Below are 144,179 nucleotides of genomic sequence, written 5' to 3' on the forward strand. Positions count from 1 at the left end.
TGGCTGTCAGTTTATCTGAATTTTCACATGTCAAAGTGAAATTTGTCATCAGTTTTGGCGCTGATGATGCTAACTGTCCTTCAGTTTTATATGACAAATCTTCAACACAGGGCTGGAGCACATGAATGAAATAAAGTACCATAATACTTTTGACCAAATATCTCAATATCAATATTTACTGATATTGCAACGATATTGTAGGGGCTACTACAGGCACTTTCAGAAAATATGTTTGGTACATGACCATCAGTAATGACTAAGTGGGTAAAGGCCAGAAGCTATATGACTTGACACTGATGCAAGACTTTGATTTTGTGTTGTGTTGACGTGGCTCAAAGCTCATTTACGCTAAACGTTAGAAACACATGGGGGTATGTACCGAGCCTCCTCTTCGGGCTCTGTGTTCACTTCATCTGTATTTGTGCATCGCCATGTAAATCTTATGTAGCACTCTCCTAGTCCTAGTGCTTTATAACACGTCACATTCACTCATTCATACACTAATGGCAGGTGCCATTAGGCAAGGTGCCTCTGCTCCAAAACTAACCATTCACTCACACTCACACACCAAGAGCTGTGCCTTCAGGGGCAATTTGGGGTTCATTATCTCGCCCAAGGATACCTTGACATGCAGACTCATAAAGGTCTCATGGAAGAATGTGGGCGGTGACAGTTACATCATTTGAAACAAGCCTGTCTATTGATGTGTAAAGGGAACATAAATGAGCCTTTAGACTTAAGACAGATGACTCCAAGGGACTTTTTTGTGAATATTTGCATTTTATTTTCAGGAGTTCAATTTTGTTTTTGTAACATGATCGGGTGATTTCTAGCGCAATGTGTGCAAACCTGGCTGGCAACCTATTTGGATGTGGCAGACAAGCAGAGGCCAAAGCACGAGACAGCTAGCTCGTCCACACAAGGCAGCTAGTCTAAGAATAATAAAATGTATATTCAAATATTATGTTGTGGAGGAAATAAGAAAAGAACAGTGGTCTGCAGGGCTACAGAACTAATTCCTTTGTCTAGTGAAAAAGTATTTTCAGTGGATTCTACTGCAGTAAGAAAGTAGTTCCTAGTAGTTCCTGGCTGCTCACAACAAGCTCTGTGGATTATTTTGAGCATTTTTTTTTAAAGAGACACTGGTTTTAAATTTTCCACATGTATTTTTTGGGAGCTTGAAGCAACATAGGATGTGGGCCATTTACTGTCATTATACTGGAAATAGGGCACAAATCTCTACAGCCCATTTCTCCAAAACTAGGCAACTCACACCAAAACAGTATAGACGGAGAAATAGCACTACAGGCGAGAGGAAACATATGTTTTTTTTTATTATTTTGGGAAGAATAGTCCCTTTAAAGTTCCATTCTGTTTAGGTGAAACAGAGTCAGGGTGCTGTTATTATGCAAGCTGGCTCACTGGAAAGACTCTGCTTCCCTAAATGGTACAGGATCTTAATTAATATCATTTGTAACACCCGCATTAACCCTAATATTTATATCACTGTACTGTAATGCAGCCTTTAAAACCAGGAAAAAACAACACTTATATATTGTTGGACTACATATTGTATTTTATTTTGGATAATACTGATATATTACCTAGTCTTATTTTGGCATGTAAGAGACCTTTTTCACAGAAATAGTAGGGTAAACACAGGTGTTGCCAATTGTACTAATTACGGTTCAGTTACATTCAGGTCAAACAGTCAGGGTGTTCATTTTGTGATTGTTGTTCACTGCTAATGTTGCTACACTTAATGGAACTGGACCTTAATTAGTATCATTGGCAACACCTGTGTTTATCCAACTATTTCATATCAATATGGCTGCCATGAAAACGGCCAATTTCCCCAAAATTAAAATCATATTATACCTTACCTGGCAACACAAGTAGCTCATGTATTATAACTGCAATACTGGTGTATGAAAAACCTGCAGAACCAGTAAACTATCAATAATATCGAGTATTTCCTAACATAAGAGAACAGTTGACGTGTGTGTGCAAGACAATGGAAAAAGACAGACGTAGTACTGTGGTGGACAGTCTCTGTGAGGGGTATAGCATTACATGACACTAGGAGGAGATGGGACGACACTGGCACAGGAGCCATAGTTGATTCACTGCAGTGCGGCCGTTTGCACACTGAGCACACTGGTATGAGTCAAATATCACTGTATCTGACAGATCCCTCATAGAGAGGCTGTGGCTGTCGTTATTCCACACGTGATTAGATAAGCACTCAGACCCCAGCGGCGTTGCGTTGCTCGGTAATGGAAGCGGAGCAGCTTTGACACAGAGCTGTCCGTGAAGGGGGCGGGGAGGAGAATGAAACAGGGAAAACTTAACCGTCCCCAAAGTCCCTTGTAAAGGGAGATAACCAAGTACAGAGTTAACACAACGCCTGTTAACGAACGTGTTAATATTTTGTCTGTGTAACCTTGGTTAAGCAGTGGTTAGTTATCTAGCTATCTCGTGAGCTAACTCAAGTATCGATATAGACAGCAGGACGGCAGTGTTGTGTTTAAAGACCACCGCTCTGCTGTGTGATGTGTAAGTGAATTGTGGCACTGTTCAAAGGCAGACCATACACATTTCAGGGAACATAGCAAAGGACCTTTAAACTTGGGAGGACACCAGCACTCTCATAGGCGTAGATATATTCGACAGAATGAGCCAGGCTTCATTCGAAAAAGCTGAACTTTTAGAGTGGGCTCAACTGTTATTCCTCCCCCTGAACGCACCGTAGGGCAGTTCTGAAAACTTGAAGTTATATAGAAATAAAAAGCTGTGTCGCAGTTGTGTCTTATGCCGAATATTTTAATGGTTCATTGTGACTTCAACAGTGTGCTCCGTGGTGATTGGTGAGGAATGTAATCGTCCCCAACAAGCATGGCAACGTAAAATTACCAGAGGTTGATAGGAGTTTGGTTTATGCTTCTGTGCATATGACAGAACAGTACCTAGTTACGGTGGTGTATGGTAGCTAGTGAACTGCAGTCACTCACCTCACAGTTGGAGATCATCCCGATCCAAACGGGCAGCGAAACGCCCCCCAAAAGTATCGCTATGGCTGGTTTGTGCCGCTTTTTAGACCATTACTCAAGTTGCTGTGACGGCTGAAAGATACTGTTGGACAGAAGACGACACCGCCATGGGCTTTAATCTAGACTACGCTGGTATTCAGCCATATCCCTTTGCAGTTGTAGAGTTTAGCAACCAAGTAACGGTCCTTTTCGCTTTAACGGTGACGTCAGTCCGGTAACAGAGCTCGTTTCTGATTGGCTCATACCTCTGTGTGAGCGTCACCAGCCAGAACAGCGAACCGCCTCCTACACCGTCGCCATGGAGATGAACGTAAACATCAGATATTTCTTTCATTGAAAAAATGCAACGTTCAAGTAAATAGGAAATATGGCAACTTGTTTCTAATAATCGTTCATTTTCACCCAGTGGTGGAATGTAATTTAGTACATTCACCTAACCACAATTTTAAGGTACTTGTGCTTTACTTGAGTATTTCCATTTCAAGTTACTTTTATACTTATACTTCACTAAATTTTGGAGACAAATATTGTAGTTTTTAATCCCCTACATGGATTTGACAGCTGTAGTGGCTAGTTACTTTGAATCTTTAGATTATTAATACCAAATTTAACACACATTAACATGTATTAGTATGAATTAAGCTACCCAACAAGATATAAAGTAATTAAAAATAGCTCCATATTTACCAGCTGCAACGCGGAAGTGCTGTAGACATTAGTGACATTCTGTATAATGAGTACTTTTACTTTTGGTACTTTAAGTATATTTTGGTGCCATGCTTTTGTTCTTTTACATTCGATTTTGAATGCAGGACTTTACTTTTTAGTGCTTCAGGTATTGCTAGTTTTACTCAAGTAAAAGATCTGAATACTACTTGCAGCACTATCTACACCTCAGCTTTGTGGTTGTGGTCGGACACATCACCAGCAATAGGCCTTCTGTTCAGGTAAACATTCCAGTGGTAAATTATAGAGTGAATGAATGAATAAATAAAAATGTTTACTCCATCCAATAAGTGTATATGTTTTTGTCTTTTTTAACAATGAGATTTCTTTGGATTGTGAATACAACTGAAACAGCCACCAAATACTGTGATGTTGATATCTGTTGTGTATAAATACAGCTATTTTTTCTGTTTTGTTGTTTATTAACTCTAGCAAAGTATTGCTAGTGTTTTCAGTAGTAATATAGGAACAATTATACTAATAAATTTTAGTAAAGTAAGAAAATAAAGATAAATAGTTATGTTGGGGAAAATGTATTTTAAAAAGTCAAATTCTTGACTATTAAACCTTGTAATGGGCCAATCTCCTGGAGGTTAACATTGTTATTAAATGTCAGATGGAAATGACAGAGTTGACATCTTATAGAGTTGACAAAATGTTATGTTTTCTTTTATAAATAAAGTTATTATGCCTGATTAAATCAAGTTTTTGCAAAATATGATGGAGTTGCTGGAAATCTGGGTCCCAATATTTTCATAAAAAAGAAAAACATTTTTTTTAACAATGAGGTTATATTTGTAATAACACATTTTTACACCAATGTTATCAGTAGGTTTTGTTAGTTTTAGATTTTGAAGGCTTTTAACACATTTTTAAATTGTTTGAAGTTGTTGTTGAAGTTAGACAAGACTGTTTTCTGGCACAAGGCAAATTTAGAAATTAAATAATTCAAGCAAACCAAAACATTTTATAAATTACAAATATCTCATATCAATAAATCCTTAAAAAATAAAATTTCACCAAAAATTGCTGTCATTTCTGGGGCTCATTGAATAATTTTAGGTGGCAGACGTGAATAAATCTTAACATTTTTTATGATGTTCTGAATGAATAATTCACAAACTACGGAAGAAAAACGCTGTTAAATAAATTAAACATTTTACATTATTTTGTCATATTAACTATTTGTTATATTCTTATATGCAGTGATGTTATTGTGTTTAACATGACTTTTAATTCTCCTGCAATATTACTATTAAGTTCATTATAAGGACATATTTTAATGCACTGACGGTGCACAAATACAAATATTGAAGGAGTTCTCCTAATAGACCCTGTCTCCGACTGTTCCTCTTAAGTGTTCCAAGTTCCAGCACTCAGGCAGTCACTCATGCTGGAGTGTCGGAGCGTCTGCATCAAAGTGAATGACTCATAAAATCATACTGCAGTATAAAACCGTCTGTACCATGAAGACACATCCGGAGCCCTGACATGATTCCAAAGCTGCTGCTGCTTCTGTGAATGAAATCAAGTGTCACACACTGAGGAGGGAGACTGTTATTTATTACCATTCAATGACGCCTCTTCTCTACATGTACTAATACAAGAAAGATGACTCACTCGGTTCCATTTTAACTTCATATAGGATCCTACAAAATAATTATTATGCTTCAATTGCCACAGATTATGAACAGTCCCGTGTTACATATAGTGAGTGAACTGATTAGCTTAAATACTGGTGTATAAGTCAAAGCTGGGATGAAACCTGCACATTTAGTCCAAACAAAATCTATAACACTATAATCAAAGACAAATATAGCCTTCTGAGATCCACGTGAGCTCTGCTGCACTACTTTCAGAGGCAGATGATGACTCAAGGTGTATATTTACTGATACATCCAAAGTAGCAAGTATCTATTTAGTTTCCATTCAGGACAGGATGTGCTGTACTGAAGCTGCCAGATGTCTAGCATTTTGTGTCGAGTATTTAGCCAAGCAAAGGAAATATGGAGCTTTTCAATGCATGAATTATCTCCATTTCAGCAGGCAAGCGCTAATCTAACAGGTGTGTTTTGTTTTTTGATATCAGTTTAGCACATTTTCTGAGAGGTTGTGCAGTTTTTCAACCCAACTTTCAGCTTCTCATCTTATGAACAGACTGGTTTTGGAGTAGAGAGGGAGTAACTGTTAATTAAGTTAATTATCTGATTTTATTTAAAAACAAAAATCCGCCCTCAGTTACTCTTCAGGAGGTAGTTTCAATACCTCAATTAATGATTTCTTACATTTTTTAAAAAATGGCTTTCGACACCCCACAAGGAGCACGAAGCAACACTTTGATATTTTTGGAAATAAGATTATTTGCTGTCTGGCAGTGAGTGCACCTCTGAAGCTCACTACCAAGCAGAGGTGCAGGCTCGAGTCACACAACTTGGATTCCAAAAAAAAAAAAAAGACAAAGAACACGACCTGGACTTTAACCCCAACAACTCCTGACTTCAGTTAGACTTGAGCCTTTTGTCTGGAAAACTGTGGATAGCTGCCCTCAAGTCCAAAGATTAAAGAGTTTATTTAAACAGTATGAAACAAATCAGTTCATTTCCTGAATCAACTAACAGCAAATTTCCCAGCAAATCTACACTTAACTGCCAAAATCCACCTTGTTTTAAACCAATCTGACCAACCTGCATCTAATCAAGATGCAAGAGAGAACCACGAGGAACTAATTTTATGTTATTGTTACTGAAACTCAAAATTCAGGACTTGATTTGGGACTTGAGACTTACTAGTGGCTTTCGAAACAGTGACTTGGTTCCACCTCTGTTATAAAGTGTATAACGAACAAGCTGTGGTTTTACGGGGGTTACGTGTTGAACTAGTTCAGAGCAGAGAGGAATTTCACCCGGCCAAAAAACAGTCAAGTCCAGCTCATAATCCCTCCTTCAACTGCAACCTGTCATATTTACACGTAAGCAAGAAATAAAGTGTTAATTAGTGAGCTTTGGAGGTGCTGGTAGGCAGATTTGTTTATCTTTGAACAGTTGTTTCTCCAAGAATCCAGTCTTTATGCTAAGCTAGGCTAAGCTAAGCGTCTCCTGGCTGTAGTTTCATGTTTAGCATAGATATTAGTTGTAACAATCTTATAATCTTATTCGGCAAGAAAGCATATTAGCCTATTTACCAAAATGACAAAAGTACAGTATTTCTTTAAATGTCATATTTATCTCTGGATTATGAATTAAAGTGATTAAAGCTATTAGAGTGATCGTGATGGTGGCAGCGCATCAAGAGTTTCACAACAGGCGAGACACTTTTTAACTCAAACTAAAATTACAGCATATCCGGTGCTTTCTGATCTGTTGAGGCTTCTGCTGGTGGAATTATCATCTCTGCCTCTATGATGATTTACTGTGGATTGTCCAGTTGGTGAGAGTAATGTGACAATTGCAGCACAAAACAACAGAACGACCAAATAAAACTGCAAATTGGGACAGAGGAATATCAGGGCCACGCATAAGGAAAAAAAAGAAGTCCAAATATCTTGAATAAAGTTGAAATGTGTGATTGTAGTCAGTTGAATCTTTGAGAATAAAAGCGAGATGTTGGGAGACATGTTGAGAATAAAGTTGAAAAGTCGAGAACATTGTAGACATATCCAGAATAGAGTTGAAATGTCAGGATAATGTTGAATTTTTGAGAATAAAGTTGAAATTTCAAGAACAAAAGGCTAAATGTTGAGAATAAAGGGTTAATTCGTGTGCTTTGGAGTTGCAGATTTGGTTGTTTGCACAGACATGAATCCAGACTTTATGCTAAGCTAAGATAACCATGGCTATACTTTCATGTTTAGCATACAGATATTTAGACATTAACAATCTTTAAATCTCATCTGGCAAGCAAGCATAGTAGCCAGTTTTCCAAAATGACTGAAGTAAAGTATTACTTTGAATAAATATTTATCTGTGGATTATGAATTAAAGTGGTTAAAGCAAGCAGTGATCGTGATGGTAGCAGTCGAGTAGAAATGTCAAGAATAAAGTTGAAATGTTGAGCCATACTATTTTAACTTCATTCATGACATTTCAACTTTCTCCTTATAATAAAAAATAATATATATAAGAAAAAGAATTTATTTTTTCTTATGCCTGGCACTAATACTAACAGTTTGACTTTATTCTCGAAATGCAAAATAAAAAAATAAAAAATGTCCTCCTCTTTTTTTCCTTTTAATATGGCCTTAATATTCCCCCATAAATAGATGTTAAAGGGTGCTGGGATTTTCCTTTAAAGCTCCTGAGAATCTGTTTTCTCATTCAGCTTGTTACAGTGAGATGATAGGGTCTCAAATAAACACAACATTTTCTCCCAAAGTTGCATGTTTTTGTTTTTTTGTTTTTTTCCGACTTCTTCTGACTGTTTAGAATGGGCGGGTCTCAGCTGGAAAACGCTGATGTGACAAAATGCACCAATCAGAATTTGATCCGAAACCAATCAAACCACACCCACAGATTCGATTTGTTAACCTCTTAATAATAACAAATTAAGGATGTTTATTTTCCCCTAACTTTGATTGTTGCTTTATTAGTCGTGACTCTTTAATGTTACAGAGAAATACTTGAAATCTCAAATCAAGTTTTCAGGGGCTTTAAGGGCTGCAAAATGCCTTTGACCTTTCAGGCTGGACAGTAAGCAACGTACACAATCAATAACATGATAACATACTATACTTAAAAAAACAAAACAAATATCTGTATGAACTCAAAAGATGAACAATAAATTTACATCAAGACTTCAAATACTTCATTGGGCTTAATGTAAAACAAAGTTCCATCAAGTTCATTGTTCCATGAATCTAAGCAGGCATATCGACTGACTACTTTCCTCGCAAACACATGAAGTCAATAAATAACATGCATACCAATAAATAAATAAGTAAATAAATAAAATAAAAAGAATTCACCCACCCTGCAAACAATTACACACACGTTCTCACTTCAAACAAGTATCACACTGATTAGCACGGACACTATAAGTCAGTACTGAAGTTGGTGCCAGCACTGCCTCTGTCTGTGCTGGTTTTATGGCTGTGGTTCATGCTATGCTAACATTTAATCAGCACTACTGTGATAAAATGGGAAAAACAGCTCCCAGTATTTTCATCTAACCCTGCTGTGTGTCATTGCTACACCTTGATACTGACCGTCTAGTGTTATTATATCACACCTTCTAGTATTCAAGTATAGCAGTTGTGTTATAAAATAAAACTGAGTGAGGAGGGAAATATTGTGGCATTTACATACTTGATATATTGATACATTTGTAGGGTAAAAACACTGTTAAAAAGTGAGGTCGTAGCACACTGAGCTGACTTTTCTGTCTAGAGTGGATGAACTGCCGGTGCAGCTACATTTTTTTTTTAAATTGCTTCCAGCCACCATATGTGAATATTTAATTTCGTGGCTTGTCCAATCAGCTGTGTCCGTAGCCATAACACTGCTCACTGCCAGGAACCCCTGACTCTACAAAGTTACTTGCTATAGGAAAAATCAATAGCACCAAACATCAAACATCAATGCTCCTCTTATACAAGGTGGAGACTGTATCATAAAATCAATACATATTGTATATATTCCACATTATAGTAATATCATAATGAGTTATCTTTGGTGGAAGTATTTCTAGACAGGATGGACTCAGTAGATGAATCACTGATGTAAACATAAAGGAATATTACACTGAATAAACACTGGGAGTTTAAAGGTGTGTACTCAAGCACTAAAGTAAGATCTGTGTCTGTTCAAGGAAAATTATAAATAAACTGCACACTCTTAGAAATAAAGGTTCCCACTAGAATCATGAAGGAGAACACTTTTATCACCCAGAACCCACTCAGAGAGTTCTACCAAGACCCCATAATAAAGGGTGATACACAACAACCACGTGTGAAAGGTTCCACCCACAACCCCCTTATGAGAGGTTTTACAGAGAACCGTTCTATGGTTCCACCCAGAACTCTCACTGAAGGTTCTATCCAGAGCCTTTTCACTTTCTAAGGGTGCCAAAAAGAGACCATCCACATGGTTCTACCGAAAATCTATATTGCAGGAGTTTTATCTAGAACGAATTTAGGCAGTTCTATGGAGAACCTTTTTATATTCCGATGGTTTTATCTAGAACCCACAAAGTGGGATCAACTGATAATGTTTTTGTATTCCAAGGGTTTTAGCTAGATACACTTAGGTGGTTCTACAGAGAACCTTTTTATATCCCAATGGTTTAATTTAGAACCTACCCTGGTGGTTCAACCACAAAACATTTTATACTCCAAAGGTTTTATCTAGGACATACTTGGGTGGTTCTATGGAGAATCTTTTTATATTCCCAGGATTTCATCAATCCTTGAAGAATTCCTTTCTCTAAAAAAGGGTTCTTTGGAGGACAAAGATTCTTAATGGAACCCTTGACAAAGCTCTTGGTTCTTCAGAAGCAAATGGTTCTGCGTAGAACCTCAGCCCTTCAGGAAGAACCCTTTTGGAACCCTTATTTCTCAGAATGTGGTTAGAGAGAGATACACAGATTAAGCATTTACAATGTCCATATAACAAGATCATATGCAATCAATCAAAGAAATAATGCAATTATATAACTTTAAGAAAAGAAACTTGTAAAAAATGGAATGTTAACCTTAAAAGCACAACAAATAATTTGAAATAAATAACAGGTAGGTATGCAAAATGTTGGACTTTGATGAAACCACATTGTTACCTATGCCTTTAAAGTGACCATGAACACACAAGTTAAACTCTCAACCTTATCCTGCTTCCTAGAGTGTACACAAATAAATTCATATGATCTGGATAAGTGGCTAATAGCTTATGGATGGATGAATCTGTTCAACTAGAGAAGTTAGATAAGTTGTGACATCACACTGCTCCTATGCAGAACGTGTATGAGAGAGCGGGATTGTCTTTTGGGTTCCCTACTCTGTGTGTGTTTTGTGTCACTTCTTTTGTCACGAAAGAAATCTCATCTGGTGAGGTAGTGGCAGAGCGCATCTTTTATGAAAGACAGTGTGAAGCCTGTAGGGGGCAGCACATGACACGACACACCAGCTGCTGTGTGGCAACCTGTCCACGCGTGTGACGGTGTAAACGTGTGTGCAGCGGGTGCTTTGTGATAAGAAACGTAGTAACAGCAGGTCTCGGTCAGTGATAAAGGAAACATCCATCCATCGATTTTCTGCCGCTTATCTTGGGGGATCCTGAAGGGGTTGCCAGACCAGATGAGATGTGTCATCTCTACTGCAGGGGGGTTGTCAAAGTCTGGGACTGTGGGCCTTCCCTCAGACAAAACTTGAAAAAGCTGCCCCTCACATTAGTGAAAGTCTCATTTGATCCAACAGACACTCAAAAATTGAGCTAGGATAGCCTAATATCAGACTAGATCAAACAATAAAAATGGTCCGTTCAAAGGCATTTATTAATTTCTGACTCTGGGAAAATTAGAAAAACAGTCAAATTTCCCAATACTATATCTCTGAGCTATTCCTTTAATCAAATCACACACATTTAGGTTATTCTGTAGGTCTTTTTCCATCTAATTAGCTTTGGGTCTTGAGCAGATTTAGTTCAAGATTCTTAAAACTTTGGTACTATTTAGCAAACCAGCCTGCGTTTCCACCAATTTTGAGAAGAATCAGTGTAATCAAGGATGTCATCAACAGCACAATGGCCTGTAGAATATTGCATGTCCCCTTTGTTTCCCAAGGACAAACTGATATTTTTGGTTCTAGCTGGGAACCAATTTTTCAGGTTCTGAACCAATTTACTGTTGGTGGAAATGCTCTGGACTGGTTCCAAATTAGGTGCTTGAACCCATACAGGACTGGCTGCGAGTTGGTGGGAAAGGCCTATATGTCATCCCCTTTTCATAACTAACGCAATAATTTTTCACTTCCATTCGCTGAGCCTGAAACAGAACCTGTTTGGAGACCCCCTCTGGAGGCCTGCCTCACACTTTGAAAACCTCTGCTCTTATTGTGTTCTGGGCGTCTCCTACCTGGACGCGCCCGGCGAACCCCCAAAGGAAGGCGCCCAGGAGGATCCCGTCCATGCGCCTGAACCACCTCGACTAGTTCCTTTCAACGTGAACGTCACTACTCCAAGCCTGAAATCCCTTCTCTCTCCCTGAGGGTGAGCCCAGCCACCCTATGGAGGAATCTCATTTTGGATGCCCGTATCTGCGATCTCATTCTTTCTGTCACTACCCTGAAGTTTCTGACCAAAGGTGAGGTTTGGAACTGGTAACTCGAAAGCTTTGCCTCCCGGCTCAGCTCCGTCTTCACCACAATGGTCCGTTAGAACAGCCTCATTGCTGCCGACATCGCACCAGCCTGCCTGTCACACTCCACTTTGCCTTCACTCGTTAACACAATCCCAAGATACTTGAGCTCCTTCATTTATGGCAGCAAATCACTCAACCTAGAGGGAGGAATCCATTTTTTTCTGACAGAGAATCACGGCCTCAGACTTAGAGGAGCTGACTCGCATCCTAACTACAAACCTTGTGATGTGTGTTAACACTTTCCACGTGGATGTACAATTAATGTTAATGGTAAATGTGGTCAACTGGGCAATAAATTCCTCAGTGCGCGCCATACTGACAAAGAAAGACAGTTCTGCATTCAGTGATGTCACAGCGATGTTACTGGTGTTGAGGAAGAACTACAGGTTATTTCAGCTTGGATTTCTAGTTTCCGCTCCTGGGTATCCAGGGGTCGGACTGGATGAGTATTATTGTCACCTATCACTATGTTTTGGCCAACAGAGTAACAGCTATGGGACAAGGTGGTGATGCATGTCAACATGGTGTGGTTGCAGAAGCTCATGCACAATGAATCCTGGTACTTGTAGGCACTGCCGGCACATCTCCCCAATCAGATGAACTTGGCTTTAATGGTCAATATAGCAGCACTGAGGAATTTATTGTTCCAACGCTGACTAGACATCTACATAAAAAGTAGTAAATTTTCGCTCTAAGTGTCTCAGTCTGTTAAAGCCAACAGAACCACATCTGCAACAAGCAGAGAAGCAATTCAATTCCAAACCAAACACTCTACTTCCCTCCGGCGGCGCCTTGAGATCCTAGCCACCGTGATGAAGCCCAAATGAAAAGGCCTGTGACTTACGTCCCAAAAACATGGACACAGCTCTAACTCTGCTTCTCTAAAGGATGACAAGTTGACTCCTTGGTGGACACGGTCATAAGCCTTCTCCTGTCCACAAAGCAAATATAGAAAATACACAAAAGAATAAAGGAAATGTCGACACTCAAACACTTTACACTGCACTGCACTATAATCAGTGTTGGGTCATTGCACTCCTGGGGCAATTTTGTCATCAAGTGGTAAAATTTTCCGTTTTGTACAACCAAATTTTCCTTAGCCTGCCTCATCTATTTCTGCTTTATTTAGTCAAAAAAATGTTTTTGGCTCATTGTTACTTTACTTAAATTGTTGACCTTCACTGGCAGAATCTGACACCAAACAACTGTTTTCAAATTATTCCGCAGAGGGAGGAAAGTTTTTCTGTTGTGGTATTAAATCTCAGTTTAACTAGATGTACAAACATGATGACATCTCGTCTGGAGCCCACTTCCTGATTCAACATGCAACTCAGAAAGTGTGATGTGATGTGGAAACGAAGCCTGCAGGACATACACACTTTTTCAGAAGGTGTTCTACTTTGCGCGTTCACAAGTATGCGAGGGTCCATGTGACATAATTTCATCTCATTTCAAATGTACGCTTTGACTCTGTGCAGGCTTCTGTGTTACCATGTGGACTTTACTGAATACTCCAGAAAGTAGTATAAAAAGAAGTACTACATGTACTACATGATTTCTGCAGCCGTCTGTGTACATGTCAGCTTGGAATATAACCCAGGCTTAAGAAATTCTGGTTTCCAGCAGTTCAACTTCTGTAATTAATTACAGAATTTGCATATTTGTAGAATTAGGCCTGGGCAATAGACGCATAGTTCAATAAAACGCTCGATCGTTTCACTTCAATACATTAAATATTAATTCAGCCTGTCATATCCACTGATATTGGAGTGCGCTATGAGTGACACGCAAACAAACTTATTTTATCACCTTAGTTGCTTCCAGGCTTTGGAGTAACACAACATGTCTTCAGCCACAAACTACATGACTGACATTTGTCTATATCAGGGGTCCCTAACTGGCGGACCGCGGTCCGAGTCCGGACCCACACGCCGTCCTATACAGACCTATAACCAATAAATTATTAATAGATTTTATTTTTTTTACGGGAAGCTTCTATTTTAACTGGTGCAACTTTTCTAGTGTTTCCGGCGCTGATTTATCTGATCAGGAAACACAGACCAACTGCAGAGAAGCTGCGTGTGGAGGAGACTGTTGTTAATGACAACACAAACTAACGTGATGGTTAATGACATCATCACCAACCAGATGCTGTTATAAAATGAAACAGCTGTATAAAGAGGCCTAAACGTAAAACAGGAGAGTCTGTGTTTGTCTGTGAGAAACTTTGAGATCTTCTCACAGCAGAGTGAACAGGTGAGGGAGGAGAGGAGGACAGACTGATCACTAATCAATCACTGATACCGTCGTCCTCTCAGACTGATTAAAAAATAAAAACAGGTGACAAACCAAACCTGTGTGTTTCACACAAATAAAGTGTTTGTGTGAAACACTGCAGAGTTTAACATCATGCTGTTTACAGACAGTCTGCTGTCTGTAGTTTGACAGAGACACAGAGGGTCGTGTCTAGAAGGGAACCCTAGACCTGTGAAATCTCACGAGAGTTGTGCAAATAAAGAGTTACCTTCTAGACACGAGCGAAAAAGGTGCGCAGCTCCAAAAATATAAAATCATGTCGTGGTGTCGATGTTTTTAATGTGACGGGCGCCATAAATAAAACTATTCACTGAAACACTGATCTCTGACCTGCTGTGATGGAAAAATACTCACATTCTTTACTTAGGTATTTTTACATTGTGGTATTAGTGTTTTACTTAATTACAATTTAAATATTTTTCATGTTATTGTTTCCTTTTTTGAAAAATCAACATTTTTATTGCTGTTGTTTTACTTTAATGGTTTTCTTATTGTCCCCTGTCCCCAGTCCTCTGTCCCCTGTCCTCTGTCCTCTGCCCTCTGTCCCCTGTCCTCTGTCCTCTGTCCCCTGTCCTCTGTCCCCTGTCCTCTGCCCTCTGTCCCCTGTCCTCTGTCCTCTGTCCCCTGTCCTCTGTCCTCTGCCCTCTGTCCCCTGTCCTCTGTCCTCTGTCCCCTGTCCTCTGCCCTCTGTCCCCTGTCCTCTGTCCTCTGTCCCCTGTCCTCTGTCCCCTGTCCCCTGTCCTCTGTCCCCTGTCCTCTGTCCCCTGTCCTCTGTCCTCTGCCCTCTGTCCCCTGTCCCCTGTCCTCTGTCCTCTGTCCCCTGTCCCCTGTCCTCTGTCCCCTGTCCTCTGTCCCCTGTCCTCTGTCCCCTGGGGGTCTGTGAGCGTCTGTCCTGCTCCAGAAGAAAAATGTTGTGATTTTAACATGTTTGTGGTTCTGCAGACTTTACTACCTTTACTTTTACCTTTGTGCTTGAAAAAAAAAAGTAAAAAGTAAAGTAAAAACAGTAAAAGTAAATCTACATTAAAAGTAAAGTTACTTTTCTGAGTATTTTTACTTTAGTAATTTATAGTTGTTCATTTAATAGACCTGTCTTACCTTCTCTTTTGTATATTACCATTGTTCTTAAATAAAACAAAAGTAATGTAATAGAAAAAAATGCAGAACACGCAATATTTCTTATCTGATTACTCGATTAATCGCCAGAATAATTGATAGATTATGCTTCAATTTTACTGGTTCGACCCACTTGAGATCAAATTGGGCTGAATGTGACCCCTGAACCAAAATGAGTTTGACTCCCCTGATATACACGCTGATACAAGTACTACACTACTTCAGTATATATCACTCTCATTACACAAGTTAGACATGATGATGTTCTGGACCTTTGCTTTAAGAAATTTTCTCTAACTGGACCTCTTTGAATTTTAGTTGAATGCCTCTGGTCTATATCTACTGATATGAAGACTTTTCAGCTATCAGTGTGAAATTTGTCATAGAAAAAGCAATCAGACTGAATATGATGTACTGAGTAACTTTGGCAATTAGACAAAGAAATACAAAAAAAAAAAAAAGCCACTGAAGAACAAAATGGAGTTTCATCATGAACCCCTGCATTTAACAGTGTTTGAGGCATGACTTTTCCTTTAGCAACTGCTTTTCTTCCTGATATTGTGCCTACTTTCAAAGTGCAGATGAGCGCAGCACTCCCTCTCCACTCGGCAGCACTGCCTCACTACTGATCAGGGTAGCGTTTTACGACAAGTGGGCAAGCCAGTGGTGTTAAGATCCTTGCCTAAGCAGGTGCTATGGTACATGCCGTGTACTAAGAGATAGAACTGCTTTGCTGGTACAGCGGTGCCCTCTCCTCTGCTGAAGCTGCTAGCTGACTGCGAGTTGCTCTCGGCCTGTTCTCCAGTGTGACAGATTTGTCCACTAACTCCAGTGGATGCCCTCAAATGAAGCTGAAATAAATAAAGGTTTTAAAATCTTCTCCTGACTGGCTGCATTTCCAGCCAGAGCCTCCCAGCAGCCCACTGAAGTCCACTGTGCTGTCTTCATGATGGTGTTCACATCATTTTCTTCTTTTACTCTCTCCTTTCTGAGTGGGCTGCTGATGCCGCTCCATTATGCATTTCCCAGTTATTTTGTGATGTCAGTTAACCAATCAACAAATAATCCAATTAATCAATCAATCAATCAATGAGTCACTCTAATCAGATAGTCGGACACCAGCTGGTCACTTGGTCTTGGGCACCACCAGTATTTCATCACCGTCTTGGATGCTGTAGGAATGGAGAGCCCGGGTGTTGTACTTCATCTCCTCGGGACCGAAGGCGCTGCACTTGTCGATGTAATAGAGCCTCATGCTGTTGGTGGACAGCTGCACCACTGTTGTCAGCTGCTTCTTCAGCTCAGCTACTGTCTGGTCCAAACGGATGTTCAGCTGAGACAAACACAAACGAGTTCTACATTTCAGGGATTAAACAGACACCCATTTCACAAAAGTACAATAAGACAATTCTGCATGTAGTTTCTTTAAGAAGAATGGCTGAGAGTTTGCGCTCACACAACATAATTTTAAAGCCCTTCCCATTTTTAGTATTGTTAATCTAAATGTGCAAAGATAATCAAAAATTAATGGATTATCTGAACACAGACATAATGTTAAATAATCTTTTAAAAGGTGTTAAGCAGCGTGAGCTTTCCAGGTGATTTCTTTGTTGTGTTGTATTCATGTTTGAGGGTTTTCTTTAACGATTTACTTTAATGATTAAGAGAGGCTGCTCTCAGTCATTTTAAATGTTTCCTTCTGTGCAGTAATGTCAATGTTCCAAATATCATCAAGAAGCAAAACTATGAACTATAGTGATGAAGTTGACAGGACAGAGGAAACACAGGAAATCATTTGTTAGACTGCTCTGACAGAAGTCAGGATTTATACGCTGCTTTACTCCAAACAATTTCATTGTATGAACTGCAGCTGTGTGTGTGTCTGAGACCTTTTGGATATGTAGAACACAAGACATTAATTAACAGATCCCAACCGATCCTGTCAGATTTAATAATAATAAGTATAAGTATAGTAATAAGAAGAATAATAAGAGGTTACATCTGCTGTGCCTCATGCGTAAATGTGCACAGCTTTCTATCTTAAAGGGGGAGTGGCTTCACACTGTTTGATCCACCAATAACCCATCAGCTATTTATCATGATGTTCATTTTTATGACCCATGGATTAAGTGTGGTGCCAGGGGCTTTAACTGTGGACTGCACATCACTACAAGTCAGGTCAGTTCAGTATCTCCATTCATGTCTCTAACTAGGGCTGGGTGATATGGCTTATAACTAATAATATATATCTCAGTATTTTTAGGCTATACTGCGATACAGCTATGCATTTTTTCTAAAATAACATACCATCAATCCTCAAATAGTGCAAACATATGATGATTTTAAAGAAAACGATGCATTTTTTATAAATGAAAGTACCCAACACTAGGGCTAAGCTATATGAACAAATCAATGATCACTGAAGTCTTGATCACACACCTCGGTGCTGTGACAGTACTGTACGGATGATCACTGGTGCTTTCACAAAATTCTGAATACACCTATGATTAATTAAGAGGCTAAATGTAACATCTATGCACCTTACTTTGCACCCAATTTATGCACCATTTAACTGGAGAAAGTGGAGTTGGACACACCCTAACTACACTTGTTTCATGCACTTTAGCCCATGTGTTACAGATTGTCTAAACAGGACCTTTATTGTTAATCATTGAGGATAATAACACCATGTAGATTCTCATGATGCCTTTGATGTAAGCAGTCATTCACAATGGAAGGTTTCATAAAGTTTACTGTTCACATTGTGAGCCACTGTGCAGAACGTAGGAAACTAAATATTTATTTACTGCGGGGTGAAAAATGTTTCAACATGTAAAATGTCTTCAAGCAAAGTAAACATGGAAAGAGGATTCATATGGCACATGCATGTAATTTCTACAGCTGTCAATTTGTAGGGCTTGCGCTTGTGGGCCTGCATTTGAGCAGGTGGAGCAGAAAAACTCTCCCACGAGGATGCGTTTCTGCTCGTGGATACTGTTCTGTGTGTCACACCACTGTTTTTATGCACGCAGTACAGAGTAATTAATTAAACACCAAAGAGGAGCTCCATTTCTTTCTCTTCATCAGTATTTTGCCTGATTTACTGAGCAGTCAATGCAACATCAACAACCTTCCTCTCTTTAAAAAAAACAAACAAAAAACAAAGCATTTGAATACTGATGGATGTCATTTACCATGGCAACTGAGAAGCATTCGAGTCATTCCTTGTAATTTCTATGGTTTGATGGTACCATAACTAAAAACCTGTCTGGACTCTTTTCACAGTGTGCAAAGGTACATATCATATAAGTGTAGAACTGGGCATCTTTATCTGTTCGTGACTGAGAGCTGAACTGGTGCTGACATGAATATTACAGATACCCTCGGTGCACCAATTAGTCCAAAACAGCACTGAGGCAGAAACCAGAAACACTTCTGCTCAAAAGACTCTCAACAGGATTCGAAGGTCAAGTTTGAGTATCGCTCAGCCTCAAGTTATCCTACATTTGTGAACTATTCAGAAGAATACTCTGAACACACCTGCTCCACTTTTTCCTCACAGTGAACCTCCACCTGGGCACGGCAGCGAGGTCGGAGGTCAATCTCAGCGAGCGGTTCCAGCCTCCCGTATTTGGTTACCAGGGAATGGTATCTGAGGAGGAAAAGAGCAGTCAGTCTGAGCAGCACAGACACACCACGGACCACGTCTACATCCACATGAGTTTCCACTATAATTAAGATTATGACAATCTTCTGAATTTGATATTTTTCATGTAAAAAGCATATTAGAGTGGACAAATATATATCAGCAATTGCCGAAGGGCTGAATCCATCACTGCTTGCTTTTTTGGGAGATGATTTTTATGGGGAATGATATTTATTATTTTACTTTACTAATGTAAGGGTCTGCAGAGTGCAGAACACGCTCCGTGATGCACCGTCATCCAGCGGTACAGGACACACCCACCCAGCCAGCACTGAGCTGGGTGAGGTGTGAGAGAAAAACAGCCTGGAGAGCCCGACTCTTTACACATCTAACGCTGTGAATTAAAGATTTATTTCGACTTGTGATTGTTGGAAGAGTGGCAAAAGTATTAAAGATGGTTTAGGTGAGCTTTACGTGTTTTTCTGTCAAGTTAGAATGCAGTGTGTTTTAAGATGAGTTAATGAGCCACTGAAGCTCGTCTTAGTTTGGTTGAAGACACATTTTGTACATTTTTCTGTTTCATAAGAAAAATGTTTCATGTCCTGACACTTTGTGAGTTTACTTTTTTCTTACTGGTCATAGCGAACGTACATAATTTACATAATTCAGTTAACTCCCTGCTCACACACGTCTCCCAGCTGAGATTTGAGAGGATGGGAGGAGGTGGGACGTATAAATATATTGCCAGTCGCCAGTTGGTGGGCTGACAGTAGCCGGTTGGACAGGCTTTTGGATATGCTTTGCTTGGTTGGAAGACAGTTGGATATAATATATAATATAAGAACTAAGACATACGTCATTACATTAATCAGTAAAGTAAGATAAGGCAGGATCTGAACAGATGGAGATTAATACCAGAAGGGATACTAAGCAAAGTGGAAAAATGATGGTACTTCCACAATTTTTATTTTTATTCCAGACGTTATTGATACCAATACCAAGAACGGATTTTAATAAATGGAATAAAATTATTTCAAATGTTATATGGAATAATAAAAGACAGAGAATCAAATTTAAAATCTTCAAAAAGAAGAGGGAGGATTAAATGTTCCAAACTTACAGAACTACTTTTATGCCACACAAATCCTTACAATATTGAAGTGATTGAAAGGAGAAACAGAAGCTAAATGGATCAATATAGAAAAAGAAACTGCAAGGATCACTTGGTACATTTCCATTTACAGGAAAAAGAGTATGGAAAACACTTACAGGTCAGAACCGATGTATTTTAGATACTGTAAAATATATAATATTAAAAATAAACAGTGAATGTGTGTATTTTAGAGAAACGGCGCATGACCTGGATTTTACACCAAACAGAACTGATAAAAGTTTAGACGGTTGGGCTAGTAAGGGATTAGTAACCTACTCGCAGTTAGTCACACAAAATACAATACATTCATTTAAAATTGTTGCTTCAAAGTACGAGTTAGACTCAAAACGTTTTTTTTTAAGTATTTACAGGTGAGAAATTATCTCCTGAAACATTTAGAAGTTGATTCACTAAAAAGTTGGTAACTTCAATACCTGATTCAAAATAGAAATAAAGCTACAGAAAATCTTTCAAGTATTTATAAAATATTGCAAAAGCTTACCATTGTAGATAATAGCATAAAAGAAAAATGGGAAAAAGAATTAATATACCAACAGACGACTGGAAAGACTCCTGAAATGGAAATCTTAAGACATCACAATCCAAATACTGGAGAGAATTTGCCTGGAAAGTGAGCATGAGGTTTTTTTTATTACACCCTGTGTATTTGGCAAATGTTAGCCTTTAGTAGGGACTAGTTGTTGGAGAGGATGTGGAGAACTAAATGCAAAATATACAAATTAGGGCTGTCAAACGATTAAAAATTTTAATCGAGTTAATTACAGCTTAAAAATTAATTAATCGTAATTAATCGCAATTCAAATTATCCCCAAAATATGTCATATTTTTCTGTAAATTATTGTTAGAATGGAAAGAAATGACACAAGGCGGATATATACAGTACAGCAACATACTGTATTTGTTCATTACAACCATAAATCCACACTGGATGGCATTAATATTGTTCAAGAACATTATTTATTTCTTAGACAGTATTCTTTTTTTCTCTTCAAAATCAACCAGACTTTTTCTTTCTTTCTTTCTTTCTTTCTTTCTTTCTTTCTTTCTTTCTTTCTTTCTTTCAGTAACAGGACAGTAGTTTTCCCCTCTTCAAACTAGCACAACAGGGCCACTCTTTTTTTTTCTAATTAAAAATTCAAAACCAGAACATCAGGCTAAATCTACCTGCTTTGAGCTTCACCATATAAATCAAATGTTTCTTCTGCTGTGTGTGTGTGTGTGTGTGTGTGTGTGTGTGTGTCTGTGTGTGTGTGTGTGTGTGTGTCTCTTCTCTACTCATCCTGTAGCCCAGGGGAGTCAAACTCAATCACAGAAGGGGCCAAAGTTTAAAACACAGTGTAAGTCGCAGGACAAACAGGATTAACATTTATTGAACAGATTAAAACTGAACAGAAATATGAATTTGAACAGCCAGACTGCAACAACTTTTTCCTCAATAAAATAAATAAGATTTTTTTTTTTTTTTTAATTTCTTCAACAATAACAAAGGAAAATGAGAATATTTCAGCTCAGAATATTTCAGCTCAGAATATTTCAGCTCAGAATATTTCAGCTCACATATCCAGGTGGGGGTTACATTTGAAAATGTTTGCTTTTTGTCTGGACACAAGATATCACACACTTTAATCATGCAAACCCTCCATGACTCTGCATTATAAATCTGCTCATATAATAATATTACAAACCCATCAGTCCATCAGGTACAGATGAACATATTGATCTGATCAATTTAACATTAAGACCAAAACACACTGAGAACTTCAACAGAAAGTCAACTGTAGCTTCTATCTATCCCATTCTTCTTTTTTTTCCCCTTTTTGTAGTTTTACTTATTTTAACTTTTTATCTTTTTCTTTTATTCTCTCTTTCCTTGTCTTCTTCTTTTTTTGGCATGGCTGTGTGGATTATGTGTCATTTAATTTTGTATAATTTCTATTTCAAAAAAATTTAAATTTTGCAATATACATAAAAGAAACAACTGTCCGGGTTAATGAACTTTTAATCATTGCAATAAACTAATAAAAAAAATACATTAATTGGATTACGGACAGCTGCATGTAAACAGAAATATTAGTGGAATCTTCATTTTCATTGTATATTATAGGAATAAAAGAAAAACAAAAGAATATTTTGGGCCTACCTATAAGGCAGCTCCTCCTCAGGGTAGTCTAAGTAGTAACGGATGAAGAACCTCTCTGCGTCTTCTCTCTCACTATCAGTCACCACGCTGCCGTTTAGCATTGCAATTGAAGGAAGCCTGAGGAGAAGCACATACATACTGTATTACGCAGATGCAAATGTACCAGATTATAAACACTCCTCAGTGTCAGGAGAACAACAAAACAGGCTTCCTATCGACTACAGAAGAGGTCCATTCTCACTGACGTCACTGACGGGACTCACTGTGCTATCATGAGGCTGCGTCGCTCCGCGTTGGTGTAGGTCTGCAGTAAGGGAATGCCCTGCAGCCGCACCTCCTCCAACTTGGGAAAGAAGTTCAGCTTCTCAATGTCTTCCCATTGGTTGAGACCTAACGGCACACAGACCAGTCATGTTTCAAACAGTTAGGACGTAGAAATAGGGACAGTTGACAAATACTGGAGGGGCGTGTACATGTACATGTGTGTTCTGTACTAGCAGGTCAGCATCATCCTGCAAAGGGAGAAATGGGAAGTTATGGCTGAAGATAACACTTGTTTAAAGGCTCTGAAAACATGCTTTCTCAATCAGCCCTTCAGTTTGAGTGATGATGCATGCAAAGTGTTTTTTCTTAAATGATTTTTAAACAGTTTTGCTGTTTTGTCTTTTCATTGGTTTGAAGTGGGCTGGGGTTGGTTGGAAAAATGTGATACATACATACATATTTCCAGATCCCACAATATTTGAATGAAAATCTTCATGTTGACAGATGGGTCAGATGGGTGGGTTGTTTGAGTTGACCCATGATCTGTACGAATCACCACCCACGGTTCAACATGAACGTCAACCACAGATTAAATGCTAACAAAGAGTGAAAAGTGATCTGCTTCAAGAATATGTCTGGTGATATCTATATTTTTCTTACAGTCCAGAAATACCACAACATGATGAAAACCAACAATGAATGTACTAACAATTACTGTGTGTGTATCACAGCCTGATATAAATAATTCCTCTGCTCAACACATCAGTGAGTCACACTGTTGCACTTGGTGACGTGCTCTTTCATTACCATGAACACACACTGTAGTGTTGTATTTCTAGTTTTGTAGTTCACTGTATTTTTACTCAGTCCTACATACACTGTCTGGCTGGAAGTTTTCACTAAGGTACCAAATGTGTATCAATCCACTATTCAAAATAGTCCCCAATAAATGTACTATTTATCCTCCTATCCTGTCCTATTCTACCTTCCTGTCCCTATCCTACCACCCTATCCTCCTGTCTCAGTAATATTTGTTAAAACGACAGTGACCAGTTGTTTTAGGAATTACACAGCCTTATTTAAACACTAAATCTTCAGTAGGAACTAGTGGGATTTGGGGCTGAGGGCCACAGACAGGGTAGTGAAGTCAGACGGTATCAAAAGAACACATTTTTGATTTTGGTCTTTTATATTTGTTGACAAAAAATATTCCTTTAAAGCAACGTTATGTAACTATTTTATCTTAAAATAACAGCTTCATCATTTTGGTGGTACGCTGTTGTGTAACAGGGTGAATGGCGCCTCTGTCATTCCCACTCTGCCCATATAACTCGCGTTTCTGGGTACAATCTCAGTACACTTTACACTTTACGGCACTAATGGACAGATAGATTTATTTCTTGCTCAAATAACAGCCAACTGCTTTTTGCCTTTATTTTGATAGGACAGCTGAAGATATGACAGGAAAGGGGGCAGAGAGGGGATGGCATGCAGTAAATGGGCCACAGGCGGGAATCGAACCAGCAGCCGCTACAGAGGACTGACAGCCCCAACACACGGCGCATCAGGGGTCGCGTTAACAGAATATTTTTTGTCGTTGACCGTTTTTTTTAAACAGTGACGGAAAAATCTGATGGTCATGTGACATTTTGACAGATTGCAATTCACACCCCTGACCACTTGGTGGCGAGTGAGCATATTAATTAGCTATTGTCTCTCTTGATGCATGACCTCGATGGCTTCACTCGGAAAAATGTCACGGCAGCTGAGTGTCCAAAGTTTCTTCAAAAAGCACAATAACGATGATGGTGTTGATAAAAGGTGAAAAAAGAGGCACCGATGCAGTGGAAGATGAAGGACAAACAAGTAATCAGCCCTCGGCAACTACGAAGCCAGCAAGCGGCAGTCATTTTTAATTAATATTCAGTCCGAATCAGACTGAATATTAATTAAAAATGAATGAAAATTAAATGTTATTGAATATGTCATTATTATCATTTTAAAAATTAAAGTGACAGGTAAAAACAGATTATGACGGGATTTTTATGACCCTGTCAGTCAAAAGGACAGACAACGAAAAAATCTAGCGCAACCTCTGCCCATCAAATACATTTTTAACATGAGTTGATCCCATATGAAGTTGATATTACGACACAAATAAACACGTAATGACGCAAGCACATCTATTGCAGGGCTTTTGTTGACTGTTGTGTGGAGAGGACCGGGCTGGAGGCACTCAGCCAGACAGACAGCTGCTGAGCGCCGGGAAAGACCGCAGCTTCTGGAGATTTCACTCTGACGCCGACTCTTTATTGACAGTAAGAGAGCTCAGAGTTTATGTTTCAAACTTTTGGGATTAAAAGATAGATTTATCTACTCTCTCGCTTCTCAACCTGTCTACAGCAGCGAAGGAGGAGCCGACCTCGCTCAATGGTTTACTGTGCTCTCATCAGTCTCTCTGTTCATGTTGTAATGTACTTTCAAGTTACTTCTTCAGCGTACAGAGAGGAGGGCGTAAAGAAGAGAGACAGGAAGGACAGCGCCTCTGGTCAGTGCTGTCAAAGGCTGAAACACAAACACACACACACAGCTGGTGCCTACCAGTCAGTACACTGTCTCCAAAAATGCCACATCTTACATACTTGTTTTGCTTTAAGTATCTAGTCAAAATCTTAATCCCAGACCACAATTTCTGCCCAAAGCTCCAGATGACATCCTCAAATGTCTTGTTTTGTCCACAACCCAAAGATATTCAGCTTACAGTCAGAGAGGAATAAAAAAAATCAAGGAAATTCACATTTGAAAAACTCAAATCAGATCATTTGGCTTTTCTTAAATTAAAAAAGACTTGATTATTCAAAAACTATTAATTGATTATCAAAAATAATTGGTGATAAATTGTTGCAGCTCTAAAAATAAGTAACTCAAAATAAAAAATTAAAACTGCACACGGCCATTGGTAACCAGTGAAATAATCTCTGGCTGTGAGCAGATTTCATTTTTGTTTGAAGAAAAGTAAGTCTTCAGGGCTTTAATCTGAAATGACTTGCAAAAAGGATGTTTTTCTGTGCCGCAGGCAAAGGAGTTATGATGACGTGATGCACTGAAGTCAATCTGAAGACGACTTTGTACAATATATTGTTTTTATCCCTTCCACTCTCAACACAGCTCTAAAAATAGATTCAGCACTGATACTCCCCAAAATAGAAACACTTCCTGAGATAAAAGCTGACGTGGAGAAGAATCTGCTGTAATACTCTACAAATAACACAAAGCTGTTAGGATACAGTGACATGTTTGCTCGTGCTAATTTTATCTGCTCTTATTGGATAATTGCATACAGATGCTGATACTGTTGTTCTGGAAAGACTCAGAAAAAACCTGTAAACCGACAATCAGAAGCAATCCAGTGTTTCTGCCGAGAACTGAACCATCATGGGACACTGACACACCCATCTCAAAACAAAACACAGCCGTAACAAGCCAGCACTCTGCTCTACTCACCTGAGTTATGCAGGTTGATGCTGCGTAGGTTGGGGAAGAGCCGCGGCAGGATGTCCTTGTCGTCCCGAATGGAGGCCAGGTTGTTGTTGGCCATGACCAGGGTGTCCAGGCTGGGGAACATGGAGCCAAACTTGCGGACTTCGGTCCAGTCCTTGAGGCTGTTGTCGGTGATGTGAAGCAGGCGCAGGGAGGGACAGGCCACACTGGAGGCACTCACACTACTGTACTCGTTAAGGCATAGGAACAACTCCTCCAGCCTGCAGGAGGACACAGGAGGACACAGGGTGGAGGGTGAGGAGGACTGCTGAGAGGGACGCAGTTTCCTAACAACTTATGAACACTGGCTTCAAATATATTGTAACAGTGAATTGGTGTAGTGGCATCAGTCTCAATAGCAGAGGACTAAAAATCGGTCCCACTCCTAAGTTTCTTTGAGAGCCTGAGGAGAAGCAGTGATCGGCTATTCTCCTTACTCAGGTATCTCCCTGGTGAGCAGCAGCACGGTGTCCCAGGACACTTGAGTGTTGTTGAGGACGAGGCGTCGGACCCGGGAGAAGCCTTCAGCACACCGCGGCTCGAGGGTCATTCCTGCCAGGGGGTTGGAGCTCAGATTCAGAAACTCCAGGTTGGGGATGTTGGACACGATTTTACTGATCTGAAAACGAGACAATGATTTGTGTTTATGACCGCAAGAGATCTTTTCTGGTCAGCAGAATTTGTATGTGATTATCACAGTACACCTGCACAGGTTTTCCGTCTCTGTTCGGCACGTGCTCGATGTCAAAAAAGTCCATGAAAAGGCCAAAACCAACAGCAAACAGTCTGTCTGTGGCAGTCTGCTCCAGTCCCATTGGTTAAGACATGAAGCTTTAAAAATGGCTCACAAGTACAGTTTATATCCTCTCATTTTAAAAAAAAAAATACTTTCCTTAAATAGCTGGTTGGTATGGTTTTTGCTCAAACAATATTGCATTTGTCAAGGACTATTTTCAGCTGCGGATTAATTCCCCTCTTGGTGCTCTAGTGAGCATTTCCAGCAGCAGAACTGTGTATGTGGGACTGAGTCAAAATAAATGTCAGTGTGTGTTGATGGTAATGAAGGAACATGTTCTCTGGAGCACCGCTGTGACTCACTGATATGTTTTTAATAGTTTTTTGGACAACAATGGAGCTGCGTGGCACAGAGGAGGAAGAAGATATATCAGGCTCGGATGCACTGACAATACTTGTTAGTAAGCTCCATTCATTGTTGGTTTGGATCTTTTCACTGGATTTGTTGACAGTAAATAAAATATAGAACGTCACCAGCCTCGTCCTTAAAAGGTGACCGTTACTGTGATAAACCCAGAGGAAGCACCTCGTGCCAGTCCTGCAGCTTGTTATGAGACAGGTCCAGTTCCATGACATGGGCACAGAAGGCAGCGATCTCAGCCTGGTCTCCCGCCCTGCTGATCCCACAGCTGTTCAACACCAGCACGCTGGGAAGGTTCAGGCGGTCTGGAGGTGAAGTGGGACGTGATGCAAGGAAGAATTAATGGGGATTAGTCAGACAGAGGGGAAGGTTCACACAGAAAAAGGAGCGTTTTCAAGAGTTTCTGATTTGGGTAAAGTGGCCTCGAGATCAAATTTTACGAGTCACAAGAAGCTGTGTTTTATTAAAACAAAAGAGTAGCATACCAGCTACAGCATAATACTTAAATAGAACTCTTACACTGTTGGACGGGAGCAGTGCATTTTGGGATTAATTGATGCTGATGCTACTATATAAGCCAAAAGAAGACGAGAACTAGAAATTCCTCTAGGACATAACAGCAAGTTTCCACAATAAATGGCAACAACTTACTATTGTTAAGTCTTCTGATTAAAACAAAGCAAACTTAACAAGGTTTAATACTGTGTCACTATAGTGTCCCTTCTTCCTACCTCTGCTAAAATAACACTTGTATTCATGTATTCATAAAAGACCAGAATACAATGCAGCCACAACACATGATGTGCAGAATTCAAACGCTAAGACTTGACCGCCACAAATTCATGAAGATCCCTGTGGTCGTAACAGCCAAGCATTAATGCAGCTCATGAAAACAGTCTTGTAATGCAGTCTATAGATTCACACGTCACGTTCACGTTACAGACTAATAATCTGTGTTGACTGTTTTAAGGAAGTAGTTAATTTGGTGACACTTTATTTTAAAGTACAGTAACAAGCTGCACTTTGCATCAAATTAGACACAAACTAGAAATATCTTCTTTATTAGAAAGTAATCACACTCTAATTAGACACCATACAACCACATAATATACAATTACTACCCACATAGTTACCCTCGAATTAAGTCTAACTGAGGGTCTAATAGTGGGAAATAATACACTTTAGTTTACTGTACAGTGCTGTTGTAATGTGACCCTAATTATCATCTAATAAAGTCTAATTAAGGGTCTAATAGTGTCTAAAACAACATATTATTTCTAGTTTTTGTCTAACTTGATACAAAGTATGACTTGTTATATCTTATTAATGTACTGTAAAATAAAGTGCAACCATAATTTTAACTCAAAGCATCCACAACTTCCCCAGTCTTTTGTCCCCCCTGTCCCAGTTTATTTGGAACAGGCTGCTGACATCAAATTCATAATGACTGAATATTTACAAAAATCACTGAACTTGAAAGAGAAATATGAATACAGCAGTCAAAATAGCGAGTTGGAGCCACAGACAGTATATGAATGAGGTTGAAATCTTATCTGATAAACGATCTATGGTTGACGTGAGCTGCTGTTGTAGAAACTCTCTGTCTGGCAATCACTCACAACTGCTGTCGATCCACATATAAATCAACATGTAACAAACCCAGGCCCGTTCTGCAGAGGCCGTAATGAAAATATAGAAAAAGACATGTCCATATCCATCTGTTTGTGTAACAAGGCCACTCGTTATTCACCTCCAGCTCACCTTTCATAGGAGAGCCTTGAGAACCCACAGTGGGCACCACCACCACCCCCATACCAGGTCCTCTGCGGTACGGAAAGTTCTCGGGACTGTACTTCTCACTCATCACCTCCACAAAGGTACGGCCCTCCATGTCCTCTGGTGGCTCCATGGCTCCGTCCCGCCGAACAGCCTCCACCTCAGCTGGTCAGCAGGGTGGGACAGAGACACAGCTGTGACATGAACGTCTTTTCTGGATAACTATCTTGCACATTTCAAATATTCTTATATTGCATACTGTTAAATACTTTGCATATTCATGCACAAAACTGGACACCTCTTTCACGTAAATAACATACAGCATGTCTTATTTTTAAATATTTTCCATATCTTATTGCAATTTTTCTATTTACTGCTCATGTTTCTTCACTTGCAGTAGTTGTTATCTTCTCTTTCTGTATAATTTCTACTGACTATGTTTATTGTTCTGCACTAAAATCACCAGGGCAAATTCCTTGTGTGTGTCAGTCTAAGTTGTCACTTGGTAACAAACCTGATTCTGATACATGGGCCCTATTTTAACTATGTAATCCCAGCATATTTGCAACTCTTTACATCGTACACTACAGCGCTGTGCTACTACATAAAAAGAAAAGAAGAGTCCAGACAAGGGCTGCCACTTATGATTTTCAAATTTCATTTTCTCTAGAAATACAGAATCATTTGGCCTATGTGGAATCAGAAATTTGTGCAAAATGTGCATCACAACCAGTCAGAGACCAATGTAACACCCAAAGTCTTGTTTTTACTCAAACAACAATCCAAAATCCAAAGAAATTCCATTTAAAATCAATATAATACAGAGAAAAGCAGTAAATCCTCACATTGGAGAAGCTGAATCAAAGCATTTTTGCTCGACAAATAACTTAAACCAGAGGTCTGCAACCTTTTCTCTCAAGTCATTTTTGCCCAAATAACCCTGTCTGGAGCCACGACTATTAAATTCTCTATTTTCCTCAGAGACGTGTCTGTTTTTGTTTAAAGGAATGTTAAGAAGAAACTTGTTAGTAACCATTTCCATATCATTTGTTTTGTCAAACCCACAACGAGCCACTGGAGAAGGGGAAAAATAACGCATGTGGCCCCAGAGCTGCAGGTTGCAGACCCCTGACTTAAACACTTAGTTAGCTATCAAAACACTTAAGGGATAATTCAGATTTTCTGAAGTGAGGTTGTATGACGTCCTTATTGATAGGTCAGTGTATTACCTACAGTTGATATCTGTTGGCAGTGTATAGAAGCACAGAGGACTACCAGCAAGAAAGCTAAGCAATGTATTGCTGTAGACAGGCTTAGCAGCAAAACATATTTTAGCCACCTACAAAAGGGCCCATTTAAAAAAAGCATTCAATATCAGTTAAAGTGTACACTATATTTACAATATTTTCATCATATTACCCTGCCATCAGACAGTTTTTTGACGGGAAACCACCACTACATAAGCCAAGTATCGCTCTCTTCTCGTTCAACCAGACTCCTTTTGCAAAAATGTAACTTCACAGAACACTGGTCTACAGCCGCCTCGATCTGTTAGCTTGTCTCTGTTATTGTGACTTCACTGAATATGAACAAACCTTTCAAAACACGCAAATTAACTAACCTATTGAGGCAGCAGCAGACCAGCTATTCCTATGTTCTTCGAAGTAAAATCACTGTTTTTGCCAAAGGAGTTTGGTGGCTTTGGAGAGAACAATTTGTGGCTTATATGACAGCGGTTTTCTCATTGGAAAAAGCTGTCTGACAGCGAGGTAAAGCACAGAAAACATCCTAAATATGGCGTACACTTAAACTGATATTGATATTTTTAGGTCAGCTCTATCCTGTATCAGCCATCGATGCAGAAACAGAAGGATAGCCAGGTCTGATAAATGCCTGCATTTCTTTTTAAGAGAGGTATGGTTGATAGTAGGAGCAGGGAGGGACACAAGGATGTGTCCTCAGCTCTTCATCAGCAAACCACAGAGACACTGTCCCATTTTAACATCCCTGAATTTGCCCGGAGGAGCGACACAAGAAAGCTGAACTTTTTTAAAAACAAAACGCAGTGTGAAGAAGACCCTTTTGACCTAACTTATCACTTAACTTTCTAAAATTAAAATGACGAGTAGCTGTGTGTGTTTTAAAGCGCTCGGTGGGCAGAGCCTTGCTGTGGAATCTGCTGCAGGCAAACATAAATTATGTAGTGGTTTTGCTGAAATAAAAAATAAAAGGATCCTGTTACATTATCCGATTTGACAAAAATGGGCTGCAGTAAATTGTGGTAATGTATGAAAGCACTTTGTTACTCTTGAGCTAATAAATCAAGTTGTTTGCTAGAACGCCAAAGTCATTTTTACAGACATAAGATGCAAAAACAGATCTAACACAACACATGTGCAGTGTCTGACCTGGTGTCTTCTCTGAGAGACGTCACACCTGATTCTAAACTCTTTCTGTAATCTCAACTGAATGTTGGCTGATATGGTTGAAAAGACATGGTGGAAAGCGTCTTACCTGAAGAGATGTCTCCCTTGATTTGACCACTATCACTGCTCACAGTCCTCTGTGTTTGTGCTGATGGCCTGTCAAAGAAATCAGGAGTAGCCCGACTTATTTTGTATCCACTGACAGACCCATTCATTTATGAGCAAATGAAACAAAATATATAAAATTTAACAAAGTTGTCTGTTTGGAAGATGAAAGACAAAGCCTATAGCCACAGTCAGTTCATAGTATCTTACTCCAGAGTGGCTGGTAAGGCTGACAGACGTCTCCAGAAGAAATGCTGGCCCCTCTTTGGTCAGCTGTTGTCAGGATTTGCTCCAGACAGGCCAGAAAAGGGGAGATTTTGAGGGCATTCACCACATGACACTGGAGAACAAACAAGGTCACAGATCAGTTTCTGCCTTGTTATTCATTTACCAGTGTCAGTATAATCAGGAGAACATGAAAGCACATTTACAGTCTGTTTCTTCAAAGCAGAGCAGAGTGCGACTGTGAGCAGTCAGACTATCTTGACAGTGCAGATACACGCCAGACAGCAATTTCCCCACAGGGGTTAACAAAATAAAACAATTATCTGTCAGTGACAATATCAATATACTCAATGACAGATGATTGTGCAGTAACTGTGTCACCTGAACAGTGAAAAAAAGATATTACTAACTTGTATGACTTGTTTTGTTAAGTGTTAAGTCCGCTATTCCGAACACCCTTGAGAACTCTGATAATTTAGTGTATCTGTGCTTATCAGTAAATGTACAAATCTAACAGTTTGTCAAACATTATAGAAATACATTATCCACAACCCTCTCGTAAATTCGGCATACGTCTTATTGACAAAGCAGCAACTATTTGAACAAAATTTGAACTTGCACAAAAGTTAGTAATTCATTACAATGTTGTGCTACTCTGTTTTATTACATTTACGCCGATCTGAACCTTGTGATTTGTGAAAGATCTTCAGTAGTGTTGTCACGTTATGCATCGACCTGTAAAGGGACAGATTTTTGAATGGAATTTGGCTCGATCGTGGAGCCCGCTGTGCCAAATCCCCTTTAAAAGTATCGTACTTTTACATTTCTATGCTTATTAGCAAATATACAAATCTAATAGTTTGGGGCACATAACGGCTTGCGATTCAACATGAAATTCTTGTCAATTCGGCATGTACATTTTTTGAGAAAGCAATAGTTATTTAGACAAAATTTCAACTTTCATACGTGCTTCACTAGCTACAGCCCCATGCCAAGTAACATCAATTTAGTGAAAAGTGGTCCTGGCAACAACAGGCAGACTGATTATAAAAGTTAATATCTTATTGTTGTAAGTGATTCTTTTTTTGTGAGATATATGCCGAACTTATCTATAACTCTAGGTGATTAGTAAAAAGTCTTATAGCCGTGTCGTTGCATTATAGAAGGGCCGATAAGGCACATACAAGAAAAAATTGACGGATTGGTGAATGGAGTTTGGCTTTTTTTAAAAAATTAAAAAGCGTATAGCTAACCCTGTACGGACAATTATAACACATGTTCCCCATAATATCCCCGGCTAACGGAAATAACATTTAACCGGTGAATAACCGGAGCAGATTGCCTGTTGTTGACAGCCGAATAGCAGACAGTGTCCAGTCCAGACTCGGCATCAGTGAGTCTGACCCCCAGCAGCAGCTCGATGGAGCCCGAGATGGATTACAGATGGCAACGATATAAATATACTTCCAGTAACCACCAACTGCTGACATTGTGCTCAGAGATCGTCCCAAAAAGTCATTAAACAGAAGCTCGTCGTTTTACATACCTTTAATGTCTACTTTGAATTTTCCTTGTTGATAAAAACAAACCAGCTGTCATTTTGCTCTCCCATACATCCCGGAAGTGACGTAGCTTGGCAGCTGAAAACGAGTTTTTTCTTTTTAATTTATTAACTTCATTTAAGGTAGCACCGTTTTAAAGTTCCGCCACAGCTTATTTCTATAGCATGCTATCAAATTTACAAAAACTCAGACGAGCATAATAAAACGGAGTTACCCCCTGAGGAGGAAGCCTGTCTGTGATGTCATGCTGCTGCTGGTGTTACTGCTGATAATGATATTTGTCTTATCCTGTTTCATATAGCTCGCCTGACACTCTGCAGATGTCGTCCTTCCTATAGACCTCTTCACGGCAGCCATATTGATATGAAACAACACAGCAAACGCAGGTGTTAGTGATGATAAGAATTAAGGTCCAGTTCCATTTATAGTAGCAGAGCCTTAGTGAGCCAACATGTAGAACAGCAGCACCTTAACTCTGTTTGACATGAATGGAACGGAACCTTCATTAGTATCATTAGTGACACCTGTGTTTACTATTTCATGTCAAAACGGCTGCTGTGGAAAAGGTAAAACACTCACTGACATACAAGTGGTACACTGAAAAATCTTTTAAAATTGAATACATTAATTTAAGAACGTATCTCTAAAAAAAAAACTAAACACAAATACATAAACTATGAGACTGCTTAAAATTAATCTAAATAAGTTTTGTCTTTCCTGTAATAGTTTTGTTTTTATGAGCCTGCTACATGCATACATAATCCACAGTTACAAGTAAAACTGTGATGGTAGAAAATAAGAAACCTGCTAACTGTCAGCAGTATGTTACTGTATTTTAATGTCAGTCATATTGCTGGTACTTGGACAGCCTGTTTCCTGATACATGGTGTACAAATGGGAAGTAACTGACCAAAAATACTTCCTCACTGTACGTAAGAAGATATTTCAATACTTTACTTGAGTACTTTGCTTTTTTCTGACAACCTTTTTACTTTTACTCCCTATATTTTAACACTTATACCAGCACTTTATACACCTTATATTTTCAGAACAGGTTTGTTAGTTTTAATGCAAAACAGAAACAACACTAAACACAAGAAGATGACAATGTAATGATGAAAATGACAAAGGACATAAAAAGACAAGACAAAAATGACGTAATAGTACATTGTACATGTAAAAGATGTAACAATATGAAAAAAATAATATTGTAGATAACATATTGTAGTTAAGTCAGTACTAGTTGTTGTATTTAATTGTACCATTGTTGCAGTTCAACTCAGGATTACACAGGTTTATTAATTATCACACTAATTATTATAATTCATTGTAGAAGATATTCTAATTCAAGACAGTATTGTACAGGTCAGTTATTGCACAAGTCATTGTAATCACACAGAATTACTGTCATGGCAGTCAGTAATACATGGTTGAAGTACAAATAGAGAATAAATAATAATTCCATGGCTTTTAGGTAAAGGTGGCGTGATTCGTCCAATGAAGGCATGTCTTATGTCATAATAACGTCTATCATTGTGTGTTAAAACTGAGTATAAGTGGGTTTTCTTATAAACTGTACTGGGCTGCATTCCAGACTCTCTTCCACCACCTTCATCCATGACAGCCTGGCATGCGGCCCTTCAACACTGTCCCTTATTGAGCCATGAACAGCGAGGCGGGCGGCTCTGTTTTGGATCTTATTAAGCTCTTGTTTTGAAGCACTGGACCAGATCACAGGACAGTAACTGAGAAGGGATGAAACTAAAGGCCTTATTACACGGTTAATTATTATATCTGTTAAATAGTATGTGGCCTTTCAGATGATCAAAATGCCTCTATTCATTTTGGTAACATCATTATTAATATGGGTTGACTGTGACACTGTTCCACCAACAATCTGGCCTCTTTAACCTGCTACATAGTTACACCCTGCAGAGAGATGCCCCATCTTACCCAGAGCCAACTATCAGCCTCATTTACACCTGGTATTAAAATACAACCTGTATCTGCATGAATAATCTGGATTGTTGTGCAGATTGCGTTTGTAGGTATCTAAGATCTGACACAATGCAAGTCAGACTCCTCCAGACGTGGTCTACACCTTGCATTAACGCGTTTTCCTTATCTGGATAATGTATCCAGATACAGATTACATTTTAATACCAGGTGTAAATAGGGTGAAATTTAGGTGATAAGGTTCTGTAACATTCCGGGTTTTATTATGTTTCCTGTTTTATTTTTTAACACTACCTCTTGTGTCTTTTCAGTTTCCTGTGTTTTCCCGCCCCTCATCAACTGCACCTGAGGCCACTCACTCACCTGCCCCTGATTACCCTCCTTGCCATCCCTGTGCATTTATACCCCCACCAGCTCCACATGTCTCTGCCAGATTGTCTCTATTGTCTGTGAAGCTGCTTGGTGTGATTATAGGCCTCATGTTTCCTTTTGGACTTCGCCTATTTATTGGATTATAGTTTTGTGCCTTTTTTTCCCTGTCTGTTTTTGTTTGCCTTTTTGGACTTAAGTAAAGACAGTGATTTTCATTTGAACCTCACTCTGCCTCCTGTGTGTTCTCTGCACTTGAGTCTCACTTCCCAGAGCTGCTACAGGTTCAGGGCCCTGATATGGACAGTTTTCACAGCAGCCATCCTGACATGAAATTGTAGGGTAATCACATTTATAATTAGTGATGCTAATTAAAGTCCCATTCCAGAGTCAGGGTGCTGCTGTTGTGCATGTTGGCTCACTGGAAAGGCTCTGCTACACTAAATGGAACTGGACCTTAATTAGTGTTGTTGGTAACACCTGTGTTTACCCTACCATTTCATTTCAAAATGGCTGCTGTTTGAATCTTGGTGGTTGTTGGTTTTTCTGTGGCAGACATTTTGACATGCCAGGAAAGCACAGGTATAACTAATACCACTAATGATGGCTGCATTCACTTTAGATGATAAGGTTCAGAGCCCTGGTATGGTGCATGCTGGCTTGCTGGAGTGGTTTAGTGCAATATAAAGTTTGACTGTCTCTGTTTTTGTGATGTGATTTTGTCTTTCATGTGCTGCAGAACAAGAACCTGCTGTAAACAGTTTTAACTGAGTCAGGCCAGTTTAATTGTAACTGTTTTTACAATCTGTAATGTTACTTTTAATCTTTTCCTGTGTAATAATACATGAAATGAAAATGAAACAGTCATTGTTAATTTGTTTAGTAACACCATGAATTAAAATTAATCAAGTACACAGCAGGCAACAATTGGTAACACATTCAAGAAATATTTATCAAATCAAATCAAATCAAATAAAACAAATTATGCAACACATCAAGTACACTATCGGGGGTGTAAATACAGACGGTGTAGCCCGTTGCAGTAGGTCCTGTGGGGTGGTGAGGGGTCTGTAGAGAGAGAGCAGGTCCTCGAGAGGTTCAGTCTGTCACCTCAGATATGTGTGTGTTCAGAGGACCTGATGTTAAATTAATCCTTGAGAAGGCAAAGACACCTCTATAGTTTTATCTTCCTTTTCTCGTTGTCCTTAAAAAAAACTATCAAAAGATATTGAATTAAATTCATAATTTCTTATTGTCTTTGACATTTTTGTCATATACAGATTTGCAGTGATGCTTGCTGTGTAATATGTGTTGATGCTATTTAGTGTCAAGTCTTTTTTTCTTCTTTTTTCTTATCCATGGTTCTGATAACTTTCACTTTGACCTCTCTGCTTCTGCTTTTCCACTACAATAACCTAAGAAACTCATTTTACTCTAATGCCAGCCCGCTGTTGGTAAAATATATTTTCACCACAATGTAAGTCAAAGTTCATGTGCAGCGTGATCAATAATGATCTTGTGTTTAGGTGTCAGGATGGGGGAATGCAATAAAACTCATCACATACCTTTACTCTTTAACTTGTGCTGAATGAAAACTTGGAGGCTGTACAGAACATCTTCAAACTGCACATACAAATGGTACATTTTCAGCACATGTTGTTGTGAATATGCTATAATTGTACAGAAATTTCTGCTTTAAGGATTAACAGAAGTTTTTGTGAGTGGTACAGAGGATATACTAAAATAAATCTATAAATCTACAGAATTTTCCGTTAAGGTAAGGTCCGTAAACTTAACAGAAAATATACTGGTAATATTTTTTCAGGACAATGTCAGTAATTCTACAGATTTTTTTCCCATTCGTGTAGGCTGGAGGAAGTATTTTACAACCTTATGTCATGAAATGTCACTGTGTTATTACAGACTGTTACCTGAAGCACAGGTGGATGTGTGTTTCACATCCTGTTCACTTGAGGGAAAAAAAGAGAATAAGAGTACACAATCTCTTTTTTATGACACATGCACACTGTGTCAAATGAATTTAAATTTGTTAAAGTAAACGGTTTTCAGCTTCACCATCTGTGTTTAAACAAGTTTCATGTTTGTCTGTCGGTAATCTCAACTTATTGCTTCATTTGTAAGGAAAGCTGTGAGTAAAGAGGGTGATGACAAAGAAGACAACAGCACCACCTACAGGAAATCAATATTCATCAACAGTATGTCCAGGAGGGGAACAAAAATATATGGTAAAAATTTAATTTAAATGTTTTATTAAGAAAAATGAATTAAGAGAGCAAAAGAGAGTGTGAGTGTAGAGCAACACAAAAAGCACAATAACCTTCTTTAACCACATCACCACTAATCGAGGACCTGCACATCTGTGGCTTTTGAGGGACTGTGGCACAGTTTGTGTCAGATTTAAGCAGAGCACTGAGCTTCATCACTCGGTGCTCTGGAGCCCTCTAGTGGTCGTGTCACTCACTGTCACATAAATGTCACTGCAGAGTGAAGACGGTCTTGATCGCTGGCTGCTGCTTTGAAACAAATTAATCAGTGGGAGAATCAACCTTATGGTCCACTTTCTGTCCTGTTGTGTGGGCCTTGAAGTGAAAGCAAATGTTGACACTTATTATAGTAAAAATACTACCTCCCTGCACTGGAAAATATATGACTCCTTCTCACTCTGAGTAATTCTAAAAAAATTGAACTGGATCACTGATCCTTATTATCCTACAGAAAAATACTGCCTGAATATATGCAATCATCATGGTTTACTACATGTGACGGCATATATATTGATAAACATATGAGTAAATTTCACAAAATGTACATTTTTGTGTTGTTTCAATTTTTAAAATAAAGTTATTCTCTCTAAATTCATTAATCTTTTAGTCTGGTATTTATGAGAGATAACTGAGTTTGGAAGTCAATGGTCAAATTAACTGTTTATGACTGTTCTATAAGTTATGGAATTCTGGCACTTCTAGTATTAAATTATAAGCCATTTCTCAACATGCGTTCTTCTCTGTTCTTCTGTTCTTGTGTTCTTGTGTTCTTGAGAAACGTCATCAGTCTCAGTCCAAGTACTGTTCCAATTCAAAAGTCCACATCTCGCCAAGTACAGTCAAATACCCGGATGTGTTCTTGCCCCGCCCGTTTTATCGAGGACGCATCGGGTGGTGACTTGTGTGGACTTGGGGCAGCCACATATCCCAGAATGCATTTCATAGCAACAATGGCAGAGGAGGAGACCCACAACTTTAAGTTACAAGTGTCGAAATATGACTGTTTTAGTACCATGGAATGCAATTTTAAGATTATTTTATGCGAGAATGTACACATTAAAACTTCAATGGTCGATTCATCACGATAGCGCGTAGTTTAAAATTTGCTCCGACGTTTTCGGAGATGTGTCGTCCTGCTAATGGGACGGCCAGCATACCTCGCCAGCTGGCAAGATGACCGGGCTGATAGCATTCATGTTACCCCGCTAAAACAGCCTTATCCCGGCGTGACGTTTTGAAATCTGCCGCTGGCTCTGATGTCTCTGTAGAAGTAAAACAAGATATAATTTGTTTTCCGCACATTTAAACCAAAAGATACAGGGTTGTGTTTTATTTCATATTTCGTTTTATTTCAAATATACATTAATGGTGAAAATAACTGGAAGTGGGTAAGCCAAGACGAGCTGAGATGGTGACATCATCAAGTACGCTACTGTCCCAATAGCAGAATGACCGTCCTCCCGTCCTCGAGAGACTGGACTCCCAGATCGAACTTGCGAAGTCCGAACTGCCAAATCCGTAAGTCCGAACTTGGCGTACTTGGTATTGAGGAATGCCTATAGAGATGCACTGATTCCAATTTTCTTGACTGATTCTGATTTCTGATTCTAATTCAGTCTTTTTAAGAACTACAACTGACAGCATTCACAAACATTTTTGCAACTTTTCCAGTAATTGGATGTTCAGAATAAAACACTGACTGTTAAAATACCTTCTACATTTTCTTCAAAAGTGCTCCAGATCACAGCCAGGCCTTACTATATTATTATACTAATATTGTGTACTAGAGGGAACACATTCTCTCAGGATCTTGCTGGACACGATTTCACGTGATTTCAGGTGGACGCAAATGTAAACAAACTGGAGACTGATGCAGTGCAACAGTTTGCAGTAGCAAAACTTTGTGAGTGAGTGAGTAATGTAAGAATCTGCTCCCGTTTCTTCAACTGTAGAACAAGTTTGTTTGTGTGTTGCCCTGCCCACCTTTGGGTATTTTTCTGTTTGCATTTGTAATTTATTGCTGCTTCATATCAGGCCTTCCCTTAATTGCTGAATGAATGTGAGTTTGGTTACAGCTATAACATTGGTTCTCTGAGATGAAGCAATGAGGCCTATGTGGACGACTGTTTGGGCAGATTTGTTGTGAGCTTTAAGATGTAGAATTGTGTTTCCATATTTCTTTTGGTGAATCAAGTTGTAAGACATTTTTTCCTTTGTTTTATTTCAGAAACACACTCAATCACTGCTGTAATCTCCTGCATCGGAAATTTAAGTATCCTCTCAGACCAGATTCTCTGGCTGGAATCATTTTGTCCATAGTTGTCCTATCCAAACCGGTGTGTTCCCGAGGTTCTCATCCTCACAAGAAGTTAAATGAGTCTGGATGAGAAAATGTTTGAGGACACAGTGACACAGGTTGTTTATTGTTCAGTCAGAACAGGAAGTGAGATTTTAACTGTCAGTCTGTGAACAGCAGTCTGCTGCTGGCTAACATTAGCATGAAGAACTAGAAAAGTTTGCTGCTGTTTGGTGACACCGTCAGCTGCTCTGTCTCATTGTAGACTGTCTGTCTTCTCTTTAACCTCTTTTTGGAGTCTGTCACTAACACTGACTTCATGCCAGCATGTGTGCAGCTGTGATCAGCGTTTTTGTGAGTGTGACATTACAGTCAGTGTTTGCTGTGTGCATGACGTGACTATCCTGCAGAGCCTGTGTGTGAATATGACCTGCACAGAATCGGACACTGACACTGACACTGACTGGCCGGTCACCGGTCAGGACTGGTCACATGGAAAACTGGCCTGTTCCGGTCTCTGGCTCTAAAGTAATCAAGAATAAATAGGCTACAAGTTGTGCAAGTGCAAAAGCACTAATATGCTGATAGGGTGAGGGTTAAATGAATGACTCTTAAGAAAGCAATTTGTTGCTTTTTTGATCTGCACAACTCAAAGTCTGTAGATGAAATACAGAATAAATAACTGCAGCGACAAGAAACAGTGTGAAAACAAGACAAATACAAGACGAGTCTTTAGTGGAAATTTAGATTATTTTATTGTCTTTTACGCTTGAATTGCATATGTTTGTGAAACAGATATGGAAACACACTCGGTACATAAAGATACAGTTTATATATCTTGTGTATTTCCAAGGTACTGAAATCAGGGATGACTGTCTGATGACTGTCTAAACATCACTCAACCTGCAAAAGAAGAAAAAAAAACAGTGAAGACTGACCATCTACATTAATTGATTGCTTAATTGGATTTTAGGTGACCAAAGTGGCACATTTATAATATTTTATTACCCTTGAATTATTGGTTGATTTCCAAAGTGTTCTACATACTTCTGGGGGTGATTTTGACCAATTTAAGACAAAACTTTTTGGTTGGGCTTAAATGTTGCAGGTTTTTCAGACATTAAATGACTTTTGTAAGACATGTTGCTTTGCTTGTGTGTGTTATTAGAGATTGTTACCTGAAAGACAAGGGAAGCTGTATTCTGTCTTAGCCTGGTCATCTGGGAGGAAAAACAAGAAGTAGAAGAGAGAAAAACAAAAACAAAAAAGAGCAAACACATTAAAACTTGTAGTATTCAGAAGTACTACTAAGGATCAGAGTTTCTGTAAATGAACTTTAGAGAGGACTACAGTAGAGTATCTGACTTACTTGGCTGGTAGTAGTCATAGATCTTGACCACGGCTGGCTTCAGGTTCTGCACTGGGAGCTCCTGTATGAGATCCAGACTGTGGTTGATGGGTATGTCCTTTCCCAGCTGTTGGAGAAAAAACAGATGCTGCGATCAGTAACAAGTGTGGAGAAAATCATCTGCTGTTTGTCACTGTGAATTCTTCTCACCTCCTGTATGTACACGAGAACGTGATCGTCCTTTTGTTCAACCCGATCCACCAGCAGAGCACCTTTGAGCTGTGAGGAGAGGAGAGTCAGCTGGGTCGTCCATCAACAACACATGGAAACTTTTCCATATAAGTTACTGTAAGAACTCACTTTCTTCAAAGACTTGGGGTCTGGGACAAATCCAGACAGCATTTTGATGTCCAGGATCACCATGTTTGTGCTGCTCTCCTTTCCACTATAGCTGTGATGTAACCACATAAATGTAATGTCACTCAGTGAGATTTCATCCCGTCTTTTACAGCTCTACTAGTTGTTCGCAGACACTTTTTAATATGAGGTTTTGGAAGAGCTTCATATACAGTTAAGATATGTTTGAGATGATTATTAACTACTAAAACATGTTTATTCACCAAAAGTTACTTAGTCCAGCGGGTAGATACAGATAATTGTATTTCTGTCATGTGAATCAAGTTGCAGAAGTGATTTTAAAAAGTTACTTACAGGGACTTCATTTTCAGAGTGACTTTGGGTCTTTTGCTGCAGTCGGCCTCTGATTTGACCGTCACACTGAGAGTGGTGGCATCAGCAGGAGTTGGGATGTTGTAGTGCACAGAAATCTGGGAAAGAGGAACACAAGGAAAAGTTAATATTCATACAACCCTTCAGTCACCACTTCTTCTTGCTCTGGCAAATGGAGTCACTGACTATTGCTTTGGAGGAAAATGTTTGCAGGTTTTTATCATGGGGGCATGAGAGCATAATATTTCACTTTATGCTGATGACATGTTGTTGTTTATACCTGACCCTTTCTTAACACTTGAAAACTCCTGCACTTTCTTGAGAGTTTGGTGAAATGTTTGGATACATGGTTAATCTTAAAAAAAAAAGGAACTAATGTCAAGTGGAGATGAGACAAGATGACCCTAGATTAAAGCAAAAGAAAAAAAATAGAAATCGGAATCACACATATCTATAAAAAACTTTATAAAGCTAACTATACAGTTTCCAAATTGAAATAAGACTAGTGTATTGCAGCGTTGGGAACCTGTGCCCATTTGAAATGAGCTCCTGGTATTGTTGCTTGCAGGGTTGTTGGGGGTTGTGCCCATTAAGAGCTCACAACCATTCAGAACGGACAGATTGCTTGAGAACCACACATCCAATTGACTTCACACTCAACAGAGCACTCCCTTGGGTTTTCAGCAACAGACCCACCAAGTGTGCAGTTGATTGGATGAATGATTCTCAAGATATGCAAAGGACAGTCATACACACAGACATATATACCAACAATCAGAAAAAGATTCCATTTCCCTTTATTTGGAACAAGAAACAACCTTGGATTAAACAAAATATACAGGTGCCCCTAAAGTAGTAGTAACATTAACATAGTGTTGTGTTTGTGGTGGTGTATGTACAGTAGATCAAAGAAAAACAGGAAGAGCTGCAGTGACTACTGACCTGCACTGAAGCACATGCAGTGCCCTTCACCTCCAGGTGGTGTTTTCCTGTCACGTCCTTCAACACCTCCTCCTGGTAGAGCAGTTTGTTGTCCTGATTCACATCAAATGTCAGCTGGCTGCTGGGAGACTGGACTGTTACTGAGCTTGCACCGTCCGGACTGAACACCAGAGTGGAGTAGAGAGCCAGAGCCTGAAGAGCCACCACTGTGTCCTACAACACACACACACACACACACACACGCACACACACACACACGCACACGCACACGCACACGCACACGCACACGCACACACATGCACACGCACACGCACACGTGCACACACGCGCACGCGCACGCGCATACGCACACGTGCACACACGTGCACACACGCACACGCACACACGCACACGCACACACACACACACACACACACACGCACACGCACACGCACACACACACACACACACACAAAATAACAAATACTTTATGTGCTTAAATAAAGGTTTGGTGTTGATTTTCATACAGACAGTAATTGCGTTCTGTAAGTAAAGACAATTACATTTTAAAGCTCAGATGGTCAACATATGTTGACGGGCTGTAACACTGCTGCTCTCCTTGCTGTGGTTAATTCACTGACATTAAATTGTTGATGTATTGAGTAATGTTTGTAGACTGTAGAATTTTTCGGATAAACTGATTGAGAAAATTCTGTTTTTATGTAAACATAAACAGTTAAAAGCCCCATTGAATAAGCTGAAAAATACATTGTCACAAAGAAGAAAATAGGGCATTTTGGACGTTGTCTGGACTGTACCTGTGTGGAGGAGAAGCCTCCATAGTGGTTCTGCTGCCGTGTGAGCCACCTGACGATGCGGGTGGTGTAGCCCAGGTCTTCAGCAGTAGGAGAGGCACTGAGTTTAGCGAGCAGCACGTAGGAGCTGATCTCCACTGACAGAGGGGCCGATGTGTCTGCTGCAGTCTGAGACCAGTGGAGGAAACCTCCTACAAACAGAACAAAAGGGACAAGGTAAGCTTACATTCACAGTAATGAAGCCAAAATGATTTCCTTTAGCATGATGACATACCTTCCTGTATGGCGACTGTGTCCAGGTGCTTCAGCAGGTGAGCACGGGCCTCCATGTCTCCTGCAAGGGTGAAGACGTACGCCAGCAGAGCTGTGGTGTAGGTGTTGCTGAGGTCATTGATGGACTCATTGAGGCAAGACATGCTGCTCTTTATCACTGGATCCTGTAACAAATACAATGAACACAGAATAAATAATCTCAGGACTAAACTGACTTTATTCATCTAAACAGAACTCATTTATTCTATTTTATCATAATTTTGTCTTTACATCTGTGTAGACAAACTTTAGACAATGGTCTTCAATGAATGGAGGTAATATTACACCCTGTGAACCTCACAATGTGAGGATATCTGTACCACTAGTCTGAATTATAAAGCTGCAAAACAACTACCAACACAGACCAAAATAAAACAGTACCAACAACTAAGAGGAAAAACAAGGAAAAAAGAGAAAAAAAATAATTCACATTAAAATTTGTCTACAAAATGAAGACACCACCAAAAAGGTAAAGTCCAGGCATGCCTGATGCAAGATTGGCCTGCCAGAGGCTTGAGATGGCCTTAATGGCAAGATGGACTGTAACTCACCTGAAACTACTACTACTAAAAGCAGGAGGAATGCAATGTATGGGGCCAAAAGCAGATCCTGCCTGCAGACCCTATGAATGATTCAAAAACAAGGAATCGGATTCCCTGGAAACAATTAGTGGAAACCTCAAAGACACCATGGATCAACTAAACATCAGGCTCAAGGGCACTGACAACGGTTCACTGCCTTGGGGGTTTAAGGTGTGGTGCTTTCAGTATGGCATCATTCCAAGACTGCAATGGACATTCCTACTGTATGACTTCTTGATGACTCAATGGAGGCAATGGAGAGGACTTTGAAATTACCATGCCAAGTGATGACGCAAGACCAGAGTCAAGGGCAGGACAGAACCTGCAGTGCAGGGGGTCCCGGGGGTACTTGGGTACCGCTGCATCAAAACTATAGAGATTGTCTGCCAAGGACACTTGAGTGATCCATGTTCTGGAAGAAACTTTGGGTTACAGACCAGGGCAAGTTGACCTTCCTCCTGTGTGCTGTGACTGACCCCATGCCAACTCAAAACAAATCGAAAGATTTGGGGCAGAGAAGAAGACTCATACTGCAAACAGTGAGGAGCAAGATCTTGCTTGGAACATCATATCTTGACTGGATGTCCCAGAGGACTGAGAGAAGGCAATACAGGTGGATGCTTAGCAGGGTCCTTACAGAAACTGCAAATGGATGGATCCTCAGAGGGTCAAAGCCAACAAACAACAGGCATCACCACCTTAAGTTGTCAAATTCCAAAGGCAAGGAGATAAGGCTCTTAAGACTACAACTGCCAAGAACATGCCCTCAGTTTTGCATCAAGCTTCTGCAAGTACACCCGAAGAAGAGACATGTCTTTTCAGGAGAGGCGCAGAGCAGGGGGGATCCTCACTCTGACCAGACATGGCTCTCGTACCCAGAAGCACTAAAAAAGAAAGCCAAGTACCAGGATTTGACCGATGAGGCACTTGTCAAAGGAGGTACGCAGTCTTGTTTCACATTGAAGTTGGGTGCAATGGTTTCCCAGCAACATCATTGTGTTATTTCTCATGGTAGGTCAATTTAGAACCCAAACAACTGAAGAAAGCCACTGTTTGAGATAGCCATGGCATCTGAGATCAGCTGATCATGGTTGAGAGGGACAATAGCTTGCAGTTGGAACTTTTCTACAAGTGAAGACTAACTTAGGGCCTGTTTTACTGAGATCTCAAATAAAGAGTGCATTTTAACATATTGCACGTTTGGTTGGTGTACGTTTTGCAGGTGATCCACTAGGAACAGCTGCCTAAATGACAACAGGGGCACACGCTGCATGTTTTACTGGTGTCCACCACAGGGAGTTTAGTCAGAGAGCAGAATGACTGCAAGTGCAAAATGAACTTTGATTCCATTGAGGTGTTAGTGGATTTAATAAAAACTATTTAACTAGCTTCAAATATAAATAAATATATTAATTAATAATAACAACAATAATCATAATAATAATAAATCCACTGCGAGTCGTGAGCTGTGTCTTCTGTGGCCCTAGCACTCAGATGGGACACTCAGGCCATGGTCACATACACCAGGCAGCGGGTCAGTGCTGTACCTGGTCCGATAATCGCCATAAATGCCCTTTAGGCAGGGGGATCGAAGACAGGGTACAGTTAAATGCATCAAAATAGTATCCCAACTTTTTGTTTTCTTCTGTATTGTCAGAACAGGACGAGGTCTTTGTAGTGCAGGGAATCTACTCACATTTAGAGAATTATTCATCTCCAAGAAAGCAGCAGTGATGTAAGCAGTGAGAGTCACTTCATCAGAGACACCACCCTGTAGACAGGAAGCATCATACACACATTATCATCACTGTACATATGATTCATCATGTTATTTAACTTCCAACTTACCTTCATTCTGTTGTTGAAGAGTTTACCTGACTGTTCAAAACAGCCATTTTCTCGTTGTTTTTGCACCAGCCAAGACTTAGACTCTTCCACTGTTTCTGGATCGATGTAGATGAACTCTTGTGCTTTGGCAAAAGATCTCACCACAAAAGCAGTCAGCCTGAGGAAATTAAAACAGAGTTTACACCTTAACTGACAAAAAAGACAACAAAGCATTTGATCTAAACAGCAACTCAGCAACTCACAACAAAAAACCTACATGAATAAATAGCACTACAGACAGGATGGATGTGATTTTAATTGTGAACTGTCCCTTTAAGTACGTTTTTTTTAATGTCATGACCTGACATTGTAAATGTTGTACACCATGTACAAATACTCATTCTTTGTGGATGACTGATCAGTGATGTTCTCACCAAGTGTTCCCTTCTCCTGCTCCAAATGTGCTGTAAGGACCGTTGTGATGTTTGTAGTTCAGCTGTCTCTGGTAGCCTGTATAACAACAGAAACACACTTATTAGAGCATCAACAACACACACGATCATGTGATCAGAGCCACATTTGTTTATGTCTCTGTAAGTTTGAATGTACAGACATAAATAATTTTCTGCCTTTATTGGTGAGCTGACAGTCTGAAAAGAAAGGAGGGGGGGGGGGTGAAAGTGTTCCTGGTGTCCTAGAGGTTAAAGCAGCACTGTCACATGATTATGTACAACAGATCATCTGTTTATATTTTGTGTAGCCAGCACAGAGTATGTCAATTATTGGAAACATTTGGGACGGTCTAAGTACACAAGTCAACAATATATAAAGCATATAGCATGGTCTTTTTTGGACATTTTAATGTGGAAATGTTACATATTATTCCTTTGAACGTTTCTTTCTTAGCTGCAATATAAAACCAACAGACACTCACCACTAGTCAGGAAATTGGTTGCCTTTTCCTTGATGACTGGGGTCAGCTGCTGTGTGTTTTTCAGGTACTGGAGGATGTAAATGTTGGGGGCCAGAAGCGCCATGTTCTGCTCACCACATCCATATGGCATCTTCAGCAGCCCATCCAGGTTCCTCATGGCTCGGCCCAGAATGTCACCTGCACAAAAACACCGACTCAGTGAGACCAAACATTAACTAACCTGACCTTTAATTTATAAATAGATTTGAAAGACAAAGATATTCAAAATGTGTGTTCTTATACCTTCTGACGATATTTTCTTATCCCACCAGAATCAAGTTTAATATGCTGATATAAATATATGTTACATGAGCAAACTTTGTAATTTAACTTTATTTTATTCAGTTAATTTGGTAATATTTCATTAAAATGAATCTATTTCCATTGTATTTTCCTCCAGTACACTAAGCACTGATGAATTTTCCATGTAATAATAATGTGCAATAACTCAACTGCAATACTCTGCAATAATTCATTGTACAATACATGAAACACTATTATGTATTTATATTGTTATATATGGGAGTGCAATGGACATTAGTGTACATAACTCTTGACATTTGTTGCTGTCTATTTTTTCCAAGATATACAGTATTCTACATGTATATACTTATTTGTCGCTTCAGGTTCAAGAACAAGACACGTTTTTTTACATACTTGTGTAACTATTTGTGTTACACTAGTGTTATACTATTTTTGTTTTATACTGTAGTTGAATATGCATATTTTTATAGACTGATTTTATATTTTGTTATTTTTTCTATTCCTATATGTTTTCTATTGAATGGGAACATCTGTAATGTGAGCTATTTTCCCCCTGGGCTCAATAAAGTATTTCTAATTTACATCTTAAAATTATGCATGGATCTTTAAATATGCTTCCTGATATATGAAAGTGCAATGGTTTGTATAAAGGTGTAATATACAAAACATGATACTGTGAAAGGACACAGAGGTCAATTTTTATAATTGATGATTATAATAATGCTAATAAATCTTCGATGGAGGTCAGTCTGTTGACTCTCCAGACTCTGAATGATTAAAGCGACACTCAGTTCAAATGAATTTAGTTTCAGTTTACCCAGGACTGATACTGTAGCATGAGCAGATCCATCAATCATGTTCTCAGGGAGTTCTATGTCGATGTCCTCTGTCAAAGTTTCTCCTGTGTACAGAAACACAACAAACACCTTAACAAGTAGAGCTCAGTACAAAAACAAAGAGGTCGCTTAGATTAAACTGATGGTTAGTGGATCATGAAATGAATCACGTCAGACGGGAAGTAAAATACATCAGTGTCATGAGCCCTTTAAACTAGTGGCCTGACTAGCAGCAATTTAGTTTTCACCAGTGGAAATACCATTTCATGTAAAAATGTTGATTAAAGATTTTGAAATGTTACAATATATATTTTCACATCTAGAAATTAGATTTGACTACACAAAACTGATTTACATATATCCTTAATTAGTTTTTCTGTAGTTTAATCAGTGATATCACTAATTCCCTTTTCACTAGTCAGAAAAAAAGATTATTACATATGTGTACAACTGAATTTCCATAATGACAAAGGCTTGTAGCAGCATGGAGGCTTTTTTTCCAGTTTTTTTTAACCTTTGAAAAGTGGTCAATTGCATTGTGGACTAAAAAAACTAAACCTGACCTTCAATCAGCATGACGGTGAGTAGATAATGACTCAATTTTCATTTCTGGGTGAACTATCCCTTTAACTTACAGATATCTACAATGGTCATTTTGACTTGTAAGGCATTAATTGTTGAATTAACAAGTGTCAGTATCTTTAGTTAGTAATGTTACTAGTCATAAATACATTATGGATATGTTGGTTCGGAATTCTAACTAGTTAAAAACCCATTTCTTATCTACAATTATTATTACCAATAGTGATTAAATGTTTAAAGGGCTCGACATTAACTTCACAAAATTGGGGGTTCTCATAGCATGATCAGTTCTTCCACTGGATTGATAAAATATATTTATATACACAATATATTCAAGTAATGGCAATGAAAACAATCTGAGACACCTAAACTTGGCACAGTTGCTGATAATAATAATGAAACTGGTTGCTACCTGCAAGCAGTGAATGTCTCTATTATGTTTTTGACATGTCATCTACTCAACTCCTTCTAATTTAGAACATTTGGTACGCCTCTTTCAAAATGATTGACGGGCCATCACAGCTGTAAACCATACTGACCTTTCGGACAGAGCAGCCAGTTGTAGTTGTTTGTCATCTCAGTTCCTTCAGCCTGAGAGAAAAGAAAATAATGTGAGTTCCAGAGTTTCCATTTTGCATGAAATGCAAGAAACAATGGATGATCTTGTTTTTATGGTACCAACCTTTACTATCAGAGATTTTGTGACCACATCAACACGACCTCTGTCTGGCACGCTCACAATCTCATTGTCACAGGAAGTGTGGGACGGTATGGCCTCAGCAGTCACAGACACATTCATAACACCTACAAATGATCCATTGAACAATGTTCTCAGATTGTGTTAATTCCACAAGTGTCTAAACATTTGAGGTGGATCTCAAATGTTCCTCCACCTCAGCACCCTTTAACATCTCACACCAGGGTGGATGAAAGTTTGCCTCTCACCTAAGGTTAAGGCATCCATGCTCCAGCTGAGGGTCTTGCGCTCATGGCCACACAGACAGGATGTGTACTGGTCACCAGAGAGGGGGGTGAGCAAGTAATCCAAGGATGGTTTTGGAATCACAGAGACCTGTTAAATACAGAAAACAATGTAGATTTTAAAACTGTGAACTGTGATACAATACAGCCTGATTTCTGACCTTTCAAATGATCAAATACTAACATAATTCAGAAAATGAGGATAATTTCAAATAATCCCAAGAAGCTTGGTAACTCTGTCATGATTGAGCTGACAGGGTCCACATGAGGCGGGTAAAGTTGACCAGCCTGCCAAATTCTGATTGATAACAGTAATAATGACAGGAGCAGTGTGGCAGTATGGTAGGGAGTCCACATATGGAAGAGGTGGGGTGGATGGATGGTTCAAACAAACACAAGACTGTAATTTAAGATTATAGGACACTTTTCTGACAGACAGCAAGCCAAATATCTGAAATGAAAGGTATGGTTCAAGGCCAAATGTACGTTCTATGTAGATCTGACAACAGGGAACTCAACAAAACTGCAACTCTTTTACAACGTTCACCACGTGTTCAATCTCACGACTTATATCATATGAATTATGTCACATCACATTTGGTACATTTGTTGGTGCCTTTTCTCCCCTGTTGTATGTCGTTTTGGTAGTCATTAGGGCTGTTCACTCTGGACTGAACTGTTAGCCCCAGTTTAAGAAAGCTTTCAGAACATTTCAAAGTGGTCTTGCTGGACCTGCTCCTGAGCAGAGTTAGCCCCGAGTTTGTGAGGTTATCCCCTGATAATCCACTAAACCCCGGGTTAAGAAGAGCCAGTGTGAAATGGGGGGCAAAAAATCAAAGGAGCAGTCACAGAACATTTAAAAATGTTCACAGCAGTTGATGTACCAATGGACATTTAGTAGAAGTGCAGTGTGAATCGCACAGCCCTGGACTTAACTTAACTCTGGGCTAAACATGTATGACTCAAGGGGGCTAAATTATACCAGAGTTAACTCTTGGTTATCCTCGGCCCTGGGATAAGAACATCAGTGGGAAAAGCCCTGTTGGCAATCAGCCTGTTCTCTCACACAGACATGAGGATGAGTCATTCATTACCATGATGCAGCTGGACAGGTAGTTGAAGACGGTTGCCTTCAGTTCAAAGTGCTCCCCGCGGATGATGGAGTACGGCAGGCTGAGCTCGAGGAAGAAGGGCTGGAAGACGGTGATCTCTTTACGAGGAGCCAAACCAAAACCCTCAGAGGACAAACAGAAAGCCTCCGTCTCCCAAGTGGTGATGGTGTCTGGGGCGGTGAAGGACACATCTGTCCTTCCAGACTCTCTGAATCAGCAGATAGACAAAGAAACATTCAGTGAGTTGGAAAAACATACTTACACAATATGCAACTCACCCTTTCCTGACCTTGCATCTATCTGTGTATAAAACATTGACACATTCTCTGTTCTGGGCTCATTCTGCCCAGTTCATCTGCAGATGCTTGAGTAAACCTTACAGAAAGACAAGTTTCTGACTCCGTGCTTTATTCAACAGAAATTGCCACCACAACACTCACCCGACTTCCACCAGGTCCCATATCCAGGTTTCGGGGAAGAAAGTGCGGACTGTTTCTATCGGTGGAAGATTAGGAGCAGCTCCTACAGGACCAGGTGGAGCTGCCATTCCCATTCTGGACATTGTAGGAACACTGTCATACATACGCACACCTGAAAAGAAACCAGAAAATATTTCATCAGAAGCAGGGGCCAGCAGTGACACAGTCAGCTGTTTAAATGTTTAAATGCAAATATAGATAGATTCAGAAAAAAGGTCACCATAGTGGTCATGGCCTTGGTGATATTCTCTTCCTCTGTACTTGAGACATGTGGGCACTCGGATAAACAAGTTTGTTGCCATCTTCAGACCCACATTCTAGATAATCCAACGACAAACCGACATCATTTAAAGTTAATTAAATGTATAACAAGAAAATACATTACTGGCTTCTTTACATTGTGTCTTATTTCTTGTGCAGTACCTGGAAAACTGTATGAGCATCATCTCTGTCGTCATCTGGGTATGGCAAAATGTATCTTCTAGGTCTCACATGCAGGCATTCTACAGGATCTTGAACTTCATATGGAATGTAGGATACTTTTGTGACAGGCAACAAGTCAAATATCTGAAAAGAAAGATATAGTTCAAGGCTACAAACAGCCAAATATCTGTTGTCCTAAGAGGATCTGACGATAAGGGCCACTCCTTAAATGTGAATGTGTATATAAAAAATATATCTCTCACTTAATATCACCAGGAAACTTCACCAGCAGGTTATATTCAAGTGCAATATGCTCTACAAGAAGCAACAAATTGTATCTGATGTTTTTTTTGCAAAATAAATTAAAAGTCCTTGTTAAAATGGCTTACATATAGCTCTACACTTCGTCGTCTTTTAGTATTCAAGGTATCATGAATATGCAAATAGTCCCCACCCTTTTTACACCCCCCACAAACCCCAACCCACACCCCCACCCGTAAGTTGCTGCACCTCACAGTAACTAGGTACATCCGGCTTCTTCTGTGGACTAAACTTTGTTGCTAATGATTTGTATAACACCAAACCCTCGATTAACGTGATTGGTTCCTTGAGTTTTATGATGTCATATACTCAGCCTGACTGAATCTGTTTTTTGTCTTTTTTTAAGACTGCCCTTGCTCACTGCAGATTCAAAGCAAGACATACTCAGACATGATGTTTACTGTTTATTCCCTGATATGTCTTGTAATGCATGAAACACACCACATGGACACGTAAACAAGGTTAAAAATTTCATGTTGAATATGCGAAAAGGAAAAAATCTAATTAAGTATGTGCTAACGGACCCTCCCTAAGCTTGGGCGGAAACTTTCCCTTTTCCCTTTTTTTCTGTACTTACTGCCACGCTTGTCTCTGTTGAAAATAAATTTTGAAGATGGTTAAAAGATGTTACAGGGAGACCTGTAAAAGCAACATCTTACCTTAGCTAATGTTAGCAAAACCCTGTCTAGCTAGCTTTGTAATGACTGATGTAGATTTGCTATCTAGTTAGCTAGTGAGCATTTTGATAACATTAGCTATCACATATGTTGCTTGCTGATGGTAGGATTTCTGGAGTATGAGAAATAAACTCATTTGGAGAAAATGGCCTTTAAAAATATATATTGTACAGTTCCACACATTTTGCACCACATGAGAGATGAATGGGTAAAATCATTTGAACTAATAAATATCATGATAAAAACTGGCCAAAATTTTAAAATGGACCAGTGCATGAAAACTGTTTTTGCTTGTAGTGTATTGCCTTATCCATAATTTATGCTTTAGGGTTACACCTCACAGACATAATCATCACTTTTTTCTATAGCATTTTCATAACAGCACGTTTTATAACTGAGTGAAAATAATAAAAAAGTACAGATGATAAAAATGTACAACTGACAGAATACGTGAATGACTGACGATGTTAATGGTGTAAAAGACCATAGCTGTAAATGATGTATGTGTCTGTGGTTGATTTGAACAGTTACCTTTTCTGTAGTCAGAGTCTTCCCTGGCTCCTTGATGAGGACGCTCTGGTCGACAGCGCTCACACCACACAGAGAGTCAGGATGGGCCGTCATCTGCAGGATGGTCTCCTCTCCTGGAACAGCTGAGGACGGAGAAAACTCCAGGGACACCTGACACACAATAAGAACACACATCACACCATCCAGACAAGAGTTGTATAAGATGAGAACATATGATCTTGTCAACATGATGCAAATGTTTAGTGTTTCACTCTAAAAAGTCTGCCAGATTTATTTCTTTTTAACAGAAGGCCTTTTAAATTAAATAACTGTTGCACATGAACGTGGCTCCAGGCTCAGGATCTACAGTGAAGATTTAGGCTAAAAACATGGTGTAAATGACGACTTTCAAGTCAACTTGGCATGTTGGGGCTTTAGGACACTTGGATTACACCAAACAAGCAGTATGGAGGCATTTTATGTTTTTATACATTTCTGTACATTTACAAACTGGTCACTATTCACTTACATTATTTGGGAGATTCTGCAGTGCTGTTTTCCTGTGAAACACCAGAAGTGTTTCGTGGACTGAAAAAGTAAACCCAACCTTCAATCGGCAAATTTTCATTTTTAGGTGAACTGTCCCTTAAGCTTACACTATATTTAAAATATTTTTAGCCCTTTACCTTACTGTCAGACAGCCTTCTGCAACATTAGCCAAATATCATTCTCTCCAAAGCCACCAGAACCTCACCTTAACCTGACAGAACACTGGAGCTGCTGGTCTACTGTGGCCTCAGTCTGTTTGTCTTATTGAGTGACTTTGCTGTTTTAAAGGGTTAGTATGGATTCACTAAAGTCATGCAATAACACCAACTACACTAACAGACTGAGGCAGCAGTAAACCAGCAGCTCCTGTGTTCTGTGAGGAAAAATGACTGACTTCTCCCCTGGAATCTGGTTATGAGAGAGAAATGTTTGACTCATATGATGACAGCTTCTCATGGGAACAGATTGTCCACCAGCAAGGTAAAGTGGTGGAAACATATATATTTGTTTTATTTAGTTAAATTCCATTTTGCTGCTGACCCTGTCCACAGCAGTACATTACTTAGCTTCCGTGCTGCTTCTCCAAACTGGAGGAGTGTCGACCACCATCTACTGTAGGTGATACACTGACTACGAACAAGTACCTCATACAGCCGTACTTCAAATACTCCAAATTATCTCTTCACTACTAAGAAATTCAATTACATGTAAGCAATTCATCTGCCAACTATAATGGTGTTCATGATTGATCGTATCATTGATAAAGGGCTAATAATGACCTTTTGTAACACACCTAATACACACAGCCGTTACCACACGTCTTCCTCTCACACTGACCTTGTGACCGAAGCATTTCTCAACAGCAAAGTCAGCACTGTGGGCGATCACAGTCTCACTGGGGAGGGCGGCGTAAACCACAACCTGAACCATTGGTGCCATGTCTGGAGACACGTTGAACTTAAAGGACACCTCGCCCTCATTCACTGAAACAACAGACCAGCAGTAATCATTCACATCACCTCCATGGATCAATAAAGATGCAAAAATCCTTCACAGTAACTTAAGACGTCATTCTCTGCTCACCTGATTTATCTTGGACTTCAATCTCTCTAAGTCCTTGCATGAGGATGACTCCTCTGGATAAAACCTGAGAATTTGAGAGAAAATGAGACAAAGAATCTAACAGCAAAATAAACCGACAGCCTCAACATACAACTTATGAATATTGTAAATTCAAATTAAACTCTTTGGCACTGGAATAATAAAATCAATTTCAGTCCACTAGGTGGTGCTGAGTTTTTTTTCTAGGATTCAATGAGATTGGTAGGTTTTTGCTGCATTACATCAATGTCATCGCCATTTTTCTTATGTGACGAATGACCTGTGAACAAATAAGTGTAAACAGGGGAGCTGTGGTTTTTCTGGATAAAAAGCACTATAACGTTTATTTTTCAGCCGATGTCAGCGAGTCATATATTCAAGGGTTTATGATCTACATGGAGTTATTAAAAAAAAAAAAACACCAACAACTTTTCTTTCCTCATCTTGATGATGAACCCTTCAACAGGACATCCGTCACTGAGATCGGCTGAGAAATAAACACCATAGTACTGTTTACACAGAAAAAACACAGCTCCATTTCCATGAATTTGTTCAAAGTTCAGTCTTGACCAAACAAAAATGGCAGACAATGACATACAATCCAAAGACGGTGTCTACATATGTCTGAATGACAATGCTGGTCAGTTATGAAGTCAGGTTACAAAGTTAAATTATACCAAAAGGAAAGAATATTTTAAACAAAAAAATGTAATTCTGTACATGACAGTAAAAAACTGTGGAAAACTTTGAATGAATTAATGTGTAAAAAGTCAGGGAGTTCTCAGACGTGGACGTGGAATACGCAGGTCAGCTCATCACCAGGCTGTACGAAGTAGCTAAAGTTAGATCAGCTTAAGATCTTGAATAAAATCTGATGATGTTAATTTACCTCACAACATCATTAACAATATTGTGAGTAACAAACTTGCTCTTCTGCATTTGATTTAGTTAACCAGGAGGTGTTGCTCTCTGTCCAGATGATACGTCTCCAGGCATTGATAACCTGGATGGAGTTTTGTTTTTTTAATCGTTACTAGCCTGCTTTCCAAACCGATGTTATATCTTTAATAGAGCTTTAATCAGTGGAACCTTTCCTGACCTGTGGAAAGAATCTAAAGTCATACCTTAACCCAAAAATGGAAAAGCAGGTTTTACTGGCTTCAATTGTAGACCAATTAGCATAATCCCTGTGCTGAGTAAGATACTAGAGATTATTGTTAATCGGTCACCTCGAGTACTGCTCAGTCGTCTGGTCAAGCGCTGCCTTAAAAAGTTTCATATTGCACAGAACAGGGCAGCCAGATTAGTTCTTTGTTGTTCTTTCTGTGCTGCTGGTGAGAGTGGTTTTGCACAAGTGCCATTTTTTGCCATGTCTTCCAGATAGCAAACGCACTTCTGCCTGGTCTGTGCGGCCGTGGGCGGGAGGTCGAAACATGAACATTTTGTTTTGGCAGTTTTGGAACATTTTTACAATTTTATTTAATTTTTTTTATTTGGTGCAGTGAATTTGTTTTTCACTCATTTTTGGTCTTAATTTTGGGTAGATATTGAATTCTATTGTCTCACTGATACAGTGTGATTTTAAAATGATGTATTTTTAATGTTGTTTTGTGAGTGGACCCCAGGAAGACTAGCAATCACTTTGTGGAAGCTAATGGAGATCTGAATAAAGAATAAATAAAAAAGACAGTGTGCTTCATATTTTTATAGTTCCCTTGTTTACACTGCTCTTACATTTATATTTATACCAAAAATAGAATGGTAAAATATGTTTGAAACTGTTTATATTCCTCGTTAACTATTTATTGTTTTTTTTATTGATGCTTCTTCTAGTTTTGTTATCCACTTTGCTGCTGCAACATTGAAACATTTCCTGTTGTGGGACTAATAAAGGAATATCTCACCTTAGCTTATATCTTAATGCCTGTTTGCAAAGTTGCTAATATCAGCCATGAATCAAAACCCACCTGACAAAACCACAGGAAAATGTCATTTATGAATTAAAAAATTAGATCATTGTTAACATTTGTTTACAAACTTGTACTTGGCCTCCTGTCAAGTTACAAATGCAGAAAAAGCAAGTTGAGTTTCACTGCTCTTGTCTCACCAGGTAAGTGAGATCAAGTGTGATCTTTTAAGACAGTTGTCAATAATCTGACATTAAGGTCGTCTTCCCTCCGTCCATGTCTCTGGAGGACATCTGGTGACAAGCTTAGAAATAGTTCACCCATCACTCACCAGATACATGACCTCCACAGAGCCCTGGGCTTCTCCAACAACAGTGTAATGGATGGTGATCTCTTCTTCTTGGTCACAGGGAAAAGGGGTCTCCATCTTCTTCACCTCCAGGGAGCTGACGGTTTTAGTATCTTGAGATGGAGGCTGGGCTTCAGACAGTGTGTGTTCTCCGTTCTCATAGTACGGAGTTCTATAACCATAGTACTCCAGTGTTGGTTTGATGCTAACCTAGATTGCAGAAAAGAACCACCATAAACAAGCGAGGTGGCTGAAGCAGAATAAATCTTTGGAAAGTGACTGAACAGTAAACAGTTCTAATATGGCCTCCTGCTGCTACGGCGGGACCACAGGACAGTTGGAGCAGACTTCAGCTTTTGGGCTGCGATCTCATGTGACTGACAAATGTTGGATTACAGTTGGAGTGTCACCTCGTACTTACGTGGAGTTTGATGTCGTTATGACGGTTAGCCATGTTGAATGAGAAAGTGGCGATACCATCACTGTTCGTTGTGAGGTTCTCGATCCGACGTGCATTCCACGTCTGACCCTCGAACACGTACACCGGCGTGTCAGGAATGGGCGTATCATTGTAAAAAACTGCTTTGACCTGTTGTAAACACAAAGTTGTATCACTGAGAATCCACATGACTTGAGTTGCTCTGTGTAAAGAATGACAGTGAAGAAGTGAAGAGCACATGACTTACTTTTCCCTCCACATTTGAGCCTTCTTCATAAATCTTGGGCACGTCAATGAAGGACACCTTTCCAACAACATATGAAATCGACATTCTCTTCCCTTGTGAGCGTGTAGTACCTACACAAGAAACCTCCATGTTACAACCATATTATTTAAATTCACAATATTGTTTTTTTAAATACATAAATGTAACATGTTATACAACTTACCTGTCCCCTCCTCTTCCACGCTGGCCTTCAGGTTCAGTGTATCTTGCAAAGCCTTTTTGTCAAGTTTTGTGAAAGTGCACATCTTGAAGGTAAAGGTGGCACAGCCTGTCTTGTCCGTCTATAAAGTTGTCAGATATTGGGATTGGTATCAGCAGGTTTCTTCAGTATTGGTGCAGAGTGATTTGGTGGTAATAAAGTGTTAGTCATTGTATCAGAGGCTTTGTTCATTCATTTAAAGGCAAAATTATTTATCTGTAACCCGTCTCTATTTTCTTTGGCTTTACTAGTGTCTAGCTGTCAGTGGAATCCTGTGTTTTTTACATGCACATCTTTGGAAATGAAAGATTTGATTTCAGTGTTTCCCCTATAGTTCTCTTCCCTGCCAACAGGACCCCCACCCAGAAATTCAAGTTGTAGATTGTTTTTTATTCCATTATTTAATTTTTCTTTTAATCAAAATGGCCTATAAAAGGTGTTCTTTTTATCAAATATAAAAGCTAACTCTAATATGTTCGGCTGGGCCTTTTAATAACAGAAGTTAACACTGTTTCCAGCTGGTAATCTGACTTTAACAAAAATCTCTGGTATCATTCTGTGGATGGTGACGAGCTCTTCCAGTTGATTATGACACTTTTAAAATCTTTTGAACAGTTTCAGTCTGCAGTTTATATTTATTTCAAATGACAGGAAATCTCCTTATCTATGTTTTCACTATGGATCAAGTAGATCAGTTTATCAGTTCATTAAGAAAACTGTCATTTTATTTATTTTAATGTATTTTCATTTGATCTGGCTGGATTACTCTTTAAATTGATTGTAAGGAGAGAAACGAAGCGATCAGAATAATGGGTGAGCTACAATGACTTTTAACAGGAGAGAGAGAGAGAGCGTGATGCGATGCTCTGTTCATTCATAAACTGAACTGTCTGTGCTGTGAAGCTCATCTGAAGACATCAAGTCAGGCAGAAATATTCAGCTCTACCTCCTGTACTGTCTACATTTTATAGACGCTCTAGTTCTGATGAAAAATGCATCTGCAGGTATAAAATAAAACGATGATAAGCTTTCCTCAGTACACCGGTCATCACTTCTGATGAACAACCGCCATAGTGTGACGTGCGCAAGCGTAACATATCTGGTGTGACGAATTATGGCCCACTGTGATTGGTCCAGACCTCACATGTGATACTAGCCCAATAAATGTTGTCTTTTTGTCAGATGGAAACATTTTTGTCTTAAGGGTGTATTAAAATCCTGATTTTGTCTATATGTTCTCCCAGTCATTTAAGGTGGGCCAGTTGTATAAGTGTTATGGGTGGGCCTGTTAGGCCCGTTAGGCCCACCCATAACACTGTGCCTGATGGATGGATGGATGAATAGATGAATAAATAAATAAATTAATGAAATTAATGCTAAAATTAAAAAAAATGTGAACACAAATCAGTGTTAACTGTTTATTCAGGTCCAAATGCTCTGTAATCATTGTTATGGGGTCCTTTGGTGAGAGGGTCCTGCAAGGCATTTGGTATCGGCATGTATGTGAGTCTGTGCGCTGATCCGATATTCTGCAATTTATTTGCCTCAAATGGCAAATAATTTCCAACACGATTAAACAGACAGCCCAGTATTTCATTATTATTTATGGAAGACAGTATGAGACAGTTGTATGAGACTGTTGCTATGGTAACTGTACCTGCTTCGTCTCTGTGTGGCACGGTGCAACTATCTCGGGGATTCCCTCTGGATGATCAGGTATGGCTATAATATTACTGGAGAAATAGCGTCCAAGAGGTCGGCACAGTTCAACTTTGACACTGCCTGGCACAGGCTGCCCATATGTGTACCTTAACAGATGAACACAGAAAACTGTGTTGTTGACAAGGGGTCACCAAACTGGACTCATTTAGATGATTTCAGAGTGTCTTTTACTTACTTTGCACAGATTTCAGCTTCAATGTCTTCCTGTTCAATGTTTACTTCATCGGGTGTGTTTATTTTTACGTCGAATTTAGGCAAAACTGAGGACAAAACATGATTGTTACGATTCTTGCTTCATTACAAAAGGAGTGAAATGGAAGATTAAAAAAATCAGCCATGACTTACCATATTTCTCCACCTTGAAGTTGTGATATTTTTTCCTGTCACCAATCGACACAATAACTTTGTAGGTTCCTTCGCGGGCCTCAGAGTTCAAGGAGTAAGAAAGCTGCAGTATTTTACCATCAGATGTTTGGTTCAGCCACTGTCCAATCCTGTTGTCGTAAGCATCCTGTGAAATAAAATAAATGGGAGGAAGAGGAAGTTATGACATAAACGGGAATTTAATGTGAGAGATGTTCAAGCCACACAGAAACACAGTGCACCGTTGTTTTAATATTTGATATCATATCAATGTAGACTGTCCGTCCAACTTATTCTCAAATAAGTACATAAGTTATTCAAATTTTGTCTGTTATGTGAGTTAAAAAGAAGACTGTGATCATCAGATATCTACTGTTGAGAAAATGCTGCTTCAATAACCAGAGAAGGTGGCTCTGAGTTTGCTGTGTAATGTAATGAGTGATGTGTCTTAAAGAAGGTGGTTGCTAACAAGTGGCTAAATGAGACTACAGAATTTGCAGCACATTAAACGTCACCAGGCTGAATTCTAGTCAGTTAGTGGTGGTGAATGTGATGTAGTTCGTTCATAGCTAACAACAGTTTTGCACTTCATGCAGTTGCATTCATGCAAGAAAGTGATGACGTTTGTAAAGATTATCTTGCTGAACAAAACTTGTAAGTATCATAAACTTTTATTCGCCACAGAGTTTATATTCTGCAGTCATCATCAAATACATCATCTAAATACTGCGTCACTTGATTCGACTCCACATAAAAACATAAAGGGGCGCCACTAGAAATTATGCAAGAGGAGTATCTACAGCATCAGACTTGACAATGACCAAACTGTCATATGTGACGTGTTGGAAGAGAGAATGGGCTGCTCTGTCACAGATATAGGAACAGAAATTAAATTAAATTAAATTTAAAAAAATGTACACACACACACACACACACACACACACACACACACACACATCTGTATAATATGAAGCTTGCATATACAGACTGAATGAACCTTGAATATATGGAATGAAATCTGATGTCATCCTACTGGCGCCACCTTGTGTTTTCAATGTTTATCACTTAGCTTGATGCTAACACATAATGTGAATTACCATTAACATGCTAACTGCAATTAGCATTGTGGTCGCAGTAATATTTTCTAAACAAACTTCACTCATATTTGACTTCACATGATGAACATAAAAGGACATGTGTGCTATTTTTTTTCAGTCAGATATTTCCTCTGTGGAAACAAACTAAAATCTGCTGACATCAACCAAGTCTGTTACTCTGGCTTCAACACTCCACACTGATCAGCTACGGCAGCCTCACAGGGTCAAAACTGGCTTTAAATGCAAGGTGGAGACATTTGAGAGGAAGCATACATATATTTTTATTTTCTATATTTTTATCTTCTATTTAGGATGATTGTATATATATATATATATATATATATATATATATATATATATATATATATATATATTTGTTGATGTCAAAAAAGTCACACAAGAAATAAAACGTGTTTGAATGTTGTCTTACCTCAAGTTCGATGATATTGTACTGAAAAAGAGAGAAAGATTTGTTAGAGTTGGTTTGTATCATCACATAGCCATAGTATGCAAATGAGTCTGGGTTAGACATCTTTCTTTAACAAATCTTTATATATATGTATTAAATACACATTTTTAGCATGTTCTTTGGAAATTCACAAAGAGTGTTGCAAATTGAGAAACCAGAGTCAGGGTTCATAAGTTCACTACTGCATCAGCAAAAATGTTGAAACACAGTACAGGCAGGTTTATCTAAAGAGGTTGTACTATTGATGCAGAGCCTCACCAGTAGCTGACTGATAAGAATATTGATTCCCAAAATGGGGTCTGGGCGCCAGAAATCACAAGACTGTGTCTGCTCTGAGGTCCTCAAAATTAAATTTGCACATGTTAAATAAAATCAGAATATATACATATGCCTGTAAACAAAATGTTTTACATAGATCTATTTGGAAATGTAAACTATTCAATGAATCGTTTATTCTTTTAGTGTTTGTCCTTTCCATAAATACAAGTAGGGAGGCTTCAAGAAAAAAATGCTGGGAACCACTGGATTAGAAGAATAACTCTGGTTATGTAAATCAATTCATTACATAACTGTACAGTGTACGTATATAAAGTGTAGACACCAACTAGTGGAATATAATACACGACCAGCCTCGATACCCATCTTCAGAATCAGCTCGGGACGTAAGATCTCAAAAGGAGACACAGTCCAAACACTCACCTGTCCAGTGGCAGGTCTCAGCTTGGTGTCCAGTGTGACAACTCTGAAATGCACTGAGAGAATGAGAAGAAAGTTCATGAAGCTTTTACAACTCATCTACAGCAGTGTTAAATGGTCAACTCAGAAATGACATCATTATGATCAAAATTACAGAACGACACATAATTAACTATTGGCTTTTACATAACTAACTCTGCTATCTGTCTTTAATAACAGAACAATACTCAGTCAATCAAAGATAATGCAATAATAATCTAATAATAATCTAAGGACATGATGTGCTGCAGTTTGTGCCATTAGTTCTCTCAACACGGGCTGGGCTTGATGGCTGACGGGATTGTTGCTCAAAAATATTAATATCTACCCCTGATGAGTTTTTTTTTTGCCCTAAACTGCACAAGTCACAAAAGTAATCTTATGTTCAAGATGCTAAAAAGGGAACCTCCTAATTTTGCTCAGAGGGCATAATTAGCTATTAGCATCTAACAATGTGGTCACAGCCTTGGATTTCATTACACTGGTGCATTTTTGCACACAAATTGCCTGTTTTAAGGGAAGACAGCTCACATGGTCACTTGTTTTTGGCTGTTTAAGGATTATTGTGAATGTTTGACACAACTACACAACCACAATGTGGGGGCTTATGTGCTCTTAAATAAAACAAGCAAATATCAGGAATTTCAGATACGCTAACATTACCTTTTCCTGTGCTAACATGTTTTTGTGCTTCTGTAAGTAAGTGTTATTGTTGCTAGCTGACTGGATTTCCATGTTTCATGTTAGTTAGCCAGAGCTGAAAGATATCTATTGAAGTGTGGCTTTTAGTAAAAAAAGTTTTAGAAAAAGTGCTGTACAAATTTATCTCAACAATTTAACTTTACTAGTTTACAGTAAATTGCTTTATTTTTTAAATCCTGAAAACTCCTGTATATAGCATAAAGGATATTATGACATTGTGGCAATACATTTTTAACAATAGCTCAAATTTGAAACAGTAATACTGCTGTTTATCATTAAACTGGCCATCATTTCATTCCTAGTGGAAGGGGTTTCCCGTTTGCCGTTTGCAAAAAATTGTGGATGTGCACTCAGCATGGGGCAGAAAAATTGTTTGAACAATGTGCTTTGAAAAAATCACAGTAAATACTGCCCAGCATCAAACACAGTTAGCACGCCCCCCCAGACACGAGCACAGTGGAGGCTTTGTTTTGCGTCGGTGAAAACATCGACTTCCCAAAGGACATGAGGTTATTTCAAGGTGTTGAGAAGTTTTCAACATAAAAGTTATGATCTCAGTGTGTTTTAACCATTTTCAGACTGTTTAAACTGTATATGGCACCATGTTGTGTACAACATCATAGATAATCAGTTCAGGGTTACCTGTTTGTCCAGGAAGGTAGATTGGTTTATCAGTTTGGACGAATGTCATTGGTTGATAGACTTTGATCAAGACTTTCCTGACTTCTTTTGAGTGAAAAGTGTCACCTTGTACCTCCACCTCCATTTTCTGCACCTCATCATTCACCACAACAGGAGCCTGTGACAGAAAGATAATTTAACCAAGAGAGGCATCAACTCTTACTGAAAATACTCAAAGAGCGTCTCACTTGAAAAGCCTGAAACATCCTGGATTAACATTTGATGATTTACAACATTTATATTTTGTGTTACAAATCTGTGTATATGTGTCTTACATTATATAGTATGAAACCTCATTCTGTTTATCATTTTAATTAACTCATTTTCAAAGACTGTTGTGGAAATGAGCAAAGAATAAAAGCAGATCTTGAGAGTTTACCTTGAAGTGAACACATTCATGAAACTCTGTATTGGATGTCTTCTCGAGGACGGTTCTATTCTCCCCTTGGGAAATCAAGTTGACAATCATGGTCAGAGTCTCGTTGGGCTGCACGAGACTCGCGCAGAATCTGGTATCAGCTCCAGCTTCTAGAACTGCAGGGATGGCCACCATGTAGTGCCTACAGACAATAAAACACATGCAGCAGACTCGTAGAAACAAGTAAAAAGTTCATGTAAACCTCCACATACATGCTATCATTATTGTGTTAGACAGTAAACTTACGGTCCTGCCACTGCTTGACCCACAAACATCCAACTCAAGAGGACACATAGTGTCCATGTCCACATCTGAAGCCCAAGCTGACCCATGACTGACTGCAATGAGCCTCGGAGTTAGCATCTGTTAAATAGCATTTGATACAGAGATCCACTCCCACTTCTTTTACCCCGCCCCATCCTTGACACACACACACACACACACACACACACACACCTACTCATCATGCAACTGCTCTATTTGATTTACAGGGAAGTCAATCATTTACACATTTCACACTGTTTAATTTAGTGTAAAGCTATTTTTTGGAAACCATTAAAAATGAAATGGAATTTATTTCAATAAAAATTATTTTTAAGTCAGTTGTAATGTACATTCTCAACTTTGTTTCAGATATGGACACTTTACAGGATGGAAAATACCAAATATTCCGAATGTTTGTCCCTTGGAATAATTCAACACAGCCTATTTTTTTTTACACTTCTATTTAGTTTTCTGAAAGAAAAACTTGTGAGAAATGTATTAAAAATATATTAGACATGTAGGCTATTAAAAATATTTGCACTGTGTCAACAAAGAATAACCATAACATACATGCACACACATCAAGAGTGAGTTTCACTCATAGTGCATACATTAAAATAAAATCCAGATTCTCATTATTTGACATAATAGGCAAAATAGAAAGCATGAAAAATAAAAGGCCCAGCCTGGGACTTGAATGTGATACTCCTATACCAAAGGTTTATATCGTGGCTAAATCATTTTTTCAATTTTAACATATTTCAACCACTGTCTTCATTAGGTTTTTAAAACTGCAGTGGCTGAAGCATGTTTGCATTTTGAATGATTTAGCCACAATAATAAAGGATTTTTAATCTTCTTTTAACTTTATTAATCCGTTTGCAAAGAGCACCTGCTACTTTTTCACTCTAAACTTGTTTATTGGAAGAAAATATTTTGTGTAAATAAGTAATGATTGCTAAAAAACCAATCATTAAATAAATGCAGGCTATAAATGAATGAATCTGAAAACTTTTCTTGGATTTGACAACCACTGGTGTAAAACACCAATACATTTACCAATGCAGGCAGTTGGACACACAATAACAGGAGTTGTAACAATCCTGTGATACAACATCAACAGCTATAAGTATAAATTATTCCAGAGTAATTTAGTGATGTGGTGAATGTATTCATATTGTTGTTCTTTACCAAAATCATACATTATCATTATCATACTAGGATATTAAACATTTTAAGTGCTTTCCTGACTTCACCTGATGACTGTTACAGGCTATTGGGTTGTAGCAAACTATTTCCCAAAATCAGCTATACATCAGTGATCGAGTGAACTGGGTCCTGCAGCACTGCCCTTTACCCAGCGTGGGATGTTTGACTTTGTCATGTAAACAACTCCAAACCAGACCACTACGGCCAAAGTAGACAGTAAGTAAACCATTGTGGACTGATAATGTCCTCAAACACTGTTCCTGTGTTACAACATATCAAGAAATGTGCTTATTGTGTAAAACTGTGCAGATGTAACTCCAAACTATCTGTATTTAACTAAGGCTGTAAATTACAGGTCTTGAATGGAACCACTTTCTATCTCATCTGGATTGGAATAATGTACCTTCACATTGATTCTTCATGTTTTTAAAGTAAAGAAGGTGCATTTCATGAATCAAAGCAGCTCAAGCTGCACAGCTATTGAAGTGACAGTATCAACACAAAAAGACACAAGGAGGACACAGACCTTTGTTGTACTATATTGTCATTCATTATATTTAAAAACAGGGATACACCGATACCAATACCAGCATTGGGTGTCGGTCCGATACTGAGACATGAAGAAGAAACTTAAATACTACACATGTAAATGTGAAATTAAAATACTAGTTAAAATACTGTAAATGATATGGAAATAATTATCATATATAACACCATTTATAATAGTAAACCTAATTCTTTAAGTTCATAATGTGAAATTATTATACTTAAATATGTCACATACACAGTAAACTGCTTAAACTTAATAAGGAACACAAAGTCAGTAGTGGTTACAGAATTAGCTGATTTTTCATTTCATTTACAGGTAGCTTCTAATCTTCTAAATCTAAAACTTACAATACCTACTGATAATATAGGTGAAAAGAAATAAGCTGTTGCAATCAAATTTGTGTTGGGTCTTTAAAGGTGTGTCCCAGATTTCCATCAACTCAGATTTTTTACAAAAACAATCTTAAATCTTACAATTTCATTTAGCAGGCACTTTTATCCAAAGCAACATACATCTGAGAGCTAATAGGACACAAGCAAGGGTCTAGTCAGGAGAGGACACCATGAGAAAGTGCCATGAAACAAAGATACATGTATAAACACACATAGATAGATAGATATAGATATACATCACTGTCGGTGTTATGTAGATCACATCACTGTTATGCTAATGCCAGCATACAGACCACTGGTGAGAGTCACCAAACCAGTTCAGAAACAGGTACGAGTTTGGCCAGAAGGGTCCTCAGAACCACTCCAGGACCGCTTTAACACCACAGACTGGGATGTGCTGCCACCCACAATAATATCACTGACCTCCAGGAGTACACTGACACGGTCACTGCCTACATCACCAAGTGCATTGATGATGCAACAGACCTCAAGACCATCAGAAGCCAATGAGAAGCCATGGTTGACAGGGGAGGTCTACAGGCTCCCGAAGGCCCGAAATGCTGCCTTCAGAGCAGGAGACCAGGCAGGCCTGAGGACAGCTAGGACCAACCTGTCCCGCAGCATCAGGAAGGCTAAGAGGCAGTTCTCCAAGAGGATAGCCCATTGTTTCAGCAACAGCAGAGACTCAGAGCCTGTGGTGGGGGTCACAGACCATGATGGACTATCAGCCCTCACCACAGACCTGCAACAGCTCCACCTCCCTGCTGAACGAGATGAACCAGTTCCTCGCTCGGTTTGAGAAGGACAACAGCGTGTCTGCTCAGAAGTAATGTGGGCCGTGACTGGGAGACGGTGGAGTAACCTGAACAGCGGAGTGACATGCTGTTCTTGGCTGATTGAAAACCAGACGTACCACTGTGTTGTGGATCAACTGCTAAGTTTTGAATGTGCATACAGGGAGGCCTGCCAGTAAAGAGTAGCAGTAATCAATGTGTGATATTACGAGAGTCTGAAGGAGTCTGAGGAGTTGTACTGCATGTTCAGACAGGTTGGGTCTTATCTTCCTGATGTTGAACAGGGAAAAACCTGCACAACTGACAAATCGAGGCCACATGGACCTTGAAGTTTAGTTGGTCAATCATGACGCCCAAGTTCTGGGCAGACCTTGTAGGTGTAAGCTGGGTGGATTCAAGTTGGATATTTCTTGTTGTATAGAGGAACTGGCTGAGATGACAGGGAATTTTTGGAGAGGTTGATCTGAAGGTCGCGTTCTGCTGAGATATCAGCTAGACATGACGAGATGCAAGTGAAGACTGTGTGGTCTTCCAGAGGGAATGGCAAGAAGAATTGGGTATCATCGGCATGGCAATGGTATGAAAAATCATGGGAAGTATGCCACCAAGTGAAATGTTATATACTGAGAAGAGAAGAGGGCCAAGGACTGACCCTTGAGGAACTCCTGTGGATAAATTGTGCAGTTCAGAAACGTCTCCCCTCCAAGATACTCTACATATATCTCTGACAGGTACGATATGAATGAGCAGAGGGCAGAACCTGAGATTCCAAGCTCAGTGAGTGAGGAGAGGAGGATTTGGTAGTTAACCGTCAAATGCAGCTGACAGATGTAACAGCAGTGGATCTGAGGGCTGACCAGCAGCTCTAGTTGAATGCAATGATTCTGTTACTGACAGGAGGGCAGTTTCAGTAGACTGACCCTGTTTAAAGGCTTATTCAGGTCATACAGGTTGTTCTCGGAAAGGAATGCAGATACTTGATTAAAGATGAGTGTGAATTTTTGAGCAGCGAGGTGATGAGAGCTTGCTTGAATGCGGCAGGGAACACGCCTGTTTTAAGTGAGGAGTCGATGACACGACTTGTTCTGATAGTAGGTGGTCTTGGCAGTTTTTCATCTGGTGGAAAATTATTTAATCAGGGATAAAAAGGGTTAGCAATACCCTAAAGACCCCGTCAGAACTCCTTTTTTTAAAAAAAGCATTGGTAAGCTTTCTGGTTTGACAAATTTATTAAGGTAGGTTTTTTCTTTCCATCGATCCCCAGAGTAAAGAAGTAAATTCCTTCACAAGCTTCAGAATTCAAAGAGTGCAAAAGTTGCAGTATTTTGCCATTGGTTGTTTGGTTCAACCACTGTCCAGTCCTGTTGCTCTTAACATCCTGTTAAAATAAAATAAATGGGAAGGACACTGGGAGCCTTTGGTTATTCTCCCATTCATTAGCTGTAAGCAACACAGTATCATAAAGCTTAATAAACCTGCAGGTCCATCATGACAGTATCATATTTTGCCTTGCCATGGTGTGAAAAGTAAGGCTACACTTAACAATTATTGTAATAGTGGAGTAATCTATTATTTTCCCAATTAATCAGTTATTAATTGCTGGTTTTAACATTTCAGAAAATGCTCAGGATGACGTCCTCGAATTTCTGGTTTTACTCAACCCCAAGGTTTACACTCATAGAAGAGAAAAGAAACCCCAACATACTCACATTTAAGGGGCTGATATCAAAGATTTTTTACTGCCTTTCTTTAAAATACTCAAAATTAGCAAACAGATTCTCAAAATAATTGTTAATAAATTTAATAATGGATTAATTGTTGCTGCTATAGTGAAAAGTACACACGTCATTCTGTGGTCAAATTAGCAACAACACATGGAACATCTGCTCAGACTGTCAAAATCAAGTTTGCAGAGGAACACTTCTTTTCTTCTTAGTTATACGATTTCTATGATTTTCTCATCATACACAGACAGGAAAACGGAACTGAAAACATAACAAGGATATAAAGACTAGAAAAAAAAATATATATACATGGTTAACTAGTTCATGTGTACATGTTGATCAATATAGAAATAAATTTTACAAAATTTACACTTTGCTGCTATTTCATTTAAAAAAAATATAAACTAACAATATAAGTGTGTTCATCTCTTAGTCTGGTATTTATCATGACAGATAATGTAGTTTGGAAGTCAAAGGTCAAAATTACAGCTCATGGCCGTTCTAGTAGTGATGGAATTTTTTGACCTGCACAATTTCTAGTCTGTGGATGAAATACATATAACAAATAACTACAGAGACAAGAATCAAATATAGATCACTTTATTTTATTGTCTATTATCCATGAATTGTGTATGTTTGTGAAACAGACATGGAAACACACTCGGTACATAAAGATACAGTTTATATACTTTGTGAATTTCCAAGGTACTTCGGTCAGGTGCATTTTTTGAATTATGCTGTCATGAAGGATGCCCTGGGGACTGACCAAACCTCACTCAACCTGCAAAACAAAGAAAAGTCATAGTTAAGACTAGGGATGCTCCAATACCTATACCAGCATCAGGTATCGGTCCGATACTGTCATCATGTATTTGTACTCATTAAATTACTCCAATACCCCATACCACGTCACCAAAAGTAGGTGCTTAGCACAAGCAAACATCTAAGAACAAACACGACGCAGAGTTGAGGGTGTTTGCTGATGCTTACTCTCTTTTTTGGTCACATTGTCATCATCAGCGAGGGAGTCGCTGTCCTCAACATCATCCATTAATGAGTGCAGTGACTTTGGAAACTGTCCCTAAAATTTCATGTAAGTCCTTGTAAAACTGAACGGACCGGTAGACCGCAGGCAGCCGCTGTCCAATAAGTCCTAGTTGAACTAGTTGAATGTTTCCGCTAATTAATCCGAAGACGAAGAAAAAAACACAGCTGCCACCAGTGTGTAACCCTCTTTTCTTCATAAGAAGATGCTACAACTTCAGCAAAAATGATTTGTTACATTTAGAAAGTGAGCATCTAATGAAAATGAAACGTTTTTAAAATTACTGCAAGAACTTTAATGGCATTATTAAGTACTCATATTGGTATTCAGCATTGGCAAGTACCGAAATGTAAGTACTTGTTGTAAAAGAAGTGGTATCGGTGCATCCCTAGTTAAGACTGACCATCTACATCAGTTGTTGTGATTTTAATATTTTTAAATACCCTTGAATTATTGGTTGATTTCCAAAGTGTTCTACATACTTCTGGGAGTGACTGACCAATTTAAGACAAAACTTTTTGGTTGGGCTTAAATGTTGCAGGTTTTTCAGACATTAAATGACTTTTGTAAGACATGTTGCTTTACTTGTGTGTGTTATTAGAGATTGTTACCTGAAAGACAAGGGAAGCTGTATTCTGTCTTAGCCTGGTCATCTGGGAGGAAAAACAAGAAGTAGAAGAGAGAAAAACAAAAACAAAGAAGAGCAAACACATTAAAACTTGTAGTATTCAGAAGTACTACTAAGGATCAGAGTTTCTGTAAATGAACTTTAGAGAGGACTACAGTAGAGTATCTGACTTACTTGGCTGGTAGTAGTCATAGATCTTGACCACGGCTGGCTTCAGGTTCTGCACTGGGAGCTCCTGTATGAGATCCAGACTGTGGTTGATGGGTATGTCCTTTCCCAGCTGTTGGAGAAAAAACAGATGCTGCGATCAGTAACAAGTGTGGAGAAAATCATCTGCTGTTTGTCACTGTGAATTCTTCTCACCTCCTGTATGTACACGAGAACGTGATCGTCCTTTTGTTCAACCCGATCCACCAGCAGAGCACCTTTGAGCTGTGAGGAGAGGAGAGTCAGCTGGGTCGTCCATCAACAACACATGGAAACTTTTCCATATAAGTTACTGTAAGAACTCACTTTCTTCAAAGACTTGGGGTCTGGGACAAATCCAGACAGCATTTTGATGTCCAGGATCACCATGTTTGTGCTGCTCTCCTTTCCACTATAGCTGTGATGTAACCACATAAATGTAATGTCACTCAGTGAGATTTCATCCCGTCTTTTACAGCTCTACTAGTTGTTCGCAGACACTTTTTAATATGAGGTTTTGGAAGAGCTTCATATACAGTTAAGATATGTTTGAGATGATTATTAACTACTAAAACATGTTTATTCACCAAAAGTTACTTAGTCCAGCGGGTAGATACAGATAATTGTATTTCTGTCATGTGAATCAAGTTGCAGAAGTGATTTTAAAAAGTTACTTACAGGGACTTCATTTTCAGAGTGACTTTGGGTCTTTTGCTGCAGTCGGCCTCTGATTTGACCGTCACACTGAGAGTGGTGGCATCAGCAGGAGTTGGGATGTTGTAGTGCACAGAAATCTGGGAAAGAGGAACACAAGGAAAAGTTAATATTCATACAACCCTTCAGTCACCCCTTCTTCTTGCTCTGGCAAATGGAGTCACTGACTATTGCTTTGGAGGAAAATGTTTGCAGGTTTTTATCATGGGGGCATGAGAGCATAATGTTTCACTTTATGCTGATGACATGTTGTTGTTTATACCTGACCCTTTCTTAACACTTGAAAACTCCTGCACTTTCTTGAGAGTTTGGTGAAATGCTTGGATACATGGTTAATCTTAAAAAAAAGGAACTAATGTCAAGTGGAGATGAGACAAGATGACCCTAGATTAAAGCAAAAGAAAAAAAATAGAAATCAGAATCACACATATCTATAAAAAAGTTTATAAAGTTAACTATACTTTTTCCCAAATTGAAATAAGACCAGTGCAGTGCAGCGTTGGGAACCTGTGCCCATTTGAAATGAGCTCCTGGTATTGTTGCTTGCAGCGTTGTTGGGGGTTGTGCCCATTAAGAGCTCACAACCATTCAGAACGGACAGATTGCTTCAGAACCACACATCCAATTGACTTCACACTCAACAGAGCACTCCCTTGGGTTTTCAGCAACAGACCCACCAAGTGTGCAGTTGATTGGATGAATGGTTCTCAACATATGCAAAGGACAGTCATACACACAGACATATATACCAACAATCAGAAAAAGATCCTCTGCTTTATAGTTAGATGCTGCTGTTATACTGCCATCTATTGGTCAAATGGCACAAAACTTTCATGGTCACTCAGACATCATATCTACACATGACCACCAAATGGAGTAGCAAAAAACAGATTTCAACAAAATTCAAAATGAGGGGAAACTGATTTAGACACAAATGGGCTTTGCTTATCTGAATGGATTCATCTGGACCCACAGAGGAACTTCATTTCTGGTTTAAAAGTTAGATGCCAAAACTTAAAGCTGCACTGCAACAACACTGCACATCCTTTGGTCCTCCGTTAGATGATGATGGGATCTGATGCCTCTCTCTTTCGGTGGAACTTTAAACACAGTTAAAAAATATTTTCTAAATTTCTATACCTATTTCAGTATCTCCCAATCTTTTTAACAAAACCCTTTTACAATAATTTAAATAGAAATATTTAACCCTTTATTTGGAACAAGAAACAACCTTACAACTAATAATACAGGGGCCCCTAAAATTAGAGGTAAGGAACTTATAAACTTTCTGTATTATTACAAGTAACAGTGTCGTGTTGTGTTTGTGGTGGTGTATGTACAGTAGATCAAAGAAAAACAGGAAGAGTTGCAGTGACTACTGACCTGCACTGAAGCACATGCAGTGCCCTTCACCTCCAGGTGGTGTTTTCCTGTCACGTCCTTCAACACCTCCTCCTGGTAGAGCAGTTTGTTGTCCTGATTCACATCAAATGTCAGCTGGCTGCTGGGAGACTGGACTGTTACTGAGCTTGCACCGTCCGGACTGAACACCAGAGTGGAGTAGAGAGCCAGAGCCTGAAGAGCCACCACTGTGTCCTACAACACACACACACACACACACGCACGCACACACACACACACACACACACGCACACACACACACACACACACACACACACACACACACACACACACACACACACAAAATAACAAATACTTTATGTGCTTAAATAAAGGTTTGGTGTTGATTTTCATACAGACAGTAATTGCGTTCTGTAAGTAAAGACAATTACATTTTAAAGCTCAGATGGTCAACATATGTTGACGGGCTGTAACACTGCTGCTCTCCTTGCTGTGGTTAATTCACTGACATTAAATTGTTGATGTATTGAGTAATGTTTGTAGACTGTAGAATTTTTCGGATAAACTGATTGAGAAAATTCTGTTTTTATGTAAACATAAACAGTTAAAAGCCCCATTGAATAAGCTGAAAAATACATTGTCACAAAGAAGAAAATAGGGCATTTTGGACGTTGTCTGGACTGTACCTGTGTGGAGGAGAAGCCTCCATAGTGGTTCTGCTGCCGTGTGAGCCACCTGACGATGCGGGTGGTGTAGCCCAGGTCTTCAGCAGTAGGAGAGGCACTGAGTTTAGCGAGCAGCACGTAGGAGCTGATCTCCACTGACAGAGGGGCCGATGTGTCTGCTGCAGTCTGAGACCAGTGGAGGAAACCTCCTACAAACAGAACAAAAGGGACAAGGTAAGCTTACATTCACAGTAATGAAGCCAAAATGATTTCCTTTAGGAGGATGACTCGCCTTCCTGTATGGCAACTGTGTCCAGGTGCTTCAGCAGGTGAGCACGGGCCTCCATGTCTCCTGCAAGGGTGAAGACGTACGCCAGCAGAGCTGTGGTGTAGGTGTTGCTGAGGTCATTGATGGACTCATTGAGGCAAGACATGCTGCTCTTTATCACTGGATCCTGTAACAAATACAATGAACACAGAATAAATAATCTCAGGACTAAACTGACTTCAATGAATGGAGGTAATATTACTAAACAACAGCACACACTGTGAACCTCACAATGTGAGGACATCTGTACCATTAATCTGAATGATAAAGTGGTAGCAAAGCAACTACCAACACAGACCAACAGCTAAAGATCAGAGATGCCAAGATTGACCTGGCAGAGGCTTGGCAGGATGGACTGTACCTGTGGTTTTGTTTGTGACTGCCAATGTACTACTACTAAAAGCAGGAAGAATGCAATGTAGGGGATCCAAAGTGGATCCTACCTGCAGACCCTTAATAGATGATATAACTGATGAATCATTCCCTGTCCTCCCATGTCAATTACTCGTACTGTGTTTTGTGCTTCTGTGTCCTCTGGGACGGGTTGTAACCAAATGACATTTCGTTGTACTTGTTGTAATGACAAATAAAGGCATCTAAGTCTATCTAAGTCTAAGTCTAAGAAACACACTGGATCCTAAGATCACTGGAGAAGATGGTTCAAGTGAAAGCAATGGGGAGACTGTGCAGCAAATTCATGTTCAGATAGCTTGGTGTTCCCCCCACTTTCAGCTTGCTCAACCTGCAAAGCCAGAGTGCTACAGGTGGTGGAATAATTCAAAGCCACTAAGTCAAGAGCGAGTGTGGCAGGAAGCCTCAGGAAACAGGGAAGGACACTGATAAGTACTCAAAACATTAGTAGACTGGTGGGGTGGTCTGTCAAGGATGGCTAGGACTTGAAGATTATAATGCCAAGAGATGAAGCAAAACCAGAGTCAAGGGCAAGAGAGGACCTGTGGTGCAGAGGGTCCCAAAGGCGCCTGAAAAGACCCACTGCCTCAAAACTGTAGAACTTGTTTACCAAGGACAGTTGATGCAGTAAGACCAGACACTCAAATGATCCATGTCCTGGAAAAAACTTTGGGTCACTGACCAGGGCAAGCTGACCTTCCTCCTGTGTGCTGTGGCTGACCTCTTGCCAACTCAAAACAACCTAAAGATCTGGGGCAGAGGAGAAGGCCCATCCTGCAAACAGTGAGGAGCAAGATCTTACTGGCAACGTCACATCTTGACTGGACGTCTCAGAGGACCATTAGAAGACCGATACAGGTGGAAGCATGGCAAGGTCCTTACAGAAGCTGCAAATGGACGCAGCCTCAGGGGTAAAAGCCCAGGTAACTGAGACCAGCTCATTATGCTTGAGGTTGACTGCAGTTGGAACACTTTTGCAAGTGAACACCAACTTAGTCTTCTCTGCCCCACTACAGCGAGGTGTACAGCTTAAATGGCCAAATGCTTGTGACCTTGAGATACCTACTGAAGATGGAGAAGGTTTCCCAACAATGTAAATATTCTGACCACCCAAGTGTGCCATCAAGAGGAGCAACCTGGAGCTAGAGTTGGGAGATATGTTAAAATTTTCAAGCAATCATCGTCTGCCCATCCATGGGCCACCTCCTCTCGTCCTCTCCAGTTTCAGCTGGGAGATGTGCACAAGAAGCGACTTCACTATGTTACACATGCTGCGTACGTTCACTACGTGCAATAAACAAAATAAAGGCACAAAATGTCTAGAAACTACATGTTCAAAAGCATAAAAAGAGAAGCTCTTCATACAGCATACTGCTTGAAACGTCACACTAATAAAGTTTTATCCAGAAGCTCTTTTGGTGTGTGGATGTTTTGTGATCCAGCACTCAACCCACTGGGCCTCAGGGATGTGTGTCCTTCTTTTATAGTGTTTTTTAGAAAGTCGATGTTCGCACACTTATTTTCCATTTTAAACAGAGAAATAAAACCGCACACCATCTGAATTCAAGTTTCTCTCTTTTACTGAACTAAGACGACCGTACTTGGCTCGTTAACTCCTCAGAAAACACACTTAATTCAAACTCGACAGAAAAACATGGAAAAGTCACTTAAACCATCTTTGTTAGTCTTTCCATTCTTCCAACAATCACCAACTCTGGTTTGGTCAAAATAAATCCTCAATTCACCGCATGGAAAGAACGTAAAGAGTCTGACTCTGCAGGCTGTGTTCCTCTCACCCGTCACCCAGCTTAGCTCACTCATGGTTGGCTGAATGGGTGTGTACTGTGCTGCTGGATGAGAGCGCGTTGCTGTCAATCTGAAGAATATTACATTAGCAGAATAACATGACAAATATTGATCAGCCAAAAGAAAAGCGATTGGTGATGGATTCAGCCCATCGTCGATAGACAATATAGTTGTTCAATTGCCCAACCCTACTTGGCGCACGCTATTTTAAGCAGGTCTTGCAGTTTGTGCTCTTAGCAAAATATACTTGATGTTTATTTCGCTTGAAAGTTAAATGTTTAAAAAAAGTAGACCAACTTCTGTATTGTCAGAACAGCATGAGCTCTTTGTAGTGCAGGGAATCTACTCACATTTAGAGAATTATTCATCTCCAAGAAAGCAGCAGTGATGTAAGCAGTGAGAGTCACTTCATCAGAGACACCACCCTGTAGACAGGAAGCATCATACACACATTATCATCACTGTACATATGATTCACTAAAGTCAATTTGAGAACTGCTTGCAGGCTGATTGCAAATGGAGGTGTCCAGTTTCACAAATGACTGTCACTCAGAAATTGCAGATGAATTTGTCAGGGCTCTCATAGGCTCATGCATTAATCCTGTTAAATCTCTTTTCAGTAATGTGAGAGGGAACTATTTAATCATTCTTAATAAATGGGCCCCAAAATGGATTAAGTTACTCCTGAGCCATGAATGAAAGTGGAGCTGATGGTGCAGTGAAAATGGACATGTCTAACCTTAAATACTTTCAGTTATCATCATGTTATTTAACTTCCAACTTACCTTCATTCTGTTGTTGAAGAGTTTACCTGACTGTTCAAAACAGCCATTTTCTCGTTGTTTTTGCACCAGCCAAGACTTAGACTCTTCCAACTTTTCTGGATCGATGTAGATGAACTCTTGTGCTTTGGCAAAAGATCTCACCACAAAAGCAGTCAGCCTGAGGAAATTAAAACAGAGTTTACACCTTAACTGACAAAAAAGACAACAAAGCATTTGATCTAAACAATATATCAAATTTCACTTTAAGGTCAACTAAGCTTATTCAGAGCTTAAAGGGACAGAATTTAAATACGTTAAATACGTATTTTTCCCTGTCCTGTCCATATTGTTCCCATCCTGTACTGCTATTTATCCATCTATTTTTTTGGTCTGATTTGCAGAGTTTTGATATGGAGTTCAGTATAATGGGACTAAATGGCACTCAGCTTGTGGTGCTCAAAGCACTAGGGGGGTGTACCTCATTGACTAAGACAGATTCGCTACAAATCCCGATACATGTTCAATGTATGATGATTCAATACATCATAGAAATTTTTAAATAGCCAATGATTCAGTTCGATACGATTCAGCTCTGTCACGATACGACATGATGTAATACAAGACAATGCAGTGTGTCAGTCTTTACATTTTGATTCGATTAATGCTACATTTGTAGAGTGATGTTAGTGTCAAAAAAACATGCTGATAGTTTTACTAAATATAGTAACAGTAGAGACAGAGAAGAAGAGACATTACAGTGGTGTTAACATCTTATTATGAGTCTCATATGTAAATTAAATCCTGTAGCCTAAATGAGAATCTGTGAACAACTTTAAAACTGTTTAAAATATCAGTATTGTTGCAGTAAGGTGATCTGCTGCTCTGTTTCATATTCAGAGTGCTGTGGTTCAGATCAGTGTGGAGGAACAGTGAAGTGTTTTCTGCTCTCACAGTCACATGACGTCTCTGAGGTCAGACTCGTGTCTCTGTTCTCTGCTGTCAGACACGTTTTGCATAAATGATCTGCAGCAGAGTTTCTCATCTTTCTTATAAAAGCCAAACTTATTCAACACTTGCACGTTATGAATGTTTTGTGTGAGCGCAGCAGCAGGCGTCCAGCGAGAGCGGTTCACGCAGAGGCAGGGGGAGAAAGACAATGGTGGAAACTTATAGTGGCAGCTCCTTGATGCCAAAAATGAAACATGCACATCCTAATTAGATGTATTGATACGCTAGGGCTGCGTCGATTTGTTTCTGATTCATGCTGTCTGAACCGAGGCACTCGTATCTTGCACATTAAAGTCTGATGCATCAGATGCATGAGTGAATTGAATCCCAAAAAATATGTTTGAAAAATTACAAAACACTGTTGCTGTCCAAAAATCATGGCCTGGTTGCTCAAGATAATAATTGTTGTGAACAGTTTCATGTGGGAACTACTTTCTTTCCACAGTAGAATCTACTGGAATTACTCTAGAATCTACGGAACTACTTTCTTTCCTAGTAGGTAAAAAGTTGTTCCTACATGAAATTGCTTGCAACAAGGTCTGTGGGTTTTCTTAAGTAACGTTTTGAAACGTTTTCAATTTGTCACATCTCTTTTTTTGGTGCTTTGATTACCAAAACCCAAGGGGCCATTTAGTCTCATTATACTGGAGAAAAGACAGACATCTCCATGGCCGATATCTCAAAAAAACTCAGCAACTCACAACAAAAAACCTACATGAGTAAATAGCACTACAGACAGGATGGATGTGATTTTAATTGTGAACTGTCCCTTTAAGTACGTTTCTTTTAATGTCATGACCTGACATTGTAAATGTTGTACACCATGTACAAATACTTATTCTTTGTGGATGACTGATCAGTGATGTTCTCACCAAGTGTTCCCTTCTCCTGCTCCAAATGTGCTGTAAGGACCGTTGTGATGTTTGTAGTTCAGCTGTCTCTGGTAGCCTGTATAACAACAGAAACACACTTATTAGAGCATCAACAACACACACGATCATGTGATCAGAGCCACATTTGTTTATGTCTCTGTAAGTTTGAATGTACAGACATAAATAATTTTCTGCCTTTATTGGTGAGCTGACAGTCTGAAAAGAAAGGAGGGGGGGGGGTGAAAGTGTTCCTGGTGTCCTAGAGGTTAAAGCAGCACTGTCACATGATTATGTACAACAGATCATCTGTTTATATTTTGTGTAGCCAGCACAGAGTATGTCAATTATTGGAAACATTTGGGACGGTCTAAGTACACAAGTCAACAATATATAAAGCATATAGCATGGTCTTTTTTGGACATTTTAATGTGGAAATGTTACATATTATTCCTTTGAACGTTTCTTTCTTAGCTGCAATATAAAACCAACAGACACTCACCACTAGTCAGGAAATTGGTTGCCTTTTCCTTGATGACTGGGGTCAGCTGCTGTGTGTTTTTCAGGTACTGGAGGATGTAAATGTTGGGGGCCAGAAGCGCCATGTTCTGCTCACCACATCCATATGGCATCTTCAGCAGCCCATCCAGGTTCCTCATGGCTCGGCCCAGAATGTCACCTGCACAAAAACACCGACTCAGTGAGACCAAACATTAACTAACCTGACCTTTAATTTATAAATAGATTTGAAAGACAAAGATATTCAAAATGTGTGTTCTTATACCTTCTGACGATATTTTCTTATCCCACCAGAATCAAGTTTAATATGCTGATATAAATATATGTAAATATTAATATGTATCTATTTCCATTGTATTTTCCTCCAGTACACTAAGCCAGATTGTGATTTGTCTTCAGATCTGATAAATACTGGTACTTTTCATGTGAAGTAACATGACAAAAATTGTGTATTAACTCGACTGCAATAATTCAATGTGCAATACACAGACAAGTATTATTTTTTTAGTTATGTATTCTAGTCTGATGCACATTAACGTACATAATTCTTGACATTTATTTTCTAGTTCTTCTATTTTTCAAAGATGTATAGTATTCTATATTTATATACACACATTTGTTACAGAACAAGGCACCTGTCTTTTTTTTTTTTTACATACTTGTGTATATATTTCTGTTATACTATTTTGATGTGCATATTTTTATATACTGATTTTCTATTTTGTTCATTTCTCTATGTTTATATGTTTTCTATTCTTGAATGGGAGCATCTGTAATGTGAACACTTTCTCCCGGAGATCAATAAAGTATTACTGATTCTGACGTTTGACCCTTTAAAGTCCTCTTACACTCTCAGGTGTGTTTTGCTTCTTGTTACTTCAGTTGGATGCCGGAGCAGAGAGCAGTATGCCATCTGAACAAGTGTGATGTGGAAACATGAAGATTACAGGGAACATAGACTGAGAATGGACTTTTCAGTGAAGTAGGAGCATATTTAAGATTTAATATTTAAAGATTCTGGATTTTTCAGTATGATCAATGAGTGATTGTAAGTTACATGTGAGTTTTTTAGTGAGAAAATCATATTGGACACAAATTATTATTCAAATGATTTTTATAAATCTTAAAATATGTCTGGATCTTTAAATTTGCTTTCTGCTACACAAAAGGGCAACACTTCAAATCTTCGATGGAGGTCAGTCTGTTGACTCTCCAGACTCTGAATGATTAAAGCGACACTCAGTTCAAATGAATTTAGTTTCAGTTTACCCAGGACTGATACTGTAGCATGAGCAGATCCATCAATCATGTTCTCAGGGAGTTCTATGTCGATGTCCTCTGTCAAAGTTTCTCCTGTGTACAGAAACACAACAAACACCTTAACAAGTAGAGCTCAGTACAAAAACAAAGAGGTCGCTTAGATTAAACTGATGGTTAGTGGATCATGAAATGAAACGTCATGAAATGAATAAATGTCATGAACATGTCAGAATGTTGATTCAATATACCTGTAAAAAATTCTGACATGTTACAATATAAATTATCTAGGGCTTTCAAGGTTAACATGTTAATAACATGTTAATGCAAATTCATCTTAACACCACTAATTTTTTTGATGTGCAATTAACACACGTTCTGTTATACTGACCCGACCCACAGTTTGAATCAGAAGCGAGTTTCCCTTTCACCCAAAACTGTAAACAGTCTTGTTTGTTGAGGCAGGTGGCTCAATGCCAACAAACAGAGGTATATAAGGAGGGAGCTGAGTGAGTGCTGATGGAGCTGCAGCTCCACCTGAAACCAGGTAAAAGTCAAAATGAGGCTGACCCACAGCAGAGAGAGAGAGAGAGAAAGTGTGTGAATATGGACAGATGTTTCGACTTGATATTAAAACTTTTTTCATGATCATGAATCATAATATTAATGTGCACTTCTGTGGTGCTTGTTTTTTTTTTTTACTCCAAGTCTGATTTGTGTGCTTTTAAATACTTAATTATTTTATTTTGATTGATCACAACTGCGAGGGAGGAGAGACGAGCTGCAGAGAGGAGGAAGGGAGGAGAGTGTGTGAAGTACCGACCGATATAAAACCTTTATTGATCATGAATCCTAATGTTACTGTACAGTTCTGTGGTTTAAACACTACAGATTAAAATATCTGTCTCTGTAAAGACCAAACTGACAGACGCTCGTCTCCTCCACGAAACGTTTGTCTCTGAGCTGCATTACTGTAAGTCATGATGAAGAGTCCAGACTGTCTGTCCTCTTCATGTCCTCAGTGTGTCTGTGTGCAGTTTACTGTCTGCTGTGGAATAAAACATCCTCACTGATGTAAACTGTCAGTGTGACACTGCTGTAAATTATCCTGCTGCATTTATACAAAAACATGAATGTCTCACAGTGAATGTCTCTATTACATTTTTGACATGTCATCTACTCAACTCTTTCTAATTTAGAACATTTGGTACGCCTCTTTCAAAATGATTGACGGGCCATCACTGCTGTAAACCATACTGACCTTTCGGACAGAGCAGCCAGTTGTAGTTGTTTGTCATCTCAGTTCCTTCAGCCTGAGAAAAAAGAAAATAATGTGAGTTCCAGTTTCCATTTTGCATGAAATGCAAGAAACAATGGATGATCTTGTTTTTATGGTACCAACCTTTACTATCAGAGATTTTGTGACCACATCAACACGACCTCTGTCTGGCACGCTAACAATCTCATTGTCACAGGAAACGTGGGACGGTATGGCCTCAGCAGTCACAGACACATTCATAACACCTACAAATGATCCATTGAACAATGTTCTCAGATTGTGTTGATCTCAAATGTTCCTCCACCTCAGCACCCTTTAACATCTCACACCAGGGTGGATGAAAGTTTGCCTCTCACCTAAGGTTAAGGCATCCATGCTCCAGCTGAGGGTCTTGCGCTCATGGCCACACAGACAGGATGTGTACTGGTCACCAGAGAGGGGGGTGAGCAAGTAATCCAAGGATGGTTTTGGAATCACAGAGACCTGTTAAATAGAGAAAACAATGATTTTAAAACTGTGAACTGTGATACAATACAGCCTGATTTCTGACCTTTCCTGACCTCATGCAAAGGTTTTTGTTACAAATAGAAGCACATCAAATGATCAAGAACTGAAGTAATTCAGAAAATGAGGATAATTCCAAATAATCCCAAGAAGCTTGGTAACTCTGTCATGATTGAGCTGACAGGGTCCACATGAGGCGGGTAAAGTTGACCAGCCTGCCAAATTTTGATTGATAACAGTTATTTACAGTTTCTTTGAACAACGGTTTAGAAGTGCCTTTGAAACACGTTGATTTCACTTTGAAAATGGAGTGAGTGAAGTGAAGTGAAGTTTTTAATGAGAAACAGTATGTAACCCAACCAAGTTCTGTCACACTGGATCCAAAATATATAAAACAAGATCATCAGCTTGTAAGGACATTTTATGAGTCAGTCATCTGTATTTATACCTTCAGTTCTCTTGTCCAATCCTAAAGAAGAAACAGGTTTTTAACAGCTGGGTGGAGGGGTAGGGGACAGAGGACAGCCATGCCTGGTTCCTCTACAGTATATTCAAAGTATTCCCATTTAACAATTTTAGTAGAAAAATAAGTCTGATTTGACAGAGATAAGGTCTTAATCCAATACCCATAGTATGTGTTTTCATTGTGCTGATATTTATGATCTGTTTTTCTTTTAAGTGAATATAAAATATTGCTGTCAAAGCAGCCCACCACAAGCAATCTACCACGGTTTCTTATTTTTTCTGTTTGAATAAAAACAAGGCATTATCAAATTAGATATCCAGTAACTGACCCTTCCTAAGTTCTGCCCCTTTTCATTCTGTGCTCAGCAAACTTGGTACCCGGCGGAACCATGGTCAGATTTCTTCTTTCCTGTTACCTGTACTTAGATCTGCTATGTGCTAGACTCATTTATGTTAAAAAGAAACAAACACATGACAGTCCTCGTGGGAGACTGGGGCTCTAGTCCTGTATGAAACTAAAAGTCAGTGTTGCCTTATTTTATTTAGTTATTCAAAGACTTCAATCATATCACTTCCATTGCATCACTTAACTCAGTAACTCAGGTCACTTGACATACGTAGCATAGTTAACTCATGCTGCACTCTTTTTCGAAACCTAACCAAGTAGTTTTTGTGCCTAAATCTAACCGAACTGCAGCTGTTCTGAACATTCACCACATGTTGAATATCACATGACTCGCATGACATCGGTGCCGTTACTCTCCACCATCATTAGAGCTTTTCACACTGCACTTAGCCCCATGGTAAAAGAACTGTTAGCCTCAGGTTAAGAAAACTGTCACAGTGGAACAATCCAGGCACATTGCAAAGTGGGTTAATCCGAAGTTAGTCTAAAGCAGGGTTAACCTCGAGTTTGTGGGGCCAAAAGATCAAAAGAGCAGTCACAGAACACTCTAAAACGTTCATATCAGTTGCTGTAGCAATGGTCATTTAATCCAAGTCTAGTAGAAGTGCAGTGTGAATCATATAGCCCTGGGGTTAGTTTAACCCTGGATTAACAATATGTGTGTGAAAGGGGGCTAAATTATACCAGAGGTAACTCTTGGCTAGAGCCCTGGGCTCTATCAGTGGGAATTGGCAATCAGCCTGTTCTCTCACACAGACATGAGGATGAGTCATTCATTACCATGATGCAGCTGGACAGGTAGTTGAAGACGGTTGCCTTCAGTTCAAAGTGCTCCCCGCGGATGATGGAGTACGGCAGGCTGAGCTCGAGGAAGAAGGGCTGGAAGACGGTGATCTCTTTACGAGGAGCCAAACCAAAACCCTCAGAGGACAAACAGAAAGCCTCCGTCTCCCAAGTGGTGATGGTGTCTGGGGCGGTGAAGGACACATCTGTCCTTCCAGACTCTCTGAATCAGCAGATAGACAAAAAAACATTCAGTGAGTTGGAAAAACATACTTCTACTGCTGCTTTAATGCACTCATATCTGAACTAAGTTGAGAAACGTAGGTGAGGAGGAGTTCAAGCTCCTTTCAATTCCTCCTGTCTTTTAGTTTCCTCCTCCATTTTATGAAATTCCAATTTATTACTGATGTCTTTTTCTTCTATATCTAAGTGGCACATTTCAACTTTTACCTCCTTAAGATAGAGAATTTCTCCTGGATCTTGCTCTCAGGCAGATGAACTCTTTTGTGGTATACCAGGGTAACAAGGAAAAAACCCTTCTCCAGACAAAGCAAACCATAACTTAACACTAACTTATCACTTGTTTCCTAAAGTGCTTAGATACAGTGATACCAAAATGATTAGCAATAACAATCAAATGCTGTTTTGTGCAACTATGGAATCTATCGAGGCTTGGTTGCCCCACAGCTCTTGAAGATTAAACTCCAGTATTGAGGCAAACATGGTTTGAATTATGGAGGAGTTAAGGGAAGCTTGGCTCCCATCAAAACGACACTGGCTCCCCTGAAAGTCTACTTTTGGAGGAGCTTGAAAAAATGATGTTCCTGAAATAAATTAATTATAGTAAAAATATGTTGTGTCTGAACAAAAATAGGTAGGATTCAAACTGTGCATCAATTTACACATGGGGAGAAAAAAGAAAACACAGTTGGCAAACATAAGGAACTATGCTAAAACAAAAAGGCAGACAGGACAAAAAGCCATCTGCACTTATGTGCACTCTGCATTTCAAAGGCCTACAGCAACAACACCAGTGTGGAAAACTACATAGAGACATGCCACCAAATATATTATGGGCCTCCCTAAAGAAAAACATGAGACATACGCAACACAGTCATTACAAAAATCTGTGAAAAGATTTATATTTATATATATATACATATATATTAGGCTTTATATATATATATATATATATATATATATATATATGAAAAGAAAAAGCCTTGAAAACTCACCCGACTTCCACCAGGTCCCATATCCAGGTTTCGGGGAAGAAAGTGCGGACTGTTTCTATCGGTGGAAGATTAGGAGCAGCTCCCCCAAAACCACCTTCACCTGCGCTTCCTCTGGACATTGTAGGAACACTGTCATACAAACGCACACCTGAAAAGAAACCAGAAAATATTTAATCAGAAGCAGAGGCCAGCAGTGACACAGTCAGCTGTTTAAATGTTTAAATGCAAATATAGATAGATTCAGAAAAAAGGTCACCATAGTGGTCATGGCCTTGGTGATATTCTCTTCCTCTGTACTTGAGACATGTGGGCACTCGGATAAACAAGTTTGTTGCCATCTTCAGACCCACATTCTAGATAATCCAACGACAAACCGACATCATTTAAAGTTAATTAAATGTATAACAAGAAAATACATTACTGGCTTCTTTACATTGTGTCTTATTTCTTGTGCAGTACCTGGAAAACTGTATGAGCATCATCTCTGTCGTCATCTGGGTATGGCAAAATGTATCTTCTAGGTCTCACATGCAGGCATTCTACAGGATCTTGAACTTCATATGGAATGTAGGATACTTTTGTGACAGGCAACAAGTCAAATATCTGAAAAGAAAGATATAGTTCAAGGCTACAAACAGCCAAATATCTGTTGTCCTAAGAGGATCTGACGATAAGGGCCACTCCTTAAATGTGAATGTGAAGTATAGATGTCAAAGCAGACTCTTTATGGAGATATTAGAAAGAGATGCATCACCTCCAGTCATGTTTTAAAGAATATGCTCTACAAGAAGTGATAAATTGTATCCAATATGTTTTTTTGCTAAATAATTTAAACTTCCTTGTTAAAATGGTTTACATATATGATGGTGTGTCAGAAAAGTAACAGGACTTAGTGTGCTGTGTGAGCTATGAGTGGGGTAGGGATTAGTGGGTTGTGTCAGTGTGTGAGGTAATATCGGGGAGTATATAACTGCAATCTCAGCTCTCTGCAGCCATTGTATGTTTTTTCACATGCTTTTTTCAACAGCTCCTTAATTTTAGGCTATCTAGCAATGGGCACAGAGCAACGAACCAACCTAAAGTTTCTGGTCCGGCTGGGGAAAACTTTGTCAGAAGCACTTGGAATACTGCAGCAAGTGTACAGAGATGAGACGATGTCACGCTCATGGGTTTTCAAGTGGCACAAGAGGTTCAAAGAGGGACGCAAGGACGTGGAAGACGCCCCCAGGAGCAGAAGGCCTTCAATGAGCAGGAGTGAGGCCAGCGTTGAGCACGTGAAGCAGGTGGTGTGTTGCGATCATCAGCTGACTGTTTGACTGATTGGAAGTGAGCTGGGCATGAACCACGACAGCGTCTGGAAGATTATCACCAAAGATTTGGGCACGTAGAAGATCTGCGCAAAGATGGTGACGAAGCTGCTGCACGGTGCCCAGAAGGAGCAGCGCATGCAGATGTGTCAGGACATCGTCATGTGTCTCGTAATCTTCTAGCTTCTGACAGTTTTCCACAGCCAAAACTTCAGGTTGGGTCATTGCTCTGTACCCATCACTTGACAGCCTGAAATTAAGGAGCTGTAAACTAATGCATGTGAGAAAACATACTGGCTGCAGAGAGCTGAAATTGCAGTTATATACTCTTCAATATTACGTCACATGCTGACGCAACACGCTAATCCACTCCGCTGCCACTCACACAGCACACTAAGTCCTGTTACTTTTCTGACACACCTCGTAGCTCTACACTTTGCATATTCATGAAACCTTGAATACTAAAAGAAGGCAAATAGTCCCCACCCTTTTTACACCCCCCACAAACCCCAACCTACACCCCCACCCGTAAGTTGCTGCACCTCACTCTTTTTCTAGCTAATTACAGTAATTAGGTACATCCAGCTTCTCCTGTGGACTAAGCTTTGCTGCTAATGATATGTATAGCACCAAACCCTCGATTAACGGGATTGGTTCCTTCGGTTTACAATGTCATATACCCAGCCTGACTGAATCTGTTTTGTTTTTTGTTTTTTTTTGAGACTGCCCTTGGTCACTGCAGTTTCGAAGCAAGAAATTCTCAGACATGGCAGTTACTGTTTATTTTGCTCCTGACATGCTTTAGGGGCAGTGGTGGCCTAAGGGGATTAAACCAGTAACCTTCCAGTCACAAGCTCGCTTCTCTAACCTTGACTGGCAGGATAAATCTGGGTGGGGAAAGTGAAAGGCAGCACATGCCCCTCCCTCATTATCACCACTGAGGTGCCCAGTGGCCTGCAGATAAGACTGTGGTTATACTGGGCAGCTTCCAGGTGTGAATGTGATCAGGACATTCCTGCAAAAGAGAGCATCACTCTCAGTGTACCTATGCTGAATGAATGGTAAACATGTTAAAAAGGTTAAAAATTTCACATTGAATATGCAAATAGGGCATCATCTAATTAAGTAAACATTAACGGAGCCTTTCACAGTCCCGCCCATTTTTTCTCTGTGTTCAAACAGTTAAGCAAGCTTAGTGTCAGACAATGCGAGTGATTTTGAAATCGGGAATGCACCGACCAGTTTCAAATCAGAGGTGTGGCAGTATTTTGGCTTCCCCGTGTTCAAAAATGAAAAAGGTGAATATAGCACAGACAAGACAAAAATGGTGCTCAAATATTGCAAGAGGGTGACGCCCTACGCCAATATCACAACCAGCATGATGCAGGATGTGACCAGGTAGCATAATAAGAAGCTTAAGTCAACACAGCTTGAGCGAAAAAAACTGTTAAAAGGCCAATCCATGCTAACAAGCACATTTGCAGGCCCACTCGCCCAAACCAGTGCAAGAGCCCAGGAGATTACGAGGTACATCTGTTTTCATGGCAAAAGATATGAAGCTGTTTTCCATAGTTGAAAATGATTTCATCCCATCATGCCCGCACTTCAGCCAGACTGTGATACCAAAGCAAAAGTGGTTCAGGCACTCAGAAAGGCAGACAGTGTGTCAATAGATGGCTGGACCTCCAGAGCAAACCCAAGTTATATCACCCAGCCCATATGATCACCGCCGAGTGGGAAATGGAGAAATTTGTTCTTCAAACTCTTTGAGATGCACAGTGGGGTCAACCTTGCTGAAGCACTAAAAGAGGCTGTGACCGAATGGGAGCTGGAAAAAGCTAAAACATGGAATTGCTGTCATTACGGACAATGCCAAGAATATGGACATTGCGGTGAGGGAGGCCGGGCTGGCACCCCATATCAAGTGTTTTGCTCACATGTCAAACTTGGCCACCCAAAGCAGGTTTGCGTGTACCCTGCATCACCAGTCTGCTGGGTCGGGTGAGGCAAGTTGTAGCCTTCTTCCACTGAAGCCCCACAGCCATCGCTGTGTTCGCATCCAAACAGAAGGCGCTACTCAACAAGGACGTAAACAAGCACAAACTCATCATGGACATCGCAACAGGCTGGAACAGCAGTCTGGATATGATTGAACGCTATCTTGAACAGCAACCAGCCGTGGCAGCAGCTCTCCTTAGTGCAGACGTCCAACGAAATGCCCGTGAAATCGACAACTCAGACGTCTGTGATGCTAAGAACACTGTGAGCCTTCTTAACCCTCTGTTAGCTAACAATGTGCTGAGGGATGAAAAAACCCCAACTGTGTCCCTCATTGTGCCCTTGATGCACACGATTGAGCAGAGCACGGCACCCAATGAAGAAGACTCCCCCTGTGAGCATCATGAAGAGAACTATCCTCACCAACCTGTCAGACAGATACACTGGGGAATACAACTACCTGCTGGAGTGCACTGCAGTAGACCCCAGATTCTGAACCTGCCTCATCTAGAGGAAGACCAGCGCCAGGATGTCTTCCACAGGCTGAAGGAAAGAGCTGTGCAGCTGCACAACCAGGTATTTATTTTCTTTTTCTAATAATAAAATTAATAATGTTTAATGTATATAGAGAGGGATTTTCTCTGAACAAGCATGTATGAATTACGCTTACGCTACGAATGTCTACCAGATGTAGTTTTTTGGAAGTGTGATAAGATGAGACCTCTGTCTCTATTTTACCAATTTACTTAGTTATTTCAATCGCTGCTATTTACAGACCAATTTTCCTGTGGGGGAAACATATGACGGAGAAAGCTGTCCGCTCAAGTGGTGGAAGGAGAATGCTAAGATGTACCCACTGCTTTCCCCTCTAGCAAAAGCATGCCTCACCATACCAGCCACCTCTGTCCCTAGTGAAAGGGTTTCTTCAACTTCAGGGGACACTGTGAGAGAGAGATGTCAGCTTCTGTCTGAAAATGTTGACATGGTGATCTTCTTTAAAAAAAAACATGAAACTTCCAAACTAGGAACACATGGAAGCCTTAGTTTGTTTATTTGAAGAAATTTGTATTATTCATTTAGTTATTTTGACGAGGGATTTGTTTTTTAAATATTAATTTTATATTTATTTTTTGTTATTTTAGATAAAATATAATTTCAGTTGCACTTTAAAGAAGAGGACACATGCATTGTTGTGCATTTCAGAGAAATAAAAAGGAATTCTCTCAAATTTGCTAAAGATACGAGAAAATACATTTAGTAGTTTTTATGTATTGAAATATATATATATGTTCTTTCATTCATTGTTTGTTTTGCAGCTACCTCAGAAGTTTTTTTTTGTTCAAGAAATAATTAAAGGAATCTTTTTCAGTCATGATTTGTCTGCAAGCTCATTCTGTTAAAAAAAATAAAAATCGTGAGAAAATCGTATTGTGAACCCAGTATTGGAAATTGCATCAAATCGTGAGTTGAGTGTATTGTTACATCCCTATTTATAACTGAGTGAAAATAATAAAAAATCAGTACAGATGATAAAAATGTACAACTGACAGAATACGTGAATGACTGACGATGTTAATGGTGTAAATGACCATAGCTGTAAATGATGTATGTGTCTGTGGTTGATTTGAACAGTTACCTTTTCTGTAGTCAGAGTCTTCCCTGGCTCCTTGATGAGGACGCTCTGGTCGACAGCGCTCACACCACACAGAGAGTCAGGATGGGCCGTCATCTGCAGGATGGTCTCCTCTCCTGGAACAGCTGAGGACGGAGAAAACTCCAGGGACACCTGACACACAATAAGAACACACATCACACCATCCACACAAGAGTTGTATAAGATGAGAACATATGATCTTGTCAACATGATGCAAATGTTTAGTATTTGATTCCAAAAACACCATTATCTTGGTTTTGTGAAGTGCCAAGCAGGGAAGTAGTCATATAGTTGTGAGCCTCAGCACTTTGTCATGGTGGCAGGAATGGCCACATGGTACTGAACTGTGATTGGCATTACAACAAGGGTATGCTTTACCCACAATATGAATTCACTTGAGTTAGCAAGTACAATTTCTGAGGACTGCACAGGGATCACACCACCCTATCTGTGTAATAATTAAAGGGACAGTTCAGATTCTTTGAAGTAGGGTTGTTTGAGGCACTTGTCCAGTCAGTGTATTACCTACAGTAGATGGCGGCCAACATGACCTCAGCTGGGAGAAGCTGCAGGAGTACTGGCAAGGACACTAAGCCATGCACTGCTGTGGACAGGGTCAGCAGCAAAATGTGTTTTAGCTAACAAAAAAAGCCAGTCGGGAAAAAATAAAACAAACCCCCCAAAAAAACAAAGAAAATGAAAATTCATTCATCATCCACTCATCCTCATGGTGACTGAAGGTTGAGTTTAGTTAGAAGATAAAAACAATAAATTCCTCCATACTGCTCGTTTGGTGTAATCCCAGTCTCTTAAAGCCTCAACATGTTGTTCACTTGTGCATGTGCACACCATCACACCCAGTTCAGATGGCGTGCACTCAGGATCTACAGTGAAGATTTAGGCTAAAAACATGGTGTAAATGATGACTTTCAAGTCAACTTGGCATGTTGGGGCTTTAGGACACTTGGATTACAGCAGACGAGCAGTAGGTTGTAGTAGTTGTATGTCATATCATTCACATAAATTATTTGGGATATTATTCAGTGCTGTTTTCCTGTAAAACTGTGTTTTTTGGACTAAAAACTAAAGCCTACCTTTAATCAGTATAAGGGTGAGCAGATAATGACTGTATTTTCATTTCTGGATGACCTATCCCTTAAGTTTACGCTATATTTTGAATATTTTTAGCCCTTTACCTTGATATCAGACAGCCTTCTGCAACATTAGCCAAATATCATTCTCTCCAAAGCCACCAGAACCTCACCTTAACCTGACAGAACACTGGAGCTGCTGGTCTACTGTGGCCTCAGTCTGTTTGTCTTATTGAGTGACTTTGCTGTTTTAAAGGGTTAGTATGGATTCACTAAAGTCATGCAATAACACCAACTACACTAACAGACTGAGGCAGCAGTAAACCAGCAGCTCCTGTGTTCTGTGAGGAAAAATGACTGACTTCTCCCCTGGAATCTGGTTACGAGAGAGAAATGTTTGACTCATATGATGACAGCTTCTCATGGGAACAGATTGTCCACCAGCAAGGTAAAGTGGTGGAAACATATATATTTGTTTTATTTAGTTAAATTCCATTTTGCTGCTGACCCTGTCCACAGCAGTACATTACTTAGCTTCCATGCTGCTTCTCCAAACTGGAGGCGTGTCGACCACCATCTACTGTAGGTGATACACTGACTACGAACAAGTACCTCATACAGCCGTACTTCAAATACTCCAAATTATCTCTTCACTACTAAGAAATTCAATTACAAGTAAGCGATTCATCTGCCAACTATAATGGTGTTCATGATTGATCGTATCATTGATAAAGGGCTAATAATGACCTTTTGTAACACACCTAATACACACAGCCGTTACCACACGTCTTCCTCTCACACTGACCTTGTGACCGAAGCATTTCTCAACAGCAAAGTCAGCACTGTGGGCGATCACAGTCTCACTGGGGAGGGCGGCGTAAACCACAACCTGAACCATTGGTGCCATGTCTGGAGACACGTTGAACTTAAAGGACACCTCGCCCTCATTCACTGAAACAACAGACCAGCAGTAATCATTCACATCACCTCCATGGATCAATAAAGATGCAAAAATCCTTCACAGTAACTTAAGACGTCATTCTCTGCTCACCTGATTTATCTTGGACTTCAATCTCTCTAAGTCCTTGCATGAGGATGACTCCTCTGGATAAAACCTGAGAATTTGAGAGAAAATGAGACAAAGAATGCAAAAGCAAAATACACAGACAGTCTCAACATACAACTTATGAATATTGTAAATTCAAATTAAACTCTTTGACACTGGAATAATAAAATCAATTTCAGTCCACTAGATGGTAGAGAGTTTTTTTTCTATGATTCAGTGTCATTGGTTTTTATTACAGTCATGTATAAGTAGACACTGATCACCTCAGCTTGTTGCTGCATTGCAGTATCACGGCCATTTTTCCCATGTCAAGACTGACGTGTGAACAAATAAATGTAAATTGAGGTTTTTCTGGATAAAAAGCACTAAAACTTTTGTTTTTCGACGGATCTCTCAGTGAGTGGTCTTATATTCATTGATGAGCTACACGGAGTTGTTTAAAAGAAGAAGTACAACTTTTCTTTCTCCATGTTGATCATGAATCTTTCAATAGGACACCACTCACTGAGACTAGCTGAGAAATTAACACTATAGTGTTTTTTACACAGAAGAAAACAGCTCTCCCATTTACATGAATTTGTTCACATTGACATACGATCCAAAGGCAGTGTCCATGTATGGTTTTATGACAGTGTTGGTCAGACTGTGCTTCACATTTTTTATTTTACTTTTATTTTTATATTTATATTTATAATTAGCCACAAGAAAATGTCATTTATGAATTAAAAAATTAGATCATTGTTAACATTTGTTTACAAACTGGTACTTGGCCTCCTGTCAAGTTACAAATGCAGAAAAAGCAAGTTGAGTTTCACTGCTCTTGTCTCACCAGGTAAGTGAGATCAAGTGTGATCTTTTAAGACAGTTGTCAATAATCTGACATTAAGGTCGTCTTCCCTCCGTCCATGTCTCTGGAGGACATCTGGTGACAAGCTTAGAAATAGTTCACCCATCACTCACCAGATACATGACCTCCACAGAGCCCTGGGCTTCTCCAACAACAGTGTAATGGATGGTGATCTCTTCTTCTTGGTCACAGGGAAATGGGGTCTCCATCTTCTTCACCTCCAGGGAGCTGACGGTTTTAGTATCTTGAGATGGAGGCTGGGCTTCAGACAGTGTGTGTTCTCCGTTCTCATAGTACGGAGTTCTATAACCATAGTACTCCAGTGTTGGTTTGATGCTAACCTAGATTGCAGAAAAGAACCACCATAAACAAGCGAGGTGGCTGAAGCAGAATAAATCTTTGGAAAGTGACTGAACAGTAAACAGTTCTAATATGGCCTCCTGCTGCTACGGCGGGACCACAGGACAGTTGGAGCAGACTTCAGCTTTTGGGCTGCGATCTCATGTGACTGACAAATGTTGGATTACAGTTGGAGTGTCACCTCGTACTTACGTGGAGTTTGATGTCGTTATGACGGTTAGCCATGTTGAATGAGAAAGTGGCGATACCATCACTGTTCGTTGTGAGGTTCTCGAGCCGACGTGCATTCCACGTCTGACCCTCGAACACGTACACCGGCGTGTCAGGAATGGGCGTATCATTGTAAAAAACTGCTTTGACCTGTTGTAAACACAAAGTTGTATCACTGAGAATCCACATGACTTGAGTTGCTCTGTGTAAAGAATGACAGTGAAGAAGTGAAGAGCACATGACTTACTTTTCCCTCCACATTTGAGCCTTCTTCATAAATCTTGGGCACGTCAATGAAGGACACCTTTCCAACAACATATGAAATCGACATTCTCTTCCCTTGTGAGCGTGTAGTACCTACACAAGAAACCTCCATGTTACAACCATATTATTTAAATTCACAATATTGTTTTTTTAAATACATGTAACATGTTATACAACTTACCTGTCCCCTCCTCTTCCACGCTGGCCTTCAGGTCCAGTGTATCTCGCAGAATCTTTTTGTCAAGTTTTGTGAAAGTGCACATCTTGAAGGTAAAGGTGGCACAGCCTGTCTTGTCCATCTATAAAGTATAACAGAAAAAAAAAACTTAAATTAAATTAAAAAGTGAAATGAATTTTAAAATGTCATTCAAACTTTGAACTATTGTTTACAATGTGTTTTATAATATATAGTGTCATATTTGTAACTGTATGTTTAATCTTTGTGTAAGTGTTTTGAACTGAGCTGCGCAATGATGCAAAAATGAATTTCACTGACAATAAAATCACATTATATATTACATCACATCGCATTGAATTACAAAGGTGCCTCATGAAAACAGTCGGGTTCAAACAGTGTTTAGCGTCTATGGGAGCTGCCTGATGGAGAGAACCTTCACTAGATCTAAGTAGAAAGTAGCAGGGTTGTTTCGATACTGATTCTACTTTGAAAACCATCAGAAACATCCTAAAGTTCTGGATTGAGTATTATTGTGTATGTGAGTCTGTGCACTGATCTGATATCACACAGTTAATTAGCCTTGAAGAGGGACGCTGCTGCTCCCCAGTGGCGTCCTGTACACCTTTTTGTTTCTTTTTTTGAGTTAAAATCAGGATCAGTATTGGGAAGTTTCTTCAGTATTTGAAAATGGGTGGTAATAAAGTGTCAGTCATTTTATCTGCCAACAGCGTGCTGTTTCGTTTTGTTTTTTGTTATTGTTTGTTTTGTTTTCTTGAGTCAGGCATCAATATCAGTATCTGGAGGTTAAATGGTATTAAAATTTATCTTGAATGGTTGTCAAAACAAAAGCATGACAAAGAATTTCCCCCAACATGATTAAACAGACAAACCAATGTTTCATTATTATTTATGGAAGACAGTATGAGACAGTTGTATGAGACTGTTTCTATGGTAACTGTACCTGCTTCGTCTCTGTGTGGCACGGTGCAACTATCTCGGGGATTCCCTCTGGATGATCAGGTATGGCTATAATACTACTAGCAAAATAGCGTCCAAGAGGTCGGCACAGTTCAACTTTGACACTGCCTGGCACAGGCTGCCCATATGTGTACCTTAACAGATGAACACAGAAAACTGTGTTGTTGACAAGGGGTCACCAAACTGGACTCATTTAGATGATTTCAGAGTGTCTTTTACTTACTTTGCACAGATTTCAGCTTCAATGTCTTCCTGTTCAATGTTTACTTCATCGGGTGTGTTTATTTTTACGTCGAATTTAGGCAAAACTGAGGACAAAACATGATTGTTAAGATTCTTGCTTCATTACAAAAGGAGTGAAATGGAAGATTAAAAAAATCAGCCATGACTTACCATATTTCTCCACCTTGAAGTTGTGATATTTTTTCCTGTCACCAATCGACACAATAACTTTGTAGTTTCCTTCGCGGGCCTCAGAGTTCAAGGAGTAAGAAAGCTGCAGTATTTTACCATCAGATGTTTGGTTCAGCCACTGTCCAATCCTGTTGTTATAAGCATCCTGTGAAATAAAATAAATGGGAGGAAGAGGAAGTTATGACATAAACGGGAATTTAATGTGAGAGATGTTCAAGCCACACAGAAACACAGTGCACCGTGATGACCGTTGTTTGTGTTTTTCTTCCTGGCAAACTTGGATAGAGTAAAATTGCATCTGTTGACTCTCAATGTGAAAAACATCATGTTGAGTTATTTGAAGCTACTCTCAAACAGATCTGGACCAGTGTAGTTGCACACTAATATTAGTGACCAGTTGCAGATATATTGTTATCACTGTAGACTGTCCATCCAACACATTACAGCACTACATCATTTCATTTTGTGCATGTATTCCTGCATAACATAGGATCATATGAATGGACATGAAATATCAATGACACATCTGAAATATGATGTGAAATAGGAAAAACATTTGATATAGATTTAGAAATGGATCTAATGTCTTTGACTTAAGGTCTCCCAAATAGAAATTACTACTGTAGTCAGCAAGTTATATAATGTTCCTACATTTTCTGTGAGAAAAAATATATAATTATAGGAGACTAGTGATAAGGACCCTTCTGTTAACAGTTGGCGTAAAGTTAGATTTGAGTTGGTCCCTTTGGAGTATTTTACATGCAAAGCAAATCAGTTCTACCAAGTCTGGCAGCCCTAAAAAGTACAAATGTGTGAATGTTGTCTTACCTCAAGTTCGATGATATTGTACTGAAAGAGAGAAAGATTTGTTAGAGGACATGTTGGTTTATGTCATCACACAGTGACCAAATGAATCTGGGTTAGACATTTTTCTTTAACAAATCAATGACATCACTGTGAGCAGATATTTGCAATATTTGCAAAAGACAAAAAGTCTTGTCCACAGATTATCTGTCATTCTGATTAATACTTTTTTCAATGCAAATTCTTTGAGTATGTTTCATATAAATTAAAAATGAATTTAGTACTTAGAATACAAGAGATTACCCATTACATCAGCAAAAATGTTGAAACACAGCACAGGCAGGTTTACCTAAAGAGGCCCTGAGATTTAAATTAGACACAGTCCAAACACTCACCTGTCCAGTGGCAGGTCTCAGCTTGGTGTCCAGTGTGACAACTCTGAAATGCACTGAGAGAATGAGAAGAAAGTTCATGAAGCTTTTACAACTCATCTACAGCAGTGTTAAATGGTCAACTCAGAAATGACATCATTATGATCAAAATTACAGAACGACACATAATTAACTATTGGCTTTTACATAACTAACTCTGCTATCTGTCTTTAATAACAGAACAATACTCAGTCAATCAAAGATAATGTGAACCCGTCTTCAGCTATACTGTATGCCATTCATCTTTGTCTTCTTCCATTTATTCTAGTTTACTGTCACAGGGCGTGTGAGTCCAGTTCCAGCATGCAGCGGGTTGAAATCAGGGAGATTATAAACTGGTTTTCTGAGTGAGGGGCAGAAAACAGAGAGTGTAGAGAGGGTTTGGCATTGAAATGAAAGTTCTGCCTTTTCTCAAACACAATGGGAGTAAATGGCTCTTGGCTTATGGTGCTCAAAGCACCAAAAAATACATTTGAAAATTGTCTGTTAAAATGGTTTCTTACCAAAAATCATGAACCGATGCTCAAGATACTCCACAAACCTTTTTGTGAGCAGTTTCATGTAGTTACTACATTCTTTCTATTAGACAGTTCCTACGTGAAACTATTATGGTGCTTTGAGCACCACAAACCACATGCCATTATACTGGAAAGAAGGCAGACCTCTTTGGCCAATATCACCAAATCTCTGCAACTCACACCAAAAACATCTATGGACGGATAAATATGGATGGATAAATTGCACTACAGGCCAGGCAAAATATATATTTAGATCTGGGCTGAACTGTCCCTTTAACAATGATCTGTGCCAATTCTAAGGCTTTTTTTTTTTGGCTAGAATATGACACATCTAAGGACATGATGTCCTGCGGTGTATGTTGCCCCTTTCCTCAACATGGCCTGGGCTTGATGGTTGATGGGACCATTGCTCAAAAATATTATAACATTATAAATATTATAAATAACATCTACTTCTGATGCTGTTTCTTGCCATAAGCTGCACAATTCGCAAAAGTAATCTCTGGAAAATGTTCAAGATCCTCAGAAGTTCCCTTCTCTGATCTGATAAAAGTTGGTGAGATGATCTCAGTGTGTTTTAACCATTTTCAGACTGTTTAAACTGTATATGGCACCATGTTGTGTACAACATCATAGATAATCAGTTCAGGGTTACCTGTTTGTCCAGGAAGGTAGATTGGTTTATCAGTTTGGACGAATGTCATTGGTTGATAGACTTGGATCAAGACTTTCCTGACTTCTTTTGAGTGAAAAGTGTCACCTTGTACCTCCACCTCCATTTTCTGCACCTCATCATTCACCACAACAGGAGCCTGTGACAGAAAGATAATTTAACCAAGAGAGGCATCAACTCTTACTGAAAATACTCAAAGAGCGTCTCACTTGAAAAGCCTGAAACATCCTGGATTAACATTTGATGATTTACAACATTTATATTTTGTGTTACAAATCTGTGTATATGTGTCTTACATTATATAGTATGAAACCTCATTCTGTTTATCATTTTAATTAACTCATTTTCAAAGACTGTTGTGGAAATGAGCAAAGAATAAAAGCAGATCTTGAGAGTTTACCTTGAAGTGAACACATTCATGAAACTCTGTATTGGATGTCTTCTCGAGGACGGTTCTATTCTCCCCTTGGGAAATCAAGTTGACAATCATGGTCAGAGTCTCGTTGGGCTGCACGAGACTCGCGCAGAATCTGGTATCAGCTCCAGCTTCTAGAACTGCAGGGATGGCCACCATGTAGTGCCTACAGACAATAAAACACATGCAGCAGACTCGTAGAAACAAGTAAAAAGTTCATGTAAACCTCCACATACATGCTATCATTATTGTGTTAGACAGTAAACTTACGGTCCTGCCACTGCTTGACCCACAAACATCCAACTCAAGAGGACACATAGTGTCCATGTCCACATCTGAAGCCCAAGCTGACCCATGACTGACTGCAATGAGCCTCGGAGTTAGCATCTGTTAAATAGCATTTGATACAGAGATCCACTCCCACTTCTTTTACCCCGCCCCCCCCCACCCCTCGTACTCATCATGCAACTGCTCTATTTGATTTACAGGGAAGTCAATCATTTACACATTTCACACTGTTTAATTTAGTGTAAAGCTATTTTTTGGAAACCATTAAAAATGAAATGGAATTTATTTCAATAAAAATTATTTTTAAGTCAGTTGTAATGTACATTCTCAACTTTGTTTCAGATATGGACACTTTACAGGATGGAAAATACCAAATATTCCGAATGTTTGTCCCTTGGAATAATTCAACACAGCCTATTTTTTATGCTTCTATTTATTTATGTGACAGAACGACACAAGATGAATGTATTAAAAATATATTAGAAATGTAGGCCATTATAGAAATTTGCATGATGTCAACAAAGAATAACCATGACATACATACACACACATCAAGAGTGTTTAACTCAATGCATACATAAAATAAAATGCAGATTCTTTCATTCATTCATTTTCTATAACCGCTTATTCCCGAAGGGTTGCGGGGGGTGGAGCCTATCCCAGCTAACACTGGGCGAGAGGCGGGGTTCACCATGGACAAGCCGCAAGTTCACATCACAGGGCTGACACACAGAGACAGACAACCACTCACACTCACATTCACACCTACGACCAATTTAGAGTCACCAATTAACCTGCATGCATGTCTTTGGACTGTGGGAGGAAGCTGGAGAACCCGGAGAGAACCCACGCAGACACGAGGAGAACATGCAAACTCCACACAGAAAGGTCCTGACCCAGTCAGCTGGGGGATTCAAACTCAGGACCTTCTTGCTGTGAGGCAGCAGTGCTGACCACTGCACCACCGTGCTGCCCATATGCAGATTCTTATTATTTTAAATAATATGCAGTCTATAGAAAATTGTTGAATCAAAGGTCTATATGGTGGCCAAATCATTTTTATCTGTTTGCCAAGAGCACCTGACACATTTTTTCACTCTAAAATTGTTCATTGGAAGGAAAAACTTTGTGTAAATAAGCAATGATTGCTAAAAGTCTAATAATTAAATAAATGCAGACTATAAATGAATGAATGAATCTGAAAACTTTTCATGTGAGAACCACTGTTGTACAATACTGAATCTAGGGCTGTCAAAGTTAACACGTTAATAACATGTTAACGCAAATTCCTTTTAACGCCACTATTTTTTTTTGATGCGCAATTAACACACGTTCTGTTATACTGACCCGACCCACAGTTTGAATCAGAAGCGAGTTTCCCTTTCACCCAAAACTGTAAACAGTCTTGTTTGTTGAGGCAGGTGGCTCAATGCCAACAAACAGAGGTATATAAGGAGGGAGCTGAGTGAGTGCTGATGGAGCTGCAGCTCCACCTGAAACCAGGTAAAAGTCAAAATGAGGCTGACCCACAGCAGAGAGAGAGAGAGAGAGAGAAAGTGTGTGAATATGGACAGATGTTTCGACTTGATATTAAAACTTTTTTCATGATCATGAATCATAATATTAATGTGCACTTCTGTGGTGCTTGTTTTTTTTTTACTCCAAGTCTGATTTGTGTGCTTTTAAATACTTAATTATTTTATGTTGATTGATCACAACTGCGAGGGAGGAGAGACGAGCTGCAGAGAGGAGGAAGGGAGGAGAGTGTGTGAAGTACCGACCGATATAAAACCTTTATTGATCATGAATCCTGATGTTACTGTACAGTTCTGTGGTTTAAACACTACAGATTAAAATATCTGTCTCTGTAAAGACCAAACTGACAGACGCTCGTCTCCATGAAACGTTTGTCTCTGAGCTGCATTACTGTAAGTCATGATGAAGAGTCCAGACTGTCTGTCCTCTTCATGTCCTCAGTGTGTCTGTGTGCAGTTTACTGTCTGCTGTGGAATAAAACATCCTCACTGATGTAAACTGTCAGTGTGACACTGCTGTAAATTATCCTGCTGCATTTATACAAAAACATGAATATCATGAACCATGTCATCGTTATACTGACTGAGCTGAATAAAGGTAAGGATTTGTCTCCTCAGAGCGCAATATTTTATTAAAGAAATAAACTATTATTAACAATAACAATACTAAATAAATAAACACTGAAATAAATACTGCTGGTTCTGTGGTGTTTGAATTTTAAATCTGAAGCCTGCAGTGTTAAATTTAGCAGATCAATATGGTCATCTGAGCCTGATGGACTTGTGTTTGTCATGTTATTATTTGAGCATATTTTTTTAAGACAAATGCAGTGCTTTTGAGGGTTCATGGACAATATTTGTCATTGTTTTTGGTTAATGTATTTGATTTAATAAAGTTACATTTGAATTACACTTTAAACACGTGAAAATATATCCCTTTAAGGTACAGTTTGAGCAAATAAGAAATGTGTGATTAATATGTGCTTCATCGCAATTAAATATTTTAATTGATTGACAGTACTAATTGAATAACTCCAATATATTTGCAACAGGCAGTTGGACACACAATAACAGGAGTTGTAACATCCCTGTGACACAACATCAACAGCTATAAGTATAAATTATTCCAGAGCAATTTAATGATGTGGTGAATGTATTCATATTGTTGTTCTTTACCAAAATCATACATTATCATTATCATACTAGGATATTAAACATCTTTAAACACTTTGCTGACTTGACATGATGACTGTTACAGGCTATTGGGTTGTAGCAAATTACTTCCCAAAATCAGCTGTAGGCTGACGCATCAGTGAGAGTGAACTGGGTCCTGCAGCACTGCCCTTTACCCAGCGTGGGATGTTTGACTTTGTCATGTAAACAACTCCAAACCAGACCACTACGGCCAAAGTAGACAGTAAGTAAACCATTGTGGACTGATAATGTCCTCAAACACTGTTCCTGTGTTACAACATATCAAGAAATGTGCTTATTGTGTAAAACTGTGCAACAATAAAACTGTGCAGATGTAACTCCAAATTATCTGTATTTAACTAAGGCTGTAAATTACAGGTCTTGAATGGAACCACTTTCTATCTTACTTTTATGTGAATAATGTACCTTTACATTGATTCTTCATGTTTTTAAAGTAAAAAAGGTGCATGTCATGAATCAAAGCAGCTCAAGCTGCACAGATATTGAAGTGACAGTAACACTTAACAGCAATCAGCACAACACAAAAAGACACAACTGGGTACAAACCTTTGTTGTACTATATTGTCAATCGTTACGTGTATAAAGCAGCCTCCAGTTATGGGAGCTACAGTTGTGATCATTTCTCATAATGTTTTATTATAACAAAATTTTTCCTTTTACTTCAGGTGATGTTTATCTTGATTTTTTTGGTGAGCTTTGGAGATTTCGGCTGTAGGAATGTTTGCCTTCTATTATGGAACTAAACTGCATTTCGCTTGTGGTGCTCAAAGTCCCCAAAAAATGTATTTGAAAAAACTCAACAGCAATGTTAGCTTTCAGAAATCATGGCCTAGTTGCTCAAAATAATCCACACACCTCGTTGTGAGCAGTTTCATTTAGGAACTACTTTCTCTATTAAGTAGAATCTACCGGAACTACTTTCTTTCTAACAGAAATACACTTCAAAAACTCAACAATATTGTACTTATCTATCTGTGCAGCACAGGCTTTGCATGTCCTAAGTTGGTGACATTCAGTTTCTCTTCTGAGGAACTCATTAAGTATCTTGTATGGTATTGTATCTATTTCCAGAAATCATGACCTGGTTGCTAAAAATAATCCAGTCCTTGTTGTGAGCAGTTTAATGTAAAAAGAAAGTAGTTCCTACATGAAACTGTTCTCAAGGTCTGAATTATCTTGAGTGACTGTGTCATGACTTCTGGAAATAAAACACACCAGTTTTGAATATTTCAGATGCATTATTTGGGATTCTGAGTGCTAGTGCCATTACATTCAGAAATCTATATGACTGATATCTCTAAAACTTTGCAACTCACACCAAAACTATCTAAATGGAGAAACAGCACTTTAGGGAAAAAATATATATATTTTTGATTTTGGGGTGAACTGTTCCTTAAAGTTTCTTGTATTATTGTAGGCATGTAAGTAATTATAGCTCTTAAATAAGTGGCAGATATTGTTTCTTCAGTAGTATTAATTAGTCATTAGATTTTTTTTTATTTAAAAAATGACTCCTTGCAAAGCAAAATAATGGCTCTTGTGCCCTGGAATTATTGCAATGCAGCTCTACGAGAAAGAAGAAACAGTAAAGAAACAGTCTTTTAAAACTCTCCAGTTTTGACATTGAGATATCAGATGGACTCATGTTTTATTGCCCACACACTGTTTACAGAGCTGTTGCTTTGTTTACATACACAAGAACATTTTGCATGTTTAAACAGTCAGTTTGATGTTTAATTAAACACGATTAGAGTCCAAGTGTTGTTAAATTATAGTAGACTCACTGAGGACCAGAGGTCTGAGTGGTGACCACACTTCACTCCTCAAGATGAAAAGGAAACAAGAAAATGTGAAGAAACCATTCTTAGGACTTTTTAATGTTCTATTGTCCTTTTCCTCTTGCAGTGTTTACTAGTTGTTGGGTTATTTTTACAAGTACAATCACTGTACATCAGTTCAATAAATAATAATATCTGTCAATATTAAACAAAGGAAACAGTATTTATATATGGATATAATATAAAGGATTTTGCATTTTGTTTAAAGGGGCTGCACAAATTCCATATGATCAGATGTTATTACGTATCGTTACCTGTAACACAAGGGTGGATGTATTCTGCCTCAGCTTGGTCACCTGAGATGAAAAACAAAAATCAGAGGTGAGAGAAATTAACCAGTCCAGCTCCCCAACAACCACACAGTTTCTTTACAACCAAGACACATGGATGTGTCAGGAAAGATTCAATCAACTTTGAGTGTTGACAATTTGCTGTGATCTGATATTTAAAAGGATAGTTCACACCAAAATCAAAAATACATATTTTTCTTGTGGACTGTTGTGCCATTTATCTAAATTTTTTGGTATGAGTTTGGAGATATCAGCCGTAGAGATGTCTAACTTCTCTCTAATACAATGGGTGTACTGCCATGAGGCTTGTGGTGCTCAACTTACCAAAAAAATACATTTGAAAAATTCAACACCAGTGTCTTATTCCAAAAATCATGACCCAGTTAATAAAAAATCCAAGCACTTTATTATGAGTTTCTTTCGATAGATTCTACTGCAGAAACAAAGTAGTTTCTACATGAAACTGCTCACAATGAGATCTGGATTATCTCGATAGAAGTGGGTCATGATTTCTGCAAAGAGACACCGTTGGTGAGTTTTTCAAATGTACTTTTTTGTGCTTTAAGCTCCACAGAACTTGTGCCATCTAGTTCCATTATACTGGAAAGAAGGCGACATCTCTACAGACAAAATCTCCAAAACTCTGCAACTCACAATCAAACAATAGACAGTAGATGCACTAAAAACATTAAATAGCATTTTTTGATTTTGGGATGAACTGTCCCTTTAACATTACTTTTTTCTTAAGCTAAGTGACAATGTTTTCATCACTAATGGTACATGAATGCACCTTGTGGTGTTACAGTGGAGGAAATAATTATTTGATCCCTCACTGATTTTGTAAGTTTGCCCACCGACAAAGAAATGAATGGCCTCTAATTTTAACGGTAGGTTTATTTTAACAATGAGCGATAGAAGATGGGCTACAAGACCATCGGCAAGAAGCTGGGTGAGAAGGAGACAACTGTTGGTGCGATTATTCAAAAATGGAAGAAACACAAAATGATCATCAATCAACCTCAGTCTGGGGCTCCATGCAAGATCTCACCTCATGGGGCATCAATGATCATGAGAAAGGCGGATAATCAGCCCAGAACTACATGGGAGGAGTTTGTTAATTAAGTCAGCTGGGACCACGGTCACCAGGAAAACCACTGGTAACACACTACACCGAAATGGACTAAAATCCTGCAGCGCCCGCAAGGTCCCGCGCTCAAGAAGGCACATGTACAGGCCCGTCTGACGTTTGCCAATGAACACCTGAATGATTCAGAGAATGCGTGGGAGAAAGTCATGTGGTCAGATGAGACCAAAATCAAGCTCTCTGGCATCAACTCGACTCGCCATGTTTGGAGGAGGAAGGGTCAGCTGTACCTCAAAGACTGTCAGACTTTCTGGTTTAAAAACGATGCTCAAGCACTGGTAAGCTTTCTAGTTTGATAAATTCATTAAAATAAATTAAAATATTATTAAATATTGCTGTCACATGTGTCAAAACCATACCAGCTCTGTAGCCCTTCTGAATCAAAGGTAAATAAGAATTATGATTTTAAAATGTGTATTCTGATCAGCATTCAGAGAACTCTGACCAACTTAAAAAAAATAAAAGGGCTGCTCACTACGACTCTGCTGTGAAATGATAAAACATTTTTCAACTCTTTAAGACGTCAACCATCTGATGGGGTTGTTTACATTTAATTAATGCATTAATCACTGGGAGGTTTAAGAGCCAAGAGTTTGATCCTATAAAGTATATCTTCCCAAGATAATTGAAGAGTAAAAACAAAAATGCCCTCAAAGTACAGTTTTGTCCCAGTTTTCAACAATGATTGATAAACGAATCTGTAATATTTGTAGGTAGGTTTTTAATTGTGAACAATCATTAATAGGCTGTTACAACACATTAAATAAAAAGTGCAACAGTGACTTGTTGCGTGCCAAAATGTCAGCCCACATTTCTGTGTACAATGAAACCTCAGCTCTCATTGCTCACTCACGTCCTCGCCATCAGCCAGCACTCAATACCTGTCTTCATCAGATATTAGTTAATAAGTGACAAACATTTAACCTCAGCCAACATGTCTTAGTAGTAAAAAACTTAACCATTTTGCACTCAAAACCATGTTCTCAAAGCCGCTTCTTTCCACTGAAGCGACACACACAGCTGTCAATTTAAACTGTGGTGTCATGTAGTACTGGATATGTTTTGGCTTCATGACGTCATGCTACACACTCAAATGTAAAAAATGACATAGAAATGATTTTTCTGCTTTCAAAAAAGGCATGGAGGTGCTAATTATGCCCCAAACTCTGGAACAGTCTGCCAAATTTCAAATGAAATCTTGAGACATATCTTTTTACCTGAAGTCCTGAAGTGTTTAACTGATGGTTAACATTTTATTTATTTATCTTTATATTACTATTATTGTTAATAACCTCATTATAAATCATTAATAAATCAGATACAAGCGTAATCTTAGTGTAAAATGGTACCAAGGTTTCAAAGTTAATTAACAGAGTCTAGCCACAGAGATGGTTACTGTGTGCACAAAAACCAGGGTCATTACTTCAGTTTTAGTGCATTTGAGGAGACAAGACATAGAAAAGATAATTCCTCGGTGTATCTGTCAGTACATGTCAAGCACGACAGACAGAAAACAACATAAGACAACATGAAAGACATAATAAGATATAACAAGACGACAAAGTCTTAAAAGATGCAACAAGACAAAAAAATAAGAGAGAAACAGTAAGAGCCACGGTGGGCTGTCCTTACTAAAAGTTGTTGCAGGCAACATGTTTCAGCTCAACAGTCAGCTTAACAAGTGTCAGACTTGTTTCTTCCAACAAACAGAAAAGTTATTGTGTTTTGCACGATTTAATAAAGGAAAATATTTCAATTGTAAAACTGTGAGAAAGAATGCAAAATACAAACAAGTAAATACCTTTATAAGTACTAAATAGCAACTAATGATTAATGATGAGAAAAGATTACTCAGAAAATATTACTGATGAATTAATGTGAACAGTCGCTTAAAAGTATGTCAATATGTAAAAACTGATGAAAGTACAGTAAGAACAGTAAATAGGCTCATTTGAGATGAACTGCATCGCCTGGAAAACAGAAAACATCAGGCAGCTGCAGCAGCAGGTGGAGACAAAGAGCTGCAATCAAGTCGGACAGTTTCCAGGAGACTTCAGAGAACAGACAGGAAGAGACACTAATGGCTATATTCCACCAGGCAACGCTGCATCGCATCACGACTGCGCCACGTCAGCCAGAGCTGATCGCAGCTGATCGCAGCCATTCTACACGATGCTTGTGATTCCCACAGCAGCACAACGGCGTGTCCCAGCAGCAGCTCTCCGCTCTGCTTCGTTTCAAATGCACGCTGAGTCTATTTTTGACAAAAGCCACATCAATTAGGACAGAGCAGATCGGACCGGGCAGGAAGTCAGACACACAAAAGGCAGGGAGAGTCTTGTAAATTTTCAAAATAAAAGACCCAAGCTCACAAAGACAAACAGAAAAAAAAGATTTAACCATGTAGCCTGCTTATCTACGGTAGAAGCACAAAGAGCGAGGAAAGGGGACCTAATCAACAAAATCTGAGCAGGTAAACAAACAGGCGGGCGAAGTGCTGCTGAAACGCTGCTGAAACGCTGCTGGTGGGTCTAGCAGTCGTGTGGAAGACGGATCAGAACCGTGGCGTAGACATACTGTGCTTGGTGGAATCAACCTGTAACAGTAGTAGGCCACCTGTAGTCTGCAGACCACAGTCATAGCTTAAGAAATAAAGTGCGCTCTTAATCACTGATTGAAGTTAAGATAAAGGACATCCCTTGCAAAATGAAGTAATTGTGTAATTGCGGTGCCTGGCTCTAAAAACTACAGCCGCCTTGATCTTGCGTGGTTATTGTTGTTCACGTGTGCATGACGCCAGAGCAAGTTGGGATCAAGTCAGACACAAATCTAACTGACATGCATTGTGCACCGACTGCCGGACTTTTGGATGAAGACGTTTTATGGACTTTGAGGCAAAGGGTTGTGAGGATTGTTGCACTGTGATGCTCGTTTTATGAGCCCATAAAAAAGGAAACCCCTACACTGCTTCCTGTTTTTCTATTAGCTTACTTCCTCTTCGGTACAGATACTTGCTTATCACCACAAAGTGGTGCTAAAAAACATGTAAAAACAAAACACCAATTCCAATAAACACAGGGTCCACTGAGCTGCACTGAAGCACATGCAGTGCCCTTCACCTCCAGGTGGTGTTTTCCTGTCACGTCCTTCAACACCTCCTCCTGGTAGAGCAGTTTGTTGTCCTGATTCACATCAAATGTCAGCTGGCTGCTGGGAGACTGGACTGTTACTGAGCTTGCACCGTCCGGACTGAACACCAGAGTGGAGTAGAGAGCCAGAGCCTGAAGAGCCACCACTGTGTCCACACCCCCCCCCACACCCCCCCTTGGAAGAGCCTGTAGATATGCAGGTTTTTGCACTCACATTTCAGATCAAACTTTTATTTTATCAAATTTGATTTAAAGCCAAATATGTTCACAACTGTTATGGCTAATCACTTTCATCCCCTTAAAACACAGTTTGGGAATCTGTGAAGAGTTTCTGTGCTTCCTTCAGACCAGAGGTATTCAATTAAAATTCAAAGAGGTCCAGTTACAGAAAATTTCCTAAAGCAAAGGTCCAGAACATCATCATGTCTAACTTTCTCGAGTGGGCCGAACCAGTAAAATTTAAGTATAATCTATCGATTATTCTGGCGATTACACAGACACACACAGTACAGACACACACACACACACACACACACACACACACACACGTACAGTACAGACACACAGAGGAGGTCAGTGAGCCTCGACTGTCTGTATCTGATCTGTTGACTTTCTTCATCAGCAGGATGTTTTATAAAGACAAAATCTAACTCGCATTCTGGGTTTTTCCCTACATTTTAATCCACCCGCGATTCAGTTTTCACAGCAGCAGAGAAGCTGCGTGTGGAGGAGACTGTTGTTAATGACATCACAAACTAACGTGATGGTTAATGACATCATCACCAACCAGATGCTCTTATAAAATTAAACAACTGTATAAAGAGGCCTAAACGTAAAACAGGAGAGTCTGTGTTTGTCTGAGAGAAACTTTCAGATCTTCTCACAGCAGAGTGAACAGGTGAGGGAGGAGAGGAGGACAGACTGATCACTAATCAATCACTGATACCGTCATCCTCTCAGACTGATTAAAAAATAAAAACAGGTGACAAACCAAACCTGTGTGTTTCACACAAATAAAGTGTTTGTGTGAAACACTGCAGAGTGAAACATGTTTACAGACAGTCTGCTGTCTGTAGTCTGACAGAGACACAGAGGGTCGTGTCTAGAAGGGAACCCTAGACCTGTGAAATCTCACGAGAGTTGTGCAAATAAAGAGTTACCTTCTAGACACGAGCGAAAAAGGTGCACAGCTCCAAAAATAGAAAATCATGTCGTGGTGTCGATGTTTTTAATGTGGCGGGCGCCATAAATAAAACTATTCACTGAAACACTGATCTCTGACCTGCTGTGATGAAAAATACTCACATTCTTTACTTAAATAATGTAAAAATACCTGATTACAATTTAAAAATTTGAATTCCATTAAAAAAAATCAACATTTTTATTGCTGTTGTTGTATTTTAATGGTTTTCTTGTTATTTTTTGATGATTAAATACAGACGTGCAAACTCATAAGAGGAGAAAAAGGGGTCATGTTGGTAAACCAGTCCTCTGTCCTCTGTCCTCTGTCCCCTGTCCCCTGTCCCCTGTCCTCTGTCCCCTGTCCTCTGTCCTCTGTCTTCTGTCTTCTGTCCTCTGTCCCCTGTCCCCTGTCCTCTGTCCCCTGTCCCCTGTCCTCTGTCCCCTGTCTTCTGTCCTCTGTCCCCTGTCCTCTGTCCCCTGTCCTCTGTCCTCTGTCTTCTGTCCTCTGTCCCCTGTCCCCTGTCCTCTGTCCCCTGTCCCCTGTCCTCTGTCCCCTGTCCCCTGTCCTCTGTCCTCTGTCCCCTGTCCCCTGTCCTCTGTCCCCTGTCCTCTGTCCTCTGTCCCCTGTCCTCTGTCCCCTGTCCTCTGTCCTCGGGGGTCTGGGAGCGTCTGTCCTGCTCCAGAAGAAAAATGTTGTGATTTTAACATGTGAACAAAACGTTCTGGTGTTTCAGTTAAGAGTTCGTTCACTCTTCTGTTTGTGGTTCTGCAGACTTTACTACCTTTACTTTTACCTTTGTGCTTGAAAAAAAAAAAGAGTAAAAAGTAAAGTAAAAACAGTAAAAGTAAATCTACAGTAAAAGTAAAGTTACTTTGCTGAGTATTTTTACTTTAGCAATTTATAGTTATAGAATAATTGATAGATTATGCTTTAATTTTACTGGTTCGGCCCACTTGAGATCAAATTGGGCTGAATGTGACCCCTGAACCAAAATGAGTTGACACCCCTGCTGTAGAGCATTTTATATTTAAAACATGACTAGAGGTGGACTTTAACGCTGTTGACAAAACTAGGCTATGAAAAGAAAATTGGCATTTCTCTGCCAGTATTGTTGTATTTGATTCTTTCACCTTCATGAACACAAATAACATTCAAGATTCACCATCAACACACAGACAAACTACCAGCCTCAGAGGTCGCAGCATGCAGCGGTTTGAGCTGTACCTTTATGGAGGTGCAGTGTAGCCCAGGTCACACTCAGTCTGGCCAGCAGCACATCGCTGATCTCCACAGACAGAGGGACTGTCCACAGACAGAGGGACTGTCCACAGACAGAGGGACTCACATATGACAAGACAATCAATTCAGGAATCATAAAAACAAGACTCAGACTTTTTCTGCCATACTAAGTGTTTAATAACATATTTCTGCGGTGTGACATGTGGTACCTTATGATATCTTTAAGACAGGAATAGTAAAATGTTGCCCGTTGAGTGAAAGGTCCTGGAAAGGTTTTTTATTCGCAGCACCCTGCTTATGATCATGAGTGATGTTGGAGTCTTATTAAAGGAATCAAATGACTCCTTGTGATGGAAAATGATTCCCAGAACTGGCAATTCTGCAAAAACCACTGAACTACAACACTCTTTGGCTTCTTATTTAGATTTTCTGGTTGGTATAGTGGAGCCCTAATAGATCTCACTGACTACTGTAATTCAAACCATAAGCTGTCAGCTCATTAACCCACACAAGATAATTGAACATTAGCAGTTTGCAGAGTAATTTGTAATGTTTCCAACACGATTTCACAAGAGAACAACATGCATCTCAAGTGCAAACAACAGCATAGTGCTCCATGTACTAAAACAGCGTTGGTACATATTTTCTGTTTTCTGTGGCCACTCTGGGGCTCCACAGCTGAGTTTGTTGTATGTAGGTTCTGAAACTGTTCTGTACTAGTGGCACCAGAGGGGCACTGGTAGGAATGGCTATGGTGGATCAGTACTTAATTGGTACTAGTTCCTGATCACAAAGAACGCTGTGGCCACCAATGAGTGCCTAGTTATAGTTAAAATATAAAAGTTTAAAGTTAAAAGTCTGAATGTCTGTTCTTTTTTCAACAATGTTATCAAACCAACAGAGACTCACCACGGGTCAGGAAGCTGGTGACCATTTCCTTGATGGCTGGCGTCAGCTGCTGTGTATGTTTCAGGTACTGGAGGATGTAAATGTAGTGGGTCGTAAGTGCCATGTTCTGCTCAGCACATCCATATGGAATCTTCAGTTGCCCGTCGCGGTTCTTCAACACTTGTCCCAGAACGTCACCTGCACAAGAACACATATGATATGTACCAAACTGACCCCAACAGGCTTTTTTGAAGAGGTCTTCCTTGTTTTCGAGAGCTTCAGCTGGGTCAGTCCAAACCAACGCGCGCAGTTGTTCTGTGTTGGTAATGTTAGCAGTTGTTTTTTGTAGGTCACGTTAGTGATTCTTCTGTGTAGCTAACTTTTTGCAGTGGGTCTGTACAGGTACTGTTAACAATTGGTCTGTGTAGGCAAAATTCGCGGTTGCGTCCACACTGATACAACTGTAGGAGAGTGATCAGTACATAAAGAAGGTTTCATTACAAACACTAATGCAAGCATCATGTCCTCTGAATATGAGGTCATTTGAATCATTCATGGAAGGCAGACACAACGATAACATTAAAGCTAGTAGACTATGTATAGAGGGAATTAGAGGGAAGATATATTGAATAGCAAAAGCAGGAAACATAGTGACCATTAAAAGTAGAACAGAGTCTCATTTGGGCTGCAAGAGACTCACAGAATCTGGATGTTACGATTTAAACAAGGTGGAGGACCCAAATGCAGATCACACAGAGGAGCGGTTCGAACGGATATTTAATTAAAGAACCAAAAGAACAAAAGGCTTACAGAAATCCAGCAGGTGAGGGTCAAAAATCCAGGCAGGGAAAAAAACAAAAATCCACATACCGGAGAACACTGGGAGACAAACAAGCACTGAGACGGAGCGAGAGGGAGGGACAATGAACCGACAAAGGAAAGAGGACAAGACACAGGTGAGGGCAGTCAGACAGGTGAAAATCATTAGTGAACACAAAGGGCGGGAAAACAGAACAAAGACAGGAAGTAAAAACAGGACACACGAGGGAGGACTAGAAACTACCAAAATAAAACAGGAAATAAACCACCAAAATCCAACACCGTGACACTGGTATCAGCTCCAGCTTCACGAACGTCCTGAATGTTGTCAGCCACAGAAACAGAAACATACAGAATGGATCTTAAAAGACAGAATAACATACTTGATCTTTACAGAGCTTTTGTCATGATTACCACTAGAGGTCACCCCTGAACAATATATCTGGGACATAGTAAACTGCTTGCCAGATGACCTATCTGGCCATTTTTCTGCATATGTGGCTGCATGTGAACAAAACTGACCCATCTCCATGACAACCAGTACCGTGAAATTTTGTAATTGATTAAAGATACTAGTTATGTCTCTCAAAAAGTAAGTGAACTACTTCACCAATTACTAGAGCATCTCGATTATGGCAAAAATCATAATCGCATTTATTTTGATTGAATCACAATTATTAAACACGATTACACTGTTGATTTGATAACATCATTTTTTAATCCCGATGGCTGAATTTTCAATATAAATGAACTGAAAAATAAGTGAAAATGAATAATTATGTAAATTAAGTGTGCTAAAAAACTCTGGGTTAGCACACCAACCTCCCTCTCTCTGCTTAAAACAGCTGACAAATATGTGGAATATGTTTGTAATATAACACAAACAGCAGCGAACATGTAACTCAGCAGTGTCCCGTCCCGTTACGCCAGCATCATTTTATATTTGATATTTACTGAAGTCATTGGCTAGAGTCAAATTATTTCTTTACCCCGTTTGAATTGTGCCACGAATTACATGTCTATCAATTTTAAAGTTAATTTTACATGTCAAGAAAGTCACTGTTCGTCATCAAAATGTTAAGTAATCAGACTGTGAAGATACATAATTAGAAAGACTACATACCCAGAAATCGCGTGAGTGATGTCACAACAGGCTGTGTGTTTTTGTACCAGGATGTCGTTACACAACAGTGGGTCTTTGTTCTTTCTCTACCCGGCTTGTAAAAGGAGCAGGAGTCGCTGGATGAAACGCTTCAGGTGAGATAATATTACAGAGAACAACAACGTTAGTGTGGAAGATGTATATTGTGCAAGACAACGACAATGAAAACGGGTAGAAGTCGATGCTAAAGCGTCGATTCTGATGCCTCCACCTGCAACAGATTTAATCAGTTCATGTACCTGTTATAGTCTTAGCACACAAGATCTGGTGCAAATCTATTCACCCGTTCAAAAGTTATTGCGCAAACAAACATCTGTGACGGACGCACAGACTCACGAACAGCTGGACAACCGGAGAACAGTATGCCTCCGGCCCGGCACCTTCGGCAGGCGGAGGCATAATAAACCTACAACAAACTGACTTTCTTGACTTGTAAAATTATCTTTTAAATTAACCAACAGCATAATTCGTGGCAAAATCCAATCAGGATCAAAAAATAATTTGTCTTTCACCATAAACTATCATTAATATTTTTTCCATTAGTTAGGTCCTGTGAGGCACACTGGAAGGGGTGTGACATCACTGCACTACATTACCCACGCCTACTATAAGGTCTCACACAAATTTACCACTGGTATATATACTGTCTGCTGTTTGAGAGCAAATTTACTGTTTGACTTTACAAGTTGGCACCCAAATGCATAATGTTTATGTTTGTGTGGTCACATGGAACAAAGACTTTAGAGCAAAAATGACATAATCCAAGGTTCAAGTCAAATTTGGCGGCAACTAAACCTAGATGCTGTTGTAAGTCTTTTAGACAGTACAGGTAAACGTACAGCCTTGTTCCATACACATCCAGCTCAGACAGACAGAGTGTTCATGTCCACAAGTGAATCCCAAAAAGATATATGACTGACTGACTGACTGACTGACTGACTGACTGACTGACTGACTGCCTGACTGAGCCACACACACACACATGCACGCACAGACACACACACACACACACACACACACACGCACACACACACACACACACACACGCACACACACACACACGCACGCACAGACACACACACACACACACACACACGCACGCACAGACACACACACACACACACACACACACACGCACACACACACACACACACACACGCACACACACACACACGCACACACACACACACACACCATTTAACCCAGTACTTGATGGCAGATCACCTGAAGGGACCCTATTTGTCTATAATCGATCATCAATGTCTATTTTTCTGACCTAAAACTTGGATCAAAATATAGACTGAAAACATCAGCAGCTGCACAGGGACAGATTTTGTTGTTGGAAGAGGCTAACTTGTATTTGTAACCAGTCTTCCATTCAAAATGTCCAATTTTCCATTTTTTTCTTTTCTGTAGAGCTGTACAAGCCAAGGCCAATTTAATTATAGACACAGAAATTGAATTTGTTCCTCCTGCTCTCTTCCTATCACCATGTTTCACTATGACTCTGTTTAGCAGTTTAAGTGCTGCTGCTAGATGTTAAAGCTATAATATGTATAATTTCTCCATTAAAATGTCTACAATAAAAAGCAAAAAGACTTCCGCACACTATCTTCTGAACTTCCCATTCAAGATTTTATTAACAGCATTTCGGAGCAATGACAAACTGTTTTCTTTTTCCCCCTAAACATAATTAATCTCTCCTATATTCCTCTCTACTTACAGGTGTGCAAATGATTTGCTCTTTTATGCTTTTACATGTCTAAAACATGTTCTATTTTCTTGAGTTATGTATTTAAATTATCACAAATACATGAGGGATTTCTCTGGGTTTCAGTTGTTAGAACAGCTAGCAGCTCGGAAATAAACTGTTACCTTAAATGTTTCTAACTTCCAGGAAAATAAATGATTCAGAGAGATTTCGTCTTATTGTTCTTTCATGTATTTCAAGTTGATATTTGAAAATGCAAAGTTGAGACCCATTAAATACAACAAGAGTTGTTCACCTGGTGTATGGGCTGAAAGTTTTCTAGCAGGTTTACTTCCTGGTTATATTCCTGCTCAGGACATCGATCACATTGTTATGATGTCCCAGATTTTTAAATAGCTTTTTCAGCTTGAGTAAAGTTTTACAAATGTAAAACCTTTATGACTTTTTTATTATTAACTTTTCATCCATAACTAACCTTGCTGGCATTCGAAGTGTCCTGTCAATAGTTTTACAGACATTTCTTTTAGTCATGGTGACTTATGGTGGAAAATCCTTTTTGGGCCGATGGGGAATTTTTCACTTTAATTTCCCCGTAGCCACTGGGAAAAATGGTCAGCTAGGCTGGACAGCAGTGTCCGGTCTAGTTCTATTATAGGTCTGACAAACCCTCAGAAACTGCTGTAGTGTGTTTGCTAACCCCTAATTTACAGCAGGTGTGTCTGCGCCGCGCCACTCAGAAAGATACACCATTCTAGTCAATGCTGTAATTTACAGCAGAAGCGTCATGGCGCGTCTCAGCAGCGTCCCAGAAGCGGCTCAGCACTCTGCAAAGAATATGCAGCAAGTCTATTTTTGACAGATGGCGCATCAATTGACACAGAGCAGGTCGAACTGGCAGGAAGTCAGGCACGGAAAACAGGGGAGAAGACGGTTGATTTTCAAAATAAAAGACCCCGTGCAGACTTGCGATCATAAAGACAGACGGAAAATAAACAATTTAACTATGTAGCCTGTTTATCCATGATAGAAGCACAAAGAGCAAGGAAAGAGGACTTCATCAACAAAAGCAGAGCAAGTAAACATAATCAGACGGACAAAACGCTCCGCTGCTGAAATGTTTCTGAAACGCTGCTGGTGTAAATTGAAGTCGCGTGCATGACGGAGTAAAACCGCGGCGCAGCCGTGATGCAGCGCAGCTGCGCCTGGTGTAAATTACAGGTAATGATGACAAATAACTTTAGTTCAAGTACAAGTGTAAAATTGAAAGAATATATTTCACTTCTGTAAAAGTGCTGGTGGTGTATTTGTTTACTGTGTTAGCTAATATACTAGTGGTAAAAAATTAGGCCACACATCCCCTCTGTTTTCATTATGTTTACATCCTAGCTGCCTCTATGTAAATTATGTCGTGTTTAAAGGTATCAAATATTCAAAATTCTGTTTAAAACTGTGTTTGAAATGGTTTAGTGTACACATTTGGTTATAGAGGTACACAATATGTGATCTAAAGGGTATAAATGTCTTTTCTTTTTTAAAATTTCATCTCAACCTTTAACCTTTCTACTGTGGGCAGGGCTCAAGACTATGTAAAGTGTGTAATGTCATTTTTTTTTTCTTGAAGACGCTCCACAACCAAAATCAATCATACCCAGAGTTTCAGTTTTTTTTAGTATGTGACATTAATGGAAACATGAGTAGTTTTATAGCGTTGCTTTAGTAGCATTTATCCACATGACTGGTGCACGGTTATAAAAACATTTCCAAATATCTCTAGGTTTCAAGCTGCCAATGTTTGTGTCTATTGTGTTAGCAGGCAAACTATAAAAGGGTTTTCTCTAGTCTCCCTTTCCACTTTTCAAGGCGGGGCTGTTTTCTAATTTCTCTTTGGGGAGGGAGATCCAGGAAATGAAAACCATTATCCATTAGTCGTAATGCACTAATGATGAGGATGAGCCAACGACAAAGTGATGATTGTTATGTAGATGTTGTGAATTCAGACAGTAATAAAAGCTCAGTTTTCTGGATTTGAGTTAACAGATACTCATCACTTTCAGTTTAATTTATTGTCATGAAAGTTATGTAAGAAACAAGAAATATGGTGCCCCGAGGCCGTAGTGCACTATTGACAGAGAATTAAAATCAAGACAACTAAAACAAGCAGGACAAAATGACATGAAAACAGAACAAAACAAATGAATAAACAAATAAAAACAAGCATAGAGCATTAGTTGCTGCAAACACAGAAACTACACTGTTACGTGGCCAATGCTGCTATGTACCTGTACTTCCAAAGTTTAATCCAGTTTTACTTTAACTTGTATGTAAATAATATGTATAGTGCTGAAAACATGGAAACAGCAGTTTGGGGATGTCCAAAGTTTTCTACGCCAGTAACCCAGAAAAGTGTTTTCACTGATTCATGGCACAATATGGGACCAATAAAATCATGACATGACCAGTTATTCTGTAAACATCCACTGAGCACGAGGACTTTATTTGGTTCTCAGGGATACCAGGATCTAGATTATGTCTGTTATTGCATGCTGGTCCAATGGAGTAGGAAGGTCTGACCAACTGCCAGTGGCCATTTTGGGATTTATGGGTTTGTTCCTGTTGGTTTTTGCACAAATGTTATGCCTCCTTGTCCTGTTGTGTGTTCATTAAACCTGCCTTTTCTTGGTGAACCCTAGATACTTAGTGACATTGGTGGCATAGGCATTTCTGATGTTTGTGTCTTTCAATCATGTTGCTCATTTTCATAACTTCCCAAGTATAGCTAGCCGGTTAACATTGTTTCAAGTTCACATAGCTCAGTTACAGACGTGTGGTGTAGATGTCAAACTGCCTCACCTCATCCTGGTTAACAGATTCATCGTTGTTTTTGAGGAGCCCCATGAAATTAAATCCTTTCGGGCGGGAGGTTTTCCTTACTCTTTCAGGGGTCTACAGGACAGAGGGTGTTGCACTCACAGATTATAAAGCCCCTTGAGGCAAATTGTGAATTGTGATGTTGGGCTACATAAATAAAATCTGACTTGACTTGATCAGCCTCTGATTGAGAAATGCAGCATCAGTGTCATTACACAGATATTCACTGTGTTAAACCAGTGACACAGACACAGTAGCATTATGACTGTAAAGGCACTGGGCAATCATGCAAGTAGCTTCAAAATTTATTTTGAAATTATTTATTGCTAATGTCTTTGTACAAATTGACAGTCCCACTAATAACTACTATTAATTAACCATCTGCCTCTGGCCGCTGATTTGTGGTCCTGTGTGATCGAACTGTTCTGCTCTGAACCTACAGACAATAAAATGATTGAGAAGTCTTTTTCAGTCCGCTATTGTTGTCATGCTTCACTGTGATTGGCTAAGCTGTTTAAGAGCTGTGAGAGCAGTGATGTGAGATCACCAGTCCCTCTGATTTATATTTCATCACAGTCCTTTTGGACTTTGCCCTCCTTCTCATATATCAACCAAAACTGATGCACTAGAAGATGGCCATATAGTCTATGTGCCAAGAACTGCCACTTAAGGCTGGTTATTGTTCAGACAGAATTCAAATAACTATTGCTTAATTCCAGTTAATCTTTTACTGCAAGTCTTTTGACCTTTCTTGTTACTCCACTGGTTTAGCCTTTGGATGAGAGCAGCCCATTCAGGTACAACAAATAAACTATGCTGCTGCCGATAAAATCAGCATTGTTACATAGCATATATTAAAATAATAGATATCGTTTCATTCTGCCTCCCTCAAAGTGGACAGACATACACAGCTACCTTAGTGAATCTTCAGGTAATGTATTTCAGACATTTGTCACTCTGTATCTCATCAAGGTAAGCTGCTTCTCAGTTTTAGTACTGTCAAACCAAACTCCCTTCTAAAGTCTGGTGTTTTATGCAGGTATCATATTTTTTCCACAGCAAAAACATTAATGGCATCATCACTTACACTCTTTTCTGATTCACTTCAATCTACAGACACAATCAGCACAAGTCATTTACTTTCTAACATCATTAACTAATCTGTAATTAAGTGTTTGACACCCATAACCCCATCCCCATCTTGGGCATGTGGTTATGGGATGTCACATATGGCTGCATTAATGATGGACAGAGAGGTATTATCTGTACAGGTATTGATAAGAACCCTTGGGATTATTGGGCCAAAATTGATCTGAATTACTCTTGTGACCTCAAATCATAAGAACATTGATGAGTCAACTTTTAGCTCTCTACCATTCTTTGACATCTCTTGACCAGAAATTCAGACGGGTTGAGACTTCTAATCGTCCAGCTCATTATTGCAATAGAGGGGTCTCTAATGGCAAAGAGTGATAAGCACTTACAGTGTACCACGAGACATAATCTCTCTGTACAAATCAATTTCACAAAGCATTGACAAGGCACTGGAGTCAGGTCTTTATAGTAAAGTCTTGTCTTGGTAAAGCCTTCCACTAAAGGCATCAGTAGGCTTTAACAAGTGCTTGTTGAATGGCCGAGCAGCATCTGAAACCACTTCCTCCACAAACATTTTTGTAGCTGACCAAATCATACAATTGCACCCACTTTACATAGCAGTTTGATCAGGTGTGCAGAGATGCGAAAGCAGTTAGGATTTGAAGTTGTCTATCAGGCTCTCTTTACGTTACTCACCGTTCACTCTCAAAAATAGAGGTACGAGAGAAGAACATTTCTGTACCTATAGGTACAGTTTTTAAGAATGTTCTCTAAAAAGTACAATATTGGTCTTTAAGGGGGCAGAAGTGCACCTTTAACAAAAAGAAAGGGTACAAAGTGATTTATAGTACAAATTTGTACCGTTTCAAACCTAAGGGTACCTGTGGCATTGAAAAATGTGTGTAGCTCATAGACAATAACTATTATTAGTAGTACTTCTAATAGTATTAGTAGTATAATTATAGTTAAGGCATTAAGAGCAATAATAATAATAATAATAATAATAATAATAATAATAATAATAATAATAATAATAACAGTACCAATAATAATAATAACATAATTTATTTTTTTTATTATTAGCTTATTTGATTATTGTCATAATCTCTATTTTATTAACTTTTATTCATCATTTTTAGCATGATCTTGTTTTATTGTCGTTTTTATCCTTCCAGATTTTACTTATTGTTGTGCATTTTGTTCCTTTTTAAATACGGTTTCAAGCACGCTTTTACACCATCCTGGCACTATCAGCTAGGTTTCCTGCTATGTGAAGCACTTTGGGCTGTGTATTTGTATGAAAGGTGCTATATGAATAAGGTTGAATTAAAGAGTTAAACCGAGTTCTTCTAAAGTCACATACTGATGTCAAGTAGCTTTTATTTAACAGTAAATAAATACACAGCTAAACTACATAAAATGCACCAGGCAATATAGTTCCCCTAGACAGCGTGGTTGCTAAGCAACAGCAGCGCATTGATACCACACCCGAAAAACCTAAAGACGCTGGTGGCCGAGACTCCAGTGCTGAGGTGAAATGACAGGAAATTCAGCATGGCGCTCAGGGGTGTGTCAACGGAGGAGCTTTTAGAAAAGTTGGTGGTGGAAGGAGCCATTGACATTTCAGAGGAGGAGGCTCAAAAATTTAGAGGTAAGTTAAGTGTGATTGTGATTTTTACAGCATTAATTTTAACCAATGAGCTAAATTTAGCAAGTATCTGAAGAGCTGTCTTTAACACCATAAATAGCTAACGTTAGCTGTTAGCTAGCTAAGTTTTATCCAGCATTACAGTGACTAAACGGCGATAGCTATACAAAAACGTAAGTATCTCTGTACTGCTAATATGAAAATACAGTTATCAAAAATATCATTAGTAAGCTAAAGTTATTGCATCAGCTATTAGCCATGTCAATGTCAAGCTTTTGTTAGCAAGGACTCCCGGTTTCCCGCTCAAAGTGATATGAAGAACAAATTTGTACCATTTCAGCTTTATGGGGTACATGGTCCTACCGCACTGAAAACTGTCACAGAGAGATAAGCTTACTAGCCTGTGTTGCCAAGGGGCTCACGTCTGCTGTTAACTCCTGAAAACAGCAGCCAGGTCTAACGTAGACGGGTGGTTTACTGTTTTACCATAGGCTAGAAGTTTCAAGAGACACTGTGGAGAAGGAGTATAACAGGAACAGGCGTGTCATTCTGTTTGTAAACGTTGGCTTGGTTACGGAGACTCAGACTGCGGCCGAATATCTCCAGGTGTCATATCTAGAAGGGAACCATAGATTTGCGAAACTGAATTTCTTATCGTTTATCTATTCATCTTGTGCAAACAAATTATGTTTCATAATGTGACACCACAGTGGTTAAGATCTGGGTGGGGTTAAGGACAAAAACACTTCATTGAGGTTAGGGAAAGCTCATATTTTGGGTGATAATGGTCACTCGCGAAATCTTCCGCAGGTCTAGGGTTCTCTTCTAGACACAAACACCTCAACTCTGCGAGAAAAAAAAAGACTTAAGATACAGATCGTGACAGACCAAGGGTGGATCAGTCCTCTCTGTGGAGATGAGTACAAGGTAAACTGTGAAGTTTGTCATACAGTATTTTCTGTCAGTAATGCAGGACTGTCCGAGCTGAAGCAACATTCTACAGGGCTCAAGTTATATCTGAGCAGTGCAGGGCAGAGAAATTCACTTAATTTATGGTGCCCCCAGACACTGTACTTTTTGTTATTAGATTGTACTGTGGTTAGATTCATTATTGTGCCATTCTCAGATTCTTAAGCCGACAGCTCTTTGCAGATGTATGCAGAGGATTTGGCCCCTCCATACATGAGAGCATGTAAATAAATGTGTGTATGTGTGTCAGAGAGAGAATTTAACCAATAACCCATTTGATATAAATTAATATAATAAAGGTTATTGGCTATTCCATCCTTCATGAAATCTGTTGGACTTGAGGGTTAAAATTACATTGATTTTAAATACAGGCCTATTTGTATGTTATTACCTAGATAAATGATCAATTGTCTTATTTTTCCACATGTTGCTCACTCTGGAACAGTTAGGACATAGTGTTGTGTCAATTGTCTTGCTAATATCGGGAAATACCATGAAAAATCACACTGTCATGTGTTGTTGTTTTTTTCTATAAATATTGCAAGACCAAAATGAAGAGTTTTTAGTCAAGTAAAATCAGATTTTCTTTGGGGAGAACTGACTGATGTAGATTCTTGTTGGTTTTAAAGTTGATATAGATAAGTATAGATATTTGTCTTATTTTTATTTTAAAATATAGTTGGACAGTAAACCAAATTTTTGCTACCAGCACAGTAAACAGAGAAATAGGCTTAGGACTCCTTCATCACTAGCAGCATACTTTTGAAGATAAAATGCTTCATTTTATTTAGTTGCAAAAAAATGAACATTTTATTTATGTGTTTTCAGTCTTGTCATTGTGCCTTGCATGTCCAGAGTTTCTGTGTTTCTGTGTCTTTAATAGTCTTTTCATTTACATTTCAGACAATGATGTGGATGGAGAGACGGTTGACTGCGGACTCACAGAAAGTATGATTGCATATCTCTTTGACAAGTCTTTCAAAAAGCAGCTGAAGTTCAGAGACTTCACGAACCGCTACAAGGAAGTCATCCTGAATTTACAAGCAGTCAGCCCAGAACAACAAACATGTGAAGCTCCTGTGTCCACAGCAAACCAGAGGTATTATGTATTAAATGTGCTATTTTGGATCTGCGTTAAAGTGCTTGCAAAATGGCAGAGATAATGTTGTTCTCCTGCTGTATTGCAGTTCAGAACCTACTTGCCCCAGACTGCCTGCAGTCATTTCCGTTCCACAATTCCCACAAGATGTCCAGAGCCGCTTAGATGCCAAAGAACCAGTCCACAAGGAACAAAAGTACCGCAACAAAATAACTGGGACTCTATATGAAATGCTGTCACACTATACCATGTAAGTGTTTCTTTCCAAATATTATGCAATAATATCAAATTGTTTTTTAAGAGAAAAATACAAAATGTAATATTTTCCATATACGCATGGAATTTTTTCTTTTGGCCCAACGAAACCCATAAATAATTTTAATCCTAATGCTGTAACAGCATAAAATCATACATCCCGTGTTCACAGGCTTAGCCTGGACTTCTGCCTCTGAAATTGTAATTTTTATAATTTCTCATAGGATAAATTACAATTAATGACTACAGTCATTTTGGCTGTGTTAATGTATATTGCATGAAATTTGGCAAGGGTGTGAGTGTCTTTTTATTTATTTATTTTTTTTTATGGGACCTGGTAATGTGAGTTGTTTTGTCACTGTTTGAAACAGGTACCCAACCCACTCAGACTACATCCAGGTTGTCAAAGCACTGATTGTGAAGTATCCTTTCTTAAGGGATGTACACGGAAATGGTTATGTAAGTACCTCTCCATTTGTCTGTTTCCACATTAACATAAAGCATGCAAAATTGACTTATGATATCCATTTGGAACAACTAGCATACCTGGCACAGCCAACTCAAGAGAAAATTCAAAGCAGAACGGGCTCCACTAATCAGCAATGAGGAAGTAAAACGGGTCAAAGAGAAGTTTGGGCAAGCAAGAAAATTGAATACCACAGAAGAATCTACATCCTCATGTCCAAAACGACTGAAGCCATCTCTAGTAAGACCCCACACCCTCAGCCTCTCAACAGCTAAGGCAAAATATCTAGTCATGTTGTGTGCACATGATCAGTAATCAGTGATATCTGCTTTGATAAAGGAATCGTGCATTGTGGGGGAGGATGCAGCCTCCATAGAGGCGCATATCAAGGTGCTGCTTGAGCAATACAGAAAGCTGCATCCTGACACAAAGCTGGTAAAAGACCGTATGATGAAGACCTTTGCATGGAGACGCCGAGAAATAGCAGAAGGAATGTCGACTGAGGATCTCTTAAAGAGATATCCATTCCTACGAACATCTGCAGGGGTAAGAACTGTTAAGCTGATTAGGACAGCAACTAGCGATTATTTTCATAGTTAATTAATCTGTTGATTATTTTTTGGATTGATTGATTACTTAATCTGGTCATAATCTTTTCAATTATTTTTCAAGTCTTTCTTGTAACAGTAATTTAATTATCACTTATTCTGCTGACCATTTATGTGATTAATCCATTACTTGTTTCCATTACTGCTGGTTATAAAATGTCAAAAATGTGAATGCCAAGACGACGTCCTCAGAAACCAAGAAAATTTGCAATTTAGACGTTAGTATCAGAGAGTATTTACTTTTTCTCTTTAAAAAAAATACTCAAACTGATTAAATGTTTATCAAAATAGGTGGCAATTAATTTAATAATCAATTATTCAGTTAATCGTTGCAGCTCTAAAGCTGATGCCAACTTGAGCTACGGATGGGACAAATTAAAGCACTTTAAATTTATCCCAGTCTGTGTATTCAAATTTAACAGGGTCCATGTAGACTTCTATTACAGTTGTTATTATTTCCTTATGAGAGATTTTTACTGCAACTGTCTTAGCTGCTGCTAAAAAAATAGTTCAAGCCCCCCACCCCACAATTACTATCAATCATTAACAATAATTGTGGAAAGAAATGATAATGTCTATCAGTATGATTTGTGACATCACAGACAGTTTGTACATACACTGAGAATGGACATCATAGTGAAGCAGGAGGCATCTTGTGCCCAGCAGTTACTTAGTTAACTTTTGAAATGAAATATATTTGCATATTCATAGATTCTGGATTTTAATGAGAGAAGGGGGAGATGACAAATTGAACTTTTTTGTGAAAAACATCAGTATAAGTATTTTGTAAGCATCTTAAAGCATGTTTTGAGAGGATCTTTAACTTCTTAAAGGTTGTTGAAATTCTTCACATAAAATGTCTCTTTCCCCTATTTTGCTTTTTTTTTTTTTTTTAATTTTCAGTTATGTGGCGAGCTTGATGCTCTGCACCCCTCTGCAGTCAACATCTGCTGCCGCTTCAGTGAGAACTTCACATGTGTTCTTCCAAATATTCTTAAACTCGTCAAGGATTTCCCACTAAAGAAAGTCTACATGGAGGCAAGAGAGGATGCACTGGCTGAGGATATTACAGGTGCTGATTTGAGCACATACAAATAGTCAATTTTGTGACATTATTGTGTCATTTGTGTGCAGTCCCTTCTAAAGAGGATAGGAACAGTTGCATGGAACAATAATAAGATGTACAATGCAACATGATCTTAATGTTTTTCAGTTTCTTTGTTACATGACATGAAGTAACCTAGTGACTCTTATGCAGTAGCCTGTCTGTGGGAATTTGCACATTATTAATATCAATCGAAATTTGACGAAGTGCACGTGCACTTACAATTGTACTATCTGTATGACCTAGGAATTGACTTCAAGGGGGGACTCGTCCTCTTGCCATCAATCTTCAAGGAGAAAATTGAAGATTTCATCGTCTTTGGAGAGGTAAATACCTGGTGCCATGCATAGCCACTGGCCACAAGTTAATGCTCTTTTGGATCACTGTGCATGCCTTATCAGATCCATCTCATTATGTATACTAACATTTTTTTCTTCTTATGTAGACTAATCTTGTAACTCCATACCCAACCATTCAAGTGGATGGCCAGGACTGGAAAACTGCCCTCTCCAGACAGTGTCACAGTGTTGTGAACGTCGAAGGAATTGAGGTTTGTTCCTGCAGCTCACTGGATGAGGCCTACATCGCAGCCTTCTGCACGTACTTTGTCTTCAACATGACATATCCTGCATACTTCAGAAAGACACTGATGTTTCTCCAGAGTCGTATCGCAAACATCATCGTGCAGGGAGACAAACCCCTGCCGGTAACTGTCACTCGAGTGCTCAACCACCTTTACTGAACATGCCTGGACTGCATAAATGTTCAAAATGTTCAAAAAGGACCTTTACACTTAGGAAACTGATTCAGCATGTTGGACTTGTACATGCCCACGAACCTCATTTCAACATAACCTGTGGAATAAGTAACTGCCAGTCGGCTTTTTCTAAGTATCATTCTTTTAGGCGGCATGTTTATCGAAAACACAAAGATGCTATTTTTCATTGCTCTGAAGTAACTGAAGAACATTTCGAACAAAATACACACGCAGAAGTTGAACACACACTCACAGTTCAGCAGCCCACACCATCTAGTATGGACAGTTTGCTTGAGAATTTAAGAGACCATTTATTTAGCTTCATTCTTAAGTGTACTGAAAAAAATAATCTCTCCCTCTCAGTCCAACAAGACATTGTTGATGATCTTAATTTTTTGTTATGTTTTTTCAAGGAAAACTACGACTCATTTATTTCTTATCATTTGGATAAGAATGGTTTCCACATCAGTGATTGTCCAGAACTCGAGCAGGTTTTGTCTACTTCAGACTTTTTCCAGAAAGCATGTGATTTGATTCGGTCACCATTCATGATAAAAGAACATTGCAAATCAAAAATGAACATGACAGAACCCATCAGTTACACAGTAAGAGACAATTCAGGAATGAAAATTGGTACTTATTCTTATGTTCCAATCACACAGGTATTAAAAAAATATTGTCAGGTGGAGGATGTGTGGGAACAGATTGTTTTGGATAACCACAGAAACCAAGATGATGATGACGTTCTGACCGATTACATTGATGGGATGTATTTTAAAGAGCACTCATTTTTCAGAGATCACCCTCAAGCTCTAAGACTTCATTTTTATGAAGACGAGTTTGAAATTGTGAACCCACTTGGTGCTAAAAGAAATAAGTACAAAATCTGTGCTTTTTATTTTACGGTAGGGAACATAAGTGCAAAATATCGATCAAAGTTGAGTCACATTCATTTAGCCTTAATGGTTCGTCATTCACATTTAAAAGAGTGTGGGCTTGAAACTATACTACAACCCTTGATAGCTGACCTCAAGATGCTAGCTACAGAGGGTTTCACTATCTGTCTTGAGGAAGTAGAGCACACAATTCATGCTGCTCTAGCAACCATTTCATGTGACAACCTCTCTGCTCATATGATTGGGCGGTTTTCAATGTCTTTCAATACTGGCCGAATATGTCGATTTTGTATGGCCTCACATTCAGAGATACAACAAAAGTTTTGTGAGGACAGTTTTGTTCTTAGAACAACTGAAGTACATAAATACCACATAGACTGTGTAAAAAATGACAAAGAGAGTGCCGCTTTGTACGGTGTCTATGGTAATTGTTCATTTGATGCACTGTCTTACTTTGATGTGACAAAGTGTCTTCCCCCAGATGTAATGCATGACTTGCTGGAGGGAGTTATGCCTCTGGTAATGAAGCTAGTCATCTGTAAAGCTCATAATGAAAGGCACATAACCATACATGAAATCAATGATGAGCTCAAAAATGTAAACATTGGGAAGAATGACAGACCAAACAAACCAGTGCCACTGACTGAAAAAATTCTTCGAAATTCTAACATAGTTGGATCAGCCAGTCAAAAATGGTGCCTATTCAGGCTCTTGCCTTTTTTAATGGCTCACCATATTCCACCTGGTAGTCCATATTGGCATGTGTTCTTACTGTGTTCAGAAATTGTGGATATCATAATGGCTACAAAAGTGAGAAAAGATGACCTTGCACATTTAAACTTGCTGATTCAAGAATTCCTTGGTAAGACTACTGAAGTCTTTGGAGATGTTTTAACACCGAAGTGTCACTACTTGATTCACTATCCTAGACTGATAGTGATGTATGGTCCTCTTCGCCCTTTGTGGTGTATGAGGTATGAAAGCAAGCATCAGTATTTCAAAAATATAGCCAGCAAATGTAGGAACTTTGTGAACATAACTGCGACTCTCAGCAACCGCCATCAAATGAGGCAATGCTGGGAGTTTTCTTCAGACAGGTTCCTAGGTGACTTTGAAAATGCGCTCAGCAAAAGTATTTGTGTGCCATTTTCATCTCTGCCAGGTGATTTACAGAATGCTCTGAAATTAAACAAAAGTTTTCAAGATGTGCAGTTTCAGGATAAAGTTCTTCAGCGTGTGTCTGCTATATCTGTCAGTGGTGTCAAATATGCCCTTGAGGATGTTTTTGTAGTAGGCCATGTACACACTGAAGCCATCCCTTTATTCTTGAAAATTAAGTACATTCTGAACATTGACACTTTTTGGGTGTTGTGTGGGAAACTGTTATTTCCTTGTTCTTATGACAGTCATTTCCATGCTTACCAAGTGACAGTTGACAGTGACTGGATTCTGCTCAATCCAGGAAATGAGTTAGACTTTCAAGCTCTAGACACATATTTAGTTGATGATAGACTGTTTGTTTCATTGAGGTATTCTGTGTAAATATGTTGATGTGATGGTTTAGGATTTTGACATGTATATATTTTACATGACATGTATGTGACAATATATAGCCACAATGAATTTTTTTATAATCTTTTAATGAAAATAAACAGTTATGAAGCAAATATTGTGGACAATTCAGGTACATTTTTGTCTCTTTAAAGTCCAGAATGGGTTGTCGCTGGGGGGGTACCCTTATAAGTACTTTATTGTACCCTTTTCAATGGGTACATGTCTGTACTATAGTTTAAAGGTACATTTATGTCCTCCAGGGTACACAGTTGTACTTTAACTGGTACAACTTGATAAGGTACAAAAATGGACCAGGACTGAAGGGTACAGAAATGTTTCTCAAAAAGGTACACCCCCAGCGACAAGCATTTGTACCCTTTTAGGTACACGCTGGTACCTCTATTTTTGAGAGTGTTGGAGCAAACATGAAACTCTACTGGCTGAATTATTAGTCCATAAGATTAACATTAGAGTCAGAAAATATCTATTTCTTTGGTAAAAAGTCAATGGTAACGGTGACATGCATTTTTACACTGCATCCACTAACCAAGCTTAGAATTCTGTCATGTGCCACTAATGGTGGGAAGCTAAATACAAATTACAAAACATTAAATGTGTGTACCTCAGGTCAACATACAAAAAACAGCTGTCAGTATATTATTTGTTCCAGAAGGACACCAAGCTACTATACAGGTGACGCCGAGATTGAAAAGTGGTTGACAGTATGCCTCAAGTGCTTCAGTGGCATACAGTATATTGTGTCTATAATGATATGCCACTCACTCTGCAGTGGGTTGATGTTGGTTCAGTGGCATATGCCGGTGTCTACAGTGGTATATGCCACTCCTAACAGCAGGTGCCACTCTGAACCAAGGCATGTACAAATTAATTTCATATATTCTGGGTGATAGCTAACATGGCTAAGGTTAATCTAGCCACTGCAGCCAGTCTGAATGATCGATAAACATTTAGAGCCAATTGACCAAATAATAATTATTACTCATGATTTAGGCCTATTATGATTGTATTCAACTAAAAAATGAAACATGCCAGTCACACGACATTACATCATATTAAACTTCAGGTCGCAAAATGTTAATCTGGCATATGTATATTATTTATTATTAACCATAAATATGTAGCTGGTTGATAACATCATGGCATAAGCTGTTTTGTACCAACATAGATATGACTGGCATTAACATCAGGGTATTTTCTCACTGTATATCTTGAGATAGTCTTAAGTAACAATGAATTTATTTATTTCATGTCAAAGTGCCCCCTCCTGGCACACTGGAACCCGCTTCTGCAGCTTCACACTAATGTTGGAATTAACAGTAAAACTGTATCAGGTGTAATCAATAACTACATACATTGTCATCATATATGCCATTATATAGTATGGCATACATATGTCGAGTTAATGTTCCATGATGTAGAATACAATCTGATGTAATCTATGATTGCATTCTACTAATAAATTAAAGACGCCAAATTTAATCAATATTATTTGGTTAGTTGACTATAAATTACTGTTATGAACTAGACTAACTTCTTAGACTTGTTAGCTAAAATTAACTCCAATATTAGGTTCAGGTACATCGCCCAGGATATATGAAAATAATTTGCATGTGTACTGGGATGACAGACAGTCAGTCCTTTGACTTTTGGGTTTTGCTGGATTCATAAGATCACAGGAGAACCCACCTTGCCAGGCTTCAAGCAATCAATTTGTGTCTGTACCATAAGTAGTGCAACCAATCAGCATGCTAGGAGGGACTACTAGCAGCTGCGAGTGTGGTTTTTTTGTGTGACCGTGAGAAGCAACTCATTTCAAACAAACACTGGCAGCTTCTGAAGAGGTTAGCATAGATACTGCAAAGCCCATGAGTCGTATCAGAAATGGAGAGTATTTCTTCATTTAAAGAAGAGCAAAGAATGGCAGTGAAGATTTTTCTCCATGGAAAAGATGTTTGCGCTCTTCTTCCAACTGATTTTGGCGAGGGATTGACCTGATGATCTGACGTTAGCCCGTGTTTGATGTGATAGACTAATGTTGCATCCAATCAACTGCCAAGTGTTTTTATTAAGTGTCTGTCCTTTTCTAAACGGTTTCCAAGGGTGACTTCCCAGATGGTTCTATGCAGCAAACCATCTGAGCAAGAAGCTCATCTGAGGTGCCAAAGTGTACAAATATAACAGTGTAAAAATGAAAAACATTTACAACAGTAGTAACCCACAGAACACAGACAGTAACGATCTGTACTACACAGTACAGCAGCACTTTCAGGCCGTCTTCGACCCAACCCTCCCACTCGACTCCACTCTGGCTGCTTTCCTCATCATGCCCTGCCCATTACGCTCATTCTATGATTCCTGCCATCCACTGCTGCAAGTCACGGAAGAGGAAAGAACAAAAAGCAGATCAGGGGTAAGACACTGAAATACATTTACATTTTGCACAGTTTTACAGACTGTGTTCACTTGAAACAGTGTAGAAAACCTGTTGAATTACAGCAAAGTGTTGGCTGACCTTTTAAGTTGAAGGCTGTTTACATGTAACATGAAATTAAGGTTAGAGATGAGTTACTGTTGCCTTAAAAGTCAAAGCTTGCTCTAATGAAACTGTTAAATATTTTTTACAAGCTTGTAAAACCTTTCTATATGTCCTGCTGCTGATGAAAAGACTTGTAGCGTTTGGATTGCATGGTGATAAAGTGTGTTCATAGTTGTTTGTTTTTGTCACAGTGGAATCGGGAAAATGTACATCTCTCTGTCATTTCTCCTCCTCTTCATAGGTAAGCTCCTTCAAATAATAGAATAAAATACAATCACCAAAGTATTATCACAATTAAATATTGACTGAATGAAAATATAGATAAATTATGTATGTAACAGAGGAAATGAGCAGCTATGGGCAGTTGAATTTCTAGCTTTGAGATTCAGGAAGAGGCTGTTTTTAATGGTTAGTGCTGCTCCTGTAACAAGCTCATAAATCAGCAGAACCAGCCTTAATCAGATTTGAGAGATTGGATTACATCACTGTTGCCCTGTTGTCCCTGGTTCACCCTCCACTCATTACACTATTGAGTTGTTTTTATTGTTCTTGTATGTTTTTTCTTTTTTTTTTTTTTACTACTGTTGCTTGTCATTGACTGAAAAGAAAATAATATGATCAAAATTATTATTTGATTTTTCTAAACATGATGTCGTCCACCTCTGATACAATAAAAGTCATACTGTTTACATAATTTAGAGGAGTGATTAAACATTTTTGAAATGAAGAAAGTTAAAGGGAACATTTGGCACTTTTCATGTGGATGTCCAGTCAGTGTTGATGGTAAATGTAGTCTACTGAAGCCATTTATTCCACAGTCTGCGTTATACTGACCAAGAAAACTGAGTTTGGTGTCAGAAACTCATGGGCAATGCGAGCAGGCAAAGCCCACTTTGCCGTGTGTCACCACCCTTGTGTATAGCTAAAAAAATGTCAAATTCATCTTAAACTTTTTTTTTTTTTTATTATGTTTTGCCTTTTTCTTTAGGAAATGAATTATAGTTAAAATACAAGTGTAGGGGGGTAAAATGGTCCATAACCATAACTGTACAAAAGTGTGCAAGTGTGGATGGAGTAAAGGCATCCAGGTGAACTGATAAACAAAAGAAACAAAAAAAAAATTTAAATTCCCCCTGAACTCAAAATCAAAGGTCAGGAGTTTAATTGCATATATATTGAACTATACTTCACCTGTATGGAAACATTTGGCCTGACAATGGCAAAAAAGTAATTTTGTAGGTATTCTCTTGGCAAATGATTCAAAACTGATGATGCCCCATCCTGCACTGGGTGATGTACACTAAATTTGTATCCAATGAAATGCTTATCTACTTATGACAACACTCAAACATGGAAGGAGAACAGCCTACCTAACCTACCTAATTTACCAGAGCAGCTTTATTCATGGATTTGGTGGAATTGGAACAGATTTTTTGAATATATTTTAAGGGTTTGCCTTTGATGTCCCAAGTAATGGTAGCTTAAGCATCTTACTTGTTGCTAGCTGCCTTTTGCTAACTCGCTCTCGGTGAACGCAGCTGGTCACCAGGAAGAACATGAAATGACAGGCACTACAGTACCTGTGTCAATTAGCCATGACCTCAGGGTGCCAGGAGCCAAACCCAGCAAGAAAACCATCTCAGTACTATGACACTGATTGATTTAACTTGAATAAGTACTTGGTAGTACCAATGTAATGTGGTTAGTAACATTAAAAGTTAAAAGTTTAGAATGCAATCAAATTTAGATATCTGCAAGCATATCTGGGTGAGAGTATTTCAAAGTATAGAGAAAAGGATAATGAGAAAAAGCAGTTAAAGCGAGGAGCCTTTTCTAAGTTACAGAGCAGAGTGGATAGTCAGTAACAGCAACAACAGACAACACTCACTGCAGTATATGGTTAGATAGGCCTCACCATTTTTGCATTTCATATTACAAACACAAAATATAGTTTATCTAAAAGCTGAAGAGTATGCAATTTTTTATAGTCTCCAAGCTTAAGCTCCCACAGTAGCAGCTAACATTAACATGCCTGCAGCTACACCTAAACAATGTGACTTAACCATCCATGGAGCACAAAACTTTAAGTGAGGTGTCAACAACTTCACTGACACCTTCAGGTGATTGATTAGCTTGTTGGATAAACAGTTGGAGATACAGTAACTGAGCTGTTTTCACTGTATTGGTTGGCTTAGCATTTCCACTAGCATTATCCAATACAGCCAGTGGCTGCATCTGAAAATCGTTACCAATATGCTATTTAGCATGCCACAACAGTTTGTGAGATTTATTAGTATGACTGAAAGCTTAGTATGACATCAATAATTATGAATTAGGGACTATTAATGGGGAAATATTACAGTAAGGCAACATGGTCGTGCTAACAGGAAGAAAATCACGTGTTTCCCTGGTGACAGACTGACAGGTTATAGGTCTTTGACCCTATCAGGTTGCTGCCAAACCACACTGTGAAAACAGTCATCCAGGAAGTCAATGCCTCTGAGTGTTGTTCTGCATAACATCATATAGAGGCTGAATCACAACCCTTCTGTGCCCCATAGAACCTAATTTAGTAAAAAAAAAAAAAATCTGAATGGTACTCTATGGCAAGAGACAAATAATTTCTGTTCCTGTTTGAACTGTGCCATTAATTACACATATGACATTTGTAAATTTAATTTTACAAGACCATAAAGTCACAATTTGTTGTGAGTTTGCCATAGTGTAGTCTAGGTTTGTGTGAAACTTCTCAGTGAACTACATGTCTTGACTCGCACAATATATGTCACCAACACCAATATCTTACCTGAAGTGTTTTGTCAAGCAACTCTTGGTCCTTTTATCAGCCAGGAAAACAAAGGAGTAAGACCCGCTGATGTGTGACTTCATCCTGATACAAAAACACAGACATCATAGCATCAGTGGCTAACATTAGCTTGACTTGTATTTTTTTTAAATTCATAAATATCATATATGTGATTCATGGCACAATTCAAACAGGATTAAATTAAGGTTGGGCGACTGGACGACTGTATCATCTATCAACAATGGGCTAAATCCATCGCTGATTGCTTTTTCCCCAGATTTTAAGCCGATATTTGACATTTTATTTTGCTAATGTAATAGTCTCCAGAGTGACAGCCTCAGCGGCGCAGTTCACACCCACTCAGCTGACCATGAGTGCGCTGAGCTGGGTGACAAGTGAGAGGAAATCAGCCTGCAGAGTCAGACTCTTTAAACTTTCCACACGGTAAAGTGAGGATTTATTTTGACCAAAGCAGAGTTGCTGATTGTTGGAAGAGTGGACAGACTAACAAAGATAGTTTCATTGAGTTTTACATGTTTTTCTGTTGAGTTTAAATGAAGTGTGTTTTCCGAGGAGTTAACAAGCCAATTAAACTTGTACTACTTCTGCAAAAGAGAGAAACTTGATTTCAGAAGATGAACGGTTGTATTTCTCAGTTTAAAATGGAAAATAAGTGTGAAAACATGTCATTTGTAGACACTTTGTGAGTTTATTTTGTCTACTGGACGTAGTGAACGTACGCAGCATGCGTAACAGTGAATTCGGCGCTAGCGCACATCTCCCAGCTGAGGCCTGAGAGGTTGGGAGAAGGTGGGTGGGGGTATGATGGTATTGCCAATTGCTGATGGATGAGCTGACAATGATCGCTTGGAAAATTTTAGCATATCACCCGACTCTACATTAAATATTTGTCTCTCACCACTGACTACAGTTCATTTTTTTCCCCACGTAAGGTCCCATGGAGGTTCACTGGAAAGGGTGTGGCTTCGGCTCCCTCCCTATTACAGCATGTAACTTCCTCTCAAACTACAGATGGTCATTTTTACATTTCTGTTTGTGCTTAATTAAAAAACACACTAGTACTTCTAAAGCTCAAGAATTTAGAGATAGGCTAGTTGTTTCCCCCTGCTTCCAGTCCACACATAGTGTGCAGGGATTAGAGTGGTATCAACCTTCTTATCTAACCTTTGGAAAGACATCAATATGGCCACTGAAGTTGTTCAACAGTTTAGGAAATTATTTGCTGTTACAATAATTAGATTTTTACAAGAATCCAGAAATTATATCGAACACTTGAATGTTTAGTAGGAAAATGTTGCTCTTGTTGCAGCATTTGATCATTATATGTGGCCTACAGTAAGTTCTGAGTTGTAGACCTCATCAGGTGTTGGTTTGTTGAAATGAGACTGAATATATGCATCCAAGAAACATCATGAAATGCTACAGTATGAGATGGTTTATACAACAATCTGCTATCTGATTGCAGGTTCAACTTCTGCCAAAAAGCAAGGGGATTTCGGCATTTTCACAGCTTGCTTCACCGACAACAGCCCCAACAAAAGCCTCAGGTGCGAGCATCCAGTCCACATATTAATGACATAACACATTCTCACTTTAATTGCATTATCTGGTATGTGTTTGCTGTAGAGTTTACCGAAATTCTTCAAAATATTAACAATTAACATTTTGATCAATTGAAGGCTGGACTGCTATTACTCAAAATGTCTACACACTCCATCCTTCGACTGTGAATTTATGACATCCAATGGATCCCTGCTGGCGAAATTATCCGATGATAAGTGCAAGTATGGTCTTCCCGGTGATTATCAGCAGTACGACAAAAAAGCCATGAACTGCACACTGACGAGAAAAAAAAGGACAGAAAAGATGCAAATCACCATAGACTACGGAGCAAAAGGACAGAGTTCGTATTACTTTCCATTTCTAATACAATTTCAAATATTACACATTGAAAATACTGTGTTAGAATTGACCCAGTGTAGGGACAACATAACATGGACACAATACTGGATTCATTATATCCAGTATCAACTGGCAGAACAGAGGGATTATTTTGAAAACCAATAACTCAACAGTAACGCAAAACTAACACCAACACTGGGTCAAAATACCCCGGTAAAGTTAGCCAAGTATCGATTCGGTGTTATACTGACCCCACACTGGGTCCAGTTTCAATCCATTGTCTTTTTTGTGTGTATACAAGCCCTGCTGTGCATTCACACAGCATTGAGTTTCTGGAAACTTTTTTTTGTATTAAACCTCACAATACTTGTGACCACACTACTAGTGCTTTCACAAAATACTGACACAATGAGATTTTTGATAATCATCAGTAATGTAGATACAATGACCAAGTAGGTAAAGGCAAATAATAGAACAGTCTGGAGAGTTCAACCCATGCTCACCCCAAATCGTCACACAACTTTTGTCAATGCCCCTCAGAGTCTCATATCGAGGGACAAGATAACCTTTAGCATCTATATGAGACGCTGCCAGAAAGCTTTTGAACACCATGTTTAACACAGAATCGGTTGTAGTTTAGGTAGATTCAGGCAACATAACTACTTATGTAGATTTAGTCCATGAGCCGGTTTCACAAAGATAGACTGACAGTCTTCAGAGAGACGTCTAATTGGGGCGCTTGGATAGCTGAGTTGGTAAAGCGTGCACCCCATGTACGGAGGCTGTGAGTCAACTCAGTTCAACTCCCGCCCATGACCCTTAGCTGCATGTCATTCCCCCACTCTCTCTCCCCATTTCCTGTCATGTCTTCAGCTGTCCTCTCATTAAAGGCATAGAATGCCCAAAAAATATACATATATATATATATATATATATATATATAAAAAAAAGATAGACATCTAATTAATCTGTTGCACTAGAGTTGGGTGATATGTTAAAATTTTCCAAACGACCATCACTGGGCCATCCATCGGCGATATCTTCGTACCCACTCCCACTCTCTCCAGTCTAAGTTGAGGGATTTGCACATACAACAAATCCTCTGTTATGCATGCTGTGTACATTCACTACGTCTAATAGACAAATAAACTAAAAGTATCTGAAAATTACATGTTCTCACACTTATTTTCCATTTTACACAGAAAATACAACTATACACCTTATGAAATCAAGTTTCTCTCTTTTACCGAACTAAGACAACCTTAATTGGTTCGTTAACTCCTTGGAAAACATGCTTAATTCAAACTCGACAGCAATACATGTAAAACTCACCAAAACTGCCTTTGTTAGTCTGTCCACTCTTCCAACAATCAGCAACTCTGGTTCGGTCAAAATAAAGCCTTAATTCACTGTGTGAACAGAGTTTAAAGAGTCTGACTCTGCAGGCTGTTTTCCTCTCATCCATCACCCAACTCAGAGCATTCATGGTCAGCTGAGTGGACGTGTACTGTGCTGCTGGATGAAAACATGGTGCAGAGCAGAGGCTGTCACTCTGCAGACTATTACATTAGCAAAATAAAATGTCAAATATCACCCTAAAAACCAGCCAAAAGAAGCATTGGTGATGGATTCGGCTCATTGTTGATAGGTGATATATTCCTCCATTCGCCCAAATCTATGTTGCACAAACCAGTTTAGGTCTTGACTGCTTGCCCGATAAACAGTGTGGCAAAATGTTAGCAGTGCCAGCAGCAGCAGCTGCTGCTCTGCTTACAGGTTAACGTCTGTGTCTGTGCTTAATGTGGTCACATGTTGCTCCAGTCAAATGATTATAATTCAGTTTATTCTGTCACAGTCTACATTCATCATTTTCATTGTTTTTTTTTTTAGATTAAAATGCTGCCTAACTGCACTGGTTTTACAAGCTGTTATCTCTTCGACTTTGCTGATATAAACATCCGGGGTTGCCTGGGCAATCAGGGCATACGTGCTTACAGCGAGAGGAGCTGCCATCTGATGGGGCTGCAGCCCTGACTATTGGCGGGCGGCTGTATAACATCTTAGAGCAAACAGTTAACAGCCATTGTGCATGAATTAAATTTTGATAAATAGTTTAAACGACTAGTATTTCTAGTGCCGACTGGCGAGGGTGGTGACGTTTAATTGTATAGTCCACGAATCACGCACATCCCTAATTAAATTCATCATTAACAACAATCCTTCACATGCAGCTCTCTGCTGCTGTGAAAACCGAATTGCAGGTGAACGTTTCTATGGAAAAAGTAAAAACAAAGGTTGTGTTTTGGGTCACAGACAGAAAGAGAAACACAGACACCGCTCTGTCTGTGTCTGTGTGTACAGAGGAGGAGAGACACTGCAGCTGTGTGATAATAAATTATTATCAAACCTTAAATGTCAGAACTAATCAATACTCTGGTCTTTAATAATTCAGCTCCAGGCCGTTTAATACCAAGTGTCAGTAATCATCCCTCCAAGTGAAGCACAGTGCGCTGCATAGTTGTCCAGATTTAGACAAAGCCTCAAGGCATCATGTAGGTATTTTAGCAATCAAATTACCAAATTAGAGTTACTCAAGGTATTGTTTCAACTGTAATCAGGTGTGAGGTCTTAACCTTAGCATTAACCGAAAGATTAGGTTAATGGTTCAACTTGCACTTTGTCTTGTTATATATAGAAATCATGTCAGCCTAGAAGAGTAAAATATTGCAGTAAACGAGTGCATCTGAATCTAATCACTGTCTCTCACTTTCCCTCCAGAAGGCATCAAGGTCTGTCGTGCAACCACAGGCTTACTGCTGCATCGAGCTCCAACCTTATTATGGCCTGTGGTGATTCTTTCTCTGTGGAGGGTCCTCATCACAGACAGCCACACAACATGAGGGATAAGCTGTGGAAGCAGTGACCAACAGAAATGTATTCATGTGCATTTAATTGTTGTACATTTGCACCATTTATAGAAGCTGTCTTTGGTTTCCAGATCTTTTTTTTGCTTATAAAAAAAATACACTGATTTCAGCAGATCCTTCATTTTAAAAAAGTAACGGTAATGACACAGGTCAGTGGGATTTCAATGTGGTATCGTCGTCATCTGAATTGACACACAGAGGTGCTACAAGATATACTGATATGTACATATGTGACACACTCAAGGTTCCCCTATAATCATCAGTCTTCACTCATAAACTTCTGAATTGGTTTGTTTTCATGCAAACATTCTGCTTATACCAATGTAGATACATGGGTTTATGCCATAAAGGCAAAGATATGGCTGCAAGTTTACTATGTATGGATAAACAAAGTTGTGTATTTATGTATATATTGAAAATAAAATGAATAGGTTGGGGCGCTTGGTTGGCTGAGTTGGTAGAGCGGGCACCCCATGTATGGAGGCTGTGAGTCCTCTGCAGAGGCTGTGGGTTCGATTCCCACCCTTAGCTGCGTGTCATTCTCCCACTCTGTCCCCATTTCCTGTCATGTCTTCAGCTGTCCTGTCATTAAAGGCATAAAATCCCCCCCCTCCAAAAAACAATGAAATGAATAGGCTGCTGATTTTCGAGTGAGATTACAGCATTCCTGTTGTAATGTTTTTATTATGATATAAATAAAGATCATTTTACTTTAACAGTAGAGAATTCTCATCACTGATGATAAATCAGAATTCATTAGGACTATTTCTTGATTGATTGTATTTTTATGAAAAAGCACTCCTTCCTTCAATCAGTTACACTTATAGAGATCAAGACCACATTAAACTGACAGATTTTTAAAAGGAATCTCATCCAACAGCTAAAGACCCAGAGCTCACATTAACCAAGTCTACCAAGAAGTATTCAAGGGGACTCAGACAGTCTCCCTCTTCTCAAGCAGAGAAGACAAACCATTATGGGTAGATTTAGAGACTATTTGAGCCAATATCAAAAATGTCATATCCAGAACCCAATAATCTCTCACACAAGGAGTATCTGGCTTCATATGCATAAAAAAGAAGGATCAGGCTCAGCCTCTTTATGGATTAACCCAAAACTGAAAAGAGGAGGGAAGGTGTTCTTTGAAAGGACTGGTACACTAAGGCAGTGGTGCCCAATCCTGGTCCTCAGAGACACTGTCCTGCATGTTTTAGATGTTTATGCTCCAACACACCTGATTCAAATGATCAGCTCATCATCAATCCTCTGCAGAAACCTGACAACAACCTGATCATTTGAATCAGGTGTGTTGGAGCAGAAACATCTAAAACATGCAGGACAGGGGATCCTGAGGACCAGGGTTGGGAAACACTGCACTAAGGCTCATAACTGTCTGTATCATAACAAATCTTTAAGAACATTCAATGAATTACGAGAACTTTACAATCTGCAGAGAAACAATTTCTGGTTATCCACAACTTAGAGGCCATCTATGGCACCGACTTGTTTACTTAATCCTCTATTTGCTCTAAATTGAAATAATTTCGTGAACTCCTACACTTGTCAGGTCAAATTTACAACCGTCTTATTGGTGGATTTAATTGCACTATCATGAGCCTAAAAGCAGTGTGGGAAAGGGATTTAAGGGGGACATATGAAAATAAAGAGTGAAAGAAACAAGTGAAGGACATGTTACATCCAATGAGAGATACCAGGTCTTAACTTATTCAACTTAAAATACTCAACAGACTTAACTGGACTCCTGTGAGAAAGTACAGGGCAGGATTGAATCATTCAAACCTCTGTTGGTGATGTCAAACAGAACGAGGTGATATTGTCCATATGTTTGCCAGTAGGTGTCTAGGCTAGGACGATTGGGAGAGGGTCATAAAAAACATCAATGACAGCCTGGGTGTACATGTTGGTCATACTCCTGCTCTTTGCCTCCTGAATAGCCTAAAAGGAAATGAGAGAATAGGCTAGAAGGCGGCCCTGACTTGCTCTAACTACAACAAAAAGGTTAAAAAAATTAAAATTTAAAAATAAATGGGAAGTTGAAGCGAAGATTAGCATAAGGTAAGTTTGATGTACATATTATTTAAAACTAATGAAACTAGAAGACCCAAGAAATCCATTTGTACCAATCAAGCACAGTGATTTTCATCTCACCTCAAGATAAATAAATCTGAAAGAAAGTGGATTCTCTGCGTACTCAAGAGTCTGTCCTTTACAGTCATGGTCTTTGGACAAAAACTAAGATGTTATTCGTATGCAGCATGTTATTTTCACCTATGCCATTTCAATAGATCTGCATACTGTAGCACAATATCATTATCGGGTATGACTGGGAAGCACAGACTCTTGTGGATGCAATGAGTACGACTGTATTTATGTGTGCATCACAGTTCAGTTCTGTGGTGGACCCAAAAATGCAGAGACAATGATTGAAAGGATAAAAGTGGAAAATTGGAAAGACCAGGTAAAAAACAAACTCAGTCCAACAAAGTGCAAAAAACAAGAGTCCAAAAAAACACAAATGAATGTAAGAACATGAGAAACACTAGGACAGCATGTACCAATCCTGGTTCTCAGGGCCCACCGCCCTGCATGTCTTAGATGTGTCCTTGCTCGAACGCACCTGATTCAAATGAACAGGTTGTTATCAGGCTTCTGCAGAGGCTTGATGATAAACTGATCAAGTCATCAGTCAAATTAAGCAGCTGCTAAACAGCAAATAAGCATTTCATTTCTCTCTACCCCCTTTCCTGTCACATCTTCAGCTGTCACTATCAAATAAAAGCAAAAATGCCCTAAAAATAATCTTAAATAAAGAACAGTTACTAATTTCTTGTTAAAAATGTAGTCAGTAACCTAATCCAGGTATCACAAACCAGAAAATATTCACATTTCAGAAGCTGAAAAATATGTATCATGTGTTGTGTTTTGCACAAATGATGACAATTTGGTCATGTACAAGTCCGGGGCAGCCTGCTTCAACTGCTTCAGTTCAACATGGACGCCTTCTGTCCGAGCAGATGTGCTTGTACAAGCATTTGTACGACTCTTCGTTTCGAGAGCACAGACAGCCAAATGCCTCTTTACTCTTGGAAGGAGATCGTCATCACATTTGGTTAGACTGAGGGATTTTGCCAAATAAAACATGAGGATGTGCTGGTTAAAGATCAGGAAGGGGGCTATAATTTTAACATGGAAGTAAGTGACAGTGAAAACTGAGTTACAGATGTTGGTCATTGTTGTTTACTGCTGTTGACAGACGACTTTTCTTTATTTCCACCATCTCTAGTATACTTCATTTCATGTCCTTACAGCACATGTTCTGTTTTACTTATTAAAAAGTAAACATGCAACAAAAAATAAAAATAAAATGTATAACTCCTCCTCTAATGTTGAAGTAAACAAAGACCCTGTAACCAGGGTAGGTTACTAATTTTTTATAGTCTCAGCAACACTATCCTAGAATGAGCCGAGGACTAGAAGTTTGTTTTTGCAGATGTGAGCAGTACATTTTTACCTAAAGAACAGGACAGGCTCAAAGCAAAGTCAAATAATTCAATACAGTAAAATATTTTTCCTTGTTCACGTATTTCATCTTGTTAAAATGTTTGTATTTCCTCCTATTTAAACTGCTGACATTTTTGATATATATCACATTTTTGATAGATATCCTCTTGTTTAAGTGGCACCTTCCCACATAGCAATATAATGTGAATCAGTTAAACACGACACTGCCTCAGCAAAGAAATTCATTCTCATTTTATGGGAGAGTCCAGCTGTTCCTGTGTGGAAAGGAAAAGACATGCCGTGACGGCCCTCATATTATATGTTGCAGCTCCAGGAGTCATATTCTAACAAACTACACAACAGCTGAGAGCTGAAGAGGAAGCGTCTCTGAGAGCAGAGAGCGGACGGGGATCTTATTCTTCATTTTATTTCTTTATTTTTTGTATCAGACGTTCTGCACTTTGTTTATTATTACTCAGGGCTGGAAGTAACTAATTACAAATACTCAAATGACTGTTTTTTGGGGGGTACTTGTACTTTTATGGGTAGATTTTCAAGTCTGTACTTTTACTTGTACTCATGTGTGCACTGCAAAATCACAGTTGAGTCCTGAGTACAATTTGAATTAATATCCAAACCTTTCATCTGCATTTTTGTAGCCAATCAGGTGATCTGATCACAAACGGACCAATGAAAACAAAGACATACAAATGAAAAACAACAAAATGCTGCGGGAGCACACGTTTAGCATTAATCCATTAATTGCTGTTAAGAATTTCACCAATTAAAAATGTATCCATGGATATTTGATCAATAGACGTGAGAGTAACTGCACCTCATCTGACGGAGCCGTTTGCAGACATTCTTCGACTTAAATTTAAAAAAAAAAGAGCATGAAAACAGAAAACGAGGTGGAAAACGTGTTTAGGAACTTATCGATTAATGATCAACTGATTTGTTTCCAACTATTGGTAACAAATACTCTTTGTACTTTTACTTAAGTATATTGCTAACACCAGTACTTTTACTTGTCATTGAGTAATATTTTAGCGATGTAATTTTCAGTACCTTACTTAATATCACCTTTGTGCCTACGACATTATTTAATT

The 144,179-nt window shown here is 39.1% G+C and overlaps 6 protein-coding genes across 8 annotated transcripts in view; 2 read left to right on the plus strand and 4 right to left on the minus strand.

Annotated features, from left to right (window-relative positions):
- Window positions 1–3,232, minus strand: part of usp2a (ubiquitin specific peptidase 2a) — a 67,231-nt gene extending 63,999 nt beyond the window's left edge. The window contains exon 1 of the mRNA XM_084718194.1: window positions 3,012–3,232. The gene's annotated coding sequence lies outside the window, so the exon portion shown is untranslated. The remainder of the gene's footprint in view (window positions 1–3,011) is intronic.
- Window positions 3,233–16,004: 12,772 nt separating this feature from the next.
- Window positions 16,005–31,829, minus strand: tbcela (tubulin folding cofactor E-like a). The gene is made up of 9 exons (XM_084716655.1): window positions 31,762–31,829; window positions 29,233–29,412; window positions 27,637–27,776; window positions 26,753–26,934; window positions 26,280–26,536; window positions 22,775–22,901; window positions 22,512–22,628; window positions 19,092–19,203; window positions 16,005–16,884 (listed from the first exon to the last, which is right to left on the minus strand). Exons 2-9 carry the CDS (start codon window positions 29,378–29,380, stop codon window positions 16,678–16,680), a joined length of 1,290 nt encoding a protein of 429 aa, XP_084572781.1. The 5' UTR covers window positions 29,381–29,412; window positions 31,762–31,829; the 3' UTR covers window positions 16,005–16,677.
- A 9,373-nt stretch (window positions 31,830–41,202) lies between these two features.
- Window positions 41,203–65,580, minus strand: LOC146329264 (alpha-2-macroglobulin-like). Of its 2 annotated transcripts, XM_084718199.1 has the most exons (36): window positions 65,426–65,580; window positions 65,141–65,321; window positions 64,723–64,879; window positions 63,343–63,395; window positions 62,605–62,625; window positions 61,060–61,225; window positions 60,890–60,974; window positions 60,650–60,800; window positions 58,957–59,074; window positions 58,755–58,864; window positions 58,490–58,657; window positions 58,051–58,278; window positions 55,795–55,858; window positions 55,549–55,694; window positions 54,184–54,333; window positions 52,655–52,798; window positions 52,452–52,548; window positions 52,193–52,343; window positions 51,735–51,960; window positions 50,605–50,731; window positions 50,342–50,463; window positions 50,199–50,250; window positions 49,059–49,142; window positions 47,939–48,115; window positions 47,439–47,514; window positions 47,026–47,182; window positions 46,874–46,948; window positions 44,559–44,721; window positions 44,288–44,475; window positions 43,491–43,703; window positions 42,531–42,646; window positions 42,180–42,270; window positions 42,030–42,098; window positions 41,841–41,946; window positions 41,650–41,691; window positions 41,203–41,374 (listed from the first exon to the last, which is right to left on the minus strand). In XM_084718199.1, exons 1-36 carry the CDS (start codon window positions 65,509–65,511, stop codon window positions 41,370–41,372), a joined length of 4,365 nt encoding a protein of 1,454 aa, XP_084574325.1. In that variant the 5' UTR covers window positions 65,512–65,580; the 3' UTR covers window positions 41,203–41,369. The 2 variants fall into 2 exon arrangements, with proteins under 2 accessions (XP_084574325.1, XP_084574324.1); XM_084718198.1 differs by lacking the exon at window positions 41,203–41,374 and having other exon boundaries at window positions 41,621–41,691.
- A 6,159-nt stretch (window positions 65,581–71,739) lies between these two features.
- LOC146329265 (alpha-2-macroglobulin-like) lies at window positions 71,740–99,980 on the minus strand. Of its 2 annotated transcripts, none has more exons than XM_084718200.1 (35): window positions 99,825–99,980; window positions 99,540–99,720; window positions 99,122–99,278; window positions 97,913–97,965; window positions 97,542–97,562; window positions 96,693–96,858; window positions 96,523–96,607; window positions 96,283–96,433; window positions 95,325–95,442; window positions 95,127–95,236; window positions 94,862–95,029; window positions 94,423–94,650; window positions 93,448–93,511; window positions 93,202–93,347; window positions 91,288–91,437; window positions 86,806–86,949; window positions 86,603–86,699; window positions 86,347–86,494; window positions 85,109–85,334; window positions 83,310–83,436; window positions 83,077–83,198; window positions 82,936–82,987; window positions 81,687–81,770; window positions 80,401–80,577; window positions 79,902–79,977; window positions 78,043–78,199; window positions 77,608–77,682; window positions 75,005–75,167; window positions 74,734–74,921; window positions 74,069–74,281; window positions 72,650–72,765; window positions 72,299–72,389; window positions 72,149–72,217; window positions 71,960–72,065; window positions 71,740–71,810 (listed from the first exon to the last, which is right to left on the minus strand). In XM_084718200.1, exons 1-35 carry the CDS (start codon window positions 99,908–99,910, stop codon window positions 71,755–71,757), a joined length of 4,371 nt encoding a protein of 1,456 aa, XP_084574326.1. In that variant the 5' UTR covers window positions 99,911–99,980; the 3' UTR covers window positions 71,740–71,754. The 2 variants fall into 2 exon arrangements, with proteins under 2 accessions (XP_084574326.1, XP_084574327.1); XM_084718201.1 differs by having other exon boundaries at window positions 86,347–86,440; window positions 86,573–86,699.
- A 21,552-nt stretch (window positions 99,981–121,532) lies between these two features.
- Window positions 121,533–126,432, plus strand: LOC146329266 (sterile alpha motif domain-containing protein 3-like). The gene is given in 9 exon segments (XM_084716656.1): window positions 121,533–121,629; window positions 123,499–123,694; window positions 123,783–123,944; window positions 124,321–124,408; window positions 124,491–124,655; window positions 124,755–124,961; window positions 125,927–126,095; window positions 126,375–126,394; window positions 126,397–126,432. Coding segments are annotated over 9 exon segments (1,140 nt in total).
- Window positions 126,433–131,712: 5,280 nt separating this feature from the next.
- On the plus strand, window positions 131,713–139,726 carry LOC146329267 (uncharacterized). Its single transcript, XM_084716657.1, has 5 exons — window positions 131,713–131,766; window positions 132,084–132,133; window positions 136,185–136,266; window positions 136,399–136,622; window positions 139,400–139,726. Exons 2-5 carry the CDS (start codon window positions 132,097–132,099, stop codon window positions 139,519–139,521), a joined length of 465 nt encoding a protein of 154 aa, XP_084572783.1. The 5' UTR covers window positions 131,713–131,766; window positions 132,084–132,096; the 3' UTR covers window positions 139,522–139,726.
- Window positions 139,727–144,179: the final 4,453 nt, after the last annotated feature.

The sequence above is a fragment of the Lutjanus erythropterus genome, chromosome 4 (assembly GCF_056507025.1).
Source record: "Lutjanus erythropterus isolate fLutEry1 chromosome 4, fLutEry1.hap2, whole genome shotgun sequence".
In the NCBI taxonomy this organism is placed as follows: Eukaryota; Metazoa; Chordata; class Actinopteri; order Lutjaniformes; family Lutjanidae; genus Lutjanus; species Lutjanus erythropterus.

Coding starts and splice junctions, on each gene's coding strand:
- LOC146329264 (XM_084718198.1), bottom strand. CDS start 65,511: ATGGGTCAGCTTGGGCTTCAGATGTGGACATGGACACTATGTGTCCTC. Junction 58,279..58,489: donor ATAACGACATCAAACTCCAC/GTAAGTACGAGG, acceptor TCTGCAATCTAG/GTTAGCATCAAACCAACACT. Junction 44,722..46,873: donor AGATGAATAATTCTCTAAAT/GTGAGTAGATTC, acceptor TATTTGTTACAG/GATCCAGTGATAAAGAGCAG.
- tbcela (XM_084716655.1), bottom strand. CDS start 29,380: ATGGAGCCACCAGAGGACATGGAGGGCCGTACCTTTGTGGAGGTGATG. Junction 22,629..22,774: donor CGCAGCCTCATGATAGCACA/GTGAGTCCCGTC, acceptor GCTTCTCCTCAG/GCTTCCTTCAATTGCAATGC. Junction 16,885..19,091: donor GTGAGGAAAAAGTGGAGCAG/GTGTGTTCAGAG, acceptor TGTTTGTCTCAG/CTGAACATCCGTTTGGACCA.
- LOC146329267 (XM_084716657.1), top strand. CDS start 132,097: ATGTACATCTCTCTGTCATTTCTCCTCCTCTTCATAG. Junction 132,134..136,184: donor ATTTCTCCTCCTCTTCATAG/GTAAGCTCCTTC, acceptor ATCTGATTGCAG/GTTCAACTTCTGCCAAAAAG. Junction 136,267..136,398: donor AGCCCCAACAAAAGCCTCAG/GTGCGAGCATCC, acceptor GATCAATTGAAG/GCTGGACTGCTATTACTCAA.
- LOC146329265 (XM_084718200.1), bottom strand. CDS start 99,910: ATGGGTCAGCTTGGGCTTCAGATGTGGACATGGACACTATGTGTCCTC. Junction 97,966..99,121: donor CTACCTTCCTGGACAAACAG/GTAACCCTGAAC, acceptor TCATTCTCTCAG/TGCATTTCAGAGTTGTCACA. Junction 97,563..97,912: donor TGAGACCTGCCACTGGACAG/GTGAGTGTTTGG, acceptor TCTCTCTTTCAG/TACAATATCATCGAACTTGA.